The sequence below is a fragment of the Epinephelus lanceolatus genome, chromosome 16, assembly GCF_041903045.1.
Source record: "Epinephelus lanceolatus isolate andai-2023 chromosome 16, ASM4190304v1, whole genome shotgun sequence".
Taxonomy (NCBI): Eukaryota; Metazoa; Chordata; class Actinopteri; order Perciformes; family Serranidae; genus Epinephelus; species Epinephelus lanceolatus.
In genome coordinates, this window is record NC_135749.1 from 4,849,952 (window position 1) to 4,991,705 (window position 141,754).

A 141,754-nucleotide genomic window follows, 5' to 3' on the forward strand; every position below is an offset into this window, starting at 1 on the left:
TGAGCGCTGCTGACTACGTGTGCAGGTGCAGTTTTAGCCTTTAAGTGACACAACAGAAACACAAACAATGGCAGCAGTGAGAGCATCTCACTTCTGGAGCAATGAAGAAATTGAGTTTTGTCTTTTGGTAATGAAAGAGTTAGCATATGTTCATCCACTGCTCCTCTGTCCTGAGGGGAGGCAGAACCTGGTTAAAACCACACTGTATTATTCTCTAAAATATGGATGTAGTCATTGTGATGTCACCTATTGGTTTGTGGACTGCCATTTTGAAGCCTTGAAGTCGGTATTTTGTCACCATCTTGGATTTTTGAAGCCAGATGCTAGCTGCTAGCTTGGTTTGCATGGTGCATTTACAGCAAACGCTACTTTTTGCTCGGGAAAAACAGGCTTAAAACAATTACAACATGATCACTTGCCTGGTCAAATAAGGGTTGAGTAAAAACAAACAGGGTTCACTATCATTTCACATATCTTGTCTGTTCTTCCTCCCCACCTTTCCACCCTCTTCCTCTTTTGATTCCTCTCTCACTGGTTGTCAAGGGACTGTGTGAGAGACAGATGATGAGTGAGTGTCTAGGAGACAGGAATGTGTCCGAGCAGCTAATTACCAGCGCTGATGATTAAATACATCGTGTGACAGTGTGTGTGTGTGTGTGTGTGTGTGTGTGTTGCAGTTTTGTCGATCGATCTGACAAAAAGTCACAAAGCTTAGTCAGTCTGTTTTACACAAGCCTGTAGACTTCTACAACTTTTACCGTCACCTTTTCAGGTTTCAATTCTTGCTGCTGTGTCTGAAACAGAGGAATCTGTTGAAATGTTCTATAAAGAAATAAAGTTGAGTTGAAACAGAGTCCTGTAACCTTTCAAAAAAGACTGTAGACACTCCTCTCATCTCTCCTCCTAATGACCCTTCTTTTCTTTTCTCCTCCCCTCTCCCGTCTGCTGCGATGTAATAAGATTAGGGGAAATGTCTTGTGATGACCTCTTTATCACGGGTCAGCATCTGCCATTTTGTTTGGTGGTGTAGACAGAAACTGGGGATGCCTTGAGCAATACAAATTCTGTAGCATCAGACCAGCAGAGGAGCTGTGGTGGTGGTGTTTATGCAGCACCATCTTATTATTCTGATTGAGTTCAGCCTCCTCCTCCTAGCAGGAGAAGCGGAGGAGTCATTTTAAATTAGCTGAAATCTTAAATTTGCTGATGAGAGAACTCGTTCCAGTGTGGACGTGTTTTTCTAAGTCTGTCATCGTATTAAATTTATTCTTTGTTGCCTCTTCTCAAATTGTAGGCTGCTGTTTTATAACTGTCCGTGTTTCCAGGTGTGTTCGTGGCATCCTGGATGGTTCTAGTCATCCATGGTTTCTGGTTATGGAATGATTTAGCTGTAGATTTGGGTACAGTTACTTATTTTGTTTTATAGATTGAATCCACCACAGACTTTGATAACAATTGATTTTATCAGTGACACTGACAGTGGTGTCCTGAAACGTGGTCCAGACACAAGCCATGTTTCCATCAGCCTGTTTAGATGCGCATCTAGAAGTATCGCATTGGAAAATTATGATGGAAACGCCAAAATTCGAATTAAAATCCCCTGATTCACACAAACTAAAATACGCTCGCTTTAGCCGGGTTTTGGTTGATTTGAAAAAATGTTGATTCGCAAAACGGGGGATGGAAACAGTTATGTTCGAATTAAGTCTGACGTAGCGCACCTCTCTCCATGGTGATATCCACACTCCGGGTCGGGAAGGCGGTAATGCATTTACAAGCTGGTTGCCAACCGCCAGAAAACGTAGAAGAAGAAGAATGCGAGACTTGTTTTGTTTCCAGTTCTGTGGAAAACTCGTGCGAGTTCATAGTTTTCACCAAAGTCCGTACATTTAATACCCTGGAAATCCAGAGTTCTCACAAGAGCACAATTATTTTTTTTTTAAAAGATATTTTTTTTGGGCATTTTTAGCCTTTAATGGACAGGACAGACAAGTGTGAGGCGGGGAAAGAGAGGGGGAGTGACATGCAGCAAAGGGCCACAGGCTGGAGTCGAACCCAGGCTGCTGTGGCAGCCTTGTACATGGGGCGCCTGCTCTACCACTAAGCCACCAGCGCCCCCGTGAGAGCACAATTTGAATTTGCTCAGCGAGTCACTCTGGCAATCAGTAATGATGCTCATTACCCATGCTGTTGGAGCCGAGCTGCACCAATCACATCAATGTATCTGATATAGGCGGGCCAGAGGTGAGCTAAACAGATGGCAACAGCGCTGCGACGACGAAGTCCGGAATCAGTCAGTAAACACTGCAAGATGGCTACGGATGAACACCAGTTGTTTGAAACGGCTTTGGCCGCTACAATGAATGAGTTAGACTTGGCTTTTTCTCTAAAAGAGGAACAGAAGACGGCGCTCGAATCTTTCCTTTGCAAGAAGGATGTTTTTGCTGTTTTGCCGACCGGATACGGCAAGAGTCTAATCTACCAGTTAGCTCCGCTGGTAGCTAAGCTCTGGATACGTCACCCCATGTATTGTTCTGATTGGTCGTTGTGTTATCCAGTTGCGTGCAGGGATATTTTCAAATGCATGCTTGGTGCCGCCCCCTCGAGTTGGGCCATTTTCATTACTCATAGCCAGACCCTAAATCTTTCTAGATTTGGGTCTGGATTTCCAGGCTATACATTTAATGGAAACACACAGGATTCATATTTCTTTTAATGCGCATTTCCCAATGATTCGAATCACTTTTGGATGGAAACATAGCTTCTGACTGGCTCCATCTCCCATGTCATTGAGGGCATGAGTAGTACTTTGGTTACATATCTTCACCTCAACAAGATGGCCGCATGGTCACGATTCAGAGTGTTTTTTCCCCTTGTGCCATAGAAGAGGAACAGGACAGCAACTCACATTCCCACTCCCACAGCAGTCCTTATCCACCATAAAGCACAGTCTCCTCCCCTTATCTCGCCAAAGTCCTCTGCTTTGTCAGATCGGCATACAGAAAAAGAGTCACCTGGTTGAATATATTCCAGGATTAAGCCAACTTTTGGTGAATCAAAGGGTGTTACAGTTCCTAATATCCCGCTGGAAACTGATGCAGCACAGAGGTCACCCACTTTATTACTCAGCATCTGTACAATGGCTGGCAGGATGCTGATTCTGAAGAAAGATCCATGCAATCAGGATCGTAGCCATTGTCTGCGATGCCTCCAATGTCAATATGGACGCAGGGATGGTCTTGCTTGTCCATGTGGTTGGGATTGTAGCCGATGCCCATTGTCAACATAATTTCCTCAGCAGTTACAGACAATTCACTCACCCAGTTTATTACTCCTGCATAATGATGAACCACTTATTCGTGCATAGCCCATGTATTTTGGAATGCTGCGATCACGTGAAGCAGTCCTAGGCAGTCCACTCAGGAGGCAGGTTGGGGCAGTGGATAGCTCACAAAACACTTTCCTATTCAGAGTGATGTGAACATTGAATGAACTTTGAGTCATTTTAAGGTACATTCTTTGCCTAAACCTAACGAACATTAACTTTATGTTAATTATATAACTTTAGGTTAAGCATATGATGTCATTCAAAGGGCGCTAATTCGTAGGATATTCGTAGAAAACTATTGTACAAGGTTACGTTGCAGAAAGATATTGAAACACTGCTCTTCAGCCTAGTGTTAAGTTCTGCAAGGCAGCTTTCATCAGCCAGTATACTCCATCAGAACTCTTTCTCTGCATAGCTCCAGAACCTCCCTCCCCCCACACCTTTCTAACGTCAGATTAGAAGGGTTTGCGTCCGACACTTATGTGTGCAGCTGAGTGCAACACTATTAAAGTCTTTAGAAGAGACTGTCAGAGAATGTGTGTTGTTATCCTCTTTGTAATTTCCCTGTCTCAGTAGACTACACGTGTTTCATTTTGTTGTGAGAACCTCAACCATGCTGCAGCTACAACACCTCTTTAATTGCCCCACAAAGGTGTCATGTACAACTGGAGTAGTTACTGTTTAAACTGATGTTTTTAGCTGAGGTTTTTTGTTGTGTCACAGGCAAGTTCTCCCCTATGTAGATGAAATATGAATATATTATGAGCACTAATGCTGGCTATGAGCACCTTCAGTCTTGAAAAACTGATTTCACCACTGGCCTTAAAAGTCCAATGTTACCTCAGGCTTTCTACATTGGTAATTCATATTACAGTATGAACTATCAGTCACCTAATGACTCTTATCTCCCTGTAGATATAGTTCGCTGGTGTTAATGACCCTGTCTTTAAGCAGACCAATGGATGTACCACCTTGGGCACTGAACCGCTTAATCACAAGGGGACAAGAAAAGGGAGCAGACAGAGAGAGATGAAGAGAGAGGAGCGCAGCGAGGTGGGGGGTCAAGCAACCATGACGATCACCCCGAATCGGACAATGATTCCATTCCCCTGACTTCACATGACAAGAGAAGTAGAGCACGGGGGGTGATGAGAAAAAAGAGCTAGATGAGAAAGAGGTGGTCTGACAGATCCTTAATTAGCTGTGGTAATGAGTAAGAGAGGCGAGGGGGAGAGGAAACAGTAGGATCCTCAACACCTTCTTGCATGTGCACGGCTTTGTTATACAGAATTCAAACAGACCATATGCCCCCCATTGTTGCTGTTGCTTTGCCTGTCAAGCTCTTTATTCACACATATTCACACAGTTTACAGAGATAATGTTGGCAGTTATTTTTGTAACAATGGGCTCTTAATATCAGACAGAAGCAGACAAAAACTGCGTCTCATTTCTTGTAATCGATTTTGTTGGACGGCGCATTTTATCAGCTGAAGCTAGCTGACTAATTAAGCTAATGTTGAGCTATCTCTGGCTGACTTTTTAATGTCTCTCACTAACTTGTTTTAAAACAGTCTTAAATCTGCACATGACGACCCCACACATGATATTCTATTAGACTGAGGCTGAAGCTACATGTTGGACTACCTCCTCACCATTTAATGATCCATTTAGTAGACAGGAAGTAAAGAAATAGCCTTCTTCTTGTATTACTGTGTGAGTTAGTTCAGAGGCTTTCGCATCAGGGACATGTGCCTGTATCCGAGTACACTTGACCCCAAAGTCCAGTTCGTTAGATTCGTGTCAACACTGTGTACTGTACCCCAGCACGATACGCCGATCTGTGCCTGAGTCCACTTGAGAAGGTGGTCTCGAGTATGGTTCATGTACAGTATAGTATGCATCAGGTGTGAACAGAAACAGTTAGACAGTCTCAATTTAATACTGATGCCTCTATAGAGCTGCAGCACAGCCCACCACAGTCAGACCCAGATCCGACTTTGCTACCACTTGGGAGGCGGAGAGCAGAGCCAGTTGCAGAGCTTTGCCTTGTTGCTCCACTAGTCCCTGTTGTTGAAGGTCCTTGAAGCAGCCGTGTCTGTCTCCAGCGCCATTTTCTAAACTGTGGCACAACAAAAATGTTACAAAAATAATGATGCAAGGGTGCTCAGCTAAGGAACAACATTACTAATGTAAAAGCTAAAGCCCCTTTTACACTGCCAGAATTTCCGTGAATGTTGGGCCGTTTTGCCAGTAAGCTGCGAGCATTTAGACACACAGAGCCGGACTGGCGAGTTGATCCGAGGTGCCCAATTTTCCGCCTCGTAGGGTAGTCATATTGGTGGAACCCTTTTAGTTTAAACAGACCGAGGCGGCCTACTGCAACGGGAGGGGCTGTTGATGACTTGTGGGAGGAGCTGTTGATGACGCTGCACGTGCGACCCACTGGCGGTGGATAAACAGGAAACAGCTGATAGCAGGAATTAGTGAGCAGCTAGTAGCAAGAGGGAAACACAAACCTGACAGACACTGTAAAGATGAGCAACTGGGGAGACAAGGAATTGCGCGCCCTCCTTGTCCTCGCAAACGAAGAGGCCATTAACGGTCAGATGACGGGGACGGTGAAGAACGAGTCGACTTACGAGAGAATCACCAAAGGACTGACCAGCCGCGGCTTCCCTCCCACGTCACTGTTTACGTCACACGCTGAGCAACACGTTTTGTTACTTGCTCACGCCCCCCATTGCCCCGAAAAAGGCGCATTCTGTATAAACAAAAGTAGGTAGGCGGCATTTTGCTGCACTCCCTGATTTTGTTTTTATACTGCCAATGCTGAAAAAAGACTGATTGGGCTTTCCTGCAAATTTGCACAATTCCTGTTAACAACTTGTCAAATACTGACGCTTGGACAGTGACCCTACACGTCAAAATATGACACTCTTTTGCTCTTTACACTACGTTAGTTGCCTGGATCATCGAAAAATTCCACCGCCCAGTGCATCTAATACCACTGCTAAATGGTGTCTCTGCGCGTCGGTGTCAGACACTGAGGGCCACTGGTCCATTGTCGGTATTTGAAGAGTTGTGAGTAAGACCAGGTTGAACTGTTATTTCGCTCTGATATAACCAGTGTGTTACAGGAATGTAACTTTCCTGGGTAACGCTGGCTGTGATTGCTGATATGTAAAATTCCCAAAAATCCAGGACAGAGCTGATGACGTTAGCCTGAAAGCTCAAGCAAGGTGTGCAAGTCCAATGTTACCTGTAACCCCACAAACTAATATCACCTTGTTACTCAATGATGTGCTCTTTTCTTGGAAGTTAAATGTGTTAATGAGCTAGTTAGCTGGGTATGCTAATAATTGCAGCAATGCGTTCCCTACTTTTTTGTCCTTGTGTTTTTGGTTATGGAAATACTAAAACAAACTAGATCAAGATGATCAGGATCCTCCTGGGCGGCTCCCCCTGGAGGTGTTTCGGGCACGTCCCACTGGTAGGAGGCCCCGGGGCAGACCCAGGACACACTGGAGGGATTACATATCTCATCTGACCTGGGAACACCTCGGGTTCCCCCAGGAGGAGCTGGAAAGTGTTGCTGGGGAGAGGGACGTCTGGGGTGCTTTGCTTGGCCTGCTGCCCCTGTGACCCGGCCTCGGATAAGCGGATGAAAAAGGATTGATGGATAAAACAAACTATGTAGATGCCTGGTATCTCTCTTACAATAGCCTCATGCACATGCTTCAGCACGTGGAGGAATCCAAAGTTGGCAGGCCTGCAGTGCTTCGCTACAAATGCTAAGCTATAATTGGGCACTTACTGCTCAGAGGGGTTTAACAACTGCTCATATATACTGTCATTCAGTAAAGGAATATTATTGTAATATCAATATTTTCAACACAATGCAGGATTATAACAGTGTCAACACAGTGTAGTATGTAGTATTTCTTCACTGTTTTTATGAGGCAATATACTCTGATGTCAATATTACTGTAATGTAATGGCTAATATAATATTTCCATTATAGTTCGGATACTGTTATTGCCATGTGATGTCGATATCCTCAGGAAGTACATTACAATATGTCGCTCTCACACACATTTACACATGAACACAAATAAGTATAAACACACACGTGAGCACACACCTGTTCACACATTTCCTTTTCATCCCCCGGTCTATTTCCAGAATGCCTCCAACCTGCACACACATGCCACTGACACACACACACACACACACACACACACACACACACACACACACACGTCTCTGATTCAAACACACGTGAGCACACACAGACATCCGCACACATACTCGCATACCTGTCACAGGAGAACACACATTTCACTGCCACGGCTACCGTGAAGCTGACCCAGTTTCCATGGAGACAGAGACAGGGTTGGTTGCTGGCTGACGAACCCCAGGACACACCCTTTTTTCAGAGATAAGAGAGATGGAGGGATTATTAGAGAGGAATGGGAAAGCAGTTTATAAAGAGGGAGAGAGGAAGTTGGGTGTGACCAAAGTAGAAGGAGGTAGAATAAGAAATAGATAAGAAGAACAATTATGTCAGAAAGATAAATTAAGACATGATGGAGTAGTAAACTAAAGACAATTGTATTTGTTTTCGTGGCCAAACTGTGGCATGTCAACTTCTACATCCTTCACGGGATGCCATGGGGCCCAGAAATACTTTTTTCCAACAGAGACATCTGCAAATCACACTTTTTTAGACACATCATTAATCCAGAGTTTCTCTTACTGTCATTCATACAGTAATATCAAGGCCGAAACCAAGTGGTTTGGAGCTGCGGGTAAAGGAAACACTAGTGCGGGTGGGTTTGTAAAGAGGAGTGCTGTTGAGACATTTCCAAAAAGAACCAAGAAGGCTGCAGCTGATGTGGAACTTTCCATCAAAGATGCTTTCATGTCAGTATTAAACAATCTGGACTGTATATTTTTGGTAAAAGAACAATCAACTGTCCTTAAAGCTTTTCATGAGAAGAAAAACATGTTTGCTGTTCTTCCAACATGACGTGGCAAAATATTAATATACCAGCTCATAATACATAGCCAATAAGACACAAGCAAAGATTAGAGAAAAGTGTAAAAATATGGGGGGAAGGTTGTGTAGCAGAACCATGTTTGGTCTTCTTTCCTTTCCTGTGAATCATCTTGGAACCCCTCAGCATGGATGGTTTACTGAACAGGCCTATACAGGGCACAGGCTCAGGGGCCCAAAGTGTCAGGGTCCCCCCCAGGCCTTCACTTGCAAATGTCACCTAAATAAACATGCACCAACAGGAAAGAGACTCAAAAAGACCACAAAGAGATGCAAAGGAACTGCAAAGAGACACCAAACAACAACAAAGAGAGACAAAAACACAAAGAGACACCAAACAACAACAAAGAGAGACAAAAAAACACAAAGAGACACCAAACAACAACAAAGAGAGAAAACAACCACAAGGAGACACCAAACGACTACAAAAGACACAAAACAACCCCAAAGAGACACCAAATGACTACAAAAGACACAAAACAACCACAAGGAGACACCAAATGGCTACTAAGAGACACAAAACAACCACAAGGAGACACCAAACGACTACAAAAGACACAAAACAACCACAAAGAGACACCAAACGACTACTAAGAGATACATAACAATCACAAGGTATGGCTACTGAGAGACACCAAACAACCACAAGGAGACACCAAACAACTACTAAGAGATACATAACAACCACAAGGTATGGCTACTGAGAGACACAAAACAACCACAAAGAGACACCAAACAACTACTAAGAGACACAAAACAACCACAAAGAGACACCAAACGACTACAAAAGACACAAAACAACCCCAAAGAGACACCAAATGGCTACTAAGAGACACAAAACAACCACAAGGAGACACCAAACGACTACAAAAGACACAAAACAACCACAAAGAGACACCAAACGACTACTAAGAGATACCTAACAACCACAAGGTATGGCTACTGAGAGACACAAAACAACCACAAAGAGACACCAAACAACTACTAAGAGACACAAAACAACCACAAAGAGACACCAAACGACTACTAAGAGATACATAACAACCACAAGGAGACACCAAACAACTACTAAGACATACATAGCAACCACAAGGAGACACCAAATGGCTACTTAGAGACACAAAACAACCACAAGGAGACACCAAATGACTACAAAGAGACACAAAACAACCACAAGGAGACACCAAATGGCTACAAAGAGACACAAAACAACCACAAGGAGACACCAAATGACTACAAAGAGACACAAAACAACCACAAGGAGACACCAAATGGCTACAAAGAGACACAAAACAACCACAAGGAGACACCAAATGACTACAAAGAGACACAAAACAACCACAAGGAGACACCAAATGGCTACTTAGAGACACAAAACAACCACAAAGAGACATCAAACAACTACTAAGAGATACATAACAACCACGAGACACCAAATGGCTACTTAGAGACACAAAACAACCACAAGGAGACACCAAACAACTACTAAGAGATACATAACAACCACAAAGAGACACCAAACAACTACAAAGGGACACATAACAAAAACTGCAAAAAGCAAATGTGTGGTGACACTGGAAGTTTTCAAGTTTTTATTGCAGATATGTGGAGATGAGTTCATATAGAAATCACTGCTAAAAGGAATACTTAACTTTCCAGTTGACCATTTGTATATCAATTACTCAGCCTGTGAAGAAAGCTTTATTTTTCTCGCATGCCTCCATGGTGAAGAGAGAATCCAAAAACAGAGCAACTTCTTGATGGATGAAGTCAAACAGGTAACAGTATTTTTAATTTGCTGAGCATGGGAGCTGTTGGTCTACCACCGCTGACTTTGCTGAATCTGAACTGACCCTTTAAAACACCAAAGTCACACAGTAACACAAACTAACTAACTGACTGATGGATGCAGTAGTAGACCAGCAGCTCCCATATCCAGCGAGGTAAAATCCCAGTTTTGTTAACGGATTCTTGTGAAGAGAGCACAGATATGTTTGACTGTTAGTTCAGGTTCACGTCAACATGGCCGTCTGTTTGGGAGGTACTGAGCATACAACTGGATAGACGAGACTTGGATTATACTGCAGGAGTTGTGTGAGAGTTTGTAAACAGATGTTGTGATATATTTTTGCTGTTGTCAAACTTGGACCCCTATCACTTCCATTCAGAAGGAATTTTCTCCATTTTTGGATTCTTTGTTCATCGTGGAGGCATGTGAGAAAAACAAGATTTTCTTCACAAATCAAGTGTAAGACACTTTGAGTAATTAATATACAAATGATCATTTGGGGGGGTGAAGTGTTCCTTTAACATGGGGGGATGCTAGGTAATTGTATGATAACGTTGGATATCTTTATCCCAGTGTGTGACTATATTGGGAAATTAAATTCTATTAAATTAAGATGCAAATTATTAATACGAGGGGAGTTTTTATGTAAATATTTTGGTGACATGGGTGTTTTATGCAAATCTAGCTGTCATAAGCAATGGGGGCTGATAACATTTTAGGAATTTAGAAATAACTAAATCCAGATCATGCAAAATGAATCAATCTTTACTTTATATTAATACAAAGTCATCTCTCCCTCCTCCCCCACAGACCTCTGCTGCTCTCTGCCCAATCCTCTGTCAGCTCCTTCCTCCAGCCCTGAAAAGACTTCTGTGGCAGAACAAAGCTGGAAATCAGTTTCTATTCCTGTAGATATAAATGTATTACAGCAGACAGAAGGTGATGTATGTTACACAGGCCCTAAAATAACTGCTGGGGTAAATTTAGGCGCAGCTCGCCTCCGGCACAGTAGAATAGGATAGAATATATGAATGAGAGCTAGGCTCTGGGATGAACTACGAGTCTGCATTTACTATGACAAAGATAACAGGTGGTGGTCATTTTGTGGTGTGTTTGTGTGTGTGTGTGTGTGTGTGTGTGTGTGGAGAGAGAGAGAGAGAGAGAGAGAGAGTGAATGGAGGCGAAGGTGACAAGGATTTTCACTTCAAAGGCAGGCAAGAGCACAACGCAGATTAAAGCACACCAGGAATCAAAGAGCCTCAGGTGGTAGGCAACACACAGGTGTCCCCCTATGTGTGTGTTTGTGTGCGTGTGTGTGTGTGCATGTTTGTGTGTTGCAGAGGAGAGAGCCCATCTATTTTTACCTCTCATCTCCCCCAACACCTCTCTGGGTTCTCGCTCTCTTTGGTTTGTCTGAGAGATTCAGGACCTTCAACACGGGGGTGCTGTTGTCAGAGATGAAGGAAGTCTCCTACAGACAAGAGCTGCTCTGTGTGTTTGACCTTGTAGATGTCCACAGAAGATGCATCACTGAGGAGCCTTTTATGGTGTGCAGCATCCTGTGTTGCATAAGAAAAAGAATTAATGCCACCATTGGTGGTACCAGTGCGACGACTGAACTGGAAGTGGAACAAAAACAAAATTAGACCTCATTAAATAACAAAAATACTCCTCAAATGAAAGCCCTGTATTTAAAAGTTGACATAGGTATGAATACATGACTATTATCAGCATAATACACTTGTCTATAGGTGTACAACCCAGATGCCAGAATAAATATTACGATACAATATGATACGATACTATACGGTACTATATGACACGACACATCATGGCACGATACGATACTATACGGTACTACACGTCACGACACGATACAATACAATACGATACGATACAGTACGATACAATACGGTGTCATACAGTATGGTACGCTATGATATACTTTTTTGTCCCCTTAATGAAATTCATCTTGGACCCAGGAGCTGCACAAGTATTGCTGCCTTACAACAACTGTCCCGAAGAAATAAAAAGCAGACACCATAAAAACATAAAACACACACTACACATAACAGCATTGCACATCAGCCATTCATGCATTGCACATAGCACAAGCACACAACAGAGCACCATAAGCAAAGCACAACACAACCCCTGAAGCATCAAGGAACATTACTTAAAATCCTAATTGAGGTTGGCACAAATGAATTTTTTAAATGATTCAGTTTAAATTTGGGTGTCCTGTATCATCTGCCAGAGGGTAAAAGCCCGTACTCAGCGTGGAGAGCGCAGGAAGAGTCAGACAGTATTCTCTGTGCTTGTCTGAGTACAGACTACTCATACAGTGTCTGGAGGGACTGGTGTTCCTTCCTCTCCATGACCGTCCTGGCTGTGTGAACCAAATGAGTAAGCTTGGATTTGAACTCCACAGTCGGGATTAAAAACCAAACGTACTGAAACTGCAGGGATGACTCGCTAATAAACACCCAGTTTTGTCGTTTTTCGGTCTTGAACAGTGGTCTGCAGTGGTCTTTAGAAACATTAATGTGATGAGTATAAAATGTGTAAAAATCAAATGTATCTGTGATTTACAGAAATAAACAGTGCCGACATTTTCTCCTGCGACTGGGCTGAAGTGTAACTGACAGCAAATTTGGGTGTGCAACAGCAAGACAACTCAACTCAACTTTATTAATATACCACCTTTCATACAAACATGTAGCCCAAAAAGCTTCACAAAATTGGAATGACACAGACACAGGCCAATTAATTATTAAAAAAGCAAACCCACCAAAACAGAACAAACTAACAAAAAAGATAATTAAAACTTCATAGAATAAAAAGAGAGTATGTAAAAATGAATAAAATAGAATAGAAATGAACAGGAGGCGGCACGGTGGTGTGGTGGTTAGCAATGTCGCCTCACAGCAAGGGGGTTACCGGTTCGATCCCGGGTGTGGGAGCCCTTCTGTGCGGAGTTTGCATGTTCTTCCCGTGTCAGCGTGGGTTTTCTCTGGGCACTCCAGCTTCCTCCCACAGTCCAAAGACATGCAGATTGGAGATTAGGTTAATTGGTGACTCTAAATTGTCCGTAGGTGTGAATGTGAGTGTGAATGGTTGTCTGTCTCTATGTGTCAGCCCTGCGATAGTCTGGTGACCTGTCCAGGGTGAACCCTGCCTCTCACCCGTTATCAGCTGGGATAGGCTCCAGCCCCCCACGACCCTCAAGAGGATGAAGCGGTTAGAAGAAGAAATGAACAGGAGAGATAAAAGGAGGTAAAAAATTAATGATTAAAACTTAAAAACCAAGACTGTAATGTTACTCGACACTGAAACCAGATTAATAAGATAGGTCTTTAATTTATGTTATGCCTCATGTTGTGTAAATAAAACAATTTGTACCAGTGAATTACATGTAAAGTCAATGTAAAAACAGGATTAGATGCAAATTCCTGACGGGCAGCATGATGGACATGACACAAATGACGCAAAATACATGAATTAAGTGGTGCAAATGAAGCAAGTAGCATAAATTTGCATCATGCGCTCATTCGCGAGAGTTGAAAAATCTGAACTTCAGCGACCAATTTGTGCCGTGATAGGCAATAAGCACTGAGATCCTCCGGAGATGTATGACACAGAGAATGTACAGACAAACAACTACAAAGAGACACAAAACAACTTCAAAGAGACTCAAAACAACTACAAAGAGACACCAAACAATGACAAAGAGACTCAAAACAACTACAAAGGGACACAAAACAACTTCAAAGAGACTCAAAACAACTACAAAGAGACACCAAACAATGACAAAGAGACTCAAAACAACGACAAAGAGACACCAAACAACTTCAAAGAGACTCAAAACAACTACAAAGAGACACCAAACAATGACAAAGAGACTCAAAACAACAACAAAGAGACTCAAAAAAACTACAAAGGGACACAAAACAACTTCAAAGAGACTCAAAACAATGACAAAGAGACACCAAACAACTTCAAAGAGACTCAAAACAACTACAAAGAAACACCAAACAATGACAAAGAGACTCAAAACAACTACAAAGACACACCAAACAACTTCAAAGCGACACAAAACAACTACAAAGAGACACCAAACAATGACAAAGAGACTCAAAACAACTACAAAGAGACACCAAACAATGACAAAGAGACTCAAAACAACTACAAAGAGACACCAAACAACGACAAAGAGACTCAAAACAACTACAAAGAGACACCAAACAATGACAAAGAGACTCAAAACAACTACAAAGAGACACCAAACAATGACAAAGAGACTCAAAACAACTACAAAGAGACACCAAACAACTACAAAGAGACTCAAAACAACTACAAAGAGACACCAAACAACGACAAAGAGACTCAATCAACTACAAAGAGACAACAAATAACTACAGAGACTCAAAACAACTTCAAAGAGACTCAAAACATCTACAAAGAGACACCAAACAACTACAAAGAGACTCAAAACAACTTCAAAGAGACTCAAAACAGCTACAAAGAGACACCAAACAATTACAAAGAGACTCAAAACAACTACAAAGAGACACCAAACAACTATAAAGAGGCTCAAAACAACTACAAAGGGACACAAAACAACTACAAAGAGACAAAACAACTACAAAGAGACTCAAAACAACTTCAAAGAGACTCAAAACAACTACAAAGAGACACCAAACAACTATAAAGAGGCTCAAAACAACTACAAAGGGACACAAAAACTACAAAGAGGCTCAAAACAACTACAAAGAGACAAAACAACTACAAAGAGGCTCAAAACAACTACAAAGGGACACAAAACAACTACAAAGAGACAAAACAAAGAGATATCAAACAATTACAAAGAGGCTATGGACACTTCTCGCCCTCACTGGTCGCCATCTTGGCTACGTAGCAGAAGGGGAGGGACCACTTTTCAAACTGGAAATAGCGGCCGAGGACTGTGCGACCGTGAACATCGCTGCATTGTACAAATACATGTGTTTTTTGCACTAAGCACCACTATACTGTTGTCAGGTATAATCCAGCAGTATGTTAATCGGGTTAATTTAGCAGTCTGTAATGATTTGGTACCGCGAACGATAACGCGAACGCTAATGCTAGTTTGCTAACTAGCTAATTTGTGGCTGTCATTTCCGGTGAGTGCACAACGGCTGTGTTTGGATTGAGACAACACTACCCTGTTGAAATTCGCACACTACGCCAATGAGTACACACTGTAGTGCACATAGTGTACTACATAGAAGTGTACTAAGGGAAGTATGTGATTTGAGACACAGCATTAGATTTAGAAAACTACTAAAGACCATCTTGCTGTGGGATCACTCCAGCACACCATACAGTGATCTGCGACTTAAAAAGTGGGCTGGGGCCCTACGTCTGGCACACTTGCTATGGCCACAAGCATCTTTAAACTAGGCATTCACTTTGATCTCATTTACATTCATTATTCATTCATTTTTAGAAGTTTTGTGACTCACGGATGTGACGGCATCGTGTTGACCAAATCCATCCACAGAGATACAGATAGACAAAGTTCCCGCTACAATAGGTGTGTCCACAAACATATTTTGTCATGATGACACACACACAGACTCACAAGGGGAAAACAATACCAGCCCTGTTGTAGCAGCTGGAACAATAACTGTATTCAGTATAGTTACAGCGAGAGGAAAATGGAGGCAAAAAGAGTGTGAACACTGAGAGAGAAAATGTGACGGTGGGTGTAAGCTGAGAGGAGGATAAATACAGGAAGGAAAAGTGAGAACTGTGAAAGGATGAGGTCGGGGCCGAGAGTGCACGTGTCCTTAAACAGCACATATTTTGAATCTATATTTTTCTGGGCCGGATCCTGACAGAGCTGACACATTCTGCTGCTCCGAGATGTGAACCTGTGTTTTCACACCGAGGAAGGGAAACCTCCATCAGCCAATCAGACACAACACAGCTGCTTAGCTTTGAATATCAGCCTCAGGATGGATGGATGGATGGATGGATGGATAATGAGAGGAGAGAGGACGCCACTTAAGACTATTGACATTTACTTTGTGTTTCACCTCATAAGTGAAGTGTGTAAAAGTAGCATTAGGTGGAGAGAGCAATGGGGCGGACAAGTGTACAAACTCACATGCAATCACACACACACTCATACACACTCTCTGAAGTGCTTCCCCCTATCCAGAGCAGAGTGCTAACCATACAGACAGCCATTAGAGCCCGTCCCTCCCAGTGGAGAGCGCCCAGCGTGGGCCACAGGGCTGCATCTCTCGGCTTCCCACTCGCAGCCGGCCACAGCTCTCCACACACCCACTCAGCACTCCACCGCAGGAAGAAGAGTGTGTGAGGTGCATTTACTGCCCTAACTGCTGAAGTAGTATCGTGCAAAGCTAAAAGTGTCTGCGTCACTCACACTGTGCGAGGAGCAGGATGCATCGGCTTAACACACTTTCTTCACTCTCCTCTCTCCTCTGCCTTGGCAGTCTTCCAAGCACACATTGCCACACACATGGGTAAACACACACACACATACACAATCAAACAAACAAACAAACACACATACACAAGCTGATGAGTGTCTGCTTCAGCACAGGGGTTGCCATAGCAACACGGTCAGCAGCGTTCTTGCTCTTTGGCTTCGGCGAGCATGACAGCGAGGCTAGTCAGTGTTTGAAGTGCACTCGCACATGCACACACGTACCCACCTCTTCACACACACACACACACACACACACACACACACACACACACAGCACGTATGTTCACACACATTCAGCCATATGACAGATATTATTTAGCACATAAGACATGTCTGACGATGTTAGTCTGAGTCATATGTTTTATCTGTGCTGGTCTCAGAGGTGATTTTGTGGCTGTAAATTGTCTCAACATGACAAAAGAGCAGCGGGGCCAAGATTAACAAGCACTGCCACCTACAGCACAAACACTGCAAATGCACCAACAACCACAATGACCTCATGATATGACCATCATATGACCAGGAGTGTGTGAACACCTCAACTTAACATCTGTAAGAATCTTAAACATCCCAGTGTGCCGTCCACATACTTTTGGCCACATACTGTAGCCTATTTATTGTCATGGATATTACATTGATCACATATGCAGGTGATGTGCAGAGACACTTCAGGACCCTGGTCAGTGACACGCACTCTCTGTAATGAACACATGTGACCACTAGATGGGAGCAGAGCTTCATATCAGCAGCTCTGTGAGGTCATCAGTCAATCTGCCTTTCCTCGATTTGGCAACACTTTTCATCCTGCTTAAATGTTTTTGATCAAGACACTGAAATCTCCAGGGGATGCTGAACGTGACCTCTGACCTCTCTGAGCAACGGGCCCCGAGAACACCCTGTCATGGTGAATGAGTGACTTGTTATACAGGTATTTACATGACTGCACATTTCTGAGGGTTACACACATGAATGTATAAATGATTTACAGTTACACTTACAGGCTTTTAATTAGGAAACTACTACCTTTATAAGTGTTAATGCTCTTTTTTGCACTATTGTGGTTTCATTTATTATTGCTTTTAATTAACTTGTGATTAATGCAGACTGTCAGGCACTCTACTGATGCATGCCACCACTTGGACTGCTGTTATAACAGGGACAACGCTGGAAATAAGTCCTGGACTTTTTCGTTCCGTCCCTGACAAATGCAGACATATGTTTTTATTGTTTTAAATTCTATGTATTGCTTGTGTCAATAAATCAAATCAAATCAAAAGAAAAAAGGGTGGTGGTGGGAGATTTAGCCCAGATTTCTTAATGTCACATTGCCAATATGTTAGCAAGTTGGCTATCTATGAATGATGACATGTCTTTACCAGTTAGAGTCGCACTGTTACTGACGACTGAGCAGCTCCATCCATTGAAGTGCAAAGTGTAGTTGAATGTAGAGCTGCAGTTAATAATTAATAATAATAACACTAATAAAATGGATTTATATAGCACTTTTCAGGATTCAAGAAAAAAAAAGAAACGAAAAACAAAACAACAAAAACCTTTTCAGCATTCTCAAAGACGCTTTACAAAGAACAACAACAGCAATTAAAAAAGAAATAAAAAATTAAACTACTCATTATTTTCTTTATCAATGGCAGTATGGCTCCCAAGGGTTGGCCAGGGGAGGCCACGGCCACCATGATACACGCTCTTGAAAATAAGTGGAGGCCAACATCACTGTCTTTAAGAGACTGTGGCGTGCTCAGACTTTAAGCTAAGTAGTGGTATCTAATAAAACTAGACACCCTAAGGGGTTGTACACATGCTGCGTTTTGCACCCTCAAATTCATTGTTTTCAATATGCGCCAGGTGAGCTCAAATACCAGATTGCCATGCATGTGTCCCCCAGGGTTCAACGTCTGCACCCTGAGATGAGCAGACTTCAACTTTTGCAATGCATCAGCACGTACTGCATGTCATGTGATGATGAATGTTGTGGAATAAACACTCAAAACAGCAACCACAACTGGATTTTACTTGTGACAGCTGCAGCTGCAAAGACTTGATGAAGCTTGTGGTGGATGACATGTTGCTCCATGGATGACTCTCCATCATCTGGGCATATCTTTGGGAAAATACCAGTCACAGGTTTAAAAAACTTAATAATAATTTGCATGCTATCTAGCTTTAGCTGCACTCACCTGCGATGACCTAAACATTCCCACAGAGACACACATTTAAAATTTGGGGAGATGTGCAACTACCAATTGTCTGAAAAGTGATATAACAAGTAGCGTAATAAATTAGTGTTGGCAGGGAGTTATACTTTAAAAAAAAGAGTAACAACTAATGAGTGATATATAACATTTTGAGTACCAAAGCAACACTGCTGTTTCCCTTTATCTCCAACTTATAGAGGACAGACTTTTAAAGCGTGGTCCCGGGATCTTTGGTAAATCAAACTGATGTAATATGTTACGCTGGGAAAGTGGCAAAACTGGCACTGAGTGAAACAAAGGAGAGGTTACACAGAATATACTCTGAAATATATGTCACAACAATAAAGACATTATTTGGCTGAAAAACTCTTTAAAAAATCTTTATTTGGCTTTTACATGTTAGCTTTGGTGCACAGTGATTAGCAGCCACAGTTTATGTGATGGCCGATCTGAGTGCGACACCGTGTGCGTTAACTGGTTACACGACTATAGCAGAGGAAGACACGTGATGTAATACACACTTTGACTTTAGGTGATATATAATGCTCAGAAATAAATTGCATAGATGTGATACACAGTATATTCTCACAGAAAGTCATCAATAAAACAATAGAATATTATATACTTCAGTTTGCAGATCCAGTCGTCTCTGTGAGCAGTGTGTCAACATACTGTGTGTCATAGTCACTGATTCCAACATGCACAGTTTTAAGGCCACTGGAAGCTCACTTTATACTTCAACAACTGTTTCATACAGTAGGGACATCAAAGGTGTAACCACCATGGTGAACACTACTATCTGTTTACTGTAGTGCAAATAATACAAAACCAGATATGGTGAGCTGCGTTTCTATAAACAGTTTACAACATTTAGGCGGCAGTTTCTTTCTTCTTTCCTCCAAAAGTGTCATGTCTCGTTTTAGATGTCATGGCGTGCATTTGAAGTTAATTCAGGATATAGACGACCTACACACACGTCACATGGTTCATTTTCTTTGGTGGTAAGATTTTAAAACCTCCTTCCTTTTTGTTTAAAGGGGACAGTTCACCCCCAAATTAAAAATACGTATTTTTCCTCTCATCTGTGATGCTGTTAATCAGTCTAGATAATTGAAGTGTGAATTGCTGAGTGTTGGAGATATCAGCTGTAGAGATGTCTGTCTTCTCTCCACTATAATGGAACTAGATGGCACTTGGCTTGTGGTGCTCAAAGTGCCAAAAAATTGTCTTTCCAGAAATCATGACCCAGTTACTCAAGATAATCAGCAGTCCTTGTCTTGAGCAGTTTTGCGTAGGAACTATTTTCTTTCTATCGAACTACACACGCCAACCGAATCGCCACACAGAAGGAAGCGTGCATCTACTGTTATATCACATAGCACCACTGAGCTACAGTAGCTAACGTTACAGCTCAGCCAAGGACGACACCATAACTGCTCACATCTCACGCTGTCACAAGCACAAAGCTCTCGTCCATGAGTAGATGCACTCTTCCTTCTGCACAGTGAAACAGTTGGCGGATGTAGTTTGGTAGAAAGAAAATAGTTAATACATGAAACTGCTCACAAGGTCTGTGGATTATCTTGAGTAACTAGGTCGTGACTTCTAGAAAGAGACATTGCTGTTGAGTTTTTTTAAATTGTATTTTTTAGTGCTTTGAGCACCACAAGCTGAGTCTCTACGGCCGATATCTCCAACACTCTGCAGCTCACACCAAACAATATAGACTCTATCAGCGCGTGAAAGAGGACACAGAACGTGCATATTAGAGGACACAAAGTGTAAAGAATGCAGGTTTCAACAGATTTTAAAAGGCCAAGAAATAATTTTATGAGGTAGTGAATGCCTGTGTGTTTGTTATGGTACATATAAGATTGATTTTGGTAAGAAAACACTGCATGTAAAGACAACCAGGTTCCTACAGGGTTCCCTTAGGCTCCCTGTCAGCTGTGATCTCATTGGACATGCTTTGAAAACAATTTAAATGTTCCTACAAAATCAATAATGTGTTCGCATGGTGCTCCAAGGCTCCTTAACCTGTGATAGTGTTGCTACTGAGAGATGCCTGTGGATCTGTTAGCAGCAGGTAGCACCTTGGAAAACATTTGGCCAAACTCGACTTTAGAGGTAACGTGATCAACTCATAGGTCCCATTTAAAATGTTTGACGAACGTGTGGAACTTTGTAGTCACCACTAAAATGACGTCACCGTTGGCAAAGCTACAGGAGCCCCTTGGTTTCTGGAGGTCACATGATGAGGGCAGACGAAGCGAGAGCCTGCTGTCACTTTGAGATGGCCTGCTTCTCCATCCCAGCCTGGGTCATGAGCTCAGACACGTTCTTCTCCAGGTCATTGATGCGGGTTCCCATCTCATCTAGTGTGGAAGTGAAGGAACAATCTGCATCTATCAGGTCACCACTAACATTATGGTCACGTCTCGGCTCGTCGTCAGAAATAAAACATAAATCCTGTCTTAGCTTTTATAATCAAGATCTATTTTTAGCTCAAAATCATTTCGTTTTTATCCTGGAGAAGACGTCATTGACAAAGAATTTCATTTGCGAAGTTAACACCAGCACAAACTAAACAGCACAACAACGGTGGAGGACCAGGCTTTTTCAACTCCAGGATTTTGTCTTTTTAAAATCTAACACATCCACCTTATTCCTGAGGGCACTACAGCAGAAATGATTACGTGCACAACTTCCTGTGAGATAGAAGAAGTAGCGGTGAGCTAATTAGTCTCATAGACTGTCTGTGGTTAGCCCCAGTGCCTGCTCTCAGTGGCTAACCGCCAACACTGGTTCTTCTCCAAAGTCATTTGCCTTCAGTTTAGCAAATACTGATTTATTTCTAACAAATATTTAACTAATGTTAACTTAGCATTTTCTAAAATGTCTCTGTGGAGCTCTGGTACCTGTTGCACTGTCCGTGTCTGTGAACACTAACAACCAGTCTGAGCTACTGTCTTCAGCAACTGTGTGTCGAACTCAACATGTCAGGATTGTTCCTGTTGCCATGGTTACCATTGATATGAGAAATAAAACCACAAGAGTTTAAATCAGAATTATCAGAAGAGAATGACACGTAGACTGACAGGTGCGTTACTCAGCGTCAGTACATGATATCCCCGTCTGACTTCAGTCTCAACCTACATTAGAAAATAAACTGAAATATGTATTTAGTCTTTACTGAAGTCTGCTGCTAAATTCAGCTTCATGTTTCACTTGGAACAGTTTTTAATAAATCAGAAGTCAACAAAACGTGTAAACTGCGTGGTTAACGTTTATTCACTTTACATGGAGCTACAGTTAATACTGAATTATGTGTTAGTGTCTCTTAAAGGGGCAAAAAGCGAAATCGTTTCACCGAAGCCAAGTGTGTCATGAGCCACTCCTCCCTCTACTTATGTTCTCCACCCCCCACCCCACTCACCTCGTCTGTGCAGCCAAAGACCGCAACATCTCCACGGACTTTCACATCCAGACGGTCCCGGTGTTTCCTCCGCAGGCTCCACTTCACTCAGCTGCCCGATATACCCGCTGCTTCTTCCCACATTAACCTGAATAACAAACTAGGGCTCGGTACTCCGGTTGGATCCAAACAGAGAGCCGGGGCTAACGTTAGCTGGGAAGCTAGCGGAGGCTAACTGGCAGTGCTGGCAGCTGAGTGAAGTGGAGCCTGAGGAGGAAGCACCGGTTAGCCCCGGTTTCACTGCAGGCAGATTCACTCGCCACAGGGGCGAGGAAATAAAACCTAAACAGCCAACTTAGTTTGGCTTAGTTTAGCAGTTAGCGATGTCTTTCACTCACTCTCAGTCTCTGCTGTGTTTAGCTATTTCCCTGCTTTCCTGTCAGCGTTAGCACTAGTTGGCTGCCACGCTAACGTTCCTACTCTTCTCCGTGAGCCCGCGGCTCATGACTCCGGCTCACGCAGAGTAGGGACGTTAGCGTTAGCTCCTGGAGTTAGCAATAGAGCTACTACGGCTACTGGAATAACTTACAGCCATGGAGCGCTTCTACCAGCTCTTCTAGTCACTGAGCCTCGCCTCCATCTCAGCAATTATATTGCATTCATTACAGGCACCATCATCATTGAAGTAGGCAGGGGAATAGCTAAACTCATAACTCGTAATTCACATGAACGTACATGAACGTGCAGCCGGACCGGCTTGTAAACAATGGGCTGGAGATCAACACAGAGAGAGGGTGTGTGAGGTCATGCTGTACTCCAGATGAAATTACACCTCTAGTTCTTCACATAGCAATTTTTTAATTCCTTCAATCTAGAAATGATGAATTTCGCTTATTGCTCCTTTATTAAGTCATCAGAAATCATCTTTAGAAGGAGCAGATGTTACCTTAAGCTGCTCGGGACATGTTAAAGTTAATATTTTAACAGAGCGAGGCGAGCTAATTGCTAGCGTGCTCGGTTGCTTTGAGATGGCTGTCAGAGATGGCTCCAAGGACTACAGACCTGTGGCATTGACCTCCCACATCATGAAGACCCTGGAGAGACTCGTCTTGGAGCAGCTCCGGCCCATGGTCAAGCCACTTTTGGACCCCCTCCAGTTCGCCTATCAGCCCCGACTTGGAGTTGAGGACGCCATCATCTACCTGCTCAACCGTGTCTACGGCCATTTGGATAAGCCGGCGAGCACTGTGAGGGTCATGTTTTTTGACTTCTCTAGTGCGTTCAACACCATCTGTCCAGCTCTACTGGGTGACAAGCTGACAGCAATGCAGGTGGATGCCCCCCTGGTGTCCTGGATTGTAGACTACTTGACTGGCAGACCACAGTATGTGCGCTTGCAACGCTGTGTGTCAGACAGAGTGGTCAGCAATACCGGGGCCCCGCAGGGGACTGTCCTCTCTCCCTTCCTCTTCACCCTCTACACCACGGACTTCAGCTACCAGACAGAGTCTTGTCATCTTCAGAAGTTTTCTGATGACTCTGCTATAGTTGGATGTATCAGCAAGGGTGATGAGGATGAGTACAGGGCAGTTGTGGATAACTTTGTTACATGGTGTGAGCAGAACCATCTGCAGCTCAACGTGGCAAAGACAAAGGAACTGGCTGTGGATCTGAGGAGGACCAAGACACCGGTGACCTCTGTTTCCATCCAGGGGGTCAGTGTGGTCAATTTCGCTTATTGCTCCTTTATTAAGTCATCAGAAATCATCTTTAGAAGGAGCAGATGTTACCTTAAGCTGCTCGGGACATGTTAAAGTTAATATTTTAACAGAGCGAGGCGAGCTAATTGCTAGCGTGCTCGGTTGCTTTGAGATGGCTGTCAGAGATGGCAGAGGTATGACCACATGATCCTGTTTGAGCTATAACAGGTGGTGCGTTCCAGTTGCTCTTGGAAAGAAGAATAGAGGACTGTAAACAAACTGCAAACAAACTGTTGCCTTGGAAATCGCCGGTTTCACTTCAACGCCAGAAGCTGCACCCATAATTCACGCAAGGTATCAAGGTATCCCAGTCACTTGGTAACGCTCAAGGAAAAATATCTTTTAGAAAATGGAGTCACACCCAAGCCACCCTCCTCCTCTGATAAATACAGAACAGTCCCTTAGCTCATCACACACTGCTCATATACAATGGACTCCCAATTTTCCAGAAGTCACTGTGTCTTTTTGACACATTTAAATCAAATACACAGAGTACAGATTTCTATTTTCCAGTCAACTCCCTGTTAAACTCAGTCTGTGCGCCCCTCAGTGGCCATGCATGGTACCACAGCTGTGATGGACAGAAAGGACACCTCTGTGATTCTCAAGTGTCCTCAGGTGTGTCTTAGCTAACAGGAAACGGCTTCCAGTCACGAGCCCACAGAAGACACACTCCTAGGTAAACCGGAAACACCAAAAGTGGCGCATGCAGTAAAGTTAGCAGCTCCAGTCAGGATGTGAACAGATTATTAATTAAAAGGATATTTTTGGACTCCAGCTGTTCAGACATCGCCTGGAATCTTCCCTGTAGTCGCTGCATCGTCTCCTCCATCTGAAGACAACACAACAGGACAGATATGAACACAGATGGAGCTTCAACAGGACACACAGCTGCCATGAGACAAACTTACCGCCTCTGTCATGTCTTTGGCTGCTTTACAGTCTGTCTTTGACATCGTCTCTGCACCAACACACTGATATTAAGATGTAATCTAATTATCCGCCATTAAATGTGACTGTGGTCGTTAGTTTGGTCAAACTGGGCCGTGACAGCGGCTGTATACGTCCCAACTCAGTCTCCCCTCAGAGACGTTAGCTGTGACTCCCATAACTTTGCGGCAAGTTGAGACGACAGAAGGAAAACAATGGCACTTCCGGTTGCAGCGTTCGGCATTTCAAAATAAAAGTCAAAGTGTTCCTTAATTGTTCAGTAACGCCTCAAAGACAGAAAGAAGAAATCATCTGTTTTAGGAGTTATTTGTGCTGAAGTAATGAACAACTTTTCATGAAAACTGTTTTAAATCATGTATAGATTTTTCTTTTTATGCCATTTATGTTATCTCACCTGTGAAACCAGTGTTTAGACTGTTGGGATAAATGTTTTGGGAGCATTTAGCAGTTCACATTAGGTTAGGTTAGTCTCTAGGTTTTTTTGGTCAGTCTTATGAGTTCTGTATATTTCACGCAGTTTCTTTTCTTAAAGTTAAACAATGTGTTCATAAACACATTTTAAAATACAATTTACTTCATGTCTGGGCCCCTGTTGTCAAGTTTTCCATAGCTAATCAGGGTGTTTCATTTCACATCTCTATTATTTCTGTTTTTGTGAACTGAATAGATATGAAGTTATTACATTTTCTTCTTTTAAGATATATTTTTTGACCATTTTACCTTTGATGGACAGGACAGGTAAGCGGGAGGGGGGATGACATGCAGCAGGGTGCCACAGGCTGGATTTGAACCCGGGCCGCTGTGGCAAAGGCCTTGTACATGGGGCACCTGCTCTACCACTAAGCCAGCAACGCCCCAAAGTTATTACATTTTCATATGTAGGCTATTCATATATATGTCCATCATGGACAAAAGTCAAAGTTGTATCTCCTTACAGCATGCTATTCTCTGTATTTAGCCAGCTAACACAGACATGGGTGTAGATTTCCGGTGGGACACAGGGGACACTTCCTCCTCAATGTTTAGAACATGTGCGTTTGTTCCCCTGAACAAAAACTTCACCAGGCACCAGGGGTGTAAATATAGACAGGGCAGGCACTGTGGTTGCACTGGGGCCCATGGGGTGGGGAGGGCCGTGTGGATGATTCAGATTGCCATGTTGGAACTGCATCTGTGTTTATAAAAAAAAAAACAAAAAAAACTCACATTAAATTATAAATGGTGCCATTTGCTATGAAAGTCAAACCCATCCATGTCTTAATTTTCTTTTCTTTCTTTTTTGGGGTAAGGTAGCCAATAGAAACCTATAACAAAATATAAAAATGCTGAGTGACTTTTTTTAAACTATTAAATCAAATAAATAATTTCTTATTCTCTTTGATATTTTTTGTCATATACAGGTATGCAATGATGATGGTTGGGTAACATGTATGTTCACGTTGTATAATGTCAAGTCTCTATTTAATCAAGCTATTTAATTTAAACAAGCTGATATGATACAGTAGCTGGTTTAGGCACAAAATCTGTCAAAACTGACAAGCTGAGCACATCCGCAAGTCCAGTGAGCAGTTATGTCTTTCAAATGTAAAAGCAGTAGTAAGAAGGGACAAAAGAGAAACATGCAGGGGGGAAAAGTAGCAGAGGTCTGTTGAAACAAAAGTCAAATGGTCGGGAGCTGGGCCAGAAAGCTCGCGACCTCGTTCCCATCTTCTCGAACGGAATTTCTTTGTTTTCCATTAGATATCAAAAACTCAAATACTCAGAGGTAAAAAAAAAAATCACTGGAGACACGTAGAATCAGATGCAACTGAGTTTAATGTGCTCGCAGGCAACAAACACATCACAGCTCAGTGAGTCAAGCTCCGGAGCAAAACTGAAATTTCTTTGTTTGCGCACTCGTTTTTATTGTGAAGATTTTCTGCTGAGTCGTCTCTTTTTTAATCCTTCCCACTTGCCTCTGATCATAATGATGTCACATTTCTGCTGAGTTTCCACTTTTTTCCTTTCATCCTACCACCATAACGGTGTCATATTTTCTGCTGAGCCTTCACCTTTTCTCCTTTCATCCTAAACCCCACCTCTTTACTTGTACTCGTAATGTTTCTTGAACAATCTAAGACCGCCTCCTCTTACCAGGGTCATTCTCAGGACAAGCTGTAATTCCCCTAACTTTCCACCAGTATTTCTGAGCCCATCCTCATGCTATTTTTAGAAATGATGCCTAGGTACTTCTCCACCACAATGCTTAAGTGCTCAGTGAGTGTGTGTGTCATAAGAATACATAAAATAATAAACCAGTGTGTGATTTGTCAGTTGCACAGAGTACATTGCTTCAACACGTATCTTTAAACGTCAACTTAAAGGTACAGTATACACACTTCAGTAAACATTACACTACAGGTCCTTGAATTAGATCTCTAGACTCTTGCTGCTAATGTAGAAATGCAAACTGCAGCCACTGGCTAATTTAAAAAGCCAGGGTGCAGAGAGAACAAGAAAGTGAAAGGAGCAGAGAGGTAATAGCCAAAGAAAAGTGTGAAGAAGCATATGAATTGGCAAAGGTGAGTAAAGCTAGAGTAAATGTGAACATGTCCTGGATAGGTTTATGACACTGAATTTGGAAATTGATGAACTGGGTGTGGATGAGGGGCCCAATCTGAAAATTTTGTCCCCCGGTCAACAATTCCTGTCATCAGCATTGATGCAGAACTCACTCAGAAGCTGTCATATAATGACCTCATTAACGACCTCGCAGCCAAGAAATGCAGATGTGTGTGCCTCTGTAGAGGCTCCCGCAACTTCTGAAAACGCCTACTCCATAGTTTTCAGTGGAGAATATACTATATCTGCAGAATCGTAAAGTTTCGTAAAGTTTACTTCTGTTTGTGTGACAAGGACAGTTTTGTTTTTCTTATTATTTATTTATATTTATTCTAACAATAATGGTATTGATATATCATGTCATATCATATTAGGGATGCACAAACTATCAGAAGCGGCCAACAAGCTCTGTCTCAGTTATCAGTTATTGGTCAAATGAGTTGTTACGTATGGGATAGCAGCAAAACATCCAAAGTAGAACAACAAAGCAGTTGAGCAACTGCGCTCAGGCCCCTAAATCCTCTGCAACACCCCAAAAACACATGCTGGAAATGACACGTTATTATGTTTTATTATGAAGGTATATTGCACTGAGCTTCCGGTCTCATGCTGACTCACTGTGACTAGCTTGACTTTGACATCCATGGTTGCAAATGGGCAGAGCAGTTTTATTAACCCTTTGTAGACTAGTTCATCCTGTCAGGCAGGTTAGTGTGTGTGTGTGCGTGTGTGTGCGTGTGTGTGTGTGTGTCCTGTGTGATGCAGAGCAGCAGGAACAATTTCCTGTCCTCTGGCGTTTACATAAGAGATTATCCTGGATCACAGTGACAGATGAGAGATGAGATTGTCTGCCATGAGAGTTACATAAGTTTCATTAAACCTTTATAAATCTGTATAATCTGGATTTTGAGTTGGTGACAGTCACTCCTGGTGAATATGTTAGTGTGTAGCCGAACATAATTAGAGAGGCCTGTTAATCTGGAGTGCAGAGCTCAGTGTGCTCTGAGTCTCACTGGTGTGACGTGCGAAGCTAAAAGTCAACTCAAACAAACCAGGTTACATGAAATATTTAAAAAAATGAAGCTCTACCGACGGGAAAAAATAGGCAGAGTGAGATTTTCTATTGGGCCCTTCTGCAATGGATGTTGCTCTTCAATACAATATTTATGGCAAGCAGCAGGGCCAGATTCAATCTGTACAGGGGTCTGAGGGGCCCCAGGGCAGGAGCACACTGTGCCTGGTTGGTAATCCAGCCTTAGTTTGCAGGAGGGCTGTTTGAAAATATTATTATCATTGTGAAATCTATTAACATGCACTGCATACAGGGATTTTTTCATTGCAGAAAGTGTCCCTGTAAGCCATGACAGTGTGACAGTGAGTCAGCATGAACAATATTATTGTAGTACCCTAAAACTGAAGCAGCTACATGAACTTTATTATTTACCCTGCATTCATGTGGTGTGGGAATAATCGGGAACAAAATGAGTTTCTGAACAGACCAGACAACTTTTTGCTCAGATGTAATTTGATACTAGCCTGTAAACATTAGCATGGTTACAGCAAATAGTTGTCCACTCCATGTAAAGTGATTTAGATTAGTTTTAAAAGTTGCTTATTAGCACTGAAAACAATATTTTTTATGGGATGTGCTGGTGTAGCAAAAAGTGTGGGACAAAATCATTTTAATATAAAGCTTTGACCTATTATCAACTTGTTTTTACCTGCTCTGAGCAATAGAATACAACACATCTTCTTTGTAGCGTCCATGTTTTGCTCGGTATGCATTTTTAACTTCTAGCTATTTGGAATTAGTAGAACCTGTAAGTACATAAAACTAAGCATTGTCTCTGAACAGAAAGTAGTTCTGGAAAAAAATGATATCCCCATATGGGGACGACGGGTCTATTTTTAATAGACACAAGTGTCTAATAAAGTATGAAACAGTTTATTTCCATGCCTAAACATTGTTGTGGAAAAACAAAAAAAGCATACAATGCTACAAGTTTTGTAGTTCTACGAGTTAAGGAGCGATCACACCGAGATGAAACGCTAGAAACGCGACGCCAGTAAAACCATTGTTTTCCTATGATACGGCGCGTCTGACCGGTGTTTTTGTAGATGCTTCTTTTTGGATGCGCGTAGACCCTGAAAACTTAAAATATTTTCAACTTTTTTGAGCGTCAGACGCCAGTAGCTAGCATGTATTGAATAAGCGCTTCCAGCGTTTCAAGCGTCTTTGAAACGTCCGTGTCTCTAGTGTCTCATTTCTTTGTGATCACCCCCCTAGAGGTCACTGTTCAAGCGTCCTCAAATAAGACGATAATAAAGTCCCAGTGTCCTCAGATAAGTACTTCCTGATTAAAAGCTTCTCAGCTTATTACTGTTGCTAAAATTGGTCGAATGTATATGCCAAACCAAACTACAAACATTATTAAGCATAAATCGACACGTTTCAACCATGAAAATCTGATCAGGTTTTGGACCTTGTCAACTTTTGTGTCGGGATCGGCTGCAAGCTGACTTCGTAGAGATGGCTGCCATGTTGTCTTTACACCGATTAGTGTATTGTGCTTTTGCTACCAATAGATGACACAACATAGGATGTCCATTAACAAGGACAGCAGGTCAAAGTGAAGTAAAATGTCGAATAAGGTGCAACAAACCCCAAAGTTGTCATGAGGCTGCAGGGTTGCGGGAAGTTAAAGCTCATGAATACACCAAATTCGGAAAAACGACTTCCCAACTTGGGACAATAGCACAGTATTTGTCAATAACTCATTCTTACTAGTAGAAATTTTGTTCCATGATATTTAAAACTTTGATAGTACTAGTCAAAAGTAAATTTAAGGTATGTACAAGTGGCCTTTAAAAATGTAATAGCTAGACTCGATATGTATTGCAGATATCTGCAATTAAATTCCTCCTCGTCAAAATGAACATTTCAGATATTCATAATGAAATTCTTCCTATCCATAATCGTCATTTCAGAAATCCACAGCATCATTCTTTTGATGACTAATTACGTCACTTTTGCTGTTGTGCATTGGGCTTTCAATTTTTAGATTTTGGATATCTGCAATAGGATTCTTAATAGAAATAATTCCTGTTTTAGATATCTTTAGTCCAATTGGTACTCGTCACAATTTTAACTTTAAATGTCCAAAATGAAAAAAAAAATGGTCCAGATATCCATAATGTAATTTTGAATATCCAAAATACATTTTGACTTGAAAAGCATCATCATGGATATCTACAATAAGCATTATTACAAGGGAAAATGCAATTCCATATATCTACAATTGTTTTGTTTTTTTTTTTAAATATTTTTTAGGGCATTTTTTGTTGCCTTTAATTGATATGATAGTGAAGTGTGAGGTGGGGAGAGAGAGGGAGAGACATGCAGCAGGGGCCCACAGGCTGGGGTCAAACCCGGGCTGCTGCGGCAACAGCCCTGTACTTATATATACAATTATAATTATGACTAGTAACTATTTGATTGTAGACATCTAAAACGGGAATCATTCATATTAAGAATTCTATAGCAGCATTTTGGGTATTTTGAGATACTTCTACGCACGAATGACAAAAATGACGTCATGTATCCCAGGAAGAATTACATGTGGATATATATAAAATGTTTATTTTGATTATAAAGAATTTAGATACAGGTTACTATGGCAAGCCGTTTTAACATTTAATAGCTAGACTGGATATTCATTACTGATACCTGCAACATAGTTTTGCCTAGTCAAGATATCTGTAATTAGATTTTGACTAGTCAAAACTGAATTACAGATATCTGTAATTCAGTTTTGACTAGTAAGATTCAAACTACTTTTGCCATTCATGTGTATGGGGTTTGTCATTATAGATATCTCCAATGTAGTTGCAGATATCTGCAACTGAATTGGAGATATCTCTAATTCCAGTCTGAGATATCTACAATTTAATTTTGACTAGTCATAATTCAAGTTCAAGATATCTTTAATTATCATCAACTGACGATATCTACATGGTCCTTTCTAGATATCTTGAATTAAGTTTCAGATAGCCAGAATTAAATTGTTGATATCATGAACTTGAATTAGAGATATCTCCAATTCAGTTGCAGATATCCGCAACTACATTGGAGACATCTATAATGACAAACCCCATACACATGAATGACAAATATAGTTGTAATCTTACTAGTCAAAACTGAATTACAGATATCTGTAACTGTAGTTTTGACTAGTCAGAATGACGAGATAGCTTCAATTAAAATTCATACTAGTCACAATGACATTACGACTAGTCAAAATGGTGTTGTTGATATCTATAATGGTAATTCAGGAAAGTCAAACTTAGCGATTAAATGTTAAAACGGCTTGCTATAGGTTTCTGCAATATATATCTTGTCTACCATAATGGTCAAGCTAAGACGACAGTATGAAAACATAATGTTTCGTATTCAAATGAAGGACAAAAAAACAGAATTTGGGAATAACAATTTAATACTTTTGGCCAAATATTTCATACATAAATGCAGATGTTTAAAAACTACCCCTATATTTAATGCATATCTAAATGAGATATTTATGAATATTTATGTACTTTAATTCTTGACTGACCACTTGTGTTGTTTTATTTGGTTATTTTATTTTGATTAGTGGGTTATTTATTTATTTTTAGGTCTGTCTTATTATTTAATTGTTTCTATGTTCATATACTTCTGATATTGCTGCTTAGTTGTCAATCCTAAGTAATTATTCGCTCTGTATAAAACTGCCTTTTTGTATTGTATTATAAAAATGTTCAACAATAACAATAATAATAACAACAACAACAATAATAATAATAATAATAATAATAATAATAATAATAATAATAATAAAGACGACACTTCCGGGTCGTGTGTGAACCATCTTTACTGAGTCGAACATCTTTGACGTAGCGCGTGACGTGTTACGTTACGTATCAGGAAGTGTGCGCTCGACCATAGAACACAAACCAAACACACACTGGGCCAGTCAGTGAGGAAACTCTTATGATATAGAGACTCTGTACAGAAAAATAATTTCATTTCAAAGTTTCCTGACAGTTCAAGGGCTTTTAATACTACTTCCGGCACATTTTGAGTTTCTTCTTCGGTGTTTCGTGCAGCCTTTTAAACAACGCCAGCTAGCATCACCACAAGTGTTGAATTAGAGAAATGGGAGCAGATTAGGAGCCGTCTCCTCCTCTGCAAACACTAAGCGTTGTTCTGTCGCTAACACACTGATGTTGGACTGTCTCCAGATGTTGCTGTAACGCTGCCTCCCGGCTTGTCGTCTCACATTCACAGCTCGGCTTGTGATGGCGTGGCAGTAGCAGCCTCTTTGTCTGTGTATCCGTTTGAGGGGACTATGCACGCAAAACACGGATGTTCCTCTTTTCACAAAGTCATCACAAGGAACCAGAGGAGGACAACAAGCTTCTAGGAGTCTTAACTGAGCCAGTGACAGCCAGCTGACATCACTTGACAACTTGTAGCCCCGGTGTTGGACTGGTGAGCAGCTGAACATGGAAGATGAGGTGTTTGACCAGATTGTGTCCGTGTTTCACAACCTGGTGTCGTGGATCGCTGCTGGTGCCATGGTGTTTGGTGGGATGGTGCCTTACATCCCCCAGTACAGAGACATCCGCCGGACTCAAAACGCAGAGGGGTTCTCCACATATGTGTGCCTGGTCCTCCTGGTGGCAAACATCCTACGGATACTCTTCAGGTGATAAATCATTCCCTGTCTGTTCAGTCGACACCAGACCTGCTTCAGTAATCTGACAATTTAACACTTTTTTTGCCTGTAAAACAAATTATACACGTTATGGAACAAGATTTAAGGTGTTTCTAGAATCAGTGGGATATTCTCTGAAATTCGGCTTTAAATAAATTGTCTTAGGGGTTTCCATTGCATTGCTACCACCTACTGAAGTGGTGGACACGTTATGAGCAACAGATGACAGAACTCAGTCTCAGCTGCTGATGGATTGGATGTATGCTGAACTAAATTATGTTTTCTACTTATAATAAGATGCTTTTGATATCTGCATTTTATACAACCAGATAAAGGCACATCAGTCCCTCACAACAGCAGCTATCAGGAACCCAAAAAGCAAACTACTGAGCAGTTTACTCTAAATAATTGTTGGCCTAGTGTGGCAGGTACTTTGAGAGCGATAAAAGGTACAGATGGACTCTTCTGGGATGCTTGTTTGCAGTTGACTTCCTCGTTGATATCATCTGGAGACAAAAACATCTTTACAAGCTGCTGCATCTAAGTACCATCATTTTATTGAGGCTGTCAGACACTGTAAGACAACTAGAGAAGCATGTGTGTTATGGTGGTGATGTCATGCCTGCTTCATGTTATATACTTGCTTTCTTCCATTAGATTTGGCCGCTACTTTGAGACCCTGCTGCTGTGGCAGAGCATTATCATGATCACCACCATGCTTGTCATGCTGAACCTGTGCACCAACGTCCGCATGGCCACTGAACTCAACACCAAGAGGCGCTCCTTCATAGGTCAGCAACCCTCCGCAGGGCCTCTTTACAGGCTCAGTTATCTCGATTTATTGTGTGAGAGAATGTGTGTGTGAGTGCTTTTAAGTGCCGCTTCAAATTTGGTTGTGTGGGAGTGTGTGTGAGGGAGGGTGAGCGAATGTGTGATTGTGTGTGAGTATAAAAATACAGTGAGAACAAGCAAGAGTGTGTGTGTGGGCAGGTGCGTGGGTGAGTGTTTCAGAGAAATGTAGGAGGCTTTGAATGATTGTGCACGAGTGAGTGTGAGCATGATGTTTACAGGTCTCCTTACCTCCCACCATGAGTGACGACCTTAAGTCGGCGACGTTTGAATAATCCAGTTAAACCTGCTTCAACACATTGTATGAGTGTTGCAAACTACAAGTGAACTTTGACACTGAACAACACCGATGATTGTTGTCCGTGACATGACGTGCAGGATGTGTGATGCAAAATGGATTCCCAGAAATCAGCCCTCTAAAGGAAAAACACTGGCTTCATCCTGCACCTCAGTCTTTGTAAATGAACGGGCATGTAGCTGTTTAAAAAATCTTTAAAGCATTACATTTTTCCTACATAAGACATTTTTATTGCTACCATTTCTAGTTTTCAATTAGTGGACAGGCACCAGTATTACAGTATTACAACTCCAAATCCAAAAAAGTCGGGATGCTGTGTAGAATGCAATGATTAGTACATCCTTAAAATCATTGTTTTTGTAATTAAACACTCATTCTGAATTTGATCTGCCTGCAATACATTTCAAAAAGTTTGGAAAGCAGTTGTTTATCACTGTGTGACATCACCTTCGCTTTTAACAGCACTCATTACAGCAATTGCTGAAGTTTTGAAAGTGATATTATCTCCCTGTCTAGCTTGATATACAGCGTTATATTTTGCACCACACATGTTCAATAGGAGACAGGTCTGGACTGGTGTACCATGTCATCTTGTTCACAATTATACCTGTATAATTTTTACTATAATTTGAAAAATTCATATTGTGATACTTTCAGTGTTTCCACTTGTTAGCATATTGATGTCATACTGTTACCCACGGCAACAACAAGCATGTCTGAAAGTGAAATTATCAGCGACTCCTTGGTGGTTCCAGTAAAAAGAGGAGCAGCTTCAGTAGTGTGGAATAAACTGTGGCGTCCTGAATGTTTTCCTTTTCTTAGCGCTCAGAGGGAACTCATTCAGCGGCTCCTCTGGCAGCAGCACAGCGTCTCTCCCTCTCCTCTTTGATTCTGTCACAAACCTTTGCTGATGGAAACCTACGTGAATAAACTCCATATATGTGACTGTATCATAACAGCCTGTCACAGGTTACAGCTGATGATTAGAGGAGAAATGGCAGAGCATAAAGGTCCAGGTGGAAAAAAAAAAACTCAGTCATTTAGGATTTTACTCCAAGAAGGAAATCAGCTGTTGACTTATATATATAGATCCCAGGGGACATTTTTTGTATCTGGGAGCTGTTTAAATGTGTAATCAGTGGCAGATTTGATTTAGCTGAACTATTAATATTGTTACAGAATCTGAATCTCATTCTGAGTTACTGTTGTTGTTCACAAACTAAAGAAATGAGACACTAGTTTAGTTTTTACTGAATATATGAAGCAAACTGTGAAACTCGATCACTTATTTTGTTCCAATTCTTTGTTTTATGATTTGTATCGTCAAGAACATCGTTATCGCTGAAATACCCGTCGTTATCGCAGAAATACCCAATTCCCAATACCCCCCCTTAGCCCTACCCCTTGGCCCTACCCCTACATTTGCGCGTTCCCGCGAGGGGTAGTGGTGTCCCAGTTCCTTTTTGCGTGTAGGGTTAGGGAGCATAACGAGGGGTAGTGGGTATGAAACTAGCCCTTCAGAGTGAGGGATTTCAGATGCTGACTTGCCAGCGAGGGGTAGATGTCACCATGGCTACCACCGAGCAAGAGACGGGGGAAAAGTTCATACATAGCTAACGTTACCGTTGTCAGGTTGCTTGTTAGCTAGCTAGCTAGCTTGCACTATCTGTCATTTGTCCTGTTCTGCAAAAAAACAGATTTTTCACATTTCGATAACACGCCAGCTACTATAACTATGCTGCCTCGTAATGTTAGCTGGTTAGCTAGCTATCTATCTAGCTAGCTAGCTAACCAGCTAACTAGCAGAAGTCCCCTGTCGTCTGTCGTTCATCAAATGAAGCATGGTGAATACAGCAAATGCGATCAGTAGGATGAATGAGACTCCATTGTAGATGCTGGTTGGAAATGTAGATGGCTCACAGCTTCCTGTTTAAAATAGTTACGTATGCGCGAACGTAACAGACGCGGTGACGTAGTGAGTGGTGTCCCAATTCCTAGGGAAAGATTTTAACCCCTACCCCTCGTTGCTTCATTTCGAGGGCCAAGGGGTAGTGGGCAAAGGCAAGGGGTAGGGCCAAGGGCAAGGGGTAGGGCCAAGGGCTAAGGGGTAGTGGACAAGGGGGGGATTGGGATTGGGCCTTAGCCCTTAGCCCTTGTCTTGGCCCTTCCCCTTGGTTTTGTGCATTCACATGAGTGGAAGTGGTGTCCCAATTCTCCGTCAGCTTAGCTCTTTACCTGACGGAGAACTGGGACACCTCTTCCCCTCACGTGAACACGCAAAACCAAGGGGAAGGGCCAAGACAAGGGCTAAGGGGAAGAAATGGAATTGGTCCTAGGTCTGTAAGAGCTTAGGGCTTGAGTCAGCGAGTCTGTAAGGGATCCATTTGGGATTGGGGGATTGTCTTGCTGGAATAAGCAGGGACATCCCTGAAAAAGAAGTTGTGTGGATGGCAGCGTATGTTTCTTCAAAACTTGTGCCAGCATTCATGGTACCTTCACAGATGTGCATGTTACCCATGATGCCATGGGCTCTAACGCACCCTCATATCGTCACGGATTCTTGCTTTAAACTTTGCATTGGTAGCAATCTGGATGGTCCTTGTCCTCTTTAGCCCCGAGGACACAACGTCCATGATTTCCCAAAACAATTGAAATATGTGCCCACAGAGTTTTTCACAAAGTGAAATTTGCAGCGTCCTTTGTTGAGAACACCTGAGCCTTTCACGGATGCCCTTTTCATACCTGATCATGATATCACCTGTTACTGATAAACCTGTTCACCTGTGGAAGGTTCCAGATTTTTTTTTAGCATTTCACATCTTTTCCAGTCTTTGTCATCCCTGTACCAACCTTTTTTGGAACATGCTTCAGGCATCAAATTCAGAATGAGTGTATGTTTACAAAAAATAATGGAGTTTATCAGTTTGAACAAACGATATCTCATCTTTGTCAGGAAGGATTTGCTAATCATTGCATTAGGTGCCCTTAATAAACAACTGAGACAAAGGGAAGTAATACAAAATGTCCCCAATCCAAAGTGATGTTACTGTTCCTGTAATCAAACTTACACTGTGTCTTTCTTAACAGCCTCACAAAATTATTCAACACCACATGTTGACACACTGGATCCTGTTTTATATGCACCTCCTTATGCACACAAATGGATAAGGAACAGTCCTCTTTGGTTTGCTAAGTAATGTGTGTTAAGCCTGTATCACGTGCTGTATGCAGTGCTGTGTTGTACTCCTGCTCCAGGACTGGATGCTCCGCTATGCTTCCTGTCCCTCTGGCAGTCTGAAGAAAGGGGAGGGGAGGACTCCTGAATAATGAACGTTAATGTCTGAAGGCTCAGTGTCAGATGACACTCACAGATTCAATGAATGAAACTCTGGAATCCATGACAGAAACTAAAATATTGTAGGAAAACCTGTAGCTGCAGGCCAGTCAGCCATCTTGACAACCAGGAGTCAGGAAAAATGTCCAGCATTTAAAAATGAATTTTCCAGTTGCAACAGGTCTGCTATTGTTGTGATGTTGGGACATGACGTCTGTTTAGTTGATGCCTTCATTCGCAGTGCAGATTATTTGTACAAAAAATGCCCTTGGTGTTTAAAGGCCTTAATCCTGGAGGCAATCAGTAATTTTGCGGTTCCACGAATCGCCCATGATGACCTCAAACTTCTGACCCAACTGTCACATGGTGTCACACAGTCATGCCCAAGCTCAGTAACCTGACGCATTTCGGATCACCTCAGGCTTTGCTAAAATAATTGAAGAAAACCAAGCTCTTTTCTCTCTCCCTGTTTTTCCCCCCTTTATTTTTTTTGTCTGTAGCGACAGACAGTAAGGACGAGGAGATCAGAATCCCTAAGAGGCTCTTTCTGGGTATGTACAGAACCTACTATGTCTGCCATGAAACATCAGTTGTAGTTCATCTGCCTCTCCATCTCTGTGTCTCGTGCATGACGACCCAGTGTGGCTCCCCCTCCAGCACAGCCAACACTAACCGATGACTAACACCATTTATCACATGACTGAATGAAGCATGAGCTCATTTCACCTGCATGTAGTCCTGCTGATGCATCCATGTTTGATTCACGAAGCACATTCACTGTCCATCCGTCGTAGCAACCCCCGGACCAGACAGCTTTCATTGACAAACCCATGTGAATGTGATTTGCATGCATTGTTTGTGCTTAAATCTGTCATGTATATGAGAGGACAGTTTAGGAGTCACAGTGAACTAACCTGTTGATAGCACAGTTTGAAGCCTTCTGCTGACATCTTGTAGTTTTTCTAACTTAATGCTTTTATCTTTGCCATTTGAAATGTCTGTTTGATATTAGCTCTCAAACCAGATGTGTGTTCCTGTGTGTTTAATGACCCTTAAAGTGGTGCATGCTTTTTTTTATACTGCCTGAAATTTGAATATAAAGCACCTTTTAATGGCTGATTCGTGCAAGTTGATGTCTTCTAACCGGCTTTTAAAGACTGTTCTTTGAACTACACTTGGTTTCAGCACAATGCCTCTCTTATAATGGATATGTCAAGCTGCCACAGGTGCACTTTCAGCAGGAGAAGAGCTGCTAGGTTCTGCTTAAAGGGACAGACAGATATTTTTCCTTTTACCTGTAGTGCTATTTATCAACCAAGACTATTAAGAAGTAAACTTCCGAATATTAGAGATATTGGCGGTAGAGATGTCTGCCTTCTCTTGGCTTGTGGTGCTCAAAGCGTGACGTCCTAACCCTCACCTATGGTCATGAGTTTTGAAAGAACGAAGTCATAAATACAAGCAGCCAAAATGAGTTTCCTCCGGAGGGTGTCTGGGCTCAGCCTTAGGGATAGGGTAAGGAGCTCGGACATCCAGAGGAGCTCGAAGCTGCGGCTCCTTCGCATCGAAGGAGGTCAGTTGAGGTGGCTCGGGCATCTGATCAGGATCCTCCTGGGCGCCTCCTGTTAGAGATGTTTCAGGCACGTTCCACTGGTAGGAGGCCCTGAGGCAGACCCAGAACACGCTGGAGGGATTTTATATCTCATCTGGCCTGGGAACACCTCAGGGTCCTCCAGGAGGAGCTGGAAAGCGTTGCTTGGGAGAAGGACGTCTGGAGTACTTTGCTCAGTCTGCTGCCCCCGAGACCCGGCTTCGCATTAGTGGTTAAAAAATGGATGGATGGATATGAAAAGCTCAACAGCAATGTCTCTTTTCATAAATCATGACTCGGTTGCTCAAGATAATCCACAGACCTTGTTGTGAGCAGTTTCATGTAGGAACTATTTTCTTTCTATTGAACTACACTAGCCAACTGTATCACTGTGCATCTCCTCATGGACAAGAGGCTCTCGCCTGGGATCCACTGGCGTCACCGAGAATCGTTGCCAGATGCGACACCTACCCTGAAAAAGACACTTTGGAGGCGGAGCCTGGAAATATGCGGAAATACAGATGGACGCGGCTACTATAGGAAAGCTCTTGCCACTGCTACGATTAGCTTATCTTCCATTGCCATGTTGTTCCAGAGAGGGAAAGTAAACGAAACGTCATGACAGACCACCACCGAGCTTGCTCCTCATTGGATAGTGTCCTCGCGTCTGACGGGTTAATTTGCATAAAGTTGAGTCGCGGTCAACTTTTGGACGTGCCGGAGCTGCTCACATGGCCGCGCCGCCTACCCAAAATACTTTGTGGGGACGTCAGCAACGGTTTGACCCGATCCATAGGAAATGAATAGGCATAAGCATCATGGCAGACACAAAAAACGCCAGTGGATCCCAGGCGTCATGCTTGTGGCAACGTTAGATGTGACCATTACCGGCGTCCTCCTTGGCTAAGCTGTGACATTAGCTAGCATAGTTGTGGTGAACTTACAGTAGATGCAAGACTTTGCTTTTGTCACATTCATCCGATTAACAAAGAATCAAAAAAGAGAGAGGTAAAAGACAACCATGTTTAATAGCTCTCATTCATCAGCGAAACTATATCAAAACGTCCATTGCATCTCTGCCAGACAAGTGTGCAGACTCTGATGAGAAAAACTGTAATTTTACCTGGCTGAAGACAAGAGCTGCTGATCTACCACTGCATCAACTGGTAGTTTCTATGCTATTCAGTGACTTAAGTGAATTTGAACTATCCCTCTTAAACACCAAAGTCAAACAAAAAACTAACTTATCGAGGCAGCGGCAGACCAGCAGCTCCCATGTTCAGCGAGGTAAAATCCCTGTTTTTGTTAATGGAATCTGGCTTTGAAGAGAGCATAGATAAGTTTTTCACAAAAACGAGAACCCCTATGACTTCAAACATCAAGAATGTCATCTGTGTTTGGATTCTTTGTTCACCAGAAGCATGTGTAAAAAGCAAAGTTGTCTTTACAAAATCAATATAACACAGGGTGAATAGTTGATATACAAATGGTCACTTTGTGGGTGAAGTATTCCTTTAACTCCTCCTGTTTTCTAAATGTTAGACATCACAACAATTTGGCTTATGTCTGATGATTATGTTATTTCCTGATTGCATAAAACTGGACATTGATTTCTTTAATTACAAAGTGCACACTGAACACAGAAAGTCTGCACTATGGAATTGGGAAATAGTTTTAGTGGAGAAATGGCTGTTGTTCCTGCCATGGACACTAGATGGCAATAGGAAACAATATTTGTATGAGGTGAAAAAGCACACTTGGCTCAGAGTGGTATAATATATTACAAATTCTCCTCTTGGGACTGACTAATGCACACTAGATGGCTCGGTATTGAAGTACTATTTTGTACCCTCTTTTTGTTTTTCAATCATTTTTGGAGAAGCAGGAGCAGAAACCATTTTCAGCAACATGATGGCTCTCTGTGGTCCAGCCTGTTTCTGGCATCAGACGAGGAGCAGGATGTCTCCTTGTCTCCGGTGCCCAGATGTTGTGCTCCTGGCTCAGTTGTGCCCACATGTTGCAGCTGGCTCTGCGGCGCCTTTACGAACGCTCATCGATCAGTGAACTCTGCCAAGCATCATTACAGTTGACAGAACATGGTGTTCTTTGATCGCAGCTTTGCTGGCTTGTGCCGGCTCATTGATCTGCTCGTAGAAATATCAAAGGTAAGCATGTTGTAGTCTGCTATTGATATGAGGATAAAAACACCCAGGCAGAGGAAGGAAGAGATGAAGGAGTGGAGCAGAGTCGTGGATTGGTTAGACACGCAGCGTCACTTTAGAGGCCTGGAGCGACTGTGGTCAGCGTCAGTGCTGTGAGATGGATATAGGATCAGAGATACAGCAAAGCAAATTTTATAGAGCGCTAACAGTATATATAGAACCAAACTGATGTCAGCGTGCAGCCGTGAGGTGGAACAACCTCACATTGTGTCTTTCTGCAGTGACTCACCATAGTGTTGTTTAGTCAGCAGGACATATTCTCAACCTGTACGTGTCTCTTATTGTTCCCTTTGTTCCCTTTATGTTCTCTAAGCGTTCACCGTAGCGCAGATTTGCTCTCAAGGCAGCACACCTTCATTATCACACCAGGAGTCTCCATCAAACAGCTGGACATTTGTTCTCAGAAATAAAAACAGAGTGCAGCTGACTTTTAATTGTACTTGCCAGGATGCCTAAATTAGGCTGTACTATAATAGATATGGCTGTCTGGCAACATTTTAAGCATTGTATTTTATAATGTGTCATTTGGTAGCTGAGATACTATCATGTAAGTGATGGTTCAAAGAACGCCTGCGATGCCCCAACCATAACTGCACAGCTGGCCACATCTGTGCTGTACTGTGTCGTCCTTTGTTGTAGACTGTGTAGTTTTATTTTGGAGGCGGGAGACATCCTGGTGTCATAGCAGCTCAGTGTGATTTATATGGAAGAATGGCTGCTGCAATCCTGTAAGGAGATTAAAAGATCAAATCATTTGGCTGTGTCAGGTTCAGAAATGCTGCCGATCACTCAGGTGGAGGTAAAAAGGTTTGGAGGGAAAAACTGAGATAAAATACCCGTGTAAAAAGTTGTGACTGTGACAGTGGGGGAAGTTTCACTTTGTCTAATGTGTGCCAGAGTCAGACTTTACTTTTAGTTATGTTGAAGACCTGACAGAGGAGAAACCCTGATTGGATTTTTCAAAATCTCCAGCAGCATATAAATGAATTTGTGTCAGCAAGCAAACCATCAAACTGAGGCTCTGCTCCATGATTGAAAATCCTGTATGCAAACTTCAGGGCGTCTCTATGGTTTCAGACTCCGGGGTGGCATGGCTGTTTGTGAAGCAGCAGCTCAGTGTATTGTTGTTAAAGGGATTTCAACCAGCTTTGTATCATAAAAATATGGCTTATATGTGTAAACGAAGTGTTATATCTCCCTGCTCATCTGCCAGCAAAAATGATTGCCTTATTGTTGAAGACAAATGTGTTCATAAGAAAGGTGTTCAGCTCTTTGCAGAGTCCCTGACCGCCACATTAAGTTGCATGATGGAAAAAATATCTTGAATTTCACCACGCATTATCTCTCCTCCTCCACTCCCCACACTCTGACAGCAGAGACTGAAGGAGAAAGTTAAGAAAAAGTTCTTAATCTTTTTAATTTAAGAAGTGAAACCAAAACTTTGGATTTCCTCTGGCTCTGGGGCTGGTCCTAGAGGCCAAAAAACTGAAGGAGGTTCTAGTGGTCATTAGGGTGGTTCTAATGGTCCTGAAGGAGGTTATAGAGGCCAGAAAGCAGGTTCAAAGGGTCCTGAAGGAAGTTCTAGTGGTCATTAGGGTGGTTCTAATGGTCCTGATGGAGGTCCTAGAGGCCAAAAAGCAGGTTCAAAGGGTCCTGAAGGAAGTTCTAGTGGTCATTAGGGTGGTTCTAATGGTCCTGATGGAGGTCCTAGAGGCCAAAAAGCAGGTTCAAAGGGTCCTGAAGGAGGTCCTAGTGGTCATTAGGGTGATTCTAATGGTCCTGATGGAGGTCCTAGAGGCCAAAAAAGCAGGTTCAAAGGGCCCTGAAGGAGGTTCTTGTGGTCATTAGGGTGGTTCTAATGGTCCTGAAGGAGGTCCTAGAGGCCAAAAAGCAGGTTCAAAGGGTCCTGAAGGAGGTTCTTGTGGTCATTAGGGTGGTTCTAATGGTCCTGAAGGAGGTTATAGAGGCCAAAAAGCAGGTTCAAAGGGTCCTGAAGGAAGTTCTAGTGGTCATTAGGGTGGTTCTAATGGTCCTGATGGAGGTCCTAGAGGCCAAAAAGCAGGTTCAAAGGGTCCTGAAGGAGGTCCTAGTGGTCATTAGGGTGGTTCTAATGGTCCTGATGGAGGTCCTAGAGGCCAAAAAAGCAGGTTCAAAGGGCCCTGAAGGAGGTTCTAGATGTCATTAGGGTGGTTCTAATGGTCCTGATGGAGGTCCTAGAGGCCAAAAAGCAGGTTCAAAGGGTCCTGAAGGAGGTTCTTGTGGTCATTAGGGTGGTTCTAATGGTCCTGAAGGAGGTCCTAGAGGCCAAAAAGCAGGTTCAAAGGGCCCTGAAGGAGGTTCTAGTGGTCATTAGGGTGGTTCTAATGGTCCTGATGGTTATAGAGGCCAAAAAGCAGGTTCAAAGGGCCCTGAAGGAGGTTCTAGATGTCATTAGGGTGGTTCTAATGGTCCTGATGGAGGTCCTAGAGGCCAAAAAACAGGTTCAAAGGGCCCTGAAGGAAGTTCTAGTGGTCATTAGGGTGGTTCTAATGGTCCTGAAGGAGGTTATAGAGGCCAGAAAGCAGGTTCAAAGGGTCCTGAAGGAAGTTCTAGTGGTCATTAGGGTGGTTCTAATGGTCCTGAAGGAGGTCCTAGAGGCCAAAAAGCAGGTTCAAAGGGTCCTGAAGGAGGTCCTAGTGGTCATTAGGGTGGTTCTAATGGTCCTGATGGAGGTCCTAGAGGCCAGAAAGCAGGTTCAAAGGGTCCTGAGGGAAGTTCTAGTGGTCATTAGGGTGGTTCTAATGGTCCTGAAGGAGGTCCTAGAGGCCAAAAAGCAGGTTCAAAGGGCCCTGAAGGAGGTTCTAGTGGTCATTAGGGTGGTTCTAATGGTCCTGATGGTTATAGAGGCCAAAAAGCAGGTTCAAAGGGCCCTGAAGGAGGTTCTAGTGTCATTAGGGTGGTTCTAATGGTCCTGATGGAGGTCCTAGAGGCCAAAAAACAGGTTCAAAGGGCCCTGAAGGAAGTTCTAGTGGTCATTAGGGTGGTTCTAATGGTCCTGAAGGAGGTTATAGAGGCCAGAAAGCAGGTTCAAAGGGTCCTGAAGGAGGTTTTAGTGGTCATTAGGGTGGTTCTAATGGTCCTGATGGAGGTCCTAGAGGCCAAAAAGCAGGTTCAAAGGGTCCTGAAGGAGGTTCTTGTGGTCATTAGGGTGGTTCTAATGGTCCTGATGGAGGTCCTAGAGGCCAAAAAGCAGGTTCAAAGGGTCCTGAAGGAAGTTCTAGTGGTCATTAGGGTGGTTCTAATGGTCCTGATGGAGGTCCTAGAGGCCAAAAAAGCAGGTTCAAAGGGCCCTGAAGGAGGTTCTAGTGGTCATTAGGGTGGTTCTAATGGTCCTGAAGGAGGTCCTAGAGGCCAAAAAGCAGGTTCAAAGGGCCCTGAAGGAGGTTCTTGTGGTCATTAGGGTGGTTCTAATGGTCCTGAAGGAGGTTATAGAGGCCAAAAAGCAGGTTCAAAGGGTCCTGAAGGAAGTTCTAGTGGTCATTAGGGTGGTTCTAATGGTCCTGATGGAGGTCCTAGAGGCCAAAAAGCAGGTTCAAAGGGTCCTGAAGGAGGTCCTAGTGGTCATTAGGGTGGTTCTAATGGTCCTGATGGAGGTCCTAGAGGCCGAAAAAGCAGGTTCAAAGGGCTCTGAAGGAGGTTCTAGATGTCATTAGGGTGGTTCTAATGGTCCTGATGGAGGTCCTAGAGGCCAAAAAGCAGGTTCAAAGGGTCCTGAAGGAGGTTCTTGTGGTCATTAGGGTGGTTCTAATGGTCCTGAAGGAGGTTATAGAGGCCAAAAAGCAGGTTCAAAGGGTCCTGAGGGAAGTTCTAGTTGTCATTAGGGTGGTTCTAATGGTCCTGATGGAGGTCCTAGAGGCCAAAAAGCAGGTTCAAAGGGTCCTGAAGGAAGTTCTAGTGGTCATTAGGGTGGTTCTAATGGTCCTGATGGAGGTCTTAGAGGCCAAAAAGCAGGTTCAAAGGGTCCTGAAGGAGGTCCTAGTGGTCATTAGGGTGGTTCTAATGGTCCTGAAGGAGGTTATAGAGGCCAAAAAGCAGGTTCAAAGGGCCTTGATGGAGGTTCTAGTGGTCATTAGGGTGGTTCTAATGGTCCTGAAGGAGGTTATAGAGGCCAAAAAACTGGTTCAAAGGGCCCTGAAGGAGGTTCTAGTGGTCATTAGGGTGGTTCTAATGGTCCTGATGGAGGTCCTAGAGGCCAAAAAGCAGGTTCAAAGGGTCCTGAAGGAGGTTCTAGTGGTCATTAGGGTGGTTCTAATGGTCCTGAAAGAGGTTATAGAGGCCAAAAAGCAGGTTCAAAGGGCCCTGAAGGAGGTTCTAGTGTTCATTAGGGTGGTTCTAATGGTCCTGAAGGAGGTTATAGAGGCCAAAAAGCAGGTTCAAAGGGCCCTGAAGGAGGTTCTAGATGTCATTAGGGTGGTTCTAATGGTCCTGATGGAGGTCCTAGAGGCAAAAAAGCAGGTTCAAAGGGTCCTGAATGAGGTTCTAGATGTCATTGAGGTGGTTCTAAGGGTCCAGGCAGAAGTTCTGGATGTCATTAGGGTTACGTTGAAAAAGGAGCTGTCATTAAGTTTTAATAATTTTCCAGCCATAAGGGAACCATTTGGATTCCCAGTGTGTGATCAATTCCACCTACTTGGAAATGTGCACCAACATTCGGAGCTGCTGACTGTGTGAGAACAGCCGGTCGGCGTAACGTTACAAAAGTAAGTCGACAATGTTTTTGTAATGACTTCTACTGCTGGCAAAAATGTTAATGTTGAAAGATAATACAGATGTTGCTGGTGATGGTCCACAGCTAGTCGCTATAACTAATGTGAACATAGGCTTAGCTAATGCTAGTGAGGAGGCTAGCTGGGCGTAGGGTGCTTGGTGAGCAACACTTAGCTGTAAGGGGGCAGTAACAGTAGTGTGTAACATTTCTCCTTGACACAAATTATTTCTGTGGCGAAGAAATCATAAATCTATCCATGGACCAAACTCAGATCAAACGATAAAACTAGGCAGTCGTGACCAAATTTAAACCAAGATTCTGTTACTGAATTCTCTGCTTTTCACCAGATGTTTAAAGAAACATATTTTACCTTCCTGTTTAATTATAATAAGAGATTGTTTGTTATCAGCTAGATGTTATATTGTTTTTGGATGGGCAATTCCCATAGGTCACCTACCAGCGGGAGCATTATCGGTCCGGTGCATCACAGTGCATTGTGATAGTTGTATTTTTTTCTACTTCTCGAGCAAAAGTTAATACCAGAGCCCTTTTTTTCTGTTTTCTCTAGTCACGTAGCACCAACTTTATAAGTATTTGTGTCTTTCTGCTGCATAGACAGCCCAGTTTATTGCATAGACCATCTTTCCAGCATTGAAATACTTCTTTAATAACAACTGTTTTATTGGAATAGCATCCACAAATTGAAAAAACCTTGCTACAAAAGTAAAATTCACCATCCCTGTGCTGGTAGTGCCCTGTTCAAACATCTGCAGTTATCTCGATAATGTCACAATGATTGAGTGACCACAGAGATGTTTGCTTAACGATGGGACAGGTATATGGCTACACAAGAGATTTCCATCTCTCTCTATTGTTTGGTTATGGCTCATTGCTCATTCTGGTCCCATGGGGCTTTGTACCTGTAGCTTCATTGGGTTTGTCAGCTTAGAATAAATGACCGCATCCTGCAGGTGCAGTTATCCCCTCCCTGGGGATGGGAGGCCTAACTTTTAGCCTCAGTCCTTTGTATCGAGGAGGCCTAGCATTTAGTTAGGGTGGCAGTGCAGGGAAGTTGCTGTGCTCTGTCCCAGCAGTGAAATCCCATTAGTCACTGGAAGCGCTCCCTGTCCAAATTTTAGAAAATTAAATCTGAGGTTCAATTTCCCGGGCTGTTAAAACTGTCTTTCATAATAATATTCCTGCTTCTCCCATGGGTGCTTTTGAGCGACAGCGAGCCATTATTTCAACTCCCCCCATAGACTTTCCCAGGGCCTAACTGAAGCTGGCAGGGAACAGTTGGTAAACAAGCGGTTGAAATCTCCATCTCTGACCCGCATCTTCCTACACATGTACCACAACTCTGTGGGACTTCAAACCAGGCTGTGCACAAGACGTTTGGCCATCACAGGGAGTCCATTGTGTGCAGCTCCAGCCTGTTCCCACACAGTGCTGCGGCGGCTGCCACACGGCACAGGGATTAAAGAGGGGGAGGAGGATGCCCCAGGGTACAGAAGTGGCACAGCAAGAGAAGGTGTATGGCAGGGTATGGCTGAGGGGCAATACTGGGATCTGTTAGCGGTCAGTGTGAAATGATGTGACACACTGATCTGCCGACAAGATATTGTCTTTACATTTTCTGCTGCTCGGAATTGGAGGCAGATTTGCGTGCATCTTCAAAGTGTGCACGCAAAGGGTTAAGAGATGATGACAGCACAGCACTGGTATGAAGAGTGTAATCACTAAAACATGAGCTGCAAGATGAGGACTGTGCAAATAATTGAGAGGCACTGTGTAATCACAATGTTGCCTTTATTGTCAGAGCCAAATGTGTTCATAAGTAAGAGTTTAGAAAAAATACATTGAATTTCACTGCAGAGATTTCATGCATTACCTCTTCTCCTTTTCTTCTTGACTCCCCGCACCCTGACAGCAGAGACTGCAGGAAAAAGTTAAGAAAAAGTTCTTAATGTTTTTATTTCACAAACTGATCTTGTAGATAAAGAGGTGCTCATGCATATGCAGTCTGAATCAAGATTCTGTTACTGCAGCACTGCATATTTCTTACCTTAAATGTTTTCAGAAACGTAGTTACTAGCCATGTTTCCATCAGCCTGTTTAGATGCGCATCTAGAAGTATCACATCGGAAAATTATGATGGAAACGCCAAAATTGGAATTAAAATCCCCTGATTCGCACAAACTAAAATATGCTCGCTTTAGCCGGGTTTTGGTTGATTTGAAAAAATGTTGATTCGCAAAACGGGGGATGGAAACAGTTATGTTCGAATTAAGTTGGACGTAGCGCTCCTCTCTCCATGGTGATATCCACACTCCGGGTCGGGAAGGCGGTAATGCATTTACAAGCTGGTTGCCAACCGCCAGAAAACGTAGAAGAAGAAGAATGCGAGACTTGTTTTGTTTCCGGTTCTGCGGAGTTTGTAGTTTTCACCAAAGTCCGTTCATTTAATGGAAACACATAGAATACATATTTCTTTTAATGCACATTTCGCAATGATTCGAATCACTTTTGGATGGAAACACAGTCACTGTTAGCCTGTAAAATTAGAAAGTTTGTGACCTGGCCAAGTTGTTAAAAACAGTCAAAGTAAAAACAAATCATTGCCCGATAAATAGAGGAGACATTCTTGTTTTAAGCTACACAGTATACTACTACTACTACTACTACTAATAATAATAATAATAATAATAATAATAATGTGAGAAATAGGCCATGCAGTAATTGAATTTTGATCTATATTTGATCAGTGCTGCCTAGATTGAGTTTGACCGCAGTTCACAAGTAGTGATGGACACGCTTGATAGCTGCGTTAGAGACTCCTTTGCTTTGTCTATTTTCTTCCATGTGTGGTGGATTCTTGCAAACACCATTAGAAGCACCAGGAGGAGGCAGAGGAATATGATTTGAAAGTGTTGGAAAACTGTAGTTTTGATACTGAATTTAATTTATCTCAGTACATATAAGCTCAAAACTATGACACACACTTGTGTAAGCAAGCTGACATTATGTAGTAGCTATACCATATGCTGTACAACATTTAAGTACAGATCATAAATGTATGAAGAGGACTGGATACAGTGTTGAATTTAGGGCCCCTTTCATTCCTATGACAGTTGCTCAGTAGCATATGAAGCCAACAAGCTCAACTTCTGTGTGTAAAATTACTGCATCATTGGGCCAATAGAGAAAGCACACTGAAGAATTTTGCTGTCTTAGCCCTCCGCTAACGAGAAAGGGGATACAATTATTCAATCGTGCAGCTCTTCTAGACTTTTGAAATGTTTCCAGACTGAATTAATCAAATCCTGATAGTGAAACAACACATTTAATGGGGGTTGTGATGCTTATAAAAAATTGTACCCATTGATTCACACTGTAAGTCTACAGGAAAAAGTCTTTTTGGGCCCAAAGGCATCATGTGACAGACCAAGAAGTTGTAATTCCAGGGTTTGGCCACTGTGTCAAAGGCTTGGTACAGATGTGTTAGCAAACTTAGCTTATTGACAAGTAGGGATGCTTGGTTTAATGGTTGCACATTGGTATTGGACCATATTCACCTTTTCGACCGTCACTGGCCTATCAGCAATTAAGACGACATTCACCAATGGCAGTGGCCAATGTTTTTCCATTGCGTCACATCAATTTTGCGCAGGCTAAAAAGCAGGGCTCGAGACTGACGAATACTCTCGTCCTGGGGACAATATTAAAAATGATTGGGATGAACAGAGATTGGGATGAAAGGACACAGTCAACTTACTATTAACACATCAGGGGACGCACCCTAATAATGATGTGTTCAAGGTCTATTCAGTAAAAATTAGTTATTGGGTGAAGGTAAATTATAACATCCTCTTGATGTGTTCAATGTGATCTTGTAAAATGTAGAAACTTAAATAAATACAGTCGTTTAGAGGAGAAACTTGATGTTTTCACAGCAATATAAAGTAGACATCAGAGAACGAATTATGATATATACAGTAAAAAAAAGTTTCTCATATGTAAGAAGGCTATTTTAAAGATTGTTTCATAAATGTGTATAATTATTACCTCCGCCAAGGAGGTTATGTTTTCACTGGCGTTGGTCTGTTTGTCTGCAAAATAACTCGGAAAGTTCTGAACGGATTTTGATGAAATTTTCAGGAAAGGTTGATAATGGAACAAGGAAATTTTGGTGGTGATCGGTTGAAGCGAAGTGGATAAAATAATAAAATGGCGGGAAATCCGAGCTGCTTGGCGGAGTTCAGCGCTCTCCAAGTGCTCTAGTTGAATTTGTGCTCATTCAAACATAATATATCGAAGGGCTGAATGACTTTAAACCATTTACTAATTTCTTTTTGATTCTTGGCCGTTACATTTAATTTTTTTATCAGTTTTTTTAAATGAAGATTACTTTGTTTCCCTGGCACAGAGGGGGGAATAAATAACTACGAAACCAAAATAAGCATTGGTATCGGCTATTGGTCAAGTTGTTGTTTTGAACATCGGTAATGGTTCAGTTTGGTTTTTAGGGGCATTTACTGTTGAAGAAATGTATAGAAAACATGTGAGGGACTGTTTGCATGCAGCCTTTTTCTCTGCTCAGGTTCAACATACTGTTACCTAGCTAAATATCCAGCAGGCTAGCTAAGCAAAACATTGTGAATGTCCACGGCTTCTGCCAACTACAACTACTGTATGTGTGTGTAGGTTATACTACCCAAGCTGGGGCCCAGTTGTATCACCACTCGGAGTCATACACTACATGTGTGTCACATGCAAGCTGTGCATGTCTTTAGCAGCCAGGTTGGTGTTGAATGCTGCTCTAGTGCCCCCGATTACTTCCCTCTGTGTTTGGCTGTTATCAGGCAGTGCCAGCCTGGTGCTAGTTGTCCCCCATTCACACTCCTCTGCTGCCAGCAGGGCTCCACAGCCACACCAGGCATCTGCAGCTCCAACACCTACAGAAGCAACACTGCTATACAGCACACATAACAGCTCTCAGAGGATATTCCGGGTGTTGATTATACTCAGAGCAGAAATACATGATGCCCTGTTGCAGCTTAAGAACAGTTTGCATTGTGGTGTCATCCTACAGAGTTGTAAGGTTTTGCACGGTACATCTCGGTGTGTGTAGTGTGTGGTGGGCTGACAGAAGGCTGTGACCTGGTCTGAATTGCTCTTTGAGATTTATTCGGTTACGCTCATGGGATTTGTTTACCTTGTCTGTCAGAGAGGAACAATTGGATTGGCTCAATATTGCGCAGCCAGGTTACCTCGCACGCATACGTGCCTGCCATGCGTGTTCATGTAGAAATGCCATCTAAATGTCAGAGCCGGTCACCGTTAATTCTCTAATGAAACAATATTTCATTAAATCAGAAACTGAAATGTCATAAACACTTGTATTCTTTCACTTCTGACTTCATGAAGTCCTGTGTGTTCAGTTGAGGCACGGTATATACTGTAGTGCTGACGTTATTACACACAATTTCTTTCTTTCTTTCTTTCTTTCTTTCTTTCTTTCTTTCTCTTTGCTCCATCTACTGTACAGGCTCTTCCCTGGAGGCCTATACGGGCCTATAGGCCTCCTTAGATGTGCTTCTTAGATAAAGAGATCGTCATTTAAACATGATTAAATGAATCAGCTGTATTGCATTAGAGGCTTGCAAAAATCCCATTTAAGATCCGGCAATAAAAGAAACATCTTTTGCTCTCAGCCATGATTAGATTTCCATGATGAACTCTTTAAATGTCTTCTGCTCACACATTAAATTAAACAGAAAAGAAATTAGAGGTAAATATGTCTGGCATTACTTATTGCACCTGTTCCCTCATCAGCTATAGTAGTACCTGAGGCGATCGCCGCTCCGTGGCCTTGAGATATTATCACATTATGATTAGTATTGGCTGTGTTTCTTATTACAGGAAGCTGGTGTTGTTGTGCTCTGAATCTTTTGTCTAATCGTTTGAGAAAAGCAGAAAAGAGCGGTGTTAGGGCAGAAAGCAGAGTTTGAATTATTCATCAGTGTCCAGGATCCTGCCCAACCATTTACTACTGTTTGGAAAATACTATAACCTCGTCCTCAGCTGACTGTCACCCTCCCTCGGGGCTTTTTACCACCATCACCCTTCATAACAAAGCCAGCCCAAATGGCTCCAAATTGTGCGCAGTTCAGGTGGCCTATTTGCGGCAGTGACATATAGTTTCTTCTCAGTACGAGAAGGGGATTGTGGGAGTCATGTGAAAATTCACAGCTCTGGTGTGAAGTCGGTTAAAAATGCTCACAATAATAGAGATTTTGCTTCCTTTTGTTAAGTAGATACTGCTCACCACAGAGCAGATGGGATTAGTAGATAATTATTTCCTCCTGTGCTGGAAAAATGAGGAGAGCGGGCAAATCTGATTAAATGCAAGTACAAAAGTGTCCTCACAGCTGACTAACTGAAGCTGAAACCACAAGTTGTGCAGTTTCACACACTATCGAACTGTGACACATTAATTTTAGTGACATTGTCTTAGTTACCAATTGTGTCATTATACTGGAATTTCTGACTTTGAGAAAGTACCTTGAAAAATATGGATATTGGATTGGACACTGGATCCTTCATTTCCCATGATGCAACACAGGAGTGGGCGATACATCAATCGCGTATTGTTCCATGTGGGATGAATTAAGTTATTATATCGCAAACATTGAGTATGAACTTTGTCATTCGTTTAAGCCAAGAGTATGAGACTCACTTTAGCGTTTGTTTTCTTGTTCTCTCCCTCTTAGAAAAAAAAAAGAAAGACACAAAACATGATCCGTCAAACACACTCTCCCGCCCACGCAAACCGCATGTTTTTGTATCTGTGGGGCTCAAGATAACAACTGTTTGGTCATGTTTTGCAACCATGGAGCAAGTATTTATTTTAGTAATTTATTAACATTATTACAGTACATTAACTTTATTTATTTATTTACATTGCCGACTAAGAATTTTCCTAGTCGACCAATAGTCATCATTTATTGCCATCAGTGGACTAGTCTCCTGCATGTTTCTGATATGAATGTAATGATTAAATGATATATTTTGGTGGTTTGAGTTGAAGGTGTGAGAAAGAATAGTATCAGTAACATTGTTAACACTGTGCTACATTACAGAGAAATACAAAACCGTACTAATGAACCTTCATTAATATAGGCCTATATTTTATCTCCAAGTGCACGTCACACACTGAGCGAGCCGCCTGTTAATGACGCTGTGGGCTAATGGGCATGTAGCTACTTCCATGTTTCAGATGATACGTCATGTTTGTAGTCGACCAATGAAGATGAGTTTACATATCACCTTGGGTTCGTCCTTCACCTTCTCAAAATGATCCCACACTTTGGATTTCCTGCCCGACATGTTATTAACTAGCCTGTGGAATAACCGCAGGTACCAGCCCTGGAGATTAACCTGAGTCCTGTCTGACTGCTGAGCGTGGACACTTCCTGTGTCTGTCCTTTCAAAGTAAAGTCACACATGGTCCAGTCATATAGGTTTGAATTTATTTTAACAAGGCGTAGCTCCTTATAGAGATTCACGTTTGTTTTGTTTTTCTAACCTTTGGTCAACTACTAGGGGACAGTTCGTAATACAGGCTTTTTGTTATAAATGTTATCTTCCAAACCTAAGCTGAGGTTACCTGAATGACATCATCAGGGTTATTTTGCTCCCTCCAGAGCCACAAAAGACATTATACAGCTGACCTTACACTTACACAGACCTTTGTGCCAAACTAGTGGACTGAAAAGCAAACTCATTACCTTGTTGTTTGTTCTCTGGGACAACAGCAACACTTTTTTATTTTTGGATGTAATGAATATTGCATCCTTTCTGGGCCACTAGCTAGACTTTTAACTTTTAGTTAGTTCGTTCTCCAAATTCCCTTTGGAATGAAACTCATCTACTGTAATGTCTCTGAAAAAGTACTTTTTCTTCTCAACTAGGAACAGCATTACTGTTGCATGTCTGTCTTTTAGAATGGCTTTGCTTTACTGTCTTTATTCTACCAGGGACGGTGCCAGAGTGCCAGAACTGGCCAGCTGGTTGAGAACTCCCTTGAGTTGCTGGCTGTTAAAAAATAATAAATTCTGTGGACTCACTTGTGATCTCCCTGTGTTGTGCACCTTTAGACTTTGACTGGGGCTACTTCTGGTTGTGGAGTCGCTTCGTGGACTACATCCAGTGTGTGCTGGCCTTCACGCTGACGGCAGCCTACATCACCTACCTCTTCCTGGACTCTGCGCTGTTCGTGGAGACCCTGGGCTTCCTGGCTGTCTTTACTGAGGCTATGCTGGGCACACCGCAGCTGTACTGCAATTATCAGAACAAGTCTACAGAGGGCATGAGGTATGGATTTACTGAACATCCTGGGCTGAACTGACACTAACTGGGGAGGGGAGTAAATAATATATTTCTCATATTTGTAGACTGTCTTTGCTCAACAAAGCTCCAAATCAGCCATATCTCACTGTGCGATCCAGAACCGCCTTCTTGCATTGACAGCCAAAGATTTCACCTTGTTTCTCTCCCCATTGACTCTGATCTCACACGGTGTAAACGCACTTTGACTGCCAAAAGATTATTTGTTGTCACTCTTTCTGTTTCCTCAACCATTCGGCCTTGAGTATAATTTACCAAATGTCAGTCAGATGGAAATCAAAACAAAGCTTGCATCCTTGATTAATGATAATGTCTTTATCCTGATGAGTGCTGTTTTATTTATGAGTGCCACTTACATCACAGGCAGTTCTGAGGGCGTTGTACTGTAGCGCACACTTGTGAGTAATGGCTCCAGATTATATTGTCTCACATATGATCATTAACACTGACACATGCTTATTAAGTATTTCTGGCACCTGTCGAGCAGGAAGTGAGGACGGGGCTCCTGACAGCTATTTATTATGCTAACATAACTGACCCTCGGAAGTTTCTCTAAAGATCAATATGGTAATGAGGCATTCTGTCTTGCCGTATCTACGGCTAATGTATCATTTTGGCTCATTGATGTTGATTTGTATCATGTCTCAGGCTGTAATCAGAGGCTCTGACGTTTAATAGATTTTTGAAAGTGTATACAGTTTCAAATCTATACCACTCGCTGTCTGAGCTGTAGCCCTGGAAATGGCTTTTCAAAACAGTAAACACAGCTTTAAAGATCAAGGATTTGGGAGGATATTTTGGCAGAAATGGAATATAATGCAATGAGTCTGTTTTCTTTAGTGTATAATCACCTGAAATTAAGAATGGTTGTGTCTTTCTGTTACCTTAGAATGAGCTGTTTATATCTAAATAGGGAGCGGGTCTTTGTCCACAGAGTCCACCATGTTGCACCGCCGTTTTCTACAGTAGCCCAGAACGGACAAGACAAACTCTGGTTCTGGATAGTAGGGCTGTGCAGTATACCGGTTTGTACCAAAAATCGATATTTATTTTCGTTGTGATATGAACTTTTCATATACTGCAATACCGGTGAATAGCCCAAACAATGTCCAAAACGTGCGTGGTGGGAAAGTGTTTAGCATAGAGAAACGTCTAGAGGCAAGAATGGCTGCCGGAGAGACTCCTGAAAGCGAAGCAACTGCACACGTTGACCCAGAAGAACTCATAACAAAAAGAGCAGAGTGTCCCCTATATGCAACTAGCAGCGGTGCACCGTCGTTTACAATTCTTCTCCGCTCTCTGTATTGCGCACGGTGGAGTTTCACCCTCTGACACGTGCGCGCACACACACAGGTGAGCACACTAGAGCATGGCTCGGGCTGCAGTTTCCATTACCGAAGCTGACGTGTGTCCGAGACAATTATAACCGAGCATGGCACTAATGGAGCGCAGCCTGTGTTGCATTTAGGCATTGTCACGTAAATTCCAGAACTTGAACAAGCCAAAGCACAACACAGCAGCATGTCAAGTGGGACGAACCCAAGCAAAATACCATCAAATACCGTGCAACCGATATGATTTAAAAAAAATTAAAAAAACATGAAATGAAAATTTTGTCATACCGCCCAGCTCTACTGGATAAGGCCATTTGCAGTTTTGTGTTTGCCACCAAAGTTAGCAGCCCCTTCATGATGAGCAGCATTTGTTTTTAGAGGATAAGTCCTCTGCGGATAGTTTGACACCTGGTAAAAACATCCTGAACAATGAACACTGATGGAATTCTCACAGTGAATTAGGATTTGGCAATATGGCCTATGAACAATATCGCAATATATTTAGACTTTATCATGATACACAATATATATCTTGATATTTTGAAATCTCCTCTGTTGATTACTGAAATAATAAACCACGAAAGAGACTACAGTTACAATAATCTTACATAAAGTAGCTGCTCTTATGTAATAAAGTTAATTGAAGTACTGTAAATTAAAGTTAAATAAAATACTATAAGAATAAATTAAACAAAGTACTGTTTTAATAAAATTAAATAAAGTGCATTTATGATAAATGCAAGTATTATTATAATAAAATAAATCAAAGCAGAACCCATGATGCTTTTATTTTGAAGCACTCAGCTTGTCTCAGGCGAGATGTGTTGATGTTTTTGCTGTGAACTTGAAGCTTTCGGTCAGCAATTAAATATTCGATAAACTGTTATGGCGGTGCAGTCAAACGTGAGGGGTTATTCACAGTGGGTGGTAAACGAACCAGCAGCTTGCCAGTTCATATATTAATAGAATTTGCAAGTTGCACTGGTGCTCCATGGTCGCAAATTGTGTCTAAATAGTTGCAGTCTGGAGCCTTGCAAATATCAAAACACATGCCTTGTCTGCTCACACTGTTACCACAACGCCATTAAACGAGAGGATTTATTTACTGTCAGCTGGAAACAAACTAACAGCTCCCTAGTTTGTACATTAATAATATTTGCAAGTCACAGTGGTGCTCCATGGTCACGAAATGTGAGTGAATAGTTGCAGTCTTGAACCTTGGAGATACGACGACACACGCCTCACCTGCTCACACACTCTTGCAAAGGAGAGAGTGGTCTGGATGGGAGTGTGTGTGATGTATTATGTCTGTGTGTGTATGTGTGTGTTTGTGTGTGTGTGTGTGTGTCTGAGCCATAGAAGAAAGTGAGAGGGGTAAAAACCCGAAGTGCGTCTCATGACAGTGACTTAATAAAATGAAGCGACAATTTATACTCTAGTTGGCAGTTAAGTCATTTTATAACTTCCATGTGGAACAAGCCATGATAGATTGAGTATTATTGATATGTTGCCCACTCCTAAAAGGAATTTGCACCTAGCCCATGGAAGACGTTTCGCTGGTTGCAATCTACAATCCTCACTGCTAGATGCCACTAAATCCCACACACTGTTCCTTTAAGTGGCACTTTTAAACAGACAGTGAGAAGCAAAGAGACATAAATGGATTTACAAAGAACCCAACAGCACCACAAGATTAAAAGCAGATATGGGCTAACAGAAATATGAGAAAGAGAAATGTTGAAGTTGTAAAAAAGTAATTGAAAAGATGAAGTTGATAACGTGTGTATTAAAAGACTTGTGAGTTTGAGATTGTCCACATAGCACACAGGCCTGATAAAAAGCTTTTTCATGGTGTGTGTGTCCTGCCTCAGAGCAGTGTGTGTCCCCCTCCCCAGTCTCTCTCTGCGCTGGTTGGCTTTCTGCAGCAGACAGATAACAGAGCTCCAGCAGGGCTGCCTGTCCACTTAACCGGCCATGACAGCCCCCACACTGGGCTTTCCATACCCTCTCTGTCCCCTGCCTTATTTATTTTTGATTTTTTGCTACTTCCTTCCCACCCGACACTTTGCCTGTCACCCTCATTGTTCACCAAGGTGTCTACTGTATGTGCTTACAGGAGGAATCCACCATCCGATACTCTTATCGCCAGTACTGTTGGATTTCATGATTTATTTTGTGATAAGCCACCATTTGGGTGTTCCTGACTTTAAATGACATCATGAGTCAGTTGTATTTTCTAGTTTCCCAGCATGCATTTCAAGAACCCATGCACTATAGTCATAAACATACTTTCAGTCAGGATGGACATAAGAGTGTATAAATATAGATAGTAGCTGGGGAGAATGTCTGTGATCACGGCTGCACCCTGTACTCAAAACACCGCATTTCATGTGGTTGCAATGCGTTCTGGTCTATTTTTGTCTACAGTAGAGTCCCCGTCCCGACAACAAAACCTAATGTTTGCCATTGATGTTTCTGAAAGTGCCCAACAATTTTCTGCCGTCAGACCCAGCAGCAGGAGTATCATGTCGTGTACATTGGACAGACACCCACAGGGATAAAATGCACCACCAGACAGCACAACAGATACAGAACGAGCTGTTTTTAATTACCTCCTTAACACTTTACAGTATTTCACAGTTCCTTTGGCTCAGTTTTCACAACATGTTTCAATCATAGACTATATATAAAGATGGACATCATGTCTCCAGCTCCTCAGACTGTACAAAAATGAAGCCAAAATATCCCGGACACAAGAGCTGTATGTTGTGCTCATGGAACCAGAGTCTTTAAGTTCCTACCCAATCACAAGCAGCGCCACTGGTCATGAACACATTTTTTGACACACATGTCAATCATGAGGTCACACCCCCTTTATAGAGCATCAACCAACTAATTAAAACCAAACCTATCAGAAAAATGAACACTTACACAAACATCAGTGTGATGAGAACGACCTAGAATGACTGTATCTTTGCGATAGATTAATTTGACGTGCTGTGATTTTTCAGTTTGGCCCATGTCCATTCTGCCGATATGTTGGAGGCGGGCTTTATGAGCTATACTGCAGCCAACCACCAGGGGGTGATCAAGATGTTTTGGCTTCACTTTTAGGGCACTGTCATGTCATCAATCTTTAAATACAGTCTTTGGTTTCAGTGTGCAAAACTTGGTGACACCCGTGGTTTCTGTGTTTACCACAGGTTTTAACAATACGAGAAATGTCTAGAAAATAGCAGTTTTAGGTGTTGCTGTATTACAAAGTTATTATTAATAAGTCAAAATAACCCTTAAAGGAATGGCACCAGAGGGGCTATTTTTGTTTGAACAAACATTTTATTACGATAATTGAAACATGAAACCAATTTTAAATTAAATTTTGTCTCAGAGTTTGACCACTGCAACCCTTCTTGAAATATTTTTTTCTTCCAGCGGAAGCGTGTGTAAAAACTCTTTCTTTAAAAGTAACTAAAATAAAATTGAGATTCTCTGTCTAGTTGGATTTTTTTTCAATATCATAGTTAAGAAAAATGTTCACAGTATAATAACCGTCAATTTTAATATCATGGTATACCGTAAAACCACTATACCACTGCAACCCTAGCATCAACCTAAATAACCAAGCACTAAGTAGTACCTGAACTTCTCCAATCAAAGAACACTTTAATTTGATCCTCTTTGCAGCTAGATCTAGAAAAATATTATCATCAAATACTACTATTGTTTGCAGTCAATCACTGCAAGCAGTTTCGGATTTAATGTGACATTTCACTGGCTCATTACTGCAGCGATTACAGGCAACAAAGTCCGCAGCTCAGCGTGCTGATATGACACCGAAATATTCAAAAGTATGTGGTGTCTGGCAGCATTTCACGCAGCTGAATGCTACTTTCAAAGTACTCTAATGAAAGAACTCAAATGAAGTAGTGATATTGGTATCACTGTAAGGGTACTGGTATTTTGTACTGGTATCGTAATGTCTTAAACAATACCCAGCTCTACTGTTTACAGTGAAGTCCAACAAACTTGGTCAGTAATAACTGCAATGGCACAAGTAGTTTCCACACAGCAGCAGCACATAGTAAAGTTGTTATTCTGTTACTGTCTTTTCTGCCTGTGAAAAAATTCCCAAAATTTGGATGTCAAATGTTTATCATTACCTGTGGCTGCTTCACAATAAAAGCCACCCTGTTTAACCAGTTACATGCTTTTAATGTGAAGCAGAATGTTCAGTTTGCATCAGCAGCAGCTAAATACAGCTTTGATTTGATGTATGGAGAGCAAACAGTAAACAGTGAGGGGGATAACAGTGAGATAAGTACGTCTTGATTACATGTTTGCATCATCCATGCCTAGGTAGGTAATTTAAATCCAGCATAGAAATGGCGGACCCTGCCACAAGCAATAAAAACTGCTATCATCAAATACTATATTTAAAAATGCAGCAATGATCAAAATTAATTGATTAATATAAGATGTTGTAATGCTCTGATAAATGTATTGTAGTCTGTGTTACATAATGTGATACAGACTTTTTTATTTTCTGTGCTGTGAGAGATTTTAAGGTCAAAAACAAGTGTGTTAGTTTTGCAGATTGAGACTTAAGATATAGAGCAAAACTAATTTGAAAATACTGCAGCACCCAGGCAGAATGAAACATGAAGCATGACGACATTTCCTCTCGTCAGTTCTTTTTTCTTACCCTGAAACATATCCTGCCAGCCATCAGCCGGTGCAGATAAAGCTGCCTTAGGAGGCACAGGACATTGTCATTTCCAGTTCTGTTTATTGTTTGTGTCCTCTCCTCCCTCTGTGCACAACCTGTTGAGTCTGGCAGGCTGTTGCTAGGTTACTTTACCTCAGCGCTCCGTTCAAGGTTTCTGTGTGTGTGTGTGTGTGTGTGTGTGTGTGTGTGTGTGTGTGTGTGTGTGTGTGTGTGTGTGCGTGCGTGTGTGTGTGCGTGCGTGCGTGCGCGTGCAGGCATAAAAAGGAAAATTCTATAAAGTGAGGATTTTTTGCTTTTTAAAGTGCAGTCTCTAAGTGCTAAGATCGTAACCTTGCACCTGCTGTAGGTACAGGGGAAAGATCTGGTTTGTGTTTATGGTGAGGGTGTGTTTGAGCACAAGTGAAAGTTAGGGAATGAATGAATGAATGTGTGTTTGTGTGAATGAATTAGCAAACACATGCATTTTGCAGAGAAGTAACAGCAGAGTGCCCACTACTGCACGTACATCAAACAAAACAAACCAAAAAAAAGATTCCTTGCAGCACGTCGGTGTGGAAAACCATCCTCCCAGTTAATGGCCCGGCCAGTATGTCCCCGCTCCAGCCGGACAAACATTTGTAACAAGTGTCAAACTAATTCCAGTGCCTGCAGTATGCCGCTTCACTAACTTATATATCCTCCCATGTAGGCAGTGAGAGCGGGGTTGCCAGTAGAATGAGTCATATTGGATGTCCTCAGTATGTATACACACCAGCACTGCACCATGACACACTGTCAGACAGGCTGAAGCAAAGCAGTTTTTAATAATGAAATATTGACAGAGTTCAGGGGGAGGGTGGTGAGTCCTGCGTTGGTGGACGCAGCTAAAGGTACTTGGTATTGGTCAGGTGTTAATTGACCCCCAGGATCTGTGTTCAGCTCTCTGATACTGTCTGACACTGTTAACTGCTCCGGCGCCATAATGAGTCCGTAGAGGTTTGCATTAATGTCGCTCATACATTTTGTATGTGATGATAGCACTGCTCTCTGTCCCATCCAACTCTTTTTTTTTTGACAGTGTTATTTAACTGCTCTTCTTCTTCTCTTCTCTCATTTCACTTTTGTAGTTTGCGAGTTTAGACTCTGAAATGCGGCACTTTGCTGCACCTCGTCCCCTCTCAACCTGTCCTGTCTAATAAAGGCATAAAAGCCACAAAAATTATCTTAAAAAAGACAGACGTTAGCAGGTGTTAGCGGGTTTTTTGTGCAATGGGAAAGGGGCTTTAGAGTTTGCTAACTCTTGGAAGTAATGCGCGCTTATATTTTTAGTTTTGAAAAGGCCTTAAAAGACACCACAGATCAAACTGTTGAGGTAGTGAGGCGTCTTCACTACAGCTCTACACACATCACTTCAGCATGTGGAGCAATCCAGAGATTGACAGGAGAAGTGTGTGTGGGTGAGAGGTTTAGAGAACGTTCAAATATAACACTTATGCTTTACTCCAAAAGTATCAGCTATATGCGCAGCTTAACTGTAACATATTGTGGTAGAATTAAATATAATACCTTTGTGTAAGCGTCGAGGCAGTGACACTGTTGTCAATAGCCTTTTTCACACTGATAATATTTAAAGAGGATGTTGTGAATGTACTCCTCCTCAGTCTCAGGCTGTGTGTGCTTTCTCTTTGACTCATAACCATGTTTGATTTTGTTTATTGTCTTTTCACTTCTTCAGCTAGTTGCTAGTAGCACAAGTCAAAATTTAACCCATATTTGGACAGAAAAAACGGCGCCTTGTTTGCGTCTGTACAGCGAGCCAGCTCCTGTGTTTTGTGCATCTACCCGAGGGCCGTGTCCTTTTTACAGAGTCTGGTAATCACGCTGCACTCTGATGCAATTATCAAGCCCATACTGCTCACATACAGTCACCGGCAGCACAGACCTCTCATTTTACAGCTTAACAGAACCCTCGAGAAATGGTGAAAGAGGCATAATGGAATCTTTAAAAAGACAATGGTCACGATTCATTAAATTAAAAACGGAGACAAGAAGTGAAAAGTGTCCCTAATGCTGGCTGTGTTATCATGGCCTCATTTTAAATTTCTATTAATTCCATTTTTTTTTTAAATTTCCAGTTTAATTGACATAATTTAGAAATGTTCTTGAATCTTTTGAACTGGTTAAAACTGGATTCGGAACCCAGTGAAAACATCTCAGCTGGTGCTACCGCAAATACTTGAAGACAGATATTTTATGGAGGACATTAGGCCAGATAAAAGACGTTTTGGTGTTCAGCGCGTGGGAGGGATGACATTGTTTGGAAGTTTTTGCGTTAATAGTTTTCAGGCTGCTGCTATTATTAGACGGTCCCCAGTTTGGAGAGCCAGAGGTACATGCTGATACTCACCAGCCTGCCATAAAACAAATAAAATACACACAGACAAAGACAAAATGGGGAGATGGGACATTTAGACAGCCAACTGCAGCCTTGTAAGGCTCGTGGTCTTGAGCTGCATCCCAGTATGCTAGATAAGAGTGCCAGAGCCTTATTTAGCCTGCAGGCTGCTGTCCACACACACACACACACACACACACACACACACACACACACAGACACACAGACACACAGAGAGCTGCGTGTTGGGATAGATCTGTATTGACTACTGATGCTGCTGGGCTGTCACCCCTGGGTGCGGGTGCATGGTGCTGCTGTGTGCAGCTCTGGCTCCCTGCGGCGAATCTCTGCAGCTGGAGAACCTTCAGATCATCTATCCAACCCTTCCTCTCTCCATCTGCTCACATCACTCAGAGGGCTGCTTTCTCTTTATCAGGGTACATGAAAATGAATCATTTTGTTTCTGTTCCTTCAGGGTTAAAGTCCTGTGGAGATTTGACGATGGCAGTGTAAGGGAAACAGCTCTGCACTTTGTATGCTTTGTGTTTTTCTCACAAAATAAATCACACATGATTCAGTAAAAGCGAAAGACGATAGAGATGCTATAGGCAACGGTCACAAAGAACCACAAAATGAAAATTTCAACTACAAAAGTCTAGCAGTAGAGTGCAAATTAATGCATTATGTTTTTGGGTTGTCTGTCCCTCTGTCCATCGATCCGTCCGTCCGTCCCATTGTCCTGAATGTGATATCTTACTTCACCTCATTTGACACAAACGCCCACTAGAACTCAAGGATAAAATTGTTAGATTTTGGTAGTCAAAAGCCAAAGATCACTATGACCTTGCAGAGAATTTCCTCAAATTTGGCACAAACGTCCACTTAAACTCAACAATGAACTAATTAAATTTTGGTGATCATAGGTGACAAAATTTCACACGCATGCCTGACAGGATAAAATGATGAAGAGATGACATTTTATATCCAAAAGGTCAAAGATCAACTTCACTGTGACATCATTATGTTCTGCTTCTGGCCATTATTCAGCGCCACATCTCAGGAACCGAAGGGAAGACATTGGGTCAGACACTGAATTGATGCCATCTTGAAACTCTGCTGATTGTATAGATCTGGGCTGCCGGATTGAAGATGTGCGTGAAGCATTCATATTTTAGAATATGTAGCTTCTTTGCAGCAACATCCATAAACTGTCATGGCTGCATATGAGTCTTTATAAACCCACAACTGCGGAGCAATAATTCTAGTTTTCATCTGGTATCCTGATTAATTTTAGTTAACCATAGCATATTGGGTATGGAAATAATCTGCAGATGCCCTGGTCCAAGATGAGACCAAACTTGACCAAACAGGAACAAAGGCCGAAATGTGGCCTGCAGCAGACAGTAAGGCTAAATCCAAATGCACAGACTTTGCCACACTAATCAGACTTGCAGACTTTGTGGCCTGTTCCTTTGAAGTCTGCAAGTACTGAGTGCAGCTCTGATCCACAATTCGTCCAGTCCACAAGTGGCTTCAAGCGGCAGTGATAAGGATTACAATATGTGCAACTGAAGACTGCAAGGGCTTAGTCCACAAGTCCAGAGTGGTGGTGGACATTTGGATTCAGCCCATGGCATCGTGTTTTTAGCTTAGATGGTTGCTGGAAATGTCTTTTGTCACATGATTTTGTCGATCACTTGGAGCTCCTATGCTCCTATTACGAAGAGTTAGGAATCAGCAGTTAATAAAAGCATAAAACAGTCAAAAAAACAGGTTTTTCAACAATTGTGAATCACCACAGCCACAAGCATACAGTCGAAATGTGCAAACAAAATATTAGGCTGATTGCTCCAGTAGTATGTGAGATTAGCTGCAGACTGGTATACACATTCACACAAACACACAACCAAATGCCTAATTGCCTTCAGGAAATAATAAAGTGGCATCTACTCTCGTAAAATAAAAATAAAATTACTTGTTATAGGAAACACAATGCAGGTGCAACTAAACTGCTTTGGCCACAAAGTGATAACACCCTCACAGCCCAGACCTGGAGGTAAGAACATTGAATGGTAAGTTTGAGCAAAGGCACAGCAAGGGTGTCAAACCTTAGATCTCTGCAAATATTTGCACGATGATATTATATTTTTCCTTCGATACCTCCAGAACACTGTCCAGTGATACTGTGTGAGATTAACAGGGTAAACCCTCACAATCCAGTTTTACACTTCTTTAAGAAAAGGTTCACATTTTTTCAAGTGCCTTGAAACAGTACTTGGAAAACTCAAAAGTAGTTCTGGCGGTTTGAATAAAATTTGCCTTCACAGCATGGGTTTGTAATGAATAACCCACCACTGCATCAGTGGTACTGGGGCTTTCATTTTTGGATACATAGCTTTAATCTTCTTATCTCTTCAACACTTTTTCTTCCAAATAAATTCCCTCTGAGCTGCATAGTCATTCCCCCAGTTATACCTCCTAGTTTTAAAGTACTTTAGTAAGTGCGTAATGACTCAGTGCTGGGCTCTCCTTTACCTCCACCTTGTGCTCACTGCTGGGGCACAGGAGTTTAGCAATGAGCAGAGTCCCGGCTGAATCCATTTCAGATACACTGAAATGCATAAAAGCTGGAGAGAGACGATAAGAAGTTGAATAGCATAGACTGCAGACATAACCAAGTCTGTTTAGCAAGATATGAGTGCATATGAAAAAGTAACTCTCTGTTAAATGATATATTAATACACCAAATATGTTTGGCTTCCTCAAATGTGGTTTCTGCTTCAAAAGAGGCTTTAGCTTTTTATCCAAATTGGCTGAGGAAATACTTTGTCCAGCTTACAAATGGCTGGAGCAACTAGCTAGGTTTATAGTATGTAACATATTTCATATATAAGTAGATTAATGTATGTTATTTATTCTTCTTATCAGTTATCAATTAGTTACTAAACGTAGCTGCGAGCAAGTACCTGGGCATTGGCCATAACAGTGACAAACAAGACAAGCAACCAATGGTAGATTCATGTAGCGTAATTAGCTAAGTTACAGCTAGCTTACTAACTTCAGCTCAGTTTACAGTTAGCTTATTGGCCGCCAGTGCATTGCTCTTGGCTAGTAGAAAGGGCTTTATTCCATTACATCTTTTATTGTTGAGTAAATCAATATGTTAGTTAGTATCATGGATCGCAGTAGCTGGTGAATTAATTTGGCAAGCTAGCCAACGGACATGTCCACAGTGTTAGTTACAAGCAAGCAGCGGTTAGCCAACTAGCCGTAACTACGCTACAGCGTATGGATCGGCATTGGTTGCTCTGTAACATTTGCTGATGAAGTTTTTGAAATCGACATGCAAGCTAGCAAAATGTATATAATGGAAAAACAGTGTGTGCACTGTGTTATGGTGGGTGCCGGTTATTTGTTGACATTAGCAGACTCCATGTCTTAGCTAACATCAGCTACTCCTGACGCTGTTAGCACTGTGGCGGAGCTGAAGAGAGGCAAGATACATCAAAAACTTTCTGTATAGTACCTTAAAACCAAGAGTAACCCCTAGACCCTAGATCTGTTTAATATTTTAAAATTACCTACTATGAATTTATGCCAATTCAGTGCCACAGTAAAGTCCTAAAACCCAGAAATTAGTAAGTATTTTAGCGCTCCCACTTCCCCGTCTGTAAGTCAGTGGGTTTGTTGAATGGGTTTTAGGATAAATGCCCGAAATAAAGTCTGTAGTTCACACAAGCTGAAGAGGTTTTCATGTTTTGTTCTACAACATAAAATACATTAGTAAATATCCCACTCATTGATTTTTGAAGCTTTACGTGTCTTAAAAAAGGCGGTTGCTAACAAGTGGCTCAATAAGACTACAGAACATCGTTACGCCAAACGCGGCTTTACAACCTCGATATGGCGGTGATTTCAAGTCATGCAACCACGGTGTAGTTTGTTTATAGCCTAACCTTGGCTTTTTACTTCTGGCGATTGCACTTACACTTCAAAAATCATAAAAGTGGAGTTAATTTGTGAGGATCATTGTGCTGTAAGTATCATAAACTTTTGTTTGCCACATATTTTATATTTTATGTATTAATGAAAAATCCAATGACAAAAACATTGGCTTTTTTTGAGGGAACCAGAGTGATGCTAACTTCCTGGTTGGCCAATGAATAAACGTCATCCCAGCAGCACTTTATAGACCAAATGACCATCAAAATATATACAGTACAGGCCAAAAGTTTGGACACACCTTCTCATTCAATGCGTTTTCTTTATTTTCATGACTATTTACATTGTAGATTCTCACTGAAGGCATCAAAACTATGAATGAACACATGTGGAGTTATGTACTTAACAAAAAAAGGTGAAATAACTGAAAACATGTTTTATATTCTAGTTTCTTCAAAATAGCCACCCTTTGCTCTGATTACTGCTTTGCACACTCTTGGCATTCTCTCCATGAGCTTCAAGAGGTAGTCACCTGAAATGGTTTCCACTTCACAGGTGTGCCTTATCAGGGTTAATTAGTGGAATTTCTTGCTTTATCAATGGGGTTGGGACCATCAGTTGTGTTGTGCAGAAGTCAGGTTAATACACAGCCGACAGCCCTATTGGACAACTGTTAAAATTCATATTATGGCAAGAACCAATCAGCTAACTAAAGAAAAACGAGTGGCCATCATTACTTTAAGAAATGAAGGTCAGTCAGTCCGGAAAATTGCAAAAACTTTAAATGTGTCTCCAAGTGGAGTCGCAAAAACCATCAAGCGCTACAACGAAACTGGCACACATGAGGACCGACCCAGGAAAGGAAGACCAAGAGTCACCTCTGCTTCTGAGGATAAGTTCATCCGAGTCACCAGCCTCAGAAATCGCAAGTTAACAGCAGCTCAGATCAGAGACCAGATGAATGCCACACAGAGTTCTAGCAGCAGACCCATCTCTAGAACAACTGTTAAGAGGAGACTGCGCCAATCAGGCCTTCATGGTCAAATAGCTGCTAGGAAACCACTGCTAAGGAGAGGCAACAAGCAGAAGAGATTTGTTTGGGCCAAGAAACACAAGGAATGGACATTAGACCAGTGGAAATCTGTGCTTTGGTCTGATGAGTCCAAATTTGAGATCTTTGGTTCCAACCGCCGTGTCTTTGTGAGACGCAGAAAAGGTGAACGGATGGATTCCACATGCCTGGTTCCCACTGTGAAGCATGGAGGAGGAGGTGTGATGGTGTGGGGGTGTTTTGCTGGTGACACTGTTGGGGATTTATTCAAAATTGAAGGCACACTGAACCAGCATGGCTACCACAGCATCCTGCAGCGACATGCCATCCCATCCGGTTTGCATTTAGTTGGACGATCATTTATTTTTCAACAGGACAATGACCCCAAACACACCTCCAGGCTGTGTAAGGGCTATTTGACCAAGAAGGAGAGTGATGGAGTGCTGCGGCAGATGACCTGGCCTCCACAGTCACCGGACCTGAACCCAATCGAGATGGTTTGGGGTGAGCTGGACCGCAGAGTGAAGGCAAAGGGGCCAACAAGTGCTAAACACCTCTGGGAACTCCTTCAAGACTGTTGGAAAACCATTTCAGGTGACTACCTCTTGAAGCTCATGGAGAGAATGCCAAGAGTGTGCAAAGCAGTAATCAGAGCAAAGGGTGGCTATTTTGAAGAAACTAGAATATAAAACATGTTTTCAGTTATTTCACCTTTTTTTGTTAAGTACATAACTCCACATGTGTTCATTCATAGTTTTGATGCCTTCAGTGAGAATCTACAATGTAAATAGTCATGAAAATAAAGAAAACGCATTGAATGAGAAGGTGTGTCCAAACTTTTGGCCTGTACTGTATATGTATGCAGCCTATATATTATTTTGTCGTGTTTAACTGTAGAAAAAACTGTGATATTTGGTTTACTAAAGCTTGTGATTTAATAGTGTTTACAAGTTGATTGCTTTTGTTCAGACAGTGCTTAGTAAAACTTAGTAATGGATTTACAAATAGCCAGTAAAACCCAATTCTGTGCAGCACTTGTTCTGTAGAAATTAAGTGGCTTACTTAAGCTCCACTTTTCCTCCTTTGTCAATATCACTTTGTCAAAGTCATGTCTTTTTACCCTGAAACAGTTCCAAAATACTTGTAGCTCTTTGCCAAGTCATTCATCTTGACTGAGAATAGCCTAAAATAAGTGAGTCTGTGCTCTAACCTTCAGTGTGTCTTAATGTATTTGCAGCAATATCAAAGCCAGCATTGCTATATAATACATCTGCAGCCTGCTGTCGAAAGTGTCTGGTCCAGTACAGTGCTATTATTCTACTGCTCCACCGCCGTCACATCAGCCCAGATCTCAGCATGCTTTCTCTTATCCTCCCTCTATTTATGTCTCGGAGAAGGTGACAAATAAGTAACACGAATGCTGCCTCTCTCATCATTACCTGCAGATACACATCATCACAACTCAGACAGCAGCCACTGAGGAACGGGGGGGGGGGGGGGGGGGGGGGGGGGGGGGGGTATGGAAGAAGGGTCTCTTTCCACAGAGCTAACAAGCTCCTTACTGAGAAGGAAGAGTGCGAGGACGGTAGGCAGGGGGGAGGCAAATGCAAACATGTATAGAGAGGCGAAGGAGGTAGTGGGAAGATGAATGGACTGGGAGAAAGAAAGAAGTGCTGTAGAGAGTGGGCTTAAGAAAAAACAGAAAGTATGTGGAAATGGAAGCTGGAAGGGACGCTCTGAGATGCTGCAGGGAAAGAGTCGGTTGAAAGTAAGAAAAGAGTATAAGGAAAATAGCCAGGTTTGCACAATTTGGCCTTACAAAAGATAAGGGCCAAGGTGAGGCTGGATGCATGAATAATGCAAGAAGAGATTTGGCTGCAAAGCTTTGCCCCGACGAGGCTGAAAGACTGACAGACAGTTGGCGTTACACTCAGCTCTGCTGGGGGGAGAGACACTAGATTACCTCTCATCCATCCTTTACATCTGTTAAGAGGCTTACAGAAATGCAGGGAATCTGCGAACACAAAGACTCGTCCTGTTTCCTTTATCGTACCACCTTTCACCTGCTGCAGGAGTCAAAGCGTTGTTCTGTGAATAGTTTGTTTGCATATGTTCCATCAGATGATCCACAGAGGTCAGGACACGTGACAAAATTCAGTTATGACTATACAGACAATAATTGACCCCGCCATGGATTAATGGTTATGACCCTATTATGAGATTACAACTGTGATTGATCTTTGTTACCTCAGTGGAATATTAAATTGAAAACATCATGACGTGATGAAATATGTCATGAACATCAGCCTCTGGGCGGTTGTTGAGGACACAGCTGCTGAAAAAAAAAAAAAAAAATGGCATGAAACAGATTAGATGGGGCTTTCTATTAGGGTTTTACTCATAAATGTAAATTCTTACAAAACAGTTACGGCCATATTGAACATCTCAATTCAAAAGCATGAGCACTACTCTGCTACAGTAGCCTCTTCTGAAAGGCTTTCCATAAGATTTGGGAACCAGGGTGAAGGGATTTGCTCCTAGTCAGTCCAGCCAAGCATCCTCCTTTGTCCTTTCTCTTTCTACCTACACCCCAGCAGCAACCTCCAGGGCTGAAAAATCAAGCCCGTGCAGAAGTGCCAAAAAACTGCAGTTCCTAGAATTGGCACTTGAGGCTGGCTGGAAAATTGACTCAGTCTCCATAGACCCCCATGTTAGGTATGGGAAATAGGTAAATAGACGTGTTTACAGTCAGGTACAAAAAAGGTTTTGGTCTCTGTAGCTAATTTCCTCCCTGTATGGCAACTGTACTGGGGTTAATTTTTATAAAACTCACCTGTTTTACTGTTATTAAAGCTTAAAGTTACGCATCCCTTGATGGTGGTGCGTCCACGCTGCAGGTAATGTAACCATGGCGTAACCCCACATTCACAGAGTACAGCCACAGCTGTAGCAGTAAATTTTGTTTTAATGGTTTTAAGTCTGTTTTTCGCTAACAAAAATTAGCCTCTCGCAAGAAGTCAGCTTGGATTGGCTCCTGGGGGGTTGGAGGGTTTGAACTACGGGCTCCGGAAGCCCTTCCATGCATGTTATCCCTGTGTCAGTGTGGGTTTCCTCCAGGTGCTCCAGCTTCCTCCCACAGTCCAAAGACATGCAGGTTAATTGGTGACTCTAAATTGTCCGTAGGTGTGAATGTGAGTGTGAATGGTTGTCTGTCTCTATGTGTCAGCCCTGTGATAGTCTGGCGACCTGTCCAGGGTGTACCCTGCCTCTCTCCCAGTGTCGGCTGGGATAGGCTAAAATGCCAAACTTGAAGTTCAAAACGAGAGTCCACCAGGCATCCAGGAACGCAGCTCAGCCACAGCCTGGTGGCCACTCAGAGTATTGCAGCAGAAAAGTCCCCTGCGATCCAAAAAGTATTTTCTCCATTGACCATCACTGTAAGAAAGACGTCTGCAAAACAGTTAACAGGACACCTTGAACTACAAACAAGGTCAATTGTGACTCTTCTTGCTGTGAATTTTTGACCCATGGAGGTTTTGTATTTCTAAAACTTCTCACGGTGAGAAAAACTGTTTAAAAAAATCTGTGACATCATCACAATGTGAAGTCTATGAGCCAAGCAGGAACTTGTGGGCGGGGCCAGCAGGAGATACACTATTGTGTATAACTAGTGAGCCACAAATTGTTAAACCTTTTTTGGCGTATGCATCAGGCGAGCAACTCTGTTGGATTGAATAGATGCCATCTTGGGGTCTGGTATCTAGTTGTTGTTATACAACTATGGGCCCACAAACCAATGTGTGACGTCACAGTGGCTACATCCATTATTTTATATAGTTTATGTGTACATCCCAGTACTGTAGATGAACTGAATTTCAATAGTTAGAAATAGTTTCAGCACACGGCACTGAAAGATAATATGAAAACATTTCAACATGTCTCTCCAGCACAGATTTCAGGTATTTTTTGTGGTTCCATAGAAATAGGTAAGAGGGGAAAACCCTGATTGCTAACCAATACACATTGGATTCGGATTGAGGCAGAAAATCTCAAAGAAATTCATCCCAAAACCTGAACAAATAAAACCCAACTACAGAATCTTGCATAGCTTGATACCACTGGGGATAAAGCAGCACTTTAAACTGAGAGTGGCACTTGGCTCAGTGACAAAAAAAATCTCCTGCAAAGCTTATTCAAATAGTGCTGACCAACCAAACCGACACGCTTGAGTGAAAGGATTTCAAATGTCTCAGCATATGTTGGTATTGTTGTAGGCAGGTTGCTCTAGGAAGCACATCTTAAGAGTCCTGTGTGTGTGTGTGTGTGTGTGTGTGTGTTTTATGTGTGCACACCGGTGCATTGTAGACACAGTGCTTGCTCAGTCCTTTCTTTGCCAGCATTGCCTACACGTATCCCTGCCTCAAGCATAAAAAAAGTTAAGGAATGAAAAACAGAGCTCTGCAGAAGTGGATAGGTGTGTTGATGCTGTCATAAACTGGTGTGGAAAACACCCATAACCCACAGCGCTCTTTATGGAGCCTTAAAGGACTTTCAGAGGCCATGTACCCACATTTTCACCGTGCAGTTGTATGTTAGGTCTTTGTCTATTTTTAGAGAGCTGACATGTAGGCTATATAAAGTTGTGTTTTTGAAACCTGGGGCTTGGTTTTTTCCTGTTTCTTCTCCTCTTGTTAGACTTCCTTTTCCATCTCATTAGTTGAGTGCCAGCGAGAGGACAGAGCTTATGCTTAAAGGAACTCTCCGCCTCCACAAATCACACAGACGCTTTTCTCCGGTTGCTTCTTTTATTTTAGTGTAACTCATCTCCTGGGTTGTCTCATGAGCACCCCATGAACAGCCAGCCAGTGTGTACTGGAACCACTCTTATGAGTTTTATGACTAGAAACATGCCACAGGATGTAGAGTTGATGAGAAGCCTGCGGCTTGAGAAGATTCGTTATTTCAATTTCCCTAGGTTATTATTGTGGCAAATTTGTCATTTCCTTCTAGACTGAAATGGTATTGCAATTCTGGCTGTCATTAACTAGTGCTCTTTGACACTAAATTGACTTTAGACAAAAATATATTTAAGATGCATTTAGACTAAGGTCTGGTGATGAAGGAAGATGCTAAGCCCAGTAGAAATATGGTGAATCACATAAATACATTCTAGTATATAAATGAACCAATAACTTGTGAAATAAAAATAATTATTAGACTCTACTCTACAAAGTTCTTTCATCATTCTTGTTGTCACAGTTGTATTTGTTGAGTTTTATCATTAGACTTAATTGCTCCTGTTAGCCAGAGTAATATATTTGGAAAACTTTCCTAAAGCCAAGAAACCAATTTAAATTAGTGATGTCACATCTGTAGAATCCTGTCTCTGAGCAGAGCGGAAGCTCACAGGCAGAGCCAGCAGGACAAACACACTTCTGTGCATATTTGGTGTTTTTTCATGATTTTGAACTACATGGTATACTATGACGTATAGTAAGTCATCCAAAATCATGAAAAAACGTCATAGTATAGCATGTCGTCCAAAATCATAAAAAAAGTCATAGTATAGCATGTTGTCCAAACTCATGAAAAAAAGTCATAGTATAGTATGTTGTCCAAAATCATGAAAAAACATCATAGTATAGTATGTCGTCCAAGATCATGAAAAAACATCATAGTATAGCATGTCGTCCAAAATCATGAAAAAAGTCATAGTATAGCATGGCGTCCAAAATCATGAAAAAAAGTCATAGTATAGCATATCGTCCAAAATCACGAAAAAAAGTCATAGTATGTCGTCCAAAATCCGAGCAGGCAGGACAAACACACTTCTGTGCATATTTGGTGTTTTTTCATGATTTTGAACTACATGGTATACTATGACGTATAGTAAGTCATCCAAAATCATGAAAAAACGTCATAGTATAGTATGTCGTCCAAAATCATGAAAAAAAATCATAGTATAGTATGTCGTCCAAAATCATAAAAAAAGTCATAGTATAGCATGTCGTCCAAACTCATGAAAAAAAATCATAGTGTATCATGTCATCCAAAATCATGAACAAAAGTCATAGTATAGCATGTCGTCCAAAATCATGAAAAAACGTCATAGTATAGTATATCGTCCAAGATCATGAAAAAATGTCATAGTATAGTATGTCATCCAAAATCATGAAAAAAGTCATAGTATAGTATGTTGTCCAAGATCATGAAAAAACATCATAGTATAGCATGTCGTCCAAAATCATGAAAAAAGTCATAGTATAGTATGTCGTCCAAAATCATGAACAAACGTCATAGTAAAGTATGTCGTCCAAAATCATGAAAAAACATCATAGTATAGCATGTCGTCCAAAATCATGAAAAAAGTCATAGTATAGCATGGCGTCCAAAATCATGAAAAAAAGTCATAGTATAGCATGTCGTCCAAAATCATGAACAAACGTCATAGTATAGTATGTCGTCCAAAATCACGAAAAAAGTCATAGTATGTCGTCCAAAATCCTAAAAAAACGTCATAGTATAGCACGTCGTCCAAAATCATGAAAAAAAGTCATAGTATAGCACGTCGTCCAAAATCATGAACAAACGTCATAGTATAGCACGTCGTCCAAAATCATGAACAAACGTCATAGTATAGCATGTCGTCCAAAATCACGAAAAAAAGTCATAGTATGTTGTCCAAAATCCTAAAAAAACATCATAGTATAGCACGTCGTCCAAAGTCATGAAAAAACGTCATAGTATAGCATGTCGTCCAAAATCATGAAAAACGTCATAGTATAGCATGTCGTCCAAAATCATGAAAAAAAGTCATAGTATAGTATGTCGTCCAAAATCATGAAAAAAAGTCATAGTATAGTATGTCATCCAAAATCATGAAAAAAAGTCATAGTATAGTATGTCGTCCAAAGTCATGAAAAAACGTCATAGTATAGCATGTCGTCCAAAATCATGAACAAACGTCATAGTATAGCATGTCGTCCAAAATCATGAAAAAAAGTCATAGTATAGCACGTCGTCCAAAATCATGAACAAACGTCATAGTATAGCACGTCGTCCAAAATCATGAACAAACGTCATAGTATAGCACGTCGTCCAAAATCATGAAAAAAAGTCATAGTATAGTATGTCGTCTAAAATCATGAAAAAAAGTTATATCATGTCATCCAAAATCATAAAAAAGTCATAGTATAGTATGTCGTCCAAAATCATAAAAAACGTCATAGTATAGCATGTCGTCCAAAATCATGAAAAAAAACGTCATAGTATAGTATGTTGTCCAAAATCATGAAAAACGTCATAGTATAGTATGTCGTCCAAAATCATGAAAAAAAGTTATAGTATAGCATGTTGTCCAAAATCATGAAAAAACGTCATAGTATAGCATGTCGTCCAAAATCATGAAAAAACGTCATAGTATAGCATGTCGTCCAAAATCATGAACAAAAGTCATAGTATAGCATGTCGTCCAAGATCATGAAAAAACATCATAGTATAGCATGTCGTCCAAAATCATGAAAAAAGTCATAGTATAGTATGTCGTCCAAAATCATGAAAAAAGTCATAGTATAGCATGGCGTCCAAAATCATGAAAAAAAGTCATAGTATAGTATGTCGTCCAAAATCATGAAAAAAAATCATAGTATAGCATGTCATCCAAAATCATAAAAAAGTCATAGTATAGCATGTCGTCCAAAATCATGAAAAAACGTCATAGTATAGTATGTCGTCCAAAATCATGGAAAAAAAGTCATAGTATAGCATGTCGTCCAAAATCATGGAAAAAAAGTCATAGTATAGCATGTCGTCCAAAATCATGAAAAAAAAATCATAGTATAGCATGTCATCCAAAATCATAAAAAAGTCATAGTATAGCATATTGTCCAAAATCATGAAAAAAAAGTCATAGTATAGCATGTCGTCCAAAATCATGAATCAGAAGCAGAAGCAGAATTGGTTTTATTGCCAAGTAGGTTTTCATATACAAGGAATTTGGTTTGGTGTATTGGTGCATAACAAAGATTATAAAATATATAAAAATATAGATTAATTATAAAAAGAAAATACTATAAACAATTGAATGTATAATCTGATAGCAAATAACAATAATAATAGTAATATAAAAAATATGTAAACTGTAAACATGAATGAAAATTACATTGTTGTATTACATCCAACATTCTCCCGTCTTCATCATCTCTCTCTCTTTCCTCCTAGCATCAAGATGGTGCTGATGTGGACCAGCGGTGACACCTTTAAAACAGGCTACTTCCTGCTCACCCAGGCTCCTGTGCAGTTCTGGACATGTGGCCTGCTGCAGGTCTTCGTGGACTTTGCCATCCTGTTCCAGGTTTACTACTACAGCCGCTACCCACAGAAGCCAGTGTCCCACACCGTCTCCCACACCACCAGTGCCAAAGCCCTCTGAAAGCCACTCCGAGCTCTCTAGGAACATGTCAACACCAGTGAGGAAGCACTTCTAGAGGTGCTGTGGACATGTATAAACATACATGAGTGCAGACGCACCTTGAGACGATGCAGGCTGCTCACCCTCACCCTCAAGTATACATAAAGACACATCAAACCCATAAATAAGGCATGAACATACACAGACTCTCAGAGGTGTTGGTGTCAAGCAATACCTGAGGAACACTTGTTACAAACAAACTCAACCTTTTTGTTTTATTTATCCTTCTGAATTCTTCTCAAAGTGGCAGTATGCTTGTGTTTCGGAATGCAGACTTCTCAAAGAATATATCCTTGAATCGACCTGTGCATGTGGAGATTAGTATGCGCATACATGAATATATACAGTAAGCTACAGCAGATGTACGCACTGAAATCTGCGCTCAAGGAATCGTGGACCTGCTTCTCTCGTCCACATTTAGCCGATGATTGTTGCATGGACCCCTTTGCCTTAAAACACGAACATTCAAACATGGCTTGCTGCATTACCAGCAATATAAATGTATGAATCAATCACAAAAACAAATCTTGATATACAACTTTACTGAATGTACAAAATGACTTTTGTTATTTTGTTGTTTTTCCCAACACAGTGGAGAAATGCTGGTCAGTCTACCACTTGTTGGACAGATGGTTGCCATGTGGGGTAACACAGGGATGGAACTGTAATGAAGTAGAGGCAATCAGAATTTACCAAAAGAAGAAACATCCCAAAGGCATGAAGATACAATGTACTGGCTTCTAAAAGAACAAGTGGTCATAAACAGTCGTAGCCTCGATGGTGATGGAGTTGTGAGAAGATTAAGCTTTGTATAAAAAGGGGTTCAGTTGTCGGAAACATCATGACCAATGTTCAGGCTGCGTGCAGTTGGCTGTCGAAGGTCAATGCCAAGATTTTTGTACTGAAGCTGTTGATGACATTTCGTGTATAATGTTGTTCATTTTCATTCCACAAATTTCAAAACCACCACAGGAGTCAGTTCAGCCCCAAGATCTCACTAGTCTTAAGATGCATTTAGACTGAACACAAAGCAAAGTTAAAGCAATACTTCACTCACAATTCACCATATGTATACTTCGTCTTACCTTGACTTCATGAAGAAAATGTTGTTTTTCATACATCCCACCATGATTAATGGAGAATCCAGAAAAAAGGTAAGCATTCTAAATGAATTGAAGTCATTGGGAACCAGGTTTAACAACAGAAATACTATATCAAATCATCCATTAAACATACATGAGTGCCAGCGCATATCAAAGCATCCATTTACAAACTTTGACACAACTCGTGCAGTATAATCCAAGTCTAATTTATCCAGTCGTATGCTCAGTGCTTCCCAAACACATGCATTTTCACTAAAACTTTACAACAGTCTCATACACAGCCAAGTAATGTGCCTGGATACGTGCATGCTCAGGGCGCACTACTTGTTGGCGAAAGTGTTGGGTTAAATAAGACTTGGATTATACACAGGGCCCCGGGAATGCTGCTCAAAAAATCTCCTGTGGCCCAAAAAGTGTTTTCCATTGTAAAAGAGATGTCTATAAAACTGTTGACAAGACACCTCAAGCTGCAAAGAAAGTCAATTATGACCCTTTCTGAAATTATTTTTTTAACCATGGAGATTTATTATTTGTAAAACTGTCCTAAAGCTGAAAAAAATTATCAAAAATTCCTCGACATCATTACTGTGTAAAGTCTGTGAGCCGAGAGGGAATTCACCAGCAAGGCCAGCGGGAGAAATATTTCTGCGCATATTCAATGGACCGCATACTGCGGAAATAAACCTGAAAGCTAGAAACTGCTTGTGTCAGGCAACTCCATTCTCTATCTAGGTGTTATTAAACATCTGTAACCATACTGCACAGGTTGTGTGAGTGTTTGTAAATGGATGTTTTGACATAGTTAAACATGGACCCCATTGACTTTAATTCATGAAGAATATCCTCCCTTTTTTGGATTCTTTGGAAAAACAAAGTTGTCCTCATGAATTCAAGGAAACATGTGGTAGGTAATTGATGTACAAATTGCCATTTTACAAGTTAAGTATTCCTTAAAGATGAGGCCAAACTGCATACAAAGTCTCATGCTCTGGGGAGGGCAAAGTGAAGCAAGGACGATTCAACGTGAGCTGAAAATGTGTACACTTAGGAAAAATCTGGTTTGGTCATTGTATGAATCCACTTCATAAAAGTATAGGGACAAACTGAGAGGAACGGGAGTAAATAAGAGAACTGGAGTTCCTGCGAGGTGTGAGATCATTCAGAGGCTTGACATGCTCTGCACTTGCTTATTTTTCCCTCTTAGCTGCTCAGCATTGTGGTCTGAACAATCTGGGGTCGATGTGGCATTAGTTCACAATTTTGGCTGTTACGTCTGTCTGTAAAAAAATTTATAATAACACAGGAAATAGCTGAGATCTGGAAATGCAACTATCAAAATCAGACAATCTCAGAGATAATTGTTTGTGAATGCCGTGGTTATTATTACAGCCAAATCATCTCTTTTCACAGACAGATACTTTTGTATATATTCACCAAAATCATATTGTCACCTCGGATCATATTGGCTGCCGGTAACACCGACTGGCCAGTTTATTATTTATCCTGCAAATCCAATAACATCCCCTGATATCCCCACTCATGCCTCCACATCCCTGTGTGGGGCTGCTTTGGACAGGTTGTTCTCATCACCATTTTGTCTCAAGAAATTAATTTCCTGTTCAGATGGAGCAGCAGCCACATAACACAGTGAAGATTTTGTTTGTTACTGTTGTTGTTTTGTAATCTTTCTCTGGGGAGGAGAGAAATGCCAAACCAGGAGGTGTCAGGACTGTCAGCCCTTCAGTGAACTGTGTACCAGAGCAGACCTGATTCTGTCCTCCTCTTCGAAGCCTCAAGAAACGGAAACTTCCCTTTGCTCCAGAGGGACGTGGCAGGACTTTTCTATGAATATTTCTTTCCTCTCTTAAATATACAAGAAAAATATAAGGTGGCTTCTTGGTTTCTTAGTGGTGGATGTGCACTTTTCGTGTTCACACCTGTTTAGTCACCCTATTTATTTTGTTTCCCTTTTTTATAATCTTCAAATGCCAGTGTAAGATGGTGAATGGCTGTTGTTTATTCAGACAGTGGTGAGGGTGACTGTGTTGTATGGATTATGTGAGATACCTGACAGGTTCTTGTTGTGCTCAACAGGATGAAAATGACCTCAGAATTTCACTTTATTTATTGTTTCATCCCATGTATCTTATTTCCTTTTTATACACTTTGTTTTGTATCATTTGGTGTATTCATTACATGGTGTGAAGGTGATTTCCCATAGAAACGGCCAAGCTGTATATTGTCTTATCTGTGAAACCCACACCTAGTTTAATAATGTACCAAAAATACCATTACCAGTATGTTTTATGCCATTTTTTACTACGTTACATTGTCATTTCATTTTTCTTTTAAACTGCCAATTGTCCATTTTAATATTACTGACATCCATCAACACTTGAGGCTTTTTAAAGGAGCTGTGTGTGACATTTAATATAGCAGCAAACAGCTATTTGTCACAATCCCGTTGCATAAATTATAATCCAAATGTCTGTACTTTGCTGGGTAGCCAGTCTGGCCATGCGTGCATGTTACGGCATGAGTCCCTTATTGTCACTTGATTTCTTCTGTATTCATTTATTCATTGTATGAAAAATGTGCTTTCACTGCACGTTTCTTTATGTATGAATATCCAGAGCTGACACTGGCTATCACCAGCTGACCTATCAAGTTAATGATAGCTGCCACATTTTGCAAATATTTACAATTTGTCAAGCATGTGACCACAAATCCAATATTAAAATGTTCTACAGTAAAGGCAACAATTTAACATGTATAAACAGTAAACTAAACTAAACCCCTACATTGTAAAGAGTGCCCCAGGAATTAGGAATGAGTCCTAAAACCAAGAAACGAGTTAGCATCCTAGCACTCCCGGATCCCTCATCTTGAAATCAGTGGGTTTTCTGTTAGATGTCTGTTTATGTGTGACTTTAAAATGACTGTTGCTAACAAGTGGCTAAAAGAGACGATAGAACTTCATCCCGCCAAACACGGCTTTACAGCCTCGTTGTGGTGGTAACGTTGAGTCCTGCGACTGCAGTGTAGTTTGTTTATAGCCTAACGTTAGCTTTTTACCTTTAGCGATTGCATTTACACTACATCTGTGAAGATTATCTGGCTGAACAAAACATATCGGTATCATAAACGCTAATTTGCCACAGATTTTCTGCAAAGATCCAAAATCCAATGGAAAAATGCCATCGGCTTTTTGACAAGGGAACCAGGGTTCCCTGACGCTAACTTCCGTGTCAGCCCATAGACAAACGTCATCCCTGGAGTACTCTATCGCTGATGCCACAACATATATAACATCAATACCTGATAAAATAGGCCACTGTTAACAAGCTAGAAAGCTAACGTTAGCATCCATGTTTTGTGGTACCAAATTATTACCCCATACACAAACTGATGACTTATATCTGACAACAGTGTAGTTGTAGTGATCAAATAAACATGTGCATTACTTGTACAATGCACAATGCTTTGGTGTGCACCACGGTAGTCGGCCAAAACAAGTTTGCCTCCTGCTACATCAGCAACATGGCGACCATTCAGAGTGAGAAGTGCCCAGTGCTCCACTTAACTTTGTCAACCATCTGGGTACTCATGGTGCATTGCATCTAGTCATATTTCTCAGTGTGAACGCACATGTATGCACCCAAAATAGCGAGTATAAGTACAGAAGTATCCGATTTGGGATGCAGCACCTAGTGTATTCCACTAGCTAGCTAAAGCTGCCACGCTACACTGTGCTTATAAGATGGTTACTGCTGATAACACCATCCTGATTCACACTGGTGGGATGGCGTCTTTGTCGAAGCATAGCACCCACCCTCTGGTCCCCCCCATGTCAACACCGTTAGCTCTGTTAGCATTATTAGCTGCTAGCCGCTGGCTCAGCTACCTCCATGTTGAGAGCTGTGTGCAGACAATCCCAGCACAGACACAGCATCATAGATCAGCTCTGAATGTCACACACGGCTCCTTTAAAAACCAAGTAGAATTTTATGTGGCATTGACACCCAATAAAGAGGACACAGAGACTCATGCGTCATGTTTTGTTTGATGGAGATGTTTGTGTCAGTTGTACAGACACATCCACCGTTGGCCCCATCAGCGGCGCGGCTCTGGCAGACATCAATTGTCAGAGGAAGAATAAGCCGACCAGCCGTGGTCCATCTTTGGGAATGTGCTATTTAAATAATAAGCACATAAATTGTAATGCGCTGGGCTTTCACATTGAGCTCTCGGCTGGCACAGAGAGGAGACAGTACACAGATAATGGATGCGCCAGCCAAGAAGGGGTAAAAAGATGGATTTGAAAAGACTTTTTCTAAAAGCAGAGCCAGATTTATAATGTTCTCCTTTAAGTCTTTCTCTGTGCCATTAACCAGGACAATCTGTCTCTTATAGATTATGCTTCAATATCATTTGTGCATTGGTCTGACATTGTTGTTGATGTAAATTGTTTTAGTGTTTTACTCTGTTAAACAACATGATGAGATAATGAAAGAATCTGCACCGAACACTTAATACTGTACAGATGTCTTATCTCCATATGTATAAAGACAAGACCAGTTCAGCACATGGGCCCTCACTGACAGAAATGCATTTAAACTTTATCTCTAATTTAAACCCAAGGCCATGAACACAACCTTCAAAATCAAAATCTGAATAGTGCTCAGTGCCTCAGGAAGATGAGTGGGTGTGCGAGAGCTTCCCTGCTTGATAAACGGCTGGTACTGACTTTGTTGCTGTGCATGTATTAACAGTGTAATCTCTTCACACAGCATATTCACATGTGCATCACTGCATCAAACTACAGTAGAAGTGATGCTGAGTGTTCTCACTGATGCAAGATCAAATTTGCTCGAAAGAGCCTCGTATAAACTCAGCGACTGCAGAGCTACCTGGAGTGACTGTGGAGCTGCTCCATTGGAAGATTTGTCTGAGCTTGTGTACTTAAAGCTGCACTAATTCATAGTTTAATATCAACAATGGATTAAATGACTTTGTGTAATTAGGAGAGCGGCGCTGCAGGGTTGGATTGATGCTTGCCTTAATGTTTGTATTCTCTGTTTTTACTTTTAATGTTACAAGCTTAAAGACTTTCATGATGAAGTGTAATACTATCTCAACAAGTTTGGCTGTGGTTGCTGGGGTGTAAACTTTCCTAAATCCAGTCGTTAGCTGAACTGAGCCATGAACATCACCCTCAGCTCTAAATCAAAACTGGGTTGGACCTAATCGGAAGTTGTTAGTTTAAGCCTGAAATGTATATGGATTAATCAGAAGTTGCGATCTTTTTACACAACAGCTTCAAACTTGAGCTTCAGATCATTTTTATCACAAGAGTAATTGATTAAATAAAGCTACCGAAATGAGGATTTTCCTATCACGAGTACAGATCATGACACATTTTACTCCGACTCGTAAAAAGTACATTATCCGTACAGGAAACTTGTTTCATTCAAGTATTTGGCTCAACCCTAGTAGTGAGCTTGTTAGCCACACATGCTAACCTTTGCGATTTACATTTTGAGTCATGGAGGACCAGAGCAGGACCCCAGTCATTCCTATCTAAGTTGCTCAGTGGCGCATGAACAAAGCTCTATTGCAGAGGTATGAACTCACTGGGATGATTGGCACTGCTTCTGCATCACTGGACACATAGAGCAGGTGCACAACAGAGTCCTTTTGAAATGTCATCTGACCGAATGGATTAAATCCTGATAGTGAAACGAGTCATTCGGACAGTTGTGATCAGGGATGGAAATGGACTTTTTTGCTCACCTGCCACTGTGGCTGGTGAATCCCAAAATCAACCAGCTGCTCAGTAGTTTACCAGTGTTTTTTTTTGGCTGGTGAGTGAAGCAAATCTAGCAGCCACGTTCATGATTTACCAGCATTTGGCTGGTGGCTGGCGGTTATTTCCAAACCTGGTTGTGATTTACAGACGTCTCTTTCCCAAAGTCTACGGGGAAAAGTCCTTTTGGGTCCAGCAGTACCACATGATGGACTGAGACATTGTGATTCCTCAGTTTGGCCTCAATAAAACTGTCTTCACAGCCTGGCGCACTTCCTGGGGGCTGGGTTTGAGTAGATAAACTGTCCGTTCCATTCCTTCAACTTAAGCTTGTGTTTTTTTGTTTTGCAAATACAAATGCAAAAAAAGATTCACCCTCCGAACTCTGTATATACTCTATGGAGTATCCTATTTATTACAGCCCCATGGATACCACTTTAGTATGTGGGAAAATATGAGGCTTAGGGATTAGAATTTAGCACCGAAGGGACAGATTTTTTTTTTCAGATCTATTAACCGAATCTTGCAGTCTGGTTTGACAGAAGTTTTGAGCAACATGTCACAAAGTTTGTGCAGTCATGTTTTTATCATCTTAGAAATCTCATAATTCTGATCCATTTTAACATTTAAAGACACTTGAGTGTGTTTACAAGGTCTTTAGTATCCCGGTTTTGAGCATATCGGGGATATGATGCTTACATAGAACACAGAGAAACCCGGTTATTCATATCCCTGTATACATGATAAATACCAGCAACCCGTTTTCTGATCACTGCATCCTATCTGTGCAGGCGCATGTTACGTCTTACGTCTTTTGTTTACAACAGATTGAGCGGGAAATGTGATATATTTATTATATTTAGAAGTAAGACAAAAATGAGACGTCTGTGGCTTCTAGCGGGCTTAGCGTTAGTAGCCTAAATACTCACATCGCATTACAGCTATGGCTCATCCACTTCATCTTCTGCAATGGGAGGAGAGAGCGACAACAAATATTGAATACATCACCATATAATAGCCATAATAGGCCGGCATTTCTGTGTCTTCTGCCGTCTAAACACGTAGTTACGTTGAGTTCTTTCATCATTTTCAGGCAAAATTCAGTCTCTTCGTCGCTCCAAAAATGGGAAGCTCTCGTTGCCGCCATGTTGCTTGTATAACTGGTGCGTCACTCTGGCGCCTGCGCACACGGCGGGCAGCCGTCAGAGTCTGGGATAAAACGTATACATGCTCCAGTATCCCAGCTTCTATTGGAGTACTCCAGGTGGCAAAACCGGGTTTCTTGAAACTGGGAAAAGGGCATAACCCGGTTTCTGAATTTGGGATATGGTGTTTACATGCACAAACACAAAAACGGGATACTTAAAAACCCAATCAAAACCGGGGTACTAAAGACCTTGTAAACACACTCACTGACACAATTCTACACACCTTCATCTCTTCACGCCTGGGTCGCTGCAACAGCCTCTTTTCTTACCTAAATCAAAAATCTATTAATCGACTCCAGACTGCACAGAATTCAGTTGCCACGCTTTTAACCAGAACCAAGAGACATAATCACATCACTTCAGTTTTAGCCTCTTCACACCGGCTCCCAGTATGTTTTAGAATAGATTTTACTGATCACTTTTAAGGCTCTTCATGGTCTCTCTCCCAGCTTAGTACTTTGAGGTCCTCAGGCAGCAGAGGTCTTTCATCTGTTTCAGAGGCCCGGCTGTAAACTAAAGGGGACAGAGTGTTTGCTGTCAAGGCCCCGAGGCTCTGGAACAATCTGCCCGAGGAAATCAAGTCGGCAGAATCAGTGATCTCTTTTAAGTCCCTTCTAAAAACATACCTATCCTGATTTTACCTGAGTTTTAAGTTCTTTTAAACTGTCTTTTATTTCCTTTTTAGTTTTGATTATCTTTTAAAAGTTGTTTTCATCTCATGGCTGTTTTAATTATTGACGTGAAGCACTTTGTAACTCTGTTAGTGCTTTATAAATAAAGATTATTATTATTATTGTGTACCACTGACGAGACACTGACAGACAACTATGGTTATATTTAAAAGATTTTGATCAAAATTGTTCCTAGGGACAGTTGAGTAATGGCTGGATATTTGTAGGGACATGTCTCTACCAAATTCTCCTCTCTACACAACCTCCAAAATGTTCTCTCACTGGCTTGTCACTCACATGTGGCTCTGGAAACATACTCTGAGGTTCTGTAGTCTAAAGTAAAGCGTTGAAGAAACCATGAAATGAGGTGGATATAGTTCAGGGGCTATTTTCCCTTCAGGAACATCATCCATACAGAAGCTTGACCTTGCAGCGCTAAAAATGTGAACAGGAGAAGCCTTTGAATCGGCTCCTTTTGTTGAACACTTCATTGAGGCGCTGTCAGTATTTATCCATTTTACAGTGCATTGTGCCGACACCACTCCTGGAAACAGAAATCATTTATTATTAATAACAGATGTGGAAAAGAAAAAAACATGAAGCAAGCCGCAGACAAACCAATTTAGGATTTTCTAAGTGCACAAGTACAGCACGCACTCTCTTGCAAATCTGAGAGCGTCCTTGTGTATAATAAATTGTTAAATCAAAGCCTCTACACGTGGGACTGTGTTCATTTTAATCTTTATTACATTTTTCAAAAGAGGCTGTTCTTCAGGCTATGGATTCATGGCGCAAAGCACAAATCCATTTAAGTTTGGCTTCCTGTTTAAACATCTCATCGCTCCTCGTCAAAACAATATTTTCATTTCCTAAAACCTAAATACTGTAGATATAATAGTTTCTGTGTAATATTTCCATGCTTTTTAATGATTCAGTTAATCCAGTGACTGCGATTCAGAGTTGGCAGATTCAGCGTGCCCTTACATCCTGCCTGGTGTATAGGAACCTAATTTGCACTCTCGAGCACGTAGCTGCTTTGATGAGCTCCGACTTGACAACAATTTGGGGAAATGGTTTTTTAATGTGTCACTTCAAAGTACAAGGCACTCAAGTCAAAGAATATGAAGTGCTGTATTTGGAAAATGAGTAAGACTGAAATTTGTTATTAAAATTAGGAATTATCTGAAATGGTTTTTAGTGTTCGGTGTGTGGTGTTTTCACTGCCTGAAGGTGGATAAGATTTGTAACAGTCCGTCAAGCCTCTATGAAAAGAACCTGTTATTACACTTGTTAGTGTTTGCTTCTCTGACTGGTTTCATTTACGGGTCACTTTACTTCAATATGTGACAAGAGGATTGGCACCAGCATCTCCATCTCTCCAACAGACACAGTAGATCTAACCACCGCACATGCCACTTTCAGTGTGCTCAGTAATCACACATAATATCCAAAGTTAGAAAATAAGCGCAGCAATTTTGGGTTATTTACTATAATAACACATTAAAAAAATCTGTCAGCGGAGGATCGGCCAACAAGATGCAGTTTCTTTGCCGTTTATGGAGAAAGATTTTATCTGTGTGAGGAGATTGACAATCTGTGTGTAAATGTGTAATCTGTAGATATAAAAGTACTTCCACAAATACATAAAACATTTGTAAACTCACAAATTTTTTGCTTATATAAAACAGATCTGCGAGGGTCCTAAGGACAGAGGGATGTCATATGCTGTAAAGCCCTGTGAAGCAAATTGTGATTTGTGATATTGGGCTTTATAAATAAAATTGATTGATTGATTGATTGATCTGGAAATACACAAATTCCACATACTAAAAAAAAAAAAGACTGAGAATGCACGAAAGGCAAATCTGCAAGCGTAGAATTGAGATTCACAGATAAAAACTGACTTTTAAACGTTCAGAAGACATTCACCAAAGCTTCTCATTCATTTGTAAAAAAAAAAAAAAATAAAGTCACAGTTTTTTGTTTGTTTGTTTTTTTAAATTGTGGTATATGTGTATTTGCAGATCCATTTGAGTTTACAAATCTTTTTTTTTGTATTGTGGAAGATGTTCTATATTAACAAATTTACACATGGGTTGTCAATTTCCTCACACAAATAATATTAAACCAATCTTTTTCCATACAGTTTCACACAGTCAGCAAACTGCACAGCTCAAGGTTTGCGCTGTTAAATTACAACCTGTCAGCAAAATCTTTCTTCTTATGGACCCCAGTGACTAACAAGGTTCATCAAAACAAGGTTTGTAGGAATTGTGAACCTGATGATGGTGCTACACAAAGTTCAGGAGGTCACAACAATGTGGTACGAATCCTGGATTTCATGGCAAGTTGCATGGTATGGCAGTTGCTCGGGTCTTAACGGGTGATCACACAGAAATGAGACGCTGGACACGCGGACGCTTCAAAGACGCTTGAAACGCTGGAAGCGCTTATTCAATGTGCGCTAGCTACTGGTGTCTGACGCTCAAAAAGTTGAAAATATTTTAACTTTTCAGCGTCTACGCGCATCTACAAAAACGCCCGTCTAAAAAGATGCTTGAACGCCGGTCAGACGCGCCGTATCATAGGAAAACAATGGTTTTACTGGCGTCGCGTTTCTAGTGTTTCATCTCGGTGTGATCGCTCCCTTAAGTGTATAATCATATATATTGAACAACGTTGTCATTTCTAACAAGGCTACAACCAAAACCAACTTTATTAAAAGTTAAACTTAAATACGTTAGCAATAAGTGAGCAAGCAAATGGCAAACTACTCCTTTAAAGCCGTGGTTTTCAACCAGGGGTCCTTGTGGGAGTTCCCAGGCATCCCCAGAAAAATGGGGGATGGATTATTTTCACTATAGTTCACTATAGAAGTGAGCCAGATGTGAGTAAGAGACATAAGGCTGATGATTCTGATCATAGCTTTCACCTCCCCTATGTTATCTCCTCAACTGCAGTTGACAACTATAGAATTAGTCTTACTCATGTCTAACAACTAAAATCTTTTTAGATGGACATCCCTGATGCAAAATCTTGTCAAATGAGGGTCCATGACCTAATGGGTATCAATTAAGGGGTCCCTGACCGACCTGGTCTCACTCTGAAGTCGTCGAATAACAGCACTTGTTCAGTGACTTTTGGCATCTAGTACTGATGAAAAAAGCTGTCCTTTCACAACATGATACGCAGCCAGTCTCAGTTATTGTGTAACAGCACCGGGCAGCATCAGGGGGAGCGCAGCAGGACTACAATGTAAGTTAAGGGGGTGAAAGTCCAAGTGAGTCGGGCAAGAGGCGTGGCAGATGCGTCCAACAACCATCAACTTTTTTTTCTAGACCCAGCCCTGTGCTTTTGTTGCCTAAACCAGTGGTTCCCAACTGGTGGGTCGCGGGTCCATTCTGAATGGACCACAAGTGAAAAAAAACACACTTTACTTTGAAGTACAGTGAATTTCTGGCAAAGAGCTTTTACTTTGAAGTGCTGTTTCCTGCTGCAGAGAGAGTAACTAACAGAGAGCTGCATAACCAAGACAGAAACCTAGCTCAACGACACGGCCAAACACAAGTATGACACTAAATGTAATAAACTGTGTGGGCCTTGAACTAACACCTGAGGACAAATCTGGACCATGTGACTGGACCAGCTGGGAACCACTGGCCAAAACTCAACCATGTGTTTTGGCTAAACGTAACCATGTGCATTTGTTGCTGAAGGAAAAAAATGTCAATTCGCAGTGTTGTACCGATGCAGTGCGTTTATTTTGAAAGAGACTGTATGCAAACAGTACATTTCCTGTGAAAAAAGAAGTGTATTTTGAAAAAAAGAAAGTGCATGTAACAGGCTGAAGTTGACACGGTCCCCTCGATGAAAGTCTGGTGTTGTTTGACCTATCCTCCTCCCCTCCCTCCCTACGTGGATTTTCTAGCTCTTTATACGACATCAGTTGCTCTGAGCAAGTGTTGCCATGAATGGGGTAAAACTGAAGTTCGTGCATCTCATAAAAACCGTCTGTTTTTGAAAATCTGGAGATGAGCATGGGTTGGAGGGTGCGCAAGCCAAAAATGACACCATTATGCATTTTGCGTAACGCATGCGGGCTCTGCAAGTTGTTAGTTAACATCTGAAACATGCTCCATATTTAACTACTGGACCTCTGAATGGGAGAGAGGCCAGACGCATCTGCCAGAGCAAATAAAAGATGAGCTCGCATTAGCATGCAGCTACATGAGGATCATTAATTATTAGTCTATGATGTTTTGGTGTTAGATTTCCCTTTTGCTAAGACTTATCTCAAGTCTGAATCGCAGTCAGTGAGAAAACTGTCCCAGTAACTTTTTTTTAATCTCATTTGACTAGTCATTTAATCATGAATATTGTAACGTCACTCGTCTTTTTAAGTCAAATTTGTGGATAAAAAGACCTCTGGAGCTTCTCTGTAAAACTTAAGAAACTCCGATACACTCTGCTGCACAAGCTTCACACGATCAAAGCAGAGACCTCAATCTCCAGAGAGGAAAATCTCCTTCGGCTCACAATCCTGCAGCTTGTCAACTTTGAAGTCCCAGTGCTGAGTGTCACGGCCTCCCAGACTGCCACTTTAACACAGACACACAGACAGACAGAGCAGCTAAGTTTTTGTGGATGCTCTAATCTCAGCAGCCCTGTGAGCAGCCATGGACTTCCTCCGCTGTACTGATGAGACTGCGGCCTCCGTGATGCCGTGGTAGCTGTCCGTCTCCTGGGAGTCCTCGCTGTTCTGGGACTTGGTGCTGTCCTGTGAGTCCGGCTTCTGTCTCAGCGCCCGGCTCTGCTCCTCCTTCAGCTCCACGTAGGAGCGAGAGAAGGTGTGAAAGATGGACGTGACGGGGAAGGCCATGAGGAGGATGCCGCTCAGGATGCTGCTGAGTGCCACCACCTGGCCGGGGATGCTCCTGGGCACCATGTCTCCATAGCCGACTGTGGTCATGGAGATGACCGCCCACCAGTAGCTACCAGGGATGCTTGTGAACTCCTGCTTGGCGCCCATCTCGCTCTCAGCTAGGAACACCAGCGGGGAGAAAAGAGCCATGGCCACGCAAAGGAACAGCAGCAACAAGCCGAACTCACGTGTACACCTCCTCACTGTCAGACCAAGCGTCTGCAAGCCTAAAGAGTGGCGGGCCAACCTCATCACGTAAAAGATCCGCAGAGCTCGCAGGACTCGGAGAACCAACCCCACCTTCTCCAGGTAGTTGTTCCCTGAGCCTGCGGGTTTCCCTCCAACTGACAGAGAATCCACAATGAGGGTGATGTAGTAGGGAAGGATGGCCACCACGTCGATGACATTCAGAGGCGTACGCAGGAACATACACTTGCTCTGTGTCTGAATGAAGCGCAGCAAGAACTCCAGGGAGAACCAGGCGACACACACCGTCTCCAGCACAAAGATGTTATAGCACCTCTGGGAGCACTCACCCTGCCGAGAGAAAAATAAGCACATAAAGACAGACATTAAGGGTTTTGTTACATTACGCAACAGCAATAACACCCTTCACTGTGCAAGATATGTGAACTCCAAAAGTGCTTTGGATGAAGATGCATGAAGTCAGTAATTAAGAATCTATTTCAAAGCCTTCTACTTGATTCGTGGGTTCGTCGTTGACAGAGGAGGTTGATGCGTTTGATCTCACGACAGAAAGGTGACTCTGAACAAAACACAGAAGAGAAAGGGCTGAAAGATTCATGAAGTGTGACACAAAAGGCTTTGATTATCTGGTTTAATAAACCTCACTGACTCACACGTCAAACCTGAAGAGGTGAGCGCTGTAGATGTGCAGACAATGTTACGTAAGTAATTAACTGTCTCACCAGTCAGTCATAGATAAACCTACACTGTGGATTCTTAACGCTACCGCAGCTGAAATATTCCCTCTTTTAATCATAATGTATTTTTTCCAGACTGCTGAAATAGCGTTCATAAATATTTTAAAATATAATTATAAGAGCTTACTTGGATATTAAGTCAAAGTCACCCCTGGAGGAGACTGAAAAAATAAGTGTGTGCTTTTCATTTTTCTGCATTTACTTAAGTGTTATTAATTACAGCAAATATTCTTTGCTTTATTTGTGTCTGTTAATTGTATGTGGATTAATTAAAACATGAGAATATGTGAAGAACACTTTCCTCAGTCTCTCTGAAAACTTTGAAATCTTTCCTCTTTGAAATGTCGTGTAATACCGTGAAACAGGTATCGCTCAAACATCTTTAATCTTTTCAGACTTTCAGACTCAGCCCCTTGTTGTGTTTCAGAGCTCAGATATTCATGAGGACTTTTGAGGTTGTGCAGAAACATTATGATGACATTAACAAGCCATTAGGGAGACGACTACATGCACCGTGCTTGTAAAGGTCCAGGTGTGAATGTGTGTGTGAGTGTGTATATATAAGCAAATCATTCCGCCCAGTATTTGCTCAGTCAACAGCTCTGCTCCATGGAGACGTCATTCCAACCGACTGCCCTCACAGAAAAGAAGTCCGTCCCTCAGATCTCGCCTCATGCATTTTTCAAAGTATACACTTAATTTTGCATATAGCATCGTTTTTGCCCCAGAGATCTCAGGCTTGCTAAACCCATTTAACACCATGTAAATCACTGATTGGCAAAGTTGGAGTTGCAGTTTTTCACACAGCAGCAATAAACTTCTATATGGATATGGAAAAGTAGTCATCCTGAGCAAAAGTGGTAAAGATCTGTCGACCGATTTATGTTAGGCTTTGTAGTGCTGCAGAGGCAGAGTCAAACTGAACGCTTTCTCACAGACAGTAAAAACAGAGACGTGAATTGCCCGCTCTTACAGATTCAGCTGTTTCCAATCTGGCCTTGTTTATAAGATATTTTTAGGGCTTTTTTACCTTTAATTGAGCAGCATTTATTATTCCCAGAGGACGAATCTAACTGACTTTGGTGATCCCCCAGCTTCCCTTCTAACAGGGAATTTATACTTGTGTGTTGAATCAACGCCGTAGCTACTGCGTAGGCTCCACGTCAACGCAGAGCCTACACCGTACCCTACGCCATAGCCTGACATGCACCTACCCAGAATTGTAAGTACATGTTGCGGTGATGCAGACCTCCTGTCAGTTTCTGTAAGCTGAAACCATTTTCCTCAGTGGAAACAAAGCTTTGATTTACTTTAATTTCACAGATAAGAAACAATAAATTGTGAAGACAATAAAGCCTCCACTAAAATATCATTTTAAGTCTTGTGTGTGATTTATCCTGGCTTCATATGAGCAGAGGAAATCTCTGCTAGCTGCTAGGCTAATTTATACAATGTAAAATGCCATAGGCTGGCGCTAATAACATTAGCATTTTGTATTTGTTTGGAAAACGTGTTTAGAACAATACAGTTGTTTTGTCAGTGAACCTTGTGAGTTGTAATGGAGCCAAATTGTGTGTCGTTACCTTTGTTAAATGTTGCTGTTGTCCCATATGAGAAGAGGAAAAGTCTGCTAGCTGCTAGGCTAATTTATACAACGTAAAATGCCATAGGCTTGTGCTAATAAAGTTAGCATGTTGTATTTGTGGGGAAAATGTGTCCAGATAAAGACAAGTGTTTGTCTGAGAATGCTGCGAGTTATAGTGAAGCTGATTTGTGTACTTGTGTTTGAAATTGTCTCTATTAAGCCATGTTTAACGTGTGTTTAATGTGTGTGGCTAATGTGTGTTTTGAATCAACTAAACTTTACAGCACTTCACAGGAACCTCCGCCGCCAACTAGTGTTTTGGAGGTGTAACTGCAGAGTGACACAGACACACCACCGCACAAGTATAAATGCTCACAACAGCGTAGGCGACATGCGTAGGGTCTGCACACAACCATAAATCCCCTTTAATGCCACCACGATCACTTTGGTACCCACACTCATGGTCCCCAGTGGATGAACTGTAATAACCCCCTATGGCCTCTATCTCGTGACTGTCCATCTGGCACCATCATCCAGTCAAAATTTCATTTTGTCCAGTACGTTAGTCCATGACCAAATACCAGCACAACTTCACAAATTCCCATCAGCCTTCAGCTGTACATTATCACTTTAAACTTATTGGCATACTGATGGAGCATTCAGCTCAAGGACAGCCTCACAGATTGGCTTGCATGGCTGTTGAATCTGAGATTAAAACCTTTATTGAAGTCACTGACTATATGAAAGATTTTACAGCATCTCCTGGACATATTTATGAGCAAAAGCAACATAAGAAAAGTCACTTATTTACATCACAATGTTATGCGTGGGTTTACAAGTGAGGTGCCAGAGTAGTAATGGAGGCTTGTTTACATCCGCCTACCACCCAGACAAAATATATCTGCATGAAACTTTAGTTTAATTACAGAACCTGCTTACTGACGGGTAAAATCAGAGCACGAGGACATATGGAATTTCTGTTTTCTGTTAGTCAGAGTCACATCAGAAAGTCTCCACTGGCTGAAGTCCACAGTTAAATTAAAAAGCACAATAGGGAGTCGGTGTTTGCCTCAGCACAGCTCCATAGGTCCCCGACCAGCTGCTAACAAGCTTTAATACTCTTATTTTGAAAAGTGAAATGATACAGTAACTATGAGGTTAAGAGCACAGATTGTCAGCTTCACTTTGAGGGGATTTTAAGCCGAATTGGGCCAAAAATATAAATGGAAAAAAGCACTTTTTGTTCATAGCCTCCCCGTTTCAGAATGCCAAAAACATTTGGAGGCAGCAGCACTTTGCTGAATATTATCATATTCAGTGAAACAGCCGCTCTATTCACTCTCATATCGTCAGTTTCATATGTTCTGTTTCTCTCTCTAGCCCATTATACGCCTGATGTCTGGGTTACCAATCCACCTTTGAGTCCTCATGCAAAGTATTTTCCTTCACCAACTCTGGTGTATGCAGGGAGGGACATTAAAGCGCCGCAGCACATGGCAATCTTTGAAGGTCTGCTGTTGCAGCGATTCAGATATGAGCTGAAATCCACCCTCTAACCACATGCTGTCATTTCACATCCAAAGTAATGTGAGTCTGAAGCCAAAACAAATAAATGTGCTCCTGTCCAAATCCTTAAGGAGCTCGCTCATTTTCACATGCTAACCATTATGTTTCACACCTCCTCTGTTATTCTGCTCCTCTGTGTCCACAAAGGAGTCTGTTTGTGACACATTTGCCTTTCCTTGCATTTGACCAGCGTATTTGCATTGTTCTCCGACAGAGGCTTTCTGGCTGAGTGCATTCTCCACTACCTCCTGCCCGTTTCCCACACTGCAAAGCCTCCGATGTAGCAGAAGATCAAATTAAAAGCACACAATTATCTGTCTCAGCGATCAGGGGACTCTGACCCCGTCACAGCTGGAGACAAGCATGTAAACCAAACAAAGCAGGAGGTGACGGCTCATCTCTGATCCCCGCAGATAAGTTTGAGTGGGTGTGATTCACAAACAGGCCGACTTCAAGTAGTGAGCTGGCTCTCTCTGAGGCACACCAGTGCGTTTAATGGATTTTTTATTCACCTTACTGGGCTCTACTGTGTGTACTGAGTGTCTGTGTGTTTGTGCTGCTGGCAAGATTGAGTTTCAACACTTCCTTCTCTCCCAGAAACCATCTTAATATGCTTCTTCAAAAGGCAAGAATCTCAGTACAGAACAGTAACGTGATTGTATGTGAATCCTTTTGTGGTCAAGAAAGTAAAGATGGTTCATGTTTTACTCCTAGCACTGGTTGTCAATGCCAAAGCAAAGCAAAAGCTGCATTTGTCCAACAAAAGTATGTCTTATTTTGCCCAGACATAATTAGATGTTCTCACACTTGAAGCGATCAGCTGTCAGGCAGGCTGTATTCAGTCATAAATATTTAAATAGATTGCAACCAGTTACGTACAGTACAGGATAAAAAGGGCTAATACCAACAGTTGGTGCTGCACATGAAATAAATGCATATAAGGCTCGCTTTTAATTTGCCTAATCTCTGCTTCCTACATGCTTTACATGAAGACACCGAACTCATCCATCTGTGGATCAGAAGCTCTGACATCCATGGTAATTCTTCAGCATTCAGTGTGTGATGGCAGAACACAAGCATTATTGCCAAAGCGACAAATGAAAACCAAAATATTAATTAAGCGTTTCACGAGATTTAGGTGATTCTTGTGACACAATATAGAAAACGTATGTAGACTAAAGGCCTTTGCACGTTTTTTCAGATGCATTTTTTTAAACCATCATCCAAAAGAATTGGATGTTTTGTGGCTTCATGCGCCACTGAGCAACTTTCATTAGCCCTTTTTAAACAGGAATTGTGCAAATTTGCAGGAAAGCCCAATCAGTCTTCTTTCAGCATTTACAGCATCTTGCAGCAAAATGCCACCTACCTACTTTTGTTTATACAGAATGTGCCTTTTTCAGGGTAATGGGGGGCGTGAGCAAGTAACAAAACATGTAGCTCAGCATGTGACGTAAACAGTGACGTGGGAGGGAAGCCGCGGCTGGTCAGTCCTTCGGCGATTCTCTCATAAGTCGGCCCGTTCTTCACCGTCCCCGTCATCTGACGGTTAATGGCCTCTTCGTTTGCGAGGACAAGGAGGGCGCGCAATTCCTTGTCTCCCCAGTTGCTCATCTTTACAGTGTCTGTCAGGTTTGTGTTTCCTTCTTGCTACTAGCTGCTCGCTAATTCCTGCTATCAGCTGTTTCCTGTTTATCCACCGCCAGTGGCTCATCAACAGCTCCTCCCACAAGTCATCAACAGCCCCTCCCGTGGTGGAAGGCCGCCTCGGTCTGTTGAAACTGAAAGTGTTCCGCCAATATGTCTACCCTACGAGGCGGAAAACTGGGCACCATGGATCAACTCACCAATCCAGCTCTGTGTGTCTAAACGCTCACAGCTTGCCGGCCAAATGGCCGAACATTCGCTAAGAATCTAACAGTGTAAAAGAGGTTATAGGAATGAACAGGGTCCAGCTACTGATGCTGTATCCAGGTCTCTTTATACATCCATGGTCTGTATATATTTTCATGGCCATCCATCAAATCTTTGTTGAGGCTCTGTAGCAAAGTACCAGCTGTCAGAAGATAACTGTAGTTGTGACTTTCTTTATTTTCATGTAACATCATTGCTGTATGTCAGGAAATCATTTTGCACAGTTAAAAAAAATAACAGTAAAGTTTATAAAATGTTTTTTCCACAGGCAGACTTCCTGTCATTTACTAAATGACCACACTGGACTGGTTCCTGTTTCGGGGACTTGGAAACTCTACATTGCCCATACAGTAAATATATCTGTCTGACTATTTATAGCTCCGTAAGAGGCTGATGACCTCCTGCCACTCACCCAGTGCATGCTGGGATAGACTCATGCCCCCCACAGTTAACAATGTATTCAATAACTATTAGTACTTATGTATCCTGCCACATTTCACCATCAGTGCTGCACCCCATGCCTGTCTGCTGCATGTCTAAACACTGTCAGTCAAGTTTATTTTTCTACCCTCATCTTAATTCGTCTCCCACAACCTTTAAATGACTCTCATTCAGTTTGAAATCTGTGACATTTAATGCTGAGTGTGAGCTTATTGCAAGCTGCCTGGGAAAAAGCAGACAGCAGATCAGGAGAGCAGAGGGAACCCTGCCGCAGGGAGAAATCTGAGCAAATGGAAGTTTGCTCAAGTAATTTTACACAAATTATAACAAATAAGACCGATGTTCCTGCTAAGTTAATAACTCAGTGACCTGCTGTGCGTCTAATCATTTCTCAAAATTATCAAATAATACCATCTTATCAGTCATTCCTCCGCTGTGGTTTGGTAAATTTCCTCAGTGCGTGCGTTTGAGTGTGTGTGATTACCATGCAGACTCATGATTAGCAGGCAGAGTCCTCTGCTCAAACCCAGATTCAATAATTACATAAGCACGATCACTTTCTCTGGAACTTTTTAAAGATTTGAATAAACATCATCTTTGGCAAGAGGGAGAGGTCTAATCCACCACCAGCCTGGAGACTGATCCAATTTTTTAATCATTTAGGAAATTTATTTATTTTTCAATAGCCTGAAAACACTGCTATAACTCACACACACGGGGCATCGGCCTCGGCCTGAGCAGTTTTGTTGCTTGTCAGTATGTATTTATTGCAGTCGGGTATTTGAGGGCAGAGGAACTTTACGGCTGATGCTTTTCTGTACTTTGTTGGACAAAAATATTTTATTCTTTTCAAGCTGCAATCCCCAGTTTTAATGCATTGTTCTGTCTGTGCGCTTGATAATGGTTTAACTTTACGTTGAATGTCTGTGCACTGTTATTTATATCCTGTTCTCTGCTGCTGTGACAACCTAATGCCCAGTGGGGTCATTAGACTTCCATGTGATCTAAACTAATCTAAAGTAGCATCAGTATTGATGGCTGCTGCCTGACAGGTGTATGCTCTCACTCTGTGTTAAAATATAACTAGAACTATGCTCAGCAAAAATCACAACGTCATAATTTTTTTCTGTGAAAATAAAATGCAAAAATTACCATTCTTGTTAAGGTTGCAACTAGGGATAGGAATTGATAGAATTTTATTGATATCAATGCCATTATTGATTCTGCTTATCGATCTGATTCTTTATCGATTCCCTTATCGATTCCTCCTGTGAATTAATGATATCACCTCCTGTTGTTTGTAACCCAAGACATCTGCTTTCATAACGTTTTATTATGAACCTTAAAGCCATGGTCTAGTTTAGAAAGACGATGAGAAAGATTTAAAAAAAAAAAAAAAGTAGCCCCAGGGAGGCTAACAACAACAGCGTCCTGCCGCAGTGTACCTGGAGCGGGATGTGTGAGGCTCCACAGCGGGCTAGTAGCCCCAGGGAGGCTAACAACAGCGTGAAGTGAAGCCACGGCTTGACCACTTCTGTCTCTCCGCCATTACGTCTTCTTTGTTGTTGAACGTGCTGCTGACTGACCAGCATAGATTCGGCGTAATGAAAAGAATCGATAAGGGAATCGTTAAGCATAAAGGCTAATGATGTCGATGAATTGAACCAGTTGGAACCGGTTCTTAACAGGAACCGGTTCTTGATTCCCATCCCTAGTTGCAACTCATATTGAATTTTCAGTATTTGTCATAATAATCCAAATATGGTTTTTTTTGCTTTTCATGCAGCTGCAAGTGATTTTTAGTATCCAGTTTTGGTTCTTTACAGCTGAAGTTTGTACAGACAACATTATAAGCAAGGCTAATGCAACTCAATTGACCCCTTCGCAAAGCCCCGCCCCTTTGTGATGCTCCCACAAGCTGTCAACTAACTGCACTCCCTGAAGAAATATGATCATATTTTTGGAAAAATGAAGCAGTGACTCCAGAGAGAAGCAGACAGAGGGGTCTACAGTCTGTGTTTGAAGGATATATCCAGGATGTCAAACTGACTCAGCAGCAACAACAGGTTAAAAAGACAAAGATAGTTAGCAGCTAAAGGTGAACTATAGGCTACAGATCACAGTGTAAAAGTGAACCACCACATCACTGCTGATCGCCACACAAGACAATGAATATAAAGGGAAACTTTATATTGAACCAGCTGTGTGGCATCACAGTGTGTGTAGATGAATAGTGTTTGGCTTCGCCCTGTGCTGCCAAAGCCCAGACCTCCATCGCCAAAAGGGTGGAGAGCTCCAGGGGAAGTCAAACAACGTTAATCTGCGCACAAGTTTCCCTGCTTCCCTTCACTGGTTCCTGTACAGCAGGGTCGGCCTTTGTTTCACTGTTATAGTCATTAAAAAGCAAAAGCAGCATGTGTATACATTCAGCAGGCTATATCTTCAGTAGCTAGCTAGCTAACCCTACACTTTTCAGGGTTTGATTCTGGTTTTGGAACAGGGAAGAAATGTATATCTTTTTCCAACCTCTCCAGGTAACGAGTATCATTAACACACGACGTGCCCCAGACACAACATTTAGCTCCAAATCCACAAAACCAGCCTGAAAATAAAGGAGCTCTAATTGTTGAGGCTATGGGTCTCGGCCATGAGTCTCGGCCATGCAGTGGTCGAACCCTTGTCAGAGCTAGCAGATGCTACGCTATGATTGGCCAGTCTGCGTTTGAGAGGCGGGACTTGGCAAATAGTCAGGTGGGCTACAAATGATGCCTGAAAGGTCGAGTTTGTGGGAGTTAGTGGCATCTAGGGGTGAGGCTGCAGATCACAACCAGCTGAAACTTGTAGCTTGTAGGAGCTCTATGGTGGCCCCATCTAGAGCCAGTGTTTGGTTTTATATGGTTTTGGTTTATTATATTCCAGTTCTGCCATTATTTCCCTCTAAATCCTATAAACTGGACCTCTAAGAATATATACTGTGTATATTGAGTGATATTCCACTTGAGCATAACATTAAGTCTCCTGGGATTCAAAATATTATGTATATAAATATTTTGATCAGATTTTGGCACAACTGTACCGTCATGTCCCCAGAGAGAATCATTGGCCAGTATCCTTCATCCATTCACACAGCAAAGAGCTTCCTTTGTCATTACACTGAGTTTATTTATTTATTTACTTTTAAATATTGGGTATTACTGGACATTGTTCCAGTTCCAACAGGGGAAATGTTATCTAATACTTAAAGTCAATGGCATTCCCTCTTCATGTGTCGAGAGGCCCCTCAGCTGGGTGTGCTGGCAGCTCTGCAGGGAGGAGCAATTAGTGCAAGCACAACTGGAGCATTTTTCTGTTAGCGGTAAGAAACCACAGGGCTGGAAAAATACAGTACATTATTTAACCTCTTTTACTCTCTGTTCTTGTAGGTTCTTGATTAATCCTGAAGCCAAATGGTACTGCACCAGCCTGCTAAAGCACATGAAGGAGTGTTGGATGCCTGTGGAAATAAAAGCTTGAATTTAGCCCCAGCAGTTGCTAAAACCATGTCAGAATGAGACTTAGATATACAGGCAGCAGTTTTATGCCCTCCATTCACAAGAATACTTTGACAAGATGTTTAAAAGACTAAAGTCTGACAGCCTCTCATCTAAAGACAGTGTGAGTTTTCTGTCACACACTTGGAGATTTTGCAAAGACTGGGGACATTGCAGGGTCACTATTTGCAAGAGTACAACTAGAGAATATTTCCCATTCAAACGTCCTTTTAGAAATAGCACATAATAACATTTCCTTATGTGTCGGAAACTGTGGGAGCTGAACTGTTTCAAAAATTAAGATTTCTCATTAAAATAACTGCTGCTTTGTGGATCAGACACACACCAAATTAAACACAAACTCTTGTTCACTCTACAACTCCACCAGTTTCCTCTCCTTCTTTTTACAGTGCCAACACATTCTCACTCCGATCTTGTCCATGACATTTCGTCGTGGACTTTCCATGTCGAGATATGACGTCCAAGGTACCCTGGGTGTGTTGGTTTTTGATGTTCTGGGACGCCGTGTCAACTTCAGCCTGTAACATGCATTGTCTGTTTTCAAAATACACTTCTGTTTCCACATGGAATGTACAGTTTGCATGCAGTCTCTTTCAAAATAAAAGCACTACGTCTGTACAACACTGTTTTTTTTTCTTTCAACAACAAACACACATGGTTGAGTTTAGGACATAAAAACAGGGTTTGGCTTTACAATCTTAGAGGAAGCAAACACCGGCCTCCTTGGTGAAAGTCAGTGGTTGTTGGACCCATCCACCACTTCACCAGCTTAACTTGCGTTATTGTCCGGCCTCATTTCCCCATTATGCCACCACCGGGCGTTGTAACACTATAACAGCGACCAGCTGTGTATCATGCTGACGTGAAATGATGACTTTTTTCAGAGGTGTCTGACGCAGGAAGTCACTGACTACACGCCGAATTTCAACGACATCGGACTGAGACCAGGTTGACATTACAAGAGAAGCCAGACTTATTCATGTTCCTGTGCCTCCCAAGTGTCCACCCAGTTTGCCATTTCCTGTTTGGTGCTGGAGAGAGCGCAGCTATTGGTTGTTGACAGTGTTCACGTCATTGCACTTTAACACGTTTGATTTTGTTGGAATGTCAAGACAACAAAAGGCTGCCCTCAGACAGCTCACACTGAGTTTAATGACTACGCCAAACAATCGAGATCACTGGAGTACAGACCAAATGAGCTGAAACCTTCATGATTTTACACCGACACTGGAAACTGAAAACTTGATATAAGGCAGGCATTTGTCCTCAAACCTTCAGTCTTACTTTTACAGTGCATCTACATTAAAGCAATAACCTGAATGAACTTGCTGCAACACATACTAAGTCCTCAAACTTTTGGTTTCCCATTCAAAATCTTAAACCTGGTCTTTGTTGCAATTTTTCCTTGCTCTTGTAGTCAGACACAAACTAATGTAGTCACTAGGCAGCAACCTCATGTTAGTGCCAAAAAAGGCAGGTCTTTGAACATCCACTTGAGGCTGGCCCCAAGAACAAGTCATTCCCCATAGACCCACATGTTAAAATGCCCGACTTAACCGCAGAAATAAACATGTTTACAGTCCAGTGTAAAAAACACGTTTGGTTTCTATAGCTAATTTCCCTCAGTTCAGTTCCCTAATCTAGTTTTTGGTGAATTTCAGTTTTTTTTTGTGAGACAACAAATGATACCTTATGAATTCAAAACTATATAAACATTTTTAGAAAATATGATAAACTGATGGTACTGTACTGTGATTGACCGCGACAGAGCTTATTTTCATTGCCAAATCATTTGCTTCGTGCGCGAGAAACTCCCATCCAAATATGTTGATGCTCAACCTATCTCTGTACATCACCTTTCACATTTTGAAACTGACAGCAGAGAGGGATGGCTGAGGTTCTGCAGGGATTTACAGTTTATACTTTAAAAGAAATCACTTCTCGACTCAACAGAAATTATTCACCAACACACTGCATGAGAAACACAAATCATCACCACCGTGATGGATCGCGCACCTCTCCGAGCACCAACAGCGGTATGTCTAACTTCTATTTTCCCACAGCACCGGCACACATTTCTCTTCCACCCGTCCTCACCCTCTGAGCTCTGGCTCCCCATTCCCCTGTGATGATATATGGCTGTGGTGAGGGTGCACCTTAAAGTAGTTGGGATTTACATCAGAGTGGAGCATACAGGGCTCTGAGGCATATGCAGAGTCACTGAGAGGTTAGATCCACAGCCGGGGCTCTTGCAGGAGATAAATGGGACAAGAACACAGTTTCAAAGATGCTTATGTGAACAGAGTAAGCAGTTCTGAGGGAAGAAATCGACAAAACACTTGAGATGTTTAATCCCCTATTCATCCAGAGAGAGCAACGAGCGATCATGAAATGTGAAATGCAATATAGCTTTTTTTTTTGCTTGTGTGTGTGAGGGAGAGGGGAGGTGGAGATGGGGGTAAAAAAAGACCTCTTAGCCACTGAATGTTTCTCTAAGAGCCACATTAGATTAGAAAGCCAGGCTAAGTGCTTTCCATTGCAGGGGGATCCTTAAAAACTTGTGGTTTCTGATGAACTCTCTCCTAAGGCTCAAGTGACCGAGTGCATAAAGATGGCCGCTTCCTGGGTTCAGGTTGCGTTATCCTTTTGCCTCACAGTGCAATTTAATTAGGGCCAGATCTACATGTCTGAAAGCTTCACAACATGACTTCATTTACTGGCCGATAAAAATGTTGAGATGCTTTGAGCATCTTACATGACCATGTCAATGGGAACGGGGTCACTTATGGTGACAGACCCACAGAGAATTATCACATGACTTTGCTCTTCCCCTCAGCTCCACGTTTTTAACCAATGAAATGACACATACAATAATATACTTCCTGTGATTGGTTCAAATGGTGTGTGACAGCGGTCTGATGCCTGGTTCACACTTCATGATATCAGCCCGATTCTAGCCCGACGCAGCGATGTACGGTGTCATGAACGACAATGAGTGTCATACACGACAATCCATCGTTTCATCTCGTGTATAGTAGAGTCATGTCATAGCAGACGACAACTGACGCCACGTCTGGGACGCCTCACGATGTTCCAGGAGAAAGTCTAGCATGTTTGATTTTCTTTTTGTCCTTCGCGACTTCTCCCGTCACAGCCGTCACTTTGACCAATAGGAACACATAGCAATCTGCTGCCATGGAAACTGTATGTCAACAACACAACAGCCTCCTTGATATATCCTCTAGGAATGTTACCACACAGAGTAAAAATGGAAAAATGCCGGTGTGAAACAGAAGAGGCACTTTATCAACCTGGTGAATACTGTCAATAGCATCAAGCTAGCAAACAATGTTATTTCTTCCTAATCGAGACGGACATAAAGTAAGGAAATTAAAAAATAGTTATTATTCCCTCTGTATCCGCTCCTGTTGCTTTATAAAGTTAATGCATCACGTCGTCATTCCAAACTCAACACTTCCTGTATCTGTTTCAAATTAAAAGCCCTTTATAACTGCAGTTGGGAGAATCCCTTCATTTTCTAAAAAGGCTTTTATTGTGAAACATTTGTAGGAACTTGTTGTGGAGGATTCAGTGACTTTCATAGTTGCGTATGGTACTTCAAATGTAGCTCCTGCCATCTGGTGACACTTTTTACTACAGTAACATTTCGGCTGGGACATGAACACACACAGTGACTGAAATAATAAAAGTAATAATAATAAAAATAGGACAAGAATAATCCGATGACATCACACACGTTGTGAAAGACAACCAGGGATAATGGTGTGGACCATCGTGTAGTTTGTCACGTCTGTCGGCCAAGTCATGGCACAATTTTATGACTCCACAATCGCCCAATGCGACATAGTGACTGTCAGAATGGGCAGAAATGTCGTGTAGTGTGAACCAGGCATTAGACCACCAGAAAGCGGTTGTTTGGTCCACATCGGAGTTTGCGTCTGGCATTCACACCAACCCAACAAAACGCACCAAGTGGTAAATGCTCTAGGATTCGGTTCAACCAGACAACACAAGGCTGGAGTGAATGCACCCTTAGTACAATATCAGCCACATCAGAAGCTTTAGAACGGCAAATACAGCAGTATCATTTTAAAGTCAAGGTAGGTTCAGGCAGCGGCTCTGACAGCTGCTGCCTTCATACAGCCTTCATGGAGCCACAACTGAAGCCTCAAAAGCATTAGGCTACATAACAAATACACAATATTACAATCTAGATATGAGTATCTGAGGAAATGATCATTTCATTAGTTTCATTATTATAGGGAGGATCTGTGGAGATGTAAATGACTGGCTATCAAACCTAATAGATATTAGGAGGCCCTGCAATGGGGGAGGATGAGTGGGCGGACTCAACTGAAAGAGATGTGGTAATTAGCAAAAGCAATTCACCAATTTGAGCTGAATTCAAGAAAGTGATGAGCCACTGAATGCTCAGCTTGACATTAGTGTGAATGAAGACAATGCAGGAAGTAAAGCCCACTCACAGAGCACATACATAAGTTTTCAGAGTGAGGCCGAACTCTTCTCCTAACATGGTAATGAGGAGAGGAGACGTTCCACAGCCAGTCACCTCAGTGCACACCATGGCTGCTGGGAACTTAACAGGGGAATCATTGGGTCCAATCACACCTCTATTTTTCTTAAAGGAACAGTGAGTCAGATTTCGGGAGATAGTGTGGTGTCGCTGAGGATTGTAGGTTCCAACCAGCTGAAACTTCTCCCAATTAGGATTTCTTCAGTGTTTATTGTTCAGGAGGTTTTCTGCGTAGGTCCAAGGAAAGGCAGGGGCCCCAGAACAGAGCCATGCCGCCAAATATAACACTGTTAGTTGTACACAAAAATGCCGTCAAACTTTTAGGACAATGTTTAGTAACATGTCTCGTCATATTAACGGACTGTGGCACTTTATTTTAATTTACCATCACAGGTGTTCATGGTGGTTAAGAATAGAAGTGGCAGGCTGCAGTTTGCCTCCCTTCACTGTGTTATGATAGGTTTTCCAAGAATGACACAGCCACCTCATTATACCCATAAACCATTGCGTTTTGGGGTTGCCTCCCATGGCTGGTTCAGATTAGGTTCTCACTTCTAATGAACCACCACTCTCTAATGTTCTCTTGGAGGAGGAGCAAGGCTCACTTCCCGGCATCTCTGGGTGGTTAATTGGTGCCACAGTGACACTGTTTTCAGCTGTCCACAGATTGAAACATAGAAATCACACCTGTTGCTTTTCTGATTCCAGTAATTAAAGCTGCAGATTCATACAGGCGTGTAATGACACATGACACTTAATTAGAGATAAAATGACACTATGTTTAAGCTGGTCTTGGTTCAGCTTTCGCCCTCTTTGTTTTCCTGATTGATTGTCCCTTTGAAGCTCACGCACTTGGTGCTTACACCCCCCGTCCAGCCTGCTGATTAAAACATATCTTTGACAGAAGGAGAAGCTGCGGGGCTCTTCTTTAATCATACGCTGGTCTGCTGATGTCATTCAAGAGGTGAATTAGCATGATGCAAAGACGCTCTGGAGACAGATCTCCAAGGCTTTGTGAAGTCTCAGAGGCAAAGGTGGACATGAAAAGGCTCGGGAGGAAGACATCGTCAGCTTTAATATGCTTTTTTGCTCCACTTGTCACGGACTGTGACAACATGTGTAGTAAGTAGGAACAAAGGCCTGAGGAAGCACTATTTCTCTTCTTGCAAGATGAAAGCTAAATGCAGCAACAAGTGGACGTGGTCGGCTCTCACTTTCAGACCTAATTAGAGACCAGAGACTGTGAGTTATGAGTATCATCATTTTATTGAAATATTTCAACCTCACAGGTTTCAAACCATACTTGTCTTTAAATTGCCAATACAGTGCCCACTCTAATTATATTCCAATTCTCTGGGTTATACTGTAATTAAAGGAGTAGCTCAACATCTTGGGAAACACACTTTCTTTTTTTTTATAAGAGTAAAAAGAAATGATTGATACCGGTCTTGTGTCATCAACATATCCTCATACTATGGTTTGGATGATATGTTATGATGAGTTGAAACAGGTCGCTACTTGCAATGCGCCGCTCTGCAATGTTCTAAAAACATGCTGGGTCAGACCAATGCAACAAAATGACACGTGTATCATCTCTAGTCAACAACTCTCTGTACTTCCGTTCTGATTTGCAGCTTTTCAGACTTATTTTGTGGCTGAATATAATTTGTAGTGTCGTGATAGTGAGATACTGGCTACAGTGATGAAACAAACCAACATCAGGTGGACTGTATTCATAATCAATACGCCACAATAATATAAATAACCAGCACCAATTAATCAGTCAATGAGAATGTGTGTGTGGGCGGGGCATGAACACATATAGTGAGCAGCAGCGGTGACCCACAATCCGACATCGGCACATTGTGAGGATGGAAACAGGGCTCGGCGGGGATGGAGCACCTGCTGCAGCGGGTGAACACGCCGTCTGTGGCCATTTTGACTTGACCAGCTGACTTCACTACAAGTTGATTGGCTGTTGAAACAGGTGACGTGCTTTAAAACCAGCCGCTGCCGATTTGACCAGCTGAGTTGCAGGAGACACCATCAGCTGGCTTGAGTCGAGCTCAGGCTGGCCAGTTCACACCGCTGCAACTTTTCTCTGCATCATTCTAAAACGGTTTTGTCTTGTCACCAATCTGGTCTGAACTGGGCTTAAAGTTATGTAGATTAGGTTTAGGAAAAGAAAGATGGTTAAGTGTTAACAAGTCATGTATGCAACAGAAAGTGCCATACTTAGCATAAAGTTCTGAACTTAATGTAAAGTTACAGAGATTAGGTTTAGGAAAGAAGGCTTAGGAAGGTAAAGTTACCTAGGTTTAGGAAAAGAGATATGGCGATGACTTACTTTAAAACAACTCAAAGTTCACTTGGTTTCACATGAGACACAACCACAGGGGAAAATCCTGTGTTGTTTGACCCATTCACCACCCCAACCTGCCTTTTTCATGGACTGTCAGTCTTTATACTACTTCCTTCTTTACTCCCATCAGAACATAGTTCACATGATCAAAGCCTTCACGATTATGTCCCATATATAGAAATTACTGGCTCAGTGTTGAGTTCTATGTGAATACTGGTGCATTATTTTTCTTTGGTATACATATGAACATTGCATTTGAACAGCCTGAAAATAGAAATCTTTTACATGAAAATGGCTGCAAAATAATTCATAAGCAAATTAGCACAATTCTCTGGTGACTTTTTGATCATGCTATAGTGACTTTCCATTGAAAACTGTTGACTGGCTTTGCACGTCAATGCATTCAGCTGTTGCCAAGAAGTAGCAGAAAACTCCCTCCAAAACTGCAGGTTTATTTAACTTCCAGTCTGTGTGGATTATAAAAGAGAAATTCAACATGTTAATTAGAGCTTCGGGGCCGGGCTAGCTGGTTCCAAGTTAAGCTCTGTTATCACACAAACATGAGATTGATATTGATCCTCTCTTCAACCCTCAGATAAAAAGCAAACATGCATATTTCCCAAAATGTTGAATCAGAAATTTCCCCATCAGCAGTAATCCATTTTGTCTTCTTTTTCACAGCATAATGTTTGCATGCACGAAATGTTTGGACTGTAACATCAAAGATGCATTCTACTGTAAAATGCCACGTACCATCGACAGAGCAGTTAAAACCCATCTGTTTAAATGAGGCATCAAAGTGAACACGACACACAATAAAAATCCATTTATTTTCCATTCACAGTTCCCAATTTGTTTACAGGTCAGCTGGTCCAGATACGGTTTGGGTAAACAAGCCTTTAACTGTATGGATTAGGACTTCATGGCCACAATTTGCATAATCATCATGTTATATAACAATAATGAGCTTATTCCATATTCATTTTTGGAAGCAGGTCAAGTAAAATCATTGCTAGAATATCTGTGGGATTTTGCAAAAACCAAACTGGAGCCCAAACCTGAAAAGTCTTTCCTTCAGAGATGTGTGAATGTATAGCGTTTTTCCTCCATCTCCGTGTTGTGTACACACTGTCAATTATCGCATACATTTGGAAGAGCATAAATCTCATGTTGCTGTGAAGGAATTTATGCTGTGAAAACAGTGAGGGGGGCTGCACCATAATCTGGTATTCAAGTGAATGGAGAGGAAGCCTCAGTGTCCCTGAGCCTTCGCCTCTGTTTCTGTCACAATGATTTACAATAAAGCCCAGCAAGACTCTGTATGTGGGCTGCTGCATCAACATAATCTGAATTCTACTGTAGCAGCTGTAGAGCACTGACATGCCTCAGGCTGTTGGGAATTAAAGGGAATCCTAAGAGCAGGGTTCCTTAAGTTTATAGTTATGTGTGCTGTATAATCATAACTGTGGTTTCATCATGTAAATCTGTTCTGCATATGATGGTTTTAGCATTTGTACTGCAGTAAGACGCCACAGAGAGCATTCTGTTTTAATCTTTCTTTTGCTTTAATCTAAGTTTATGGTGATTATTTTTATTGCTATTATTATTATGATGATTAATATTATTATCAGTGGTAGCAATATTGGGGAAGTAGGATAGATATGATATATATGTAAATCATTAGTGTAGGAGAACTGTGGGACTAGATAAGTTTCGACTTCTTCCCACTCCTTATTGAACATGGATAACTTGTTATCATTTGTTGTTGTATTCTTTACCTTTTTTCTTTTTATTTTTAATATGTTCAAAATAAACTTCAATCAATCAATCAAGTTTTGATATCTCATTACTGTCTGTTTTTCTCCCTTTTCAGATTGTTAATTTGATCCTGTCTTACCTTCAAAATTTGGAGATGCCTGCTTTTTCAATCTCTGTGTAAATGACCATGGCATCTAAATTATTTCAGTGCTATTCCTGTCTCCGAGTTTAATCATTCCAGTCCAATAATTGTAAAGACTTCATTCCAGAAACTAAATATGGAGAACCAGATATGAGTTTGGACTTTTTGGATAGTTTAAAATGAATCTATGCAAATAGACAAAGTTATGACTGAAACTGATTAACATGAACTCACCCTCTCCTCCTCTTCTCTGAGGTCCGGCATGGTGCTGACACACAGCGTCACAGCAGTGATGGCTACAAATATCACCGACAGAAAAGCGAAGATCTTCCCCGGCAGGCCAGAGTGGGGGTTCTCCACCATGTCCCTCAGCCTTCGCATGCAGCCCCCCGTACAGGTCTCTTCCTGTGGCCCCGCTTCAGGAGGCTGCTGGCTCTCCTCGCAGGACTGCGGAGAAGTGAGCTCGGCCTCCTCATCCTCCAGCCTCTGCTGCTCCTTGTACTCCTCCTGCCTGAGCCGCAGCTTCCTGAGGCAGCACCAGTCCAGTTTGTTCTCCTCCACCCCCCAGTACAGCAGCTCCTCTTGGAAGGACAGGGCGCACATCTCCCTCAGCAGCCGCAGCTTCCCTGCTGCCAAGAAAGACACGATTGTGCGGAAAGCCGACGGGCTTCGGTCGAAGAAGTACTCATTGCTGGTGCCATCGTAGTCATCGCACAAGTCCATGATCTCGGCCTCGCTGCTGCATCTGCGCAACTTACCCAACCGTGTCAGGGGGAACTCGTCCAGCGTGGACCAAGGGATGCGGTACTTGATCCCCCCCACGTTGATAATGGCCGCCCCATCAGCCAGGCCGATCTCATCTCCATCCTGTTGGCAGGGCTGAGGCTGGAGCAGGAGCTGGGCTCGCTTGTAGAACAAACCCTTCTTGGATTTGACCTCCTGCAGGTTCTGCACACGTTTGAAGTGGAAGGTGGTGAACTGGTGCTCAGTGCTACCAGCCAGGAAGGCCACCTCCTGGTACATGACTGCCACTTTGCTGGGGGACCCTGTCCTGCACAATGCGATGGGAGGAGGGCTTCACAGGGTATGTGAGGTGACTGGGAGCTTGTCACCCATTCAGCAACACAGCATGTCTCTGTAAGACAAAAAAGATGAGTCAGCTATTTCATTTTTTGTGTGACACTTTTTTATGATTGCAGGACTTAGTTTCGTCGAGCCTCTGTCTATCTCTCTACCTCTACTCTGTAATATTCAAGTCAGTCTATGAAAGATCTGAAGGTGTCAGTATGCCTCAAATTAAGTAATTCTGACACCTCCCCTCCTTACTCTTTTCCAACGTCAGAACTGGGACTGTCCAAAAGTGTGTGCCATTATCCCCACTGACGTGATTACTGTGTCTCCTCCCTCTATTAAGGCCTGGTCACAATGCTGGTCAGCATTGACTTTCATGCATTATTCCACATAGCTGCTCCAGCCACAGCTATGTCTGTTGACTGAATTATGAGAGCATCTTGTACTGAGTAGTCTTGCGTAGCCAGACTTAACTCCACAGCCCTGTGACTGCGCTTGAGATAGGCCCGGAGGTGCACATTATCATTCTGCTGTAGGACTGTTTCTCTAAATGAAACACAATTGTCGTGGGTGGCGCTCAGCCGAGGAAGCAGCAACTGTGCCCATGCAAAATCGTCCCGTGAACGCACACAGTGACAGGGCTAACTGTTAGCATCACACAGCTAACGTTTATTTACGGGTTTAATCACAGAGTAAGTTGTTTCGGTATTGGTGTGAGTTTGCAGGGACCACTTAATGGCTCAGTGTTGGGTGTTAGCACTGCTGCTGTGTTAGCTCATGCTAACTCGCCAGGAAGAGAGCAGCTTCAGAGACAGCAGCAAATGAAAGTTTGTTGATTTGGCAAGGGGTCAGGACGGTCCAGAATCAGATCCTCCAGTGCAATAAGGACAAATTCAGGCATTGTTTGACTGGAGACATTTTGAAAGAAATCTATCTCACGGTAGCTACGTCCATTATTTTTGAAGTCTGTGGCTGAAACCCAGTCAAACGCAGTAAGAACATGTAGTCTTCGCACAAGAAAATCTAATTTGTAAAGTGATTCACAGAGTCCCAGCATCATTTTTTAACTAACTTCCTCATTGGACTGAAAACAGAGCACAGAAATAATGACTTTAATGTCAAAACAGTCTGTATTTTTAGAGAGGAACATCAAATACAACTTCTCTGGAGTCTAATTGCACAGGAAGCCCAAACAAAAGCAACTCAGTGTCAAGTTGCAGCCTGTTCTCAGTGCAGAGAAATTAATCATGTTGTTTTTCTATTTACTGTATCACCAGGCTGTGGAACGAGACAATTTCAAACATTGTATAACAAAGTGCAGAAAATCAACACCACCACCTGATCACAGCACAATGAGCCCGATATAAACTGAGCTGCTATACATGTGCAGTAACACATGTTCACTACTGAATCTATGTGGTAATGGTTTATTAATTTTTCATCTTATGTGAACACACAGCTTCTGTAACAGTGTATTATTCAAAACAGGCTTTCCTGTAAAAAAAACAAAAAAAACAGTCTATATTCTGAAGATCAAAAGGAACACTGTAGGCAGTACTGACTACAACAGCAACTAAAGAAAATGCATGAAAGAAAGAACTAATAGGACAAAAAGAAAGAGAGAAACATAAAATAAAATCGAACATAATTTCCCCATGGATACACTTAAAGATAATGTCTGAGTGAAATAAAATAGGAAAGAAAGAACGGGACATAAAAGAACAACTGATCTGAACTCTACATATATTTCTTTTATTTATGGATGACATCTTGCTCTTTCTGTGTTGAAAGTACGTTGGGTCCAGTTTTAGTGATTTTAAGATGGGCTCACAAGATTTACCAAGATTTACTCACACATCAAACAGAGGATAAAAATAACCATCAAAATCACAGTGTTTAATATGCAGTTATGCTGCATCTCATGTCATGACACAACTCAAGGTTGTCTGTTGTCATAGTGACACAAAAAAGCTTTCCAGCTCAGATATCCATCATTGTCTGAAGCACATGTCCTGTGGTATTTCACTGTGGTGTTTCACATTCCCAACATCATATTTGTGTTCTGGCTCTCTCAACCCTGAGTCAGTGAAGCACGCATCAACAGCACGCTCACATGTACAATTAAAATGCCTGGAACATTTTGGTTTGTTTATTTTGTTTGCTCTTGTAAACCTTAAATATAACGTCATTTTCATTTTGGAATCAAAGGAAATCAATATTAGTGTATTTATCCATGTTTCAGATTTAGTGTATCATATTCTAAGTTAAAGATTCATCTGTAAATCTGCAGAGCATCTGTTGGCTTTTATTCTGAGTGATTATAAATCGCCCTTTATTATGTAATATAATATAATATAATATAATATAATATAATATAATATAATATAATATAATTAAAACCAATGTATTAACGTATGCTCATACAACAGTTTGTCTGATATCTTATGAAAATGTGGATACGGTTTGTGTGATATCTCATGAATTAGCACCCCATGTGGGTGGGCATCCTCATGTTACCCACTAAAGATACAGTTACGTACTTAATGTAAAGTTACATAGGCTAGATTTAGGAAAAGGAACATGTCTCCGCGTCATCACATTACATACTTAACATAAAGTCACGTATTTAATGTAAAGTTACATACTTAATATGAAATTACATAGCCTAGGTTTAGGAAAGGAAACATGGTTGGCCGCCATGTTACGTACTTAATGTAAAGTTACGTACTTAACATACAGTTACACACTTAAAGTTATGTAGGTTAGGTTTAGGACAAGAAGCATGGTTGGGCATTGTAACGTTATGTACTTAACGTAAAGTTACTTTTAAACATAAAGTTACATACTTAATGTAAAATTCTATACTTAATGTCTGGGCATCATCACATTACGTACGTAAAGTTACATATTATATGTAAAGTTACATACTTCATGTAAAATCACGTGGGCTAGGTTTAGGAAAAGAAACATGGTTGGCCGCCATGTTACGTACTTAATGTAAAGTTACATACTTAATGTACAGTTACACACTTAACGTAAAGTTATGTAGGTTAGGTTTAGGAAAACAAGGATGGTTGGGTGTTGTAACGTTATGTACATAGCGTAAAGTTGTGTAGGTTAGGTTTAGGAAAAGAAGCATGGCTGGGCATTGTCACATTATGTACTTAACGTAAAATAACATAGGCTACGTTTGAGAAAAGAAGCATGGTTGGGTGTCATCGCATTATGCACGTAATGTAAAGTTACGAATTAAACATAAAGTTACATACTTTACATGACGTTACATAGGTTAGGTTGAGGAAAAGAAACATGGTTGGGTGTCACGTTACATACTTTATGTAAAGTTACATAATGTAAAATTCTATTCTTTTCGTAAAATTACATAAGCTAGGTTTAGGAAAAGAAACATGTCTGGGCATCATCGCATTACGTATGTAACGTAAAGTTAAATACTTAATGTAAAGTTACATACTTAATGTAAAGTTACGTATTTAACATACTGTAACACACTTAACGTAAAGTTATTTAAGTAAGGTTTAGGACAAGAAGCATGGTTGGGCATTGTCACGTTATATACTTAGCATTAAGTTGCGTAGGTTAGGTTTAGAAAAAGAAGCATGGCTGGGCGTCATCACGTTATGTAGGCTACTTGATGTTAAGTTACTTAGGTTAGGTTCAGGAAAAGAAACATGGCGGGGCATTGTCACATTATGTACATATAAACATAAAGTAACATACTTAATGTGAAGTTACATAGGGTAGGTTGAGGAAAAGAGGCATGGTTGGGCATCATCACATAACGTATAGTTACATATTAAATGTAAAGTCACAGACATAATGTAAAGTTACACAGGTTAGTTTTAGGGAAAGAAACATAGTTGGGTGTCAACACATTATGTACTTAACGTAAAGTTACGTATTAAACGTAAAGTTACGTAGGCTAAAATTTAGGAAAGAAAACATGGTGATGACATACCCTAAAATAATTCAAAGTTCACTTGGTTTCACACAGGAAACAAACATCGGTCTCCTGGGGGAAAGTCCTGTTTTTGTTTGACCCATCACCCCCCAACCTACCTCTGTGTTCAGAGTTTTACTCTTTATATTACATCCTTCTTTACTCAGCATTTTGGTCACGTTACCACAGCCTTGCTGAATACATAACCCATGTATGCAGCAAGGCAAATTGCATTATTTTTTGTAGGAATACATACAAAGAGTGCATGAGAAGAGCCTGCATACATACATACTGTATTAGGGGGTCAGGTGCTGTGACAAAAAATGTTGGATAGAATTTTAAAAAGCTGATGATCAAGCAAAAAAAGCTACTTCTAAAAGTTCTGATTTCAACAGAACTGCTCAAACAGCACAACGTGTCGGTCTGTGTGGATTTACTTTGTTCACATCTTCTGAAAACAGCAGCTTTTTAGATCTAATTACACATTTCTGAGGCTGTGCTGTCTTAACAAGATGAGACCCATCTTGTTTTATTTAACATAAGCATCTGGATACAGAGTCCGGTAACACACGCTGTTAGTGCAGCAACAGGCCAGCGATCCTTTACTCACTAAAGATGACTGCACTGGACCTGAGGCGGTGGCGCTGATGTAGGGAGACTGGGCACATCATCACAACAAATTAAGAGTGGGAGCCCTCTGGCAATCCTCAGAGTTTACTCCTCTATTGTGAGGACAATCATTTTGAAACAGGCCGCTTTCTCTGAGGGAGGGGGTCAGAGAGCTGCACCTCGACAGCGACTCAGCAAAGTGCTTCTGACAGGAGCAGTTTATTGAGCATGACACTGCACCCAGGGGTGGCTTCAAGGAGCACAGAGAGAATGAATTCAAGTTATATAGGAGGAGCTCCACAGAGACGCAACATGGCAAACTAGGCTTGCTTATTATGAAAATCTTGGATTTATGAATATAAGATTAAAGCTACAGTCGGTAACTTTTATAAAAATAACTTTTTGTCATAATTGCTGATACTGTCACTACATTCAGATTTTTTTATTTCATTGATCTTTGATGAAATAAATAAATGAAATAAATGACCATATCTGACAATAGCCCTGCCCCCTCAAAATGTCTGTGCACATCCCTGACACCAGCAGCAGATATTCAGAGGACTGTGTAAATGTACAGTACTTCGGGGGTTTCCTAAAAAACACACTGAATGTCCTGTCTAAAATTATCTGCTCTGAAATACCTGTGTGCCCACAGTTGTGTATTCTTGGACTGTTTCTGAAGGAACACACACTGACAAAAGTGTAAAAGTAATACAAGCTGTTAGGTGAAGAAAGTTTTTCTATTGTGTGTGCTGGAAATTTTGTCATTTGTTCTAGAAGTTTAAAAAGAACTTTTTGGAAAAAGAAGTGGATGTTTTGATGATCTAATGGAGTGGTTTCCGATCTCTCTGGCTGTAAGGCAGTATCTACCCCACATCACAGGAGATTGTTCAGCTTGTCTCAATAAGAGAACCTTTTTTACTTCCTAGTAAAACCTTTCAACAACCACCAACTGTCACCCAAAAGGCCTGTTCTTTTTCCCCAAACCCATCCATGTGCTTTTGTTGCCTAAACCCAAACACGTGTGAACACAGTATCAAGGCCAAAACACAGCTGCAGCAAAGGACACGTGTCAAATGTACAACCCCACACCCGCAGTGGCAAGACACACATCGGTGCTCCTGGACACACTGCCCCAAAGCACTTTACGCCACTTCATTATTTCCAGCCTCGCTGGCTCTGGAATTAAACACATTTTCCCCCACTTGCTCTCTGCTTGAATGTACCAGCTCCCAAAGCAGCTGTTTTCCTCCGCTCCTATGGCAGCTTGACTCCTCTCCTCACCACTGATATATAAAGAGAACTCTGTAGCTGTTGCTGTCTCGTGTGTGACAAAGAACAGATGAGAAGAGACTCATCTTACTATATAATGACGAAAACTCTGTGTGTGTGTCTGTTCCACGTTTTACTCCTCACTGACTTGGTCAATCCATGTGAAATTTGGCACAGTGGTAGAGGGTCATGGGAGGACGTGAATGAAGCAATATTACATCAATTGGCCAAAGGGGGGCGCTATAGCAACCGATTGAAATTGCAAACTTTGAATGGGCATATCTCATGCCCCGTATGTCGTAGAGACATGAAACTTTGCACAGAGATGCCTCTCCTCATGAGGAACACATTTGCCTCAAGAACCCATAACTTCCGCTTATATAGATTTTCCACCATTCCAACACTTCAAATGGATCTCTTCCTAGGAAGTTTGAGCGATCTGCATGAAACTGGGTGAACATAATCTAGGGACCAATATCTAAAGTTCCCTCTTGGCAAAAGTTGGAACTTACTAAAACTTACTAAAACTGAGCTTCTATAAGGCAATGAATATTGCGCAGGGCGTGGCTCATCACATAAAGGTGTATAACATCTCAAGGGCTTCACCCATCACCACGCAACTTTGTAGGCATATGACCACACATAATCTGAGGGGACCCCTCCATTATTGACCCCATCAAACAAAATGGGGGCGCTAGAGAGCTCATTTCTTATTTAGGCCTAACCGCCATATGGATTTTTACTAAACTTGGTAGATATGTAGAACAGGACGCCTCAAGGTGACTGGAGAAATTTAACTCTAATTGGCAACTGGGTGGCGCTATAACAACAGAAAAATGCTTAAAAATGGCTAAAATGCGACCGATCGCTGTGGCTCCCCCTGTGGACCAATGTTTTGTTTTTTTTTCTAATGTTTGGTATGACTAAGTCATGGTATGGTATGCTGTACATAATCATGGAAACTGTCAGTGTGTCATTCTGTCAGTCAGTCATTCTGTCTGTCCCACGTTTTTCTACTCACTGACATGGTCAATCTATGTGAAACTGCACATAGGCATTGAGGATTGGCATAGGTAGAAGGTGACAAAGCTACCAATGGGTATGGACCAGTTGTTAAGGTTAATAAATATCCCAAGCTTAACGACCCACAATCCCATCATTATAAAGACAATGGCCAAAAAGATATTGCCTAGTGAGTCATGGCTCTTGAGATCGGCTCTTAGTCAAGCTCGACTCTTCTCATGAACATGGTGAACACGACCCAATGTGAACACAGCAAAAGAACTCGAAAAAGCCTTCCTTCCAAAAAGGGGTCTTCAGAAGCGAATGGTCCTTTGTAGAACCTATTTTGAACCCTTATTTCTACAAGTGTTGGTTTGGATGCCAGTTGTGACAAATTTGGCCAAAGAGCCATTTTCCTTTTCAGAGGATTTCATTTGAAGGAGTTCAAGAGGTAGAAATGGCCAGTATTTCCCAAGAAGAAAGCAATGTATTTGTACCCCTTAAATTTCCCCGTAAGTCGTAATATTATGTCACTGACAAACAAATACAAACAAGGCTTTGGCACAAAACAGTTTTTCTAATCTAATAAACCTGGCTGCTAATGCAACAATTTTCTTACTGTGTGATTTTGAGTGAAAAATGGCTTTCATTTCGACTACTTTACATCCTTCTCATCCTCATTAGTCGGGGTGAGGTCATGTTCTTTCCTTTCATCCTCAACACAGAAGGCTTTTGCTTCAGACCTGTGACCCTGAGCGCTTGTGTTTCAGATGCTCAATCTGGATCTGTGACGAAAGAAAAACATTCCTCAATCTCCGTTTCTTTCCACAAAGCTGCAGGTTAAAGTGCTTCTTTTAAGAAATACTTCCAAGGTGGATTTCTCTTTCCTTCTTCAGAGATAGTACATGAAAAAAGGTGGAGTACTTTTGAACTCTGCTTTGTTCTTTTACCACCAGTTGCTAATGCAAATATAATTTACATGCCTCTTTGCATAAATCGGCAACCTCATGCATCACTGAGACATGTGCCTTCCCACATCCACTCAGTCTTCATCTTTGTAAAAGCCTGAAGCAGAAGTCTATTTTTGGGACACAGAGCTCTTGAATGACACTGAACTATCACCTGACCTGCTCCTAAATCAGACTGATTGGTCCTCCTCGCAGCGAGATTATGTCAGTGACAGTCTGTGCTCAAAAATATGAGGACAATTACATTTCTGGCCTGCAGAAGAAGTGCAGCAATCAGCGGGGAGAAAACGATTTCACAATCTAGAATGACGCAAAATGTCTCTCTTGAACTGCAATAATCACGGACAGAGTACTTCTCACAACATAATCACATGCGTAAGAGTCTGAGGGGCAGAGATGGAGAGCACCTTTTAGAGTCTGAGTCACAAGCAGTGATGATTTTGTTGACCAGCTCGTCTCACTGAAGAGATGCTTTTTATTGATTCACTTCATAATGTCCATAATTGAAAATGATGCAACATTGTGGCCTGGTTTCCACAGTATGAATTATAAATGGGCTAAATGGGTTGATCCAAGCAGACAAGCCTTTCTTTACCCCCAGAGCTCATTAATTTACTTACTGGAAAAAAAGCAAAACGACCTGTACTCTCAACTTGTTGAGTGTGGAGCTGTATGATTCTCAGTAACTGGGAGATTTGATTTTGCAGAACAGACTGGTGACCAGATGCAAAGCCAATAAGGGGCCTGAGTGACACTGACCCACCCACACTGCACACTGGATCACCCAGCCAAGTTTTATCATAACAGATTCTGCAATGATAAATCTAAAAAATATACATAAGGAACGAAAGAAATATAAACTTGATTTGTTGCTGACTTGTTTCTGTTGAATTTATCCTCTGATTTACGCCGACAATACACTGATAGACTTTGATATTGCTTTTAAAAGACTAAAGTCTGACACCCTCTCACAGTCAAGGCCATGTGAGGTTTCAGTCACACTGTAAGAGTGTGCAAAGACTGGGGATCTTACAGGGTCACTATTTGTAAGACTACAACTAGATTCCTTGAGATGTTATCTCTCATCCTGCTCCTGGTGGAAAATCTTACAGCAAACTCCCTTTAAAGGTCCAGTGTGTGGGATTAAGGGAGACATATTACATATATAGTATAGTTTAGTTTAAATTTAGGGAGCGTATCCTCATCTATAGAGATCACCATGTTGCACCACCATATTTCTACAGTAGACCTGAACAGACAAAACAAACACTGGCTCTAAATAAGGACATTCGCATTTTCATGTTGGCAACTGTACTTAGACCCAATCCCAATCCCCCCCTGTCCACTACCCCTTAGCCCTTGGCCCCACCCCTAGCCATTACCCACTACCCCTTGGCCCTCGAAATGAAGCAACAAGGGGTAGGGGTTAAAATCTTTCCCTAGGAAATGGGACACCATTCACTATGTCACCACGTCGGTTACGTTGATGCATACGTAACCATTTTAAACAGGAAGCTGCGAGCCATCTACATTTCCAACCGGCATCTACAATGGAGTCTCCGGTTGAGTTCATCCTACCTATTGTGTTTGCTGTATTCATCATGCTTCATTTGATGAATGACAGATGGACTTCTGCTAGCTAGATAGCTAGCTAGCTAACCAGCTAACATTACGAGGCAGCATAGTTATACTAGCTGGCGTGTATAGTAATTTGAAAAATCCGACAATTTTGCAGAGCAGGACAGATGACAGACGCCAGATAGTGCGAGCTAGCTAGCTAGCTAACAAGCAACCTGACGATGGTAACGTTAGCTATGTATGAGCTTTTTTCCTCGTCTCTTGCTCAGCGGTAGCCATGGCAACGTCTACCCCTCACTGGCAAGTCAGCATCTGAAATCCCTCGTTCAGAAGGGCTAGTTTCATACCCACTACCCCTCGTTATGCCCCCTACCCCTACACGCAAAAAGGAATTGGGACACCACTACCCCTCGCGGGAACGCGCAAATGTAGGGGTAGGGCCAAGGGGTAGGGCTAAGGGGGGGTATTGGGACGGGCCCTTAGAAGCCTCTCTGCGACAAGATCATCAGAAAAACGCATTTTTTTTTAATATGAAACTGATTTAATCTGTGTTTTCACCTGTTTAAATCACGTAGTCCATTAGTTTTTAAGAGGAATATTAGCAGGTGCTAGGCTAGCGGTCGTGTCCGATATGCCAAACAGTATTTGAGAAAGTAATGTGACATTGCTTTATTCAGTGATTTCACCTGTTTGAATCATCAAGTCTGTTTGTTTTAGAGAGGAAGAGCACACGTTTGCAGGTGCTGGGCAAGTGAGGCATCTGCAATGTGAGGCTCAGGGTGGAGAGACACTGATTTGTAATGTGAACCTGCTTTTATTGGTTTTAATTTTCTAGTCTGTTTGTTTTCGAGAGGACGAGACCTCTGCGGATAATTCGGCTCCCAGTAAAAACCTCCCGAACAATGAACACTGAAGAATTCTAGATGTCACTACATCCCCCTAAATCTTACACGCTGGACCTTTAAGAAATCTGACATATCAACAATTCCTTACGTGTCAGCATAAGCACATAACTCTAGAAAGAAAAGATTTTACATTTTGGATTTTGTCGCCTCAAATGGCTACTTCTTAGCGATCTTAGTGGGAGGACACCATGGTAATGAGAGGTGAACTGTTTCAAAAGATTTCTCACTGAAGTTAGTGCTGGTTGGTGGATCAGATACACACCGAATTAAACACCGACCCTTGTTCACTCCACAACTCAACCAGTTTCTCCTCATTTTCCACACTATAAGTAGTCTGAGTGGGCGGAAGTTCGCTGTATAGATCAGCCTCTCATTGGGTGGAACGAGCCTGCTGAAGTCCCGCCCTACCATCTCCGGTTGTGTAGCAGTTTTCAACACGTCCTTTACTAACTTTTGCGGTGTTTGATCTTGTGGGGATGTAGCCATTTTTCTGCCATGGTTCGCATCCTGTAGGTGATATTTTTGTGGGCGTGTTACACCAAAACCTGTTTCCCCCCGGCAATATTTTTGCAAGCGCACCGTTGCTGTGGCACCGCCCAGAACGATTGTGATTGGTTGAAAGAAGAACATGCAGCTGGGGCGTTTTTTTTCTCCAATCTCAAAGTGAGAGTCGGCCCAGCCAGACCTTTCTTTTCTTGAGAAAGGTCTGGTGAGCGAGACTACACTATAAGAGAACCGAAACTTGCTCACGTCCCCTCCATGTTTAATATCTACCCGGTTTGCTGCTTCCTGTTTAATGCTGGAGAGAATACAGCTTTTGGTTGTTGACAATGTTAACTTCATTAAACTTCAGTATTTGCATAAGCCAAGATTAAAAGCTTAAAATAATATTAAACATGTTTGATTTTGTCAGAACGTCAAGGCGAGAAACAGACTGACTTACGACAGCTCAGGCTGAGTTTTATGACACCATAAACGGAACGATCAAGATCACGGGAGCGCTGACTGATGTGAAACACTGAAACAAGTTGTGGGAAGTTCCTGGAATACAATTAGTCCCTGATGTTTGGAGGAACCACAGCCTCTCCCAGTCATTCTGGAAAAAGTCATCCCAGTCATTTTCCATGAGCTCACCCAAAATACAATATCTGCCCGCGCCACTGCTGAAGATGTCAGAACTTAATACCCAGTCTCTCACGCTTTACATCGGTGCTACTTTTCAAAAGTTCCAGAAGTACCGTGATAATCTCTAAGTGAAAATTAAACCTGCGCTGGGAGCCTGACAGTCAGCGTCAATCAGTTGATTGAAAGGGCTGGATTTAACAAAGTGTGAGACAGGGAGGAGGAGATAATGGGCTGAATAAATTGCTGGAAGGGAAAGGATCTATTTGATGGCGAGCCTGAAAGCGGAGAGTGTGCTGTTTGTGTGGAAGCGCAGTTATTAGGACAGTGAGTTTAGAGATCACAGCAGAATACAAAAAAGAACAACAGCCGCCTACAAACGCATGAAGAATGTGGCACATCTCCCTTCTCTCTCCTCCTTTCTCTCTTTTACACTCTCATTATGTTTCTTAGCAAAAAAACAACAAGTGCAGCAGTGGTTTTCTATCTGGTGTCACTGCTGCCTGAGGGTCTGCAGGCTCCCATTAGCCCACCTTCAGCCACAGAGTGGGACGACTAATGAGTGAAATGAGTAGCTGTAGCATTTGGTCACAGGGCAAACCTGATGCATGACATGTTAAAAACCACCATGTTTCAGAACAGATTGCCATATTCTACGCAATCTGTTCTCATTAGTTTGTTCTCTCCGGTTTCAAGAGCCCACCGGTGTGTGCTTTAATACGAGGATTTACTGCGCGGAAGACACACAGCCATCCGTCTCCACACATCAACAGGTTAATGATCCCAGCAGACGAGAGGCTGTGACATTATATATGGACAATCCATACAAGAAAGGAAGAGGGGGATGTCTCTGAGAGGCATGGCAGCTTTTTAAAAAGGCCTCTCATCTACTTATGGTGTAACTGCTTTACTCACATACTGACAGGTCAATCCAATTATCCACGGACAACACTACATAAAGGTTTGTTTTGTCTAAAGAGGGGGAGCTGCAGGACTGCTCTCCTACAAATTTGATCACATTTAAAGTCAAGCAGAGTTCAGAGTCAGAGGCCTATGTGTGATGACAGGAGCTGGAAGGAGACAGCCTGAAATTAAAGCTAACAGCCTGACTAACTCCTGTAACACCCCGATAGGCAGGGGCTTAATTTACAGGGGGGACACAGGGGGACATGTCCCCTGCACATTTTCAGAAAGCAGTTTTGTCGATACCTCTCCACTTTATACAGACTGAAAACCAGTGGCGTACGGTAGTAAGGATGGGCCCCAGTGCACACTATCATGACAGACCCTACTGCCAGATTTTGTGTCGAAACATCTACCGTATATTTTAAGTATTTAAGTATCGTCACAGGATCAAATACAGACTTGAACACTGGACGTCAACACACATATTACCAGCCATCACTACAAATTTATATATGACAAAAATGCCAAATAGAATAAGAAAATATTCATTAAATGGATTTTTAAATAGTTAATTTATAGTTTATGTAAATAAACATCATTTTGTTATATTTAACAAAAGAGAAAAAACTGACGGAGATGGGTTTGCCTTCTCGAGAGCTAATATTTTATTGTGTGTTCCTCTTTAAACACAGGCATATTTCTCAGGTGGCAAGTTGAATCGCTCGCAAGGGCCCGTTCTCTGCTCGAGAAAGAGCAGCCCCTCCAACTACTCTCTCTATGGGCCCCCTCACCCCATGGGCCCCAGTGCAACTATACTGCTTGCACTGTCTATATTTACGCCCCTGCCGAAAACTAATGTTATGTTTTTACGTTAACAAAAAGATATGGAAGTTAGACTGGTGTTTATATCCTATAAGCTGTAGGACATCACATACAGACTGAACGGAGAGAACTGAAATGAGAATAACGTCAAAACTAATTCTGTATAAAATCTTTAAAAGTGGCAACAGTATCAGTTCAATCAAACTCAAGTTCGTTTGCCCACTCAGTGTGGTTCATTTGGGCAGGTGTGAACACAGCAATCACACTCAGGTGCGCACCAAAACAACCGGACCGAGACCTTCTTGAAGAGGTGGTCTCAGTCCGGTTCCAAAGGAACTCTGGTGCGGTTGGTTTGTGGTGAGAAGGTGTTCCGACCTGGATGTGAAGCAACTGCAGTCACATGACACATTGTTTGGGTTAAACATGAGCATGTTACAGTCCTGGAGGATTATTAATGTGCACCTCCTCCTGTACTGCCTTAATATGCACATTCAGCACATCCAATGCATCAAAACATTGTTTTCTAGTTGGAGCCGCGCCTCGTTTTCAAACTGTATGTTTTGACTAAAATGAACAATGACAGCAATATAGTCCATGATGAGCAGCGCTAAAATCAACCTGCGTAGTTGTCCCTCCATTGTGACATTAGAAAGTGTCACATTTATCTTGCAAGTGTACTCTTCTTCAACGTTTGCTTTACTTCCTGGATTTTTCCCACATGGAAATTCTGACCAATCAAGAGCAGCTTTCTCACACAAGGCATTTGATCTGGTCCTCTTGTAAATGCTGCCGTGAGAACATGAACCAACTCTAGGCAATTATACAATTCTGGAACAACATGAGTCCCTGATTCAGACCAGAGGAGACCACTCTAGGGCTGAGAGCAGCCTGAGAAGATTTAGTGAATCATATGGAGACTGAATGGAGGGAACTAAAATGAATTTTGTTTAATTTAATTGTTTAAAATCTTTAAAAGTGGTAACAGTATCTATTATAGCAGAGCTTGGTATGTCTACTTTAAATGCTGTAAGAGAAGATGCATTCTGAAATCTTGAGCTCCATGTAGTTAAATGGGGTTAAAATGTTATTTTTCATTTATCTCCAAAGGTATAAAAAGTCTCTTGTCACTTGGAACATATTTTTCTTTATTGCAAGACCTTTATTGTTCTTGTGCAAAGTTTTTAAATCAATGTGATGGCCTGAGCAGAGCCAACATACCCATCAGTTAAAGTCAAAGTTACTTTCTTCTCTTTGTTCTGTATACATTTTGTATTTATAAAGACTTCTAGGCTTCATAACAGATGTTATTGCTCTGAGGTGTAGGGCAGATATCAGGGTACTGTTAGTGCAAATTTGAACTTAATGGAAGCAATAGGTGAAAAATGACATAAGATTAAATAGGTACCCCCACCATCTCTATAGTGATTTAATCTGCACCTTTTCACCTATGATATGAGTCAACATATTGATCAATTCCATCACTTTTTCCTCTTGTAAAATATGTTTGTTATGATCATCTATTTCATGAAGAGGACAAATCAAATTTATGAGAAAAACCCCCAAACATGGTTATATTTTGTTCTAAAAACTGAAGCCCTTTTGAGGGTTTGTGTCCCCATCTTTAAAATCTAATTTCCTCTGCCCATAAAACAATAACAAAACACAAGGGGCTACATTAAGTATCACAAGGACACTTCTGGAATCACTCAGCCCCTTCAGGAACATTACAGGATCATGTTAATGAATAAAAATCACAGTGAGGACATAATAAAAGCATTAAGTGGGCACCATTAGTCCCAGTTGCCCCTTTACCTCCCCCTACAGGGCGACCAGTGCGGGATGTCACAGACATGGAAGAAGTTTGTCACATGTATGAAAATAGACTGTGATCATTATAAAACACTTGTGTCTTCATTATTTGACTGTTGCAGTGTTTTCTCGTCACGGCTCCAAACGCATTTGACAATTTAGACCTCTTTGTGTTTTTATTAAAACAAACCCTGCCATTAATGTGATAAAAACCATCCTAATTATTAGACTCACCCAGTGTGTTGTTGGGCTCGTGTCCATCTGTTTCAGCCTCCTCGCACGTTCACAGCCCTCAGTATGCAGCATGCCTTTAAGTTTTCCACGCAGATGCTCTGGGACATCGTAGTACAATTAAGGCTGCGCTCAATTTGCAGCGCTCACGCGCCGCACGGAGTTTTTATGGCTTCTTAAAGTCGCTGTTTACACGTTCAAAATATGAGCGCGGAGTCCGCCGAGCCCCAAAAGACTGATTTGATCCATCGGAGACGCCAAAGAGGTAGACATGTTACTCCACAACAGCAAAGACTCCGTCACACTCTTCCTCGCTCCATCACAGGCGACGTGGCAGATGTTGCAGAGCAGTGTGTGTATGTGTGTGTGTTTGGCTGGGAGCAGGTGAAGGACTGTCTCCAGCTCACTGATGGTCACACCGCTCTGACTCTTCAAGTGCGTCCGGAGCTGCGCGCTCCGCGGTGCGCTGCGCTGCGCTCTGCCAAACTGCGTCTCTGGGAAACCACGACTGCTTCAGTACAATTCCACAGCGTCAGGGGGAGTGTTTGTTATGCTTTTCTTCTACTGTTATGAGATTAGCATGGATTCTAATTATTTTTCTCTTGCCTTGTGAATAATTTGGACTGCATTATCCTCATTATATCCTGGAACAAAACCTGCTCTAATCTTATTTATAAAAAAGATTTCTGCTTTGTAAAGTTTGTCAGTGACAGAAGCTTATGTAGGTCATTTAACTCATCATTTTATCTCAGCTTATATTATGTTTCATTGTTAATTTTATTTACTAGGGACCACACATTTATTTCTGGCACACTTTACTCATCACATTTGCTCTTTAACATGTACTCCCAAACTGAAAAAGACAACTGACAGAACTGTCTGACAGAGCTGAGACATGCACAGTATGTCAGCGTTAATATTGTGGCCGAGGCACAAACCACACTGGGCACAAAGTCAGAGGCAGACACACCCAGCTGATACAGTACAGTAGGTGTGGCTATGCAGACCAGCAGAAGGCAACCAGCTGAAAGCCAGTCTTAGAGGCTGGAGCTTCTCTTTCATTCCACTCCGGTCTGTCAACACCACATCAGCTCAGCTGAGTGTATTCAAAATGAGAGACAGCAGAGAGACAATAATTGCAGGAGTCTGACTGATGCCAAAGTAAACAGTGGTGATGGCAGTAGAAGCATCCATTTGCAGGGTATCTGGTTTGCTAAATGCCTGCTAACAGCTGAGGGTGAAAGCTGTAAATGTGGTGACATAAAAAATGACTCAGGCCAGATTTTAAACAGGAACAGTTTTCACTGACTAAAAATAGAAATGGAGGACAGGTGGGTGTTTTTAGGGGCTGCATGTTGCTTGTAGAAACAACCTGTCAGCCAAATGACAAGGTGTTAAACTTCTACTAACCTGGTGAAGTGTCATCGAGCAACACTGAACACCCACCAGTTTCAGGGGTGCTACTTTGAGTTTGACCTCTGACCTCTCTGTAAGAAAATTTGAAAAAACAGATCCACATGGAGGAAGTAAATCTAACCTTTACTGACTGGACTTCTTTTGGACAAAAAATAGTACATCCTTTAAAATCCACAATAAAGGAGGCTGAGTAGTTCTCTCATGACTAGTGAACTGACATTTATGTTTTAATTTGGTGGCATCACCCTTTAAAGGGGCAGTTCACCCCAAAATAAAACAAAAACAGTAGTAGTAGTTCTATGTATCAGTCCAGATTGTTTTGGTGTGACTGAGTGTTGGAGATATTGGCCGTAGAGATGTCTGCTTTCTCTCAAATATAATGGGACTAGATGGCACTCAGCTTGTGGTGTGCCAAACAAATAAATTTTAAAAAACTCAACAGCAATGTGTCTGTCCAGAAATCATGACCCGGTTACTCAAGATAATCCACAGACCTTGTTGTGAGCAGTTTCATGTAGGAACTATTTTCTTTCCACCAAACTACGCACGCCAACTGGATCATCACACAGAGGGAAGTGTCCATCCGCTGATAGCTCACCTAGCACCGCTGAGCTAGCTAATGTTACAGCTCAGCCGAGGAGGACGCCATTCATGTTGTCACAAGGACAAGCCCCTCGTCCATGTGTAGATGCACGCTTCCTTCTGCGCAGTGATCCAGTTGGCAGGTTTATATCGACACACAAATGCACCTTTCACCGCGATTTAATACACTGCCAGGTGGGGTCAGTTTGAAACATCGCCAGCAGAAATGTAATGCAAAGTGCTGAAAAGTCCCCATAGGGCAGGCAGGAGGGGTGGTGGATAGGTCCACCAGACCTGGACTTTCACCCAAGAGCCCACTGCTCGCTTCACTTTTATAAGCAAAACTTAGTTTTTTTTCTAAAGTTAACCACATGCTTTTGTTTCATGAGGAGATAAACCTACTAACGTGGTGTTTTACAGACATTGTAGGTTATTTTGAAAGAGACTGTCTGCTGCATCTACTGAGCAGAAACTGTTGCTTCATGTAACAAGCGTAAACTGACATGATGTCCTGGAATGTCAACAGCAGGACAGAGGGGGTTATCTAGCGCGTTTTATTTAGAAATGAAGCTCTTGTGAAATTTCAGTGAGGAAGACAGTACTTTTCATACTCTTTAAGTTTCTTTCTCACCCTGCTGTTCACTCCTTGCACGCATGCTCACTCACATTGTCTGGGTAAGTTTCACAATCAACCAACAGCACAGTGACACACCTTCTCTGTCAGCCTATCATCTTACTGCTCCTCATTTTAGATATGGTTCTTTGGTCATGCGCACCCTCCACCTCCCCATCACCGTGTAGTCTTTACGGATTCATCAGCCTCATACGTCCCAGTAGTCAGCAGCCACCACCACCACTAGTGTCTGGACTCCATGGGGGGATTTTTCCTGCTGCTGCTCAAAATATCTCCCTCTGGTGTCAAATCGCCAAAGACTTCTGTTAGATTTTAATTAGCACCAATCATCTGTTAATCTGTACACTCATATTCTGTATTAAATATTATCTTAACTTCACTCTTCTGTCTTTCCTGATTGAACTGCAAGTCTACTGACGAAACGGTGATGTTTGACAAGCTGGGATGAGATCATACTGATGGATTATCTGGGTCATGATTTATGGCAAATTCTTTTTAAATCATTTTATTTTGACATTATCAGCTCCCCAAGCTGAGTGCCATCTACTTCCATTATATTGGAGCAAAGGCGGACATCTCTACTGCCAATATCTCCAACACTTGGCAAGTCACATCGAAAACAATCAAGGCTGATAAATAGGACCACAGGGAAGAGAAAAAATATGTATTTTTGATTTGGAGGTGAACTGTCCCTTTAAATTAACAAAACTCCCAGCCTGCCCTCCATCTGTGCACATATGCTTCAGTCGTGTCATCACTTTAGAGCCTATAGACAGCATGACTGGACACAATCATGTATGGGTCATTAAAAAGCGAAGCACCTGCAGCAACCAATTCATTTACAATCATCATCCTTGAGAAGCACCGACTTTAAAGGGAGCTTATGTAACATTTGCTGTGGCAATTACAGGTAAGAGTAATAGTGTAGTACAAGTGGAGAAGAGTCATAGTAATGTGTGATATTCAGCAATATCTATCTGCAGTTTGCAAACACTGGCCACCATCATACCCGTCCAAGTTGGACTGTAGCAGCAAAACCCCTGAGTGCACTGATGAAAGCAGGGCTGTCGATCAGTAGCTGTGAATATAACTCTACATTTGTCACAAGGAGAACGTGTTATATCTTAATTCAAAAGTGACAAAGTCTTGCTTAAATTTAAATCAAGCAAGAATCCATTTTTAATGTTCTGTTTAAACATCATGGCACTTATTCTTTTTCATTTACTTTACTTTGACATGTCACTCCTGTCCGGGCTTTGGAGAGGAGCCGTACAAAGTGTGGAGTCTGGACCTTGAAGGCATCCAGGAAGAAAGATGGAATCCTGCAAAATAATCCTGAGTGGAAAATGTCCTGATTCGAATCAAAAATAACCCAATGAGATGACTCTAGGGAGAAAAGACCATAAAGATTTGATAGTGAGAGATCCTTTAAATTTGGGGACAGTTAATTGGACTTTTTAATGGAGCAGGGAAACTCACACAGTCAGCCAAAAAAGGAACCCTTCAGATGTCCCCTCGAGGAGTTTTGAACTCTGCAAATCCATTCCTCTCTTTGTTTGGGTCTCCGACTTCAGTTGGTGTGTTTCTACAGTTAATTCAAGCTCACATCAAGTTAAGAGATCCTCTCGGGCACCTTTTGTCTGCAGACAGACATTATTAATCTGCCATCCATTCCCTTGTATTCATCTCTCACACACAGGCCAGACTCCAGACTTTCTCTGTCCCACTGTGTGTTCTCCAAGGTGTTTTCAGTCCATGCCACTTGATGAAATGAAAATGGAAGTTTGTTGTTGTGTAAAGTCATATTTAATTCAACCATTCTGAGTCAGGCAGCTATTTTAGGTTTTCATCCATTACATGACAAGCGTACATACTCACGGCAGAAAGAAAAACAAAAACATCAGTACAATGAGTTTACAGTCTGAAAGATAAGAGTTACACTGATACAGCTATTAGCCGCTCTCCACAAGCGTCTGACATTGATGAATTACCATGCTTCGAATATGCTGCATCAGCCATGTGGGTACATAATAAACTTTGACTTCATCATCTCGGCTCCTTCCTCCCTCTATAGGGGGGATGAAGTGAGTGGGGCGCAAGTAACAAGCTGCTAAACCTGCAATTATGGCCACGACATGCACCTCACGTGCTCTCAAGCCTGAAGCTGTACTGGACTGGAACCGAACAATATAAGGCCTTGTTTTCTCCACACAGAGCAGGACTAAGAATTGTTTGTCATTTAATGATGCTTGTTCCCACTAATGGCACAAAAACAGACTTTCCTTGGACTTTAATGTCCAGTTCAGATCAAAGATTCGCCACAAGATGAGTTGAAACAGGTGACTTTTTGCAGTGTGTCGTTCTGCAAGGTTATTAAAGGGAAATTTCGGTTTATTTCAACCTGTCTCCTATCGTCCTAAATTTGTTTCAAGTGACTAGTGACATAAAAATAATAGTTAGCATGTTAGCCGTTAGCCTAGATACAGCCGGGGCGCATAGTAGCATCAGACCTGTTAAAACGTAAGTGAACGGGCAACCTTCAAGTGCAAAGTTAGTCCACTAAACAAGCTTTTTTTCCACAAAGACCGCCTCATATCGTTAGGATAAATGTCAGAGAACATATAGAAAACAACATGTTACCATTTAGCTCTGCTTTCCAAAGCACGGCCGAAATATTGCGAGAACAAGCAGCAACAGCTGGAAGGCAGAACCGGACAGTAGCCTGAAAAGTTCATTCATTTATTTTATTAAAGATTTATAGAATAATGGCTGACTTTTTGCCAGACTTCGACTTTGTGGAGGAGGAATTTGATTTTGCAGAGTTTGATGGCCGCCCTTATTTATTTGAGCCAGAATACACTGACGAAGAGCTTCGTGAAATTGAAGAACGGAGGAGGAGAGAGAGAGAGGGGCGCAACAGGTAGAGGACGAGAGAGGAGGAATGGCTGCTGCAAGGCTGTGTAGCTCTGGAGATTGGTGGTGTACCTGTGAATGCTGTGCCCCAGTGCCCACAGAAGAGGAATGCCTCTGTTGCAAGGAATGGGACCGGTTGCAGCCTTATTTTCAAGGTCTGGATGTGACCGAGGACGAGACACCTCCACCTGGAGTAGTATCCAGCTGGGCTTTATCTAGAGCTCGCGAGATTTCAGGCACGGTATGAGATCGCTGCTTGTTCTCGCGATATTTCGGCCGCGCTTTGGAAAGCAGAGCTAAATGGTAAACAAACATGGCAGCACACCGGTAAGGTAAGACAACACGTTTACATGTCGTTTTCTATATGTTGTCTGACATTTATCCTAACGATATGAGGCGGTCTTTGTGGAAAAAAAGCTTGTTTAGTGGACTAACTTTGCACTTGAAGGTTGCCCGTTCACTTACGTTTTAACAGGTCTGACGCTACTATGCGCCCCGGCTGTATCTAGGCTAACGGCTAACATGCTAACTATTATTTTTATGTCACTAGTCACTTGAAACAAATTTAGGACGATAGGAGACAGGTTGAAATAAACCGAAATTTCCCTTTAAAACCTGCCGGTTCACACCAATGCAACTAGATGAGATGGTGTATCATCTCTAGTCAACAATTCTCTGTACTTCCGTTCTGATTTGAACTTTTTAGGTTTAATTTGTGGCTGAATGTAATTTGTATGTTCTTAAAATATGAATGAGGATAGTGATAGTGAGATGCTGCCACCGCAACTTGTCTCTGCAGTGTTCTAAATTGGTTTTGTCTCGTGGTGAATCTTTGGTCTGACCTAGGCATGTTTTTAATTCAGGGCCATAAATTCCCAGGTAGGTACCATCTGTCATGTTCCAAATGTGTTCATTTGAATTTTGGATGAATTATGTGTGTTTTCATGTAACATGTGGTTTGGACAGCAGCTGGACGTTTCATCCATTTGTCCATAACTTTTTGCAAACAATTTCAACTACGTATTGAAGCATTTCATTTGACCAACTTTAAAATCATATATTAACACTATTTATCAAATTTCAACTATCTATTTTAACCATTTAATTATTAATTTTTAGCGATGTCAGCTGTTATATTCCAAATATTGTATTGTTTCTTTTGTCATCAAATTTAACCAGTCACCTATTATTGAATTAGCAAAATATATCAGCTGTTGTTAGCTATCTATTTTAACCATTTTCCCATTGAGAGCTAACTGTAATCCATTGTTCCGGACCGTTAGCTGTCTATTTTAACCATTTACCCATAGAGTGGTGGTGTAGACATTTGTTTTTTGTTTGTTTGTTTGTTTGGTTGGTTGGTTGGTTTTTTGCAGGCAAACCTGGAAGTAAACATTGTGCTGGCTCCCTCACCAAAAAACCTATTTGATTTTTCTATTAGACTTTAGATTATCGCAGGAAGTAAGCTCTTTGGCAAGTTTATGATACTTACATGTTTTGTTCAGCAAGATAATCTTCCCAAATGATCTACACTTTTATGATTTTTGAAGCGTAAATGCAATCGCCAGCCTTTGATGTCGCCACCACAACAAGACTGTCAATGTGATCTTATCCCTACTCATCATATTCTGATGCTCACGTCGTGAGCTGTTGTTTTTTTTTTTTGTGTGTGTGACAAATATATATATAAAAAAGCCTTGTCTCTGAGACATGGGTCTTCTTTTTTGTATAAAAAGAAAAATAATCTTGTCAGGCATGTTTTGCATTAGAAAATAAACCTGATTTTAGTTTTAAAATATATCTAACTTTGTCTTAATAAGAAATCCAAGATAGTATTGAGCTAGAATTAATCAGTAGCAAGCTAAAAAATGTGGTTTGCATGACAACCCAGCAGGGGAATGAATTTTTTTTTCTTATTTTAAGAGTAAAACCATCTGCACAACTTCTTAAGAATCTTATGAAATGATGCTGATTAAAGTTTGTTCATCTATTTTTCATTCATTGTCGACAGCAGCTGCTGCTTCACATTTCGCATTATTACTTTTAAGAAAAGCTGCAGACTGGTCTACACACATACACACACACACATACAGCAAAATACGAATGACAGTGCTGAAGAGAAACTGCATGGCTCATAAACACATGACAAATCTGAAAATACAGTTTAACAGGATTCTTGACCCAATGAAACAAATCTAAGCAAACAGCAGATTTCAGAGCTCATGGTTGTTTCTGAGGACATTTCTTGATCCAAATACAAATTAATTGTTTCTAGAAATAAGGATGCAATCTGAAACTCTGGCTGAGTCACAGTACAGCGATGCAGTGTGGTTCAGTGCTGCAGGCATCATCAGTGTAACGTACAGGAAACTACCAGTAAACAATTCAAACTGGATCAGAAACATTATTTGTCTCTCACGATGACAACCGTACATATATTTTCTGAAATAAGGCCCCACAGGGGACACCAGAAGTGTAGGGACTTTGCATCTCTGTAGGTTATTGTTTTTAAAATATTGATGCTTCCCTCTCAGGATTAAATGTATTTCTTTGTGGTTTTCATTTGGCTCTGCTGGGAATATTGATCCATTCCCTCTACACCGTAGGATGTTTTTTCAAGGGCACTGCAGCTCGACCTGAGTGAACACGTGCAGCCTCCTTGCCCAATGTAAATTATGAATCAGCTAAAACCGTGGTTATGACCCGCTGTCGTAATGAGATGCTCACCTTGTGGAAGATCTCGTCATGATCCGAGGCCAGCAGAGAGGGCTTCAATATTAATGACACAAGCTGTTGATGAGCTACCTGTCAGTCCGCTGGGGCTCAGCTCACAGCTTGTTGATATCAGACAGCATACAGACCTTCTGGTGCAGGAAAAAGAATGAGCTCAAAGTCTGACGTAAGTCATGTCCTTGTATGTTGTCAATAAAGTTGAAGCCTAAGTTTATAGACAAAGGAGATCTGGTTTTAAGGTGCCCAGCGAGCAGGTTTGGTTTACTCAAACTGAGCTAATTCAGTCCTTTAATTTGGAGTGCTTGTGTTGAATTAGTTCAGTTCAAATAAACACAAGAAATGTGTGCTCTAGAGAAAGGATCAGCACTCAGTGAATAACCTCCTAAGCCCTATAATAAGCTATTATGGCAAGGCTTAACTATACAGACCAGTGAGCAGTGATAACTAACATGTCTTTGGGGTCATCAGGTGGGAACCTCCTTTCACCAGTGTTTCGTCTAGTTGGTCCCACGACACCTCCAGGAGGCTAGACAGTGATCTCTGGCATCCCAGAGACACTCCCCTAATGCCAGGTCTCACTGCTCCCCGTACCGACCCAACAACCTCCTTTACCTTACTTACGCATGGCTTTCTCAGCCCAAACAGCACTGCCACCTTCAACAAACCCAGGCTCCGTTTATGCGAGCTCCAGGTAGAGACAGTGGCGATACTACCTTTCCTAGCACATTCACCATACTCTATTTCAAATGCTACATATCATAACTCCAATATAAGCTAAAGTTAAAGGAGATAGAGAAGATAAACTCACAGGCTTTCTCAGCCCAAACAGCACTGCCACCTTCAACAAACCCAGGCTCCGTTTATGCAAGCTCCAGGTAGTGACTGTGCCGATACTACCTTACCAACTTAATTTGAACTCTGATGGAGAACTGAAGAGCCACGACAAGATGTCTAACATAGGAACTTCAATTCTTCCAGGAGAACTGCCGGGCCATTTGCAAGAAACGAGAGGAACAAACACAGAAAGTAAATTGAAAACGCATATATGGGTATAAATACGTCTGAATGCGTTCTGTCTTTGGGAAGTAGACAAGGAGTGATGCTTATACTGTTTTTGTGTTTTTTTCTATCATGTCTTTCCATCTTGTCTGGATGACCAAGGTTATTGAAATTCTTTTGATATCTGTCTTTTGTGTACTTTCTATTATACTCATAGACTGGAAGCCTGTGCTACGAAGCCAGTTTAACTTACCAAGATATCTTTTATCCGGCTTGACTAACCTGTCACATTAACCGGTACCACACAGCTGGTTATCAACCAGTTCAGTAAACTCTGGGTTTTCCTATCCAGCTACAAGCGCGTTCATGTGAAAGAGGTGGGGTGTTAATTACAAGCAAAAGCATCAGAATCATGAATTAAAGAGACTGTTTCATATGATATGAAATGAAACAGCACCGAAAGCATCTGTGACTGCGAGACAGTAAAATGTCAGTGGCGTGGGATGTAAACGATACTCTGTAATCTTCTAATGGAAAATGTTGGGAATGCTATCCAAAAAAGTGAGACTTAGATTAAGGGTAGGTATCACTCATTCAGTTGCCCCAGCGTCAAACAATGTTTTTGCATCAATTACAAACCTTTCTTTAAATGTTCCTCCTGAACCTATATTCCCCACTAGCTCCAAACTTTTAACCCCATGACGAGACTCGAGCCAGTCCGGCTCAGTGAACAATTGATTACTCTACCAGGTAATGAAAATCACAGCCTATTTCCAACAACATTCAACTTGCAGACTGTTTGTTCTTATTTTCACCGGCTCACACACACCAGTGAACACATTTGGACAGTGCAGCAGAGAAACAGAGCTCTAAACACAAATAAACATGCAGATATAATTTGTCAGACATAATGGAATAGTGCTGTTCCATTACTTTTTCATTTCGAGGACTATGTCGAGAAAAGTGGTCACTGTGGCAACAGCTAATGGGGCGGCAGAACAACTTGATCTCACTCCCAGGTTGCCAAAATACACCACTTGACACCCTTTAGCATCTGTGGAAGATGTATGTAAACCCATTTGTATTATTATTAGACGTTCAGAGCAACAGATAAATGGGTACAGATAGTGAAAGTCCACTTTCGGGTGATGGAAGGGGAGGCGGATGGGTCCTACAAGCACAGGGGATCAGTGTTTGTGTCCAATGTGAAACTAAAAAGTCAACATTGAATTATTTTGTTATGTAACTTTTTAGTCAGTGGCTAGTCACGTGAGACTCACACTAACTTCAACCACAATCTTTTCCTAACCATATCCAAGTACATCTGTTGCCTAACCGAACTGGCACCTTCTTAGTGATGTGAGTCACCACTGACCCCTTCTGCATCAAGATCCACCCACCCCTTCTGTGTCATGACACAACACAAAATGCCCCTTGCAATTATAGTGACTTTAGCGGTGTTGAGCAGAAGTACAGCTGTAAAATGAATGCTTTTACGGAGTGGGGGGAAAAAGCCAAATGTCATCTTGGAATGGCATTTATTTCCACTTGAGCCTCGCTGCCGTTCTCTCTGCATTTTCCTTCAACTGAAAAGATGTACTCCTCCTTCTGCATAGGCTTGAAAAGTCTAGCTCTCCAACAAATTACATAAATGCATCTCAATGTGAGCTCTTTCCCCCCTTTTATAGACTTTTTCTTAAATGTCATTTAGCTTTGAACAGGGGGTGGGTCCAGGAAGTATCAGGCCAGGCAGCACAAAGAGAAAGGTGTTAAGCCCCACTCTGTAGCCATGGATGTGCATGGTGATTAATATGTTCTTTTTCATCCATATGAAACATTTAAAGCTGCGCTAATCAGTACTTTTGTATTGTACTTGTGATTTACAGAGTCATTGCTGTTTTTCCAGTAGCTTTTCAGACATCAAACCTAGGTGTTTTATAGCTACCTGTCACTGTTCTTCAAGCTTCTTTTTTGCTCTCAAAAGTGGGTGTTTTAGAGTTAACTGTTGCTGTTTTTCAAGCAGATTTTTTGACTCCAAATTGGATGTTTTGAAGCAACCTGTCACTGTTTTTCTAACAGATTTTTAGGCATTGGACTTGGGTATTTTATAGGCAACAAATGTGGGTGTTTTATAGCAACCAGTCGCTGTTTTTCAAGTGTCTTTTTTGCCACTAAAAGTGGGTGTTTTATAGCAACCTGTCACTGTTTTTCTGGCAAATTTTTAGGCATTGGACTTGGATATTTTATAGGCACCAGATGTGGGTGTTTTATAGCAACCTGTCACTGTTTTTCAAGTGGCTTTTTTTGCCACCAAAAGTAGGTGCTTTATAGCAACCTGTCACTGTTTTTCTGGCAAATTTTTTAGGCATTGGACTTGGATATTTTATAGGCACCAAATGTGGATGTTTTATAACTACCTGTCACTGTTTTTAAAGTGGCTTTTTTGCCATCAAAAGTGTGAGTGAGTTTTATAGTGACTTGTTGCTGTTTTTCCAGCAGCTTTTTTAGGCACCACAAGTGGTTGTTTTATGATGACCTATCACTGATTTTCAGGCAGCTTTTATGGCACCAAATGTGTGTTTTGTGTTTTGTAGAAACCTGCCATTCTTTTTCTAGCTGAATTTTAGACACCAAACTTGGGCCTTTTAATGGGCAACAAACATGGGTGTTTTATTGCAAGCTGTCGCTATTTTTAAATGGGCATTTTTAGCGGGTGGGTGTTTTATAGTGACATGTCACTGTTTGTCCAGTAGTTTTTCAGGCACCAAACTTGGTATAGCAACCTGCTGCTGTTTTTGACAGCTGTCGGTTATTTTTGACTATGACATCACTGCTTTTCCTGCTGCTGTGCCCCCCAAATGGAGCCAAAAAATGATCTTTTCCTGACCATAACCAGTTGTTTTTGTGCCTAATCCTAACCACACATTAACTACAGCGTTATTGAAGCTTAATGCTTCAGCGTATCCGCTACATATTAATGCATGTAATGTTCATTGCCGACATTTTTCTGGAGATTCGGTTAAGTGTCTGGATCTTCTCTAATTATGACACTTCAGTTCCACAAAAAGTTTTTGAAATTAAAGGTATATTTAGATTCATGTTGATGAGATGACAGCAGCTTAAAAATCATTGCAGCTAATGATAAAGCTAGTCAGTTCAATTTGACATTTTTTTTTTGAATTCTTGTATGTGTGTAAATATTTGCATGATGACCTCCCAGTTATGGAAATTATCTTAAAACATAATCTAGATACATCAAGCACCTTTTTGAGAAGGCTTTGGCTACTTTTCATTGAAAGTAGTTTGCAACACTGAGCTGGTGGACATAGTGAAGCATTAAGCAGCTTATATATTACACATATTTCCCAAAAGAGCTGATAAAGATTAAAGGCTAGAAGGAAATACTGGACTTAAATTTGTCGTGTGGCTAGACACACATCCTCAAATGAATGCTAATGTTGTTTTGTGCCAGCTGGGTGTGTAACAACTTTGCTAACATGTTTGCTGTATCAACTTTACAAGGTGATAAAAATGTATAGACTCTGTTGTGTTTATAGCTCGCTGTCTTCAAGTGGCTAAAAATGGATTAATCACGCTTTAATCCCCTGCCTCCAAACAATGAAAAGATTAAACTGTTGTTACTTTCAAGGCCATTAAAGCTTTTGGGAAGCAGAAGCTTTCATTGCCAGTCCTGCTGTTAAAGAAGAGGGTCCTTTTTTGTTCATGCTGACTCAGATTTTAAATTTAAGGGCTATTTGCTCAAAGAAATAGCTTCAAGGTGTGTTTTTAAAAGGATGGAGAAAAAGAAGAGCCAATAAATTAGGTGTCTTTATCCTGAAAGGCTGTGCAAATAGCACCCACATGAATGAGAGCACGGCAGGTAGCTCTCCATCGTCTACACCTGTTTTTAAAAATAATAAATTCATATTATTCAAGACAAGCACTGAAAAGAAAGTGACATGCAAAGTGGCGAGGATGCGGTTTTCTGAGTAGCTGTTTGTTTGTCAAGAGAAACATGAATTTGAAGAGGATAGAAGTGCAGTCCAGTAATCTCAGCGTTGTAGATCGTTTCATTTGGAGTTCCAGAGATGAGGGGGTTGAAGAAAGTAAATAATGTAGAATCTTCTGCCGCACTTTCTTCGTGGTATCACATCCCATCAGAGAACAGGTCCTTCTCTCCCTTTATTGGCCCCATCAGGTCGACAAGTGCTCTGCTGCTGCTGTGCAATACTGAAGACAGGGGAGAGGAACAGAGAGAAGAAATTCCCATACAAACCGTCGTCCTACAATACTGTGACTTTTTTATTTCTTTCATGTCACTATCACGTCTTCCTCCGATGGAAAAATCAAACCTTACAGAGCCTGGAACTGAAGTGACAGGAGATGAAATAATCCCTCTGTCCGCCGCAGACAGATTTGCATCAATGATCTTCTCCAGGCTGTCCTAATGATGCCTGAATGTGCACTGGCATACATATTGTACACATGTGCATTAACATGCGTGTGATTTGCAGAGCAGAAGAGATGAATTTGAATTAGATCTGAGCATATTGCATTATTATGAGCATTTGATTTGATTTGGAGGGAGGCAGGCAGGAGAGGAAAATGTCAACATGACCACCAGGAAACGCAGCAGCTCCAGCATCTGACGAACAAGGAAACATAGCACTTACAGCGCAGTTTACATCAGCTGTTCCACCCACAGGTATTCAGCTCGGAGCAGTCCCACAAGTCAGAGATGAAAGAGGAACTGCGTGCAGAATCTGACATCCCTTGTCAAACAGCACGTACGATGAGGAGCCCTGCCAGCATCAGAGAACAGCCTCAGCAGCAGCTGAATCTCTGCATGAACCTCTGACCGCTGACAACCTGCACGGCTTTGTCTCACACACACACGCTGAAACACTTCCCCAACAGCAAGAAGAGTTTAATGAGAAAAAACCTATACACTGCAAAAACATCTGTCTTAACAAGTCTCATGTTGAGCTCTTAAGACTTATTTTTCTTGAAACATAAATAGATTGCCAGCAGGATAATCCCACTTGCTGTCAGAGCAGTTGTGCAGACTTTTGTTGGAATGAGCAACAACACCTTGAGACAAGATCAAATTTGGCAGATTGTTGCACAAGTAACAGGAGCATTCTTGAACAAGCTGATTTTATTTATTTTTTTGGAAAAGGAAACAAAGATTTTGGGGCTCATTAGTAGCCTAGACTTCAGCAGTGTAATCACATAATTAAAATAAATAAATAATATTATTAATTATGATAATAATGATAATAGAAATTATTTTATTTTATTTGCAAAGAGGTGTAAAGATTTCCAGACTCAATAGCAGCCTAGAGCTCAGCAGTGTAATTACACGATGAACATGTGTTGGCATGTATGTGCAATTAAACATGACCTGCTAAACATTAGCATATTAGCATGCTGACATTAGCAATTAGCTCAAAGTACCACTGTGTCTAAGTCTTGTTTAGCATTGAATAAATGTATATCCTCCTGAGACCCTGTGTCCTCATATGAGGACATCGCATTTGGGGTTAACTGTACATTATACTTCTTCTGCTTAGCTAAGACCTGTTGCCCTTGTTTGTGGACACTTTTTTTTGCGCCATCTATTGGTAGTAAGACATCAATACACTAATCCGTGTAAAAACAAGATGGCTGCCATCTCTGCCAAGTCAGTCTGCAGCTGATCCTGTCACAAAAGTGGACAAGGTCCAAAACCTGATCACATTTTATTGCTGACACTTGATTATATATGATTAATTATGTTTGTAGTTTGATACGACAACAAAGTTGACCAATTTTAGCAACAGTAACAAGCTAAGACACTGTAAATTAGAAAGTACTTGCTTGAAGTACTTGCTAGAAAGTACTTGCTTGACCACGTCCCAGTGTCTGAAGACACTGGGACGTGGTCTCGTTTGAGGACATTGGGATGTAGTCTCCTTTGAGGACATTGGGACTTTATTGTCATCTCGTTTGAAGACATTGGGATTTTATTGTCGTCTCATTTGAGGGTATTGGGACATTATTATCATCTCGTTTGAAGACTTTGGGACGTAGTCTCATTTGAGGACATTGGGACGTAGTCTCGTTTGAGGACATTGGAACTTTATTGTCGTCTCATTTGAGGATATTGGGACATTATTATCATCTTGTTTGAAGACTTTGGGACGTAGTCTCGTTTGAGGACATTGGGACGTAGTCTCGTTTGAGGACATTGGGACGTGGTCTCGTTTGAGGACATTGGGACTTTCTTGTGGTTTCGTTTGTGGACATTGGGACTTGATTATCGTCTCATTTGAGGATATTGGGACATTATTATCATCTTGTTTGAGGACACTGGGACATAGTCTCGCTTGAGGACACTGGGACGTAGTCATGTTTGAGGACATTGGGACTTTATTGTCGTCTCATTTGAGGATATTGGGACATTATTATCATCTCGTTTGAAGACATTGGGACGTGGTCTCGTTTGAGGATATTGGGACTTTCCTGTGGTTTCGTTTGTTGACATTGGGACTTGATTATCGTCTCATTTGAGGACACTGTGACTTTATTATCATTGACAATGTTTAGTTTTTTATACTTATCGTGTCCTACTGATCTCAGATAGCTAGGACAAATTGAAAATGCATACAAAACAAAAGTTCAGGTCTCAGGAGGACATAGAAAAATAAACATGATTGAGAACATGACAACATGATTAAGTGCAGATGAGCCAACAATCTACCAGATAAGAATGATTTTAGTGTTTCTATGCACTCACTGTTATTTCAAAACATCCAGTGCACTCTGAAGATCATAGTGGGCAGGAATTTGATTTAGTGATTGCAAGTCAAAGTTCTGGAAATCTAAAAGTCAAATGCAGGGATGTTTTTGCCTTCCTCCTAGCCTGTCACAGCGTCTGTGTTCGATGCCCTTTGTTGTCAGCGTGGCTCCGCTGCCACACACAATCAGCACCCAGCCGCAGAGA

The 141,754-nt window shown here is 41.6% G+C and overlaps 2 protein-coding genes across 3 annotated transcripts; one reads left to right on the forward strand and one right to left on the reverse strand.

Moving 5' to 3' along the window:
• Positions 1–32,560: 32,560 nt before the first annotated feature.
• On the forward strand, positions 32,561–81,858 carry slc66a2 (solute carrier family 66 member 2). Of its 2 annotated transcripts, XM_033637581.2 has the most exons (5): positions 32,561–33,356; positions 34,023–34,156; positions 38,347–38,397; positions 54,566–54,782; positions 76,463–81,858. In XM_033637581.2, the coding sequence occupies exons 1-5, from the start codon at positions 33,154–33,156 to the stop codon at positions 76,671–76,673; spliced, it is 816 nt and encodes a 271-aa protein (XP_033493472.1). In that variant the 5' UTR covers positions 32,561–33,153; the 3' UTR covers positions 76,674–81,858. The 2 variants fall into 2 exon arrangements, with proteins under 2 accessions (XP_033493472.1, XP_033493474.1); XM_033637583.2 differs by lacking the exon at positions 38,347–38,397 and having other exon boundaries at positions 32,562–33,356.
• A 4,367-nt stretch (positions 81,859–86,225) lies between these two features.
• kcng2 (potassium voltage-gated channel, subfamily G, member 2) lies at positions 86,226–126,006 on the reverse strand. Its single transcript, XM_033636656.2, has 3 exons — positions 125,496–126,006; positions 109,474–110,374; positions 86,226–90,958 (listed from the first exon to the last, which is right to left on the reverse strand). The coding sequence occupies exons 2-3, from the start codon at positions 110,260–110,262 to the stop codon at positions 90,131–90,133; spliced, it is 1,617 nt and encodes a 538-aa protein (XP_033492547.1). The 5' UTR covers positions 110,263–110,374; positions 125,496–126,006; the 3' UTR covers positions 86,226–90,130.
• Positions 126,007–141,754: the final 15,748 nt, after the last annotated feature.

Excerpts from the sequence above, each read along its gene's own strand:
- slc66a2 (XM_033637581.2), top strand. The coding sequence starts at position 33,154 with ATGGAAGATGAGGTGTTTGACCAGATTGTGTCCGTGTTTCACAACCTG. Across the intron at positions 33,357-34,022 it reads ATCCTACGGATACTCTTCAG|ATTTGGCCGCTACTTTGAGA; the intron begins GTGATAAATCAT and ends TTCTTCCATTAG. Across the intron at positions 54,783-76,462 it reads AAGTCTACAGAGGGCATGAG|CATCAAGATGGTGCTGATGT; the intron begins GTATGGATTTAC and ends CTTTCCTCCTAG.
- kcng2 (XM_033636656.2), bottom strand. The coding sequence starts at position 110,262 with ATGTACCAGGAGGTGGCCTTCCTGGCTGGTAGCACTGAGCACCAGTTC. Across the intron at positions 90,959-109,473 it reads TCAGAGAAGAGGAGGAGAGG|GGTGAGTGCTCCCAGAGGTG; the intron begins GTGAGTTCATGT and ends TTCTCTCGGCAG.